At 38.0% G+C, this 144,179-nt stretch overlaps 1 protein-coding gene and 1 pseudogene across 4 annotated transcripts; both read left to right on the top strand.

Annotated features, from left to right (window-relative positions):
* The first annotated feature begins 25,135 nt into the window (after window positions 1–25,135).
* Window positions 25,136–25,946, top strand: LOC138438133 (large ribosomal subunit protein uL30 pseudogene; annotated as a pseudogene).
* Window positions 25,947–55,131: 29,185 nt separating this feature from the next.
* Window positions 55,132–138,949, top strand: PPM1B (protein phosphatase, Mg2+/Mn2+ dependent 1B). 4 transcript variants are annotated; one of them, XM_069583438.1, is made up of 6 exons: window positions 55,132–55,588; window positions 112,336–113,195; window positions 121,876–121,993; window positions 126,106–126,217; window positions 126,602–126,659; window positions 137,198–138,949. In XM_069583438.1, exons 2-6 carry the CDS (start codon window positions 112,350–112,352, stop codon window positions 137,225–137,227), a joined length of 1,164 nt encoding a protein of 387 aa, XP_069439539.1. In that variant the 5' UTR covers window positions 55,132–55,588; window positions 112,336–112,349; the 3' UTR covers window positions 137,228–138,949. The 4 variants fall into 4 exon arrangements, with proteins under 4 accessions (XP_069439539.1, XP_069439540.1, XP_069439538.1 ...); XM_069583439.1 differs by lacking the exon at window positions 137,198–138,949 and adding an exon at window positions 135,299–136,361 and having other exon boundaries at window positions 112,336–112,478; XM_069583437.1 differs by lacking the exon at window positions 137,198–138,949 and adding an exon at window positions 135,299–136,361.
* Window positions 138,950–144,179: the final 5,230 nt, after the last annotated feature.

Below are 144,179 nucleotides of genomic sequence, written 5' to 3'. Positions count from 1 at the left end.
AAACCTTGCAGTGTGGCCCCCCCAAAAATTCTGGGTCCTGTCTGAGATCTGTAGAATCAGAAACTGTGAGATATGGGGCCAGAAATATGGTTAATAATGGTTAAGCTCTGTGTTGATTCTCAGGCGACACGAAGTTTGGTATCTGCCAGGAGCATTTGCAATGCTTCAGATTCTCTCCCTTTTCATGTCTTTACCCTCATGCCACACACACATACATACACACATTACTTTGCCTGGCCGAGTTTGGACTCTGCATCCAAATTAGTTCTAAATCTTCCTTAAGCATCATCTATGGCAAGCCCTCCCTGACTCCCCTAGGCTGGCCTCTGTATTGCCTTAAAGGCATAGAATTGCAATTTTTTATTGTTGCTACTGTTTACTTATCTATTTCACTGACTGTTTCTTTCACCTTGGTCCCCAGAGCCAGAGTGCTGGGAATGTAGTGAGTGGTCTCTAATAAGTGTTTACGAATGTGTGAAAAAACAAATGCACAATTTCCAGATCTTATTAAGAAAACATAAAGACCATTAAAAAGATTTAAAAAAATTTTTTTAATTGGAAGTGTGATTAATTCAGACTCTGAGGTCTAGGAAAATTGATTTTAAAAAGATAAAGAAAACCTAATCTAATACAGAAGAAAAAATTGAAAGAGCTTTTCAAACTCAAGGAATTTTGCTTTTCTCTAGTAGTCATTGGTTGTGACTCATAGCATCAGTGGTTCCAATAGCTATCAATGATAGATTGCCTGTTATAGATAAAAATTTCTGCTTCTCTGAACTATTTATTTCTTCCTGATGATGTTCTGAGCTCAGATGCACTGTGCTGTCGAAAACATTGATAAATCTGGGCACCGTACAGTCCTGGGTTCAAATCTCAACTCTGCTAAGTACTAGCTGTATAACTTCCAGCAAGTTGTTTAATTTCTCTGAGTCTGCTCCCTTATTATATCAGAGAAGACTTTCTACAGAGGCCCAGAGGCAATAATATGTGTACTCACAGAGGGAAAATGGGATGTAATGAAATAAAGTGTGTAAGACATGGCAGATAGTGAAGAAAATATTCTTTTTGTAGTAAGAAAGAAAATCTTGATTATAACTGAGTTTCTATTGTATGTTAAATATTTTATTAGATATTGAGGAGGGAAGAGGAATGCAAAAAATATAGAGTGCATATACCTTCTAATTCAAGAGAGAGTGTTTTGAAAGGGCTTATAATTTATTGAGGGTTATAAATAAACTTTAAAAATCAACTTTATTGGAATCATATACATTACCATATGTGAAATAGACAGCCAGTGGGAATTTGCTGTATGACTCAGGGAACTCAAACAGGAGCTCTGGTGGCAACCTAGAGGAGTGGGATGGGCTGGGAGGTGGGAAGGAGGTTCAAGAGGGAGGGGACATATATATACCTATGACTGATTCATGTTGATGTATGGCAGAAACCAAAACAGTATCATAAAGCAATTATCCTTCAATTAAAAGTAAATTTTTAAAAATCAACTTTATTAGTTTTTACAGAAAGAAAAAAGAACTCAGGTACAAAGAGATTGCTAGTTGTTCTCCAGAATCCCTTCTCTCCTTATTCTACAGTGGTAGATCCCATAATTTTAAACCAAGTCTGTTGCTACCTGAAAAAAGGATTGCATTTCCCAGCCTCCCTCACTGTTGACGCGACCATGTACCTGAATTCTGGCTAATAGTATATGCATAAGTATAGTGTGAGAAAATTCCAAGAAGTATTCTTAAAAAAGAGGTCACCTTCTAGTTCCTTCTGTTTTCTCTTTTCTGCTGATGGACTGAGACTTAGACATGAGCTTGAGCAGGCTCCGGGAGATGGTAAAGGATAGGGAAGCCTGGCATGCTACAGTCCATGGGGTCGCAGAGCCGGACTGAGCAACTGACCAGCAAGACTTCTTGGATCATAGTGTAGAAGCTGCATATTGAGGATGGAGGAGAAAAAAATTTAAGGAGTTTGCTTCCTGGTGGTCCATGATACCATCATGCCAACTCTAAACTGCCTATGTTTATTTAAAGTACAAATAAACTTTATACACTGTTGTTTGTGGGCTTTCCTTCATTCATAGCTGAAGTTAATCCTAGCTAATACAAACTAATGCTTACTTGTAAAACTTTAAGCTGCTTTTAAGTTTTTTAATGGAGAAAAGTTTATGTTATAGTAAGTGAAAAGTGTAGAAGACAAAATTATATATGTGTACAAATAGAAGATATATAGGAAGGAAGTATGCCAAATTATGAATGTGTTGGTTTAGGATGGTAAAATAATGGGTAGGGTTTTCCCTGTTTCATTTTTTCTGTACTTCCCCAATTTTTTTATCTGAACAATTTTAATTTTTATTTGTTATTATATATTGGAGTATAATTGACATAACATTGTGTTAGTTTCAGATGTAGAGCAAAGTGATTCAGCTATACATATATCCATTATTTTTCAGATTCTTTTCCCACATAGGTTATTATAGAATATTGAGTAGAGTTCCCTGTGTTATACATTAGGTCTTGTACTTCCCCAATTTTTTTATTAAAAAATCATATTTTTCACTGGGTATACCTTTGAGCTGAATTGGCAGCAGCTACTATACTTATCTAGTGTTTCTTTATCATTTAGTTTCTAAAATGTTACCTTATTCTTTAGAAGAGAATAGCATTGTGATTGAGTCAGTTCTGGGTTCAGTATTCTTTCCTGGCTATTTGAATTTGGCAGATTACCTCCTTGAGACTCAGTGTCTCCATCTGTTGACTGGGCATGATAATTTTTACCTATTTCATAGGATTCCATCTGAATTAAACATGGTAGTGGATATAAAATCACAGAACACCATGCATGTAGTAAGGCAGTCGATAAACCCTATATAACATTGCAATTATATCTATTTACGTATGTCAGTGAGTCCACTTGCTGTCATTTTCATTAGCCACATAATCTTAGTGAGCTATAGCTTGCTTAGCTATCTATGACCTTATTACTAGAAATATATGTTGTCCTCAATTTTTCATTAGTAGATGAGATCCGAAAGGGGAGGCTCTCCCAGGCAGGATTATCATGGATAAAAGCTAAGATGACAATGTCTGATTTGATAATAGAAATTTATAGCATTTAAAATCATTACTATTACAGAGAACCTGGAACATTATTATTGCTAACAATTTATCAAGTAGTTGACAAAAAAAGGTACAGTGTGTCAATAAATGAATATTAATTTGTTTTGAACTGAAATTAGTTTTGTTGGAAGCAACAAAGACAGCAAGTTAAAGAAGCATGTGTTTGTGTATATGTGTGTATTTTGGAAGGAGTGGGGTGATTCTTGAGGGAAGGTCTTGAAGAGCTGGGATTTGATACCAAAGTGTTCTTGAATAAATATGAATTCAAGTAGTGAGTTTTTCAGTTTTCTTTAATATTCCCCTAAGGTTGGTCAAGAGATTATTTTCATTTGAAATTATATTTTAACAGAAGTATAAAGTAATACATGCTCAATGATGAAAGCAAAACTATAGAAGAAATCTCAAGAGGGCTAAAAATAACACAAGGAAACAAATCAGCATGTATTTTTTTAAACAATGGAAAGAATTCCCATTTGCTTGTAATTAAACACTAATAAAACCCTGTGTTCCACAGGGGATAAATAGATGTTGCTACTCTGAGTAAGAGACAATCTGGGGAATTCCCTGGTGGTCTAGGGGTTAGGACTCAGCACTTTCACTGCCATGGCCTGGGTTCAATCCCTGGTTGAGGATCCCGCAAACCGCTTGGTGCCTCCAAAAATAAAAAAGAGAGACAATCTGGATATTTGGGGAACTACATTCTTTGTTTTAACCAGATCCCAAAATGAACCCATTTTGTGGAAGAGAAAATACTGCTCACCCTATATGCCATATGCTTCTTGTATTTCCCAGCTTCCTGTCGTGTCAGGTTATGGCCATGTGATCAGTCCGTCCCAGGAGACTGTGAGTGCAGGAGATACGTATGGGCTCCTTCTGGCCTGCGACTGGGGGTAGTAGGGCTGGAACCAAATAAAATACTGAGATGGTAATCACAAAAGATGGAGCCTGGTTTCCCAAGTCGCCAAGTGCAGGAGAGCTTCGCCTACCTTCTTTGGACTTTCAGTGAGTAAGAAATACATTTTTATTAAGTCACTGTATCAGTTTACTAGAGTTCCCTGGTGACTCGGACAGAAAAGAATCCACCTGCCAATGCAGGAGACTTGGGTTCAATCCCTGGGTTGGGAAGATCCCCTGGAGAAGAAAATGGCTACCGACTTGCCTGGAAAAGTCCATGGGCAGAGGAGCCTGATGGGCTACAGTCCATGGGGGTCACAGAAGAGTCAGACATGACTTAGTGATAAACAACAACAGCATCAGTTTGCTAAGACTGCCATAACAAAATACCATAGATTGGGTGGCTCATACTACAGAAACTTATTGTCTCATAGTTCTGGAGGGTGGAAGTCTAAGCTAAGGTGCCTGGCAGGTTTGGTGTCTTCTGGGGCCTCTCTCCCTGGCTTGCAGATGGCCACCTTCTTGCTGAGTTTTCACATAACGTTTTCTCTGTCTGGGAACATCCCTGCTGTCTCTTCACTTTCTAAGGAAACCAGTCATACTACGTTAGGGCCCTATCCTTAATAGTCCAGTTTTAACTAAATCACCTCTTTAAAGACCTTATCTCCAAGGTTGGGGCTTGGGACTTCAAATAATGGATTTAGGAGGAAGGCACAATTCAGCCTTTAACAGTCACTGAGATATGGGGATTTATTTTGCCATGACAGCATGGCATAGCATATTCTGATCAAAACACTTTTCCTGGGAACACAAACAAAGATGAGTTTGTTTTGAACATACACATCTATGTTTATATATGAGGATCTAGGGGGTATAAATGGGTGCGTGTAAATGTGATGTGCAGATTGTTACAGCCTGTGAATGAGTTACATGATATGAAGATATTGTTCGCTCATCCTCAGGATAGCTAGGTAGGTCCCGGGAGGCAAGTGTCTCTAGACTATTCTACTTAGATCATGAGCAGCCCCTTCTGTTCACCCACTGTACCATATAAATATTATCTCCTATGTGTGTAATGGTTTTTAAAAGATTCCAAAGTACGTTTACTAATATTCACTGTAAATAATTATATACCGTGTCATAAATATTTCATGAATTTTTCCTATTTTATGGAATCTAGGGAAAACTTATTGATAACCTAAATGTCAAGCACTCTTTTAAATTCACTATTCTAATACATACAACTCAGAGTTATATATATAAATCATTATATTCTCAAAATAACCCTACCAAAAAATAGTTCTACAAAACTAATAATATCCCATGTTACAGATGAGAAGACTGTGGCACAGATGGGTTAAAGACTTGCCCATTTACAAAGGTGATTAATAGTAGAGCCAGAATTTTAACATAGGCACTGACTCCAGTCTTTCTGGAGCAACACTTAAAACGTTTGACAATTTTAAACCAAAAAAAAAACCACCTAGTGAATGAATTTCATAGTTGGATTTTGAAATTTGCTTACCTCTTATGTACAATAAGCAGTAGTTAAGTCAAATTTACCTCTTTGATGCCTTTTAAGAGTAGCTATTTTGCTCTGTAACAAGATTAAATCTTTGCTTTGAAAAACGATGTACTCCAAAACATGAAAGAACACAGTGTGAGCTGAGGATTAATGCCATAATTACAATCAATTCAATTCAGCAAAGTATTTGTTGAGTAACTACTATGTGCTAGGCTTTGTGTTGTATACCCAGAATACAGTAAAGACTAAAATGACACTTTTCCTTCCATAGTGGTAGCCACCATTACGGAGGGGTTTATGGTATTTTCTTCAAATGCGTTGCTGAGGAAAAAGTTAAGCACCATGGTGGTTTAGATATCTACTGAGCCACTTCAGAGAACTAAGAAATTAAAATGGAGATTTAAAAAACTTCATTCATTCATTCATTTAAAATAGTAACAAACCCATTATTATGTTGACAAACATATTTTATGAAAAATAATTACTTTTAAAACAAAAAAAAATCTGGTGAGAAACATGACATTTGATTTGTTAGGCCAATTTCCATTATATCATGTTTAATAATGGAGAAGGCAATGGCACCCCACTCCAGTACTCTTGTCTGGAAAATCCAATTGCCTGAGGAGCCTGATGGGCTGCAGTCCATGGGGTCGCTGAGTCGGACATGACTGAGCGACTTCACTTTCACTTTTCACTTTCCACTTTCATGCATGGAGAAGGAAATGACAACCCACTCCAGTGTTCTTGCCTGGAGAATCCCAGGGACGGGGGAGCCTGGTGGGTTGCCGTCTATGGGGTCGCAGAAAGTCGGACACGACTGAAGTGTCTTAGCAGCAGCAGCAGCAGCATGCTTAATAAAAAACAAATGATCATAGTATTTCTCATATTTGCATTCAGTTTGTTGAAATATGTTGTTTGGGTTGAAACACATGAAGAAAATCTAGCTTTAAATAGGTAACTGGAAACAGAAGAGGATTTTAAACAGCCTTTTCAGGTAATTATGGATATTCTTTGATATTACACCAAAGCTTGACAAGCTGTAGTGTCTTAAAGATTTATAGAGATTACACAGTGGAAGTTTCAAATAGATTCAGTGGATTAGATCTGATAGACAGAGTGCCTAAAGAACTATGGACTGAGGTTCATAATATTGTATAGAAGGTGGTGACCAAAACCATCCCCAAGGAAAAGAAATACAGGCAAATGGTTGTCTGAGGAGGCCTTACAAATAGCTGAGAAAAGAAGAGAAATGAAACGCAAAGGAGAAAAGGAAAGATATACCCATCTGAATGCAGAGTTCCAAAGAATAGCAAGGAGAGACAAAAAAGCCTTCTTAAGTGAACAATGCAAAGAAATAGAGGGAAACAGTAGAATGAGAAAGACTAGATACGTCTTCAAGAAAATTAGAGATACCAAGGGAATGTTTCATGCAAGTTCAGTTTAGTTCAGTTGCTCAGTCATGTCTGACTCTTTGTGACCCCATGGACTGCAACACGCCAGGCCTCCCTGTTCATCACCAACTCCCAGAGTTTACCCAAATTCATGTCCATTGAGTTGGTGATGCCATCCAACTTTCTCATCCTCTATCGTCCCCTTCTCCTCCCTCCTTCAATCTTTCCCAGCATCAGGGTATTTTCAAATGAGTCAGTTCTTTGGATCAGGTAGCCAAAGTATTGGAGTTTCAGCTTCAACATCAGTCCTTCCAATGAACACTCAGGACTGGTCTCCTTTAGGATGGACTGGTTGGATTTCCTTGCAGTCCAAGGGACTCTCAAGAGTCTTCTGCAACACCACAGTTCAAAAGCATCAATTCTTTGGCGCCCAGCTTTCTTTATAGTCCAACTCTCAAAACCATACATGACTACTGGAAAAACCATAGCCTTGACTAGACAGACCTTTGTTGAAAAGTAATGTCTCTGCTTTTTAATATGCTCTCTAGGTTGGTCATAGCTTTTCTTCCAAGGAATAAGTGTCTTTTAATTTCATGGTTGCAGTCACCATCTGCAGTGATTTTGGAAACCCAAAAATGTAAAGCCAGCCGCTGTTTCCCCATCTATTTCCCATGAAGTGATGGGACCTGATACCATGATCTTAGTTTTCTGAATGTTGAGCTTTAGGCCAACTTTTTCACTCTTCTCTTTCACTTTCATTAAGAGGCTTTTTAGTTCCTCTTCACTTTCTCCATAAGGGTGGTGTCATCTGCATATCCGAGGTTATTGATATTTCTCCCGGCAATCTTGATTCCAGCTTGTGCTTCTTCCAGTCCAGCGTTTCTCATGATGTACTCTGCATATAAGTTAAATAAGCAGGGTGACAATATACAGCCTTGACGTACTCCTTTTCCTATTTGGAACAAGTCTGTTGTTCCATGTCCAGTTCTAACCGTTTCTTCCTGACCTGCATACAGATTTCTCAAGAGGCAGGTAAGGTGTCTGATATTCCTATCTCTTTTTAAGAATTTTCCACAGTTTGTTGTGATCCACACAGTCAAAGGCTTTGGCGTAGTCAATAAAGCAGAAATAGACGTTTTCCTAGAACTCTCTTGCTTTTTCGATGATCCAACGGATGTTGGCAATTTGATCTCTGGTTCCTCTGCCTTTTCTAAAGCCAGCTTGAACATCTGGAAGTTCACGGTTCACGTGTTGTTGAAGCCTGGCTTGGAGAATTTTGAGCAATACTTTACTAGCATGTAAGATGAATGTGGTAGTTTGAGCATTCTTCGGCGTTACCTTGCTTAGGGATTTGAATGAAAACTGACCTTTTCCAGTCCTGTGGCAAGATGGGCACAATAAAGGATAGAAATGGTATGGACCTAACAGAAGCAAAAGAGATTAATTAGAGGTGGCAAGGATATACAAAAGAACTGTAGAAAAAAGGTATTAATGACTGGGATAATTACGGTGGTGTGGTCACTCACCCAGAGCCAGATTTTCTAATCAGTTCAGTTCAGTTCAGTCACTCAATCGGGTCCAGCTCTTTGCGACCCCATGAATTACAGCACGCCAGGCCTCCCTGTCCATCACCAACTCCTGGAGTTCACCCAAACTCATGTCCATCGAGTCGGTGATGCCATCCAGCCATCTCATCCTCTGTCATCCCCTTCTCCTCCTGCCCTCAATCCCTCCCAGCATCAGAGTCTTTTCCAGTGAGTCAACTCTTCGCATGATGTGGCCAAAGTACTGGAGTTTCTAATAAATGTGCTTAAAAACAAACTTAGGGTCAAAAGTTTAGAGACTTTAAAGTTAGCTTAGTTGATTATATTTTTGTTTTCAAACATTAAAAGATCTGTCAATGAAATAGCTTTCTCTCTCCTGTTATTTTTCTCTAAAAGTAAATATATTAATTGGAATTATCTGAAAAGACATTTCTCCAAAAGGCCAATAAGAATATGAAAAGATACTCAGCATCATTAGTTATCAGGGATATGTAAGTCAAAACCACAGTGAGATACCACTGCACACCCACTAAGATGGCTAGAAATCAAAAAGCCATTAATAACAAGTATTGGTGAAGATGATGAGAAAGTAGAATCCTCATAAACTTTCATGGGAATGTAAAATGGCTCATCTACTTTGGAAAACAGTCTAGCAGTTACTCAAACAATTAAACATAGAGTTAATGTATGATCCAGCAATTCCACCCAAAAGTAACAAAAACATTCCTATATAGAAACTTGTATATAAGTTATGACAGCTTTCACCAAAAGGTGAAAACAACCTAAATGTCCATCAACAGACAAATGAATAAATAAATGGTTTATCTGTACAATGAAATATTATTCATACATTCAATATATTCAAATATTATTCAAATATCTGTACAATGAAATATTATTGCATAAAAAAGGAATGAGGTACTGATATATTAGACAATATAGATGAACCTTGAAAACATTGTGCTACCTGAAAGAAAAAAGACCAGTCACAAAAGACCACATATTATGTGATTCCACTTACATGAAAGTTCAGAATAGGGAAATCTATGGAGACAGAATGTTGATTAGTGGTTATGTGAATCAGATCTCAATTAAGCTATTCCCCCCTGCCAAATCAGTTACATCCTAGACAAAAAATTAACCATATGAAAATTTTTTAGAGAGATGATTTTACAGAGGGGGAAACTAAAGCCCCAGAGAGAGGGGTGTTGACCTAAACTCACTCAAAACCTGGGACAAGAACCTGGGTTTCTGGTTCCTGCAGTAGAGTGCATTTCATCCCCCGGAATAGTATTACAATATCCCTCTCACTTCTGGGAAGACAACTGCAATGATCATACCAAATGCATTCAAACTGGAGTCGGCCTGAGAGGTAAAAGAAAGTATCTACAAGAAAAGTACTCTACCTGCAATTCTGCTGTGAACAATGTCACCCTTTGTGGAAAGAAATAGGAAACTGAGCAGAATAAGAGAGGAGAAATAGAATTCACTCTCTTGGTTTAAACACTAGACTATTTATGGGCAGTCCTATAAGTAGTCACTCTAGTTGCGTAGGCTTTTGCCAACTCCTTTAAAAATAGCTATTCATAAAAACAGTAAACACAAAATTTAGCACAAAGGTTTTTGTAGGTCCATAGACTAGTAAATATCATACCCCTTCATGGCTAAACATATTGTAATGGACAGCTTGGTGCTTGTCTCACAAATTATTTGGTTCCAGTGGTAAGCAGAGCTATAGAGATGTCTCTGATTTGTGTAATACTTTTTTGGGTTTTTGTTGTTGTTTTTGGCTATGCCACTCAAGCTTGTTAGTTCTCCCAACCAGGGATTGAACCTCAACCCCCAGCAGTGGAAGTGCAGATCTTAACTATTGGACAACCAGGGAATTTCCCTGATTTGTAGCATACTTTGAATTTCAGCCTGCTTTTACATAGTATCATGTCTGATGCTCAGCACAACCCTGTGGAATCAATAGGGTAGATATTATTAGCCCCATTTTGCAGATAGGAAACTATTTTTAGGTAAGTAGGACAAGGTTGTGTTATCATCCTATTTTATGAATGAGGAGTCTTATTTTACACACAAGCAGCATGATATAAATAGCTGCAAGAGGGAACTTAAACTTGTGGCTGGTACATGAAAATTTGGGAACTATTTAAAGCTAGAGAACCAGGGAACAGAGTGTACCAGCTGGAAATCTCATGGAAACAACAAATTTATTGCTGCTTTATATTTATTACTTCCATAAACTGCTTTTAGACAGATCAGACCCCGAATCTGCAAACCCTGCTATGTTATAGAATGACTGACAGTGCTGCCTCCTTGTCCGGCTCCCAGGGACACCATTCACACGGAGGCGACACCATCCCCATAGCATTAGACACAAGTGGTAGGTATCCCATGGAATTAAAACAGATTCCTGGCCCCGAATCAGAGATGCTATATAGATATCACAGACATGAATCAGGCAAATCTCAAGGTCCAGCAGAAACCCCCATTCTTCCATGAAATCTGCCCCAAAGTCTTCTGTCCTAACAGTCTATTATATGCACTGTATATTTTGGAATTTCTTTATACTTAATTTTATTAATTTTTTCATTTTTAATGACATTTATTGTTTTTCTAATTTTACAAGCAATACATGTTGATTGCAGACAATTAGGAATGCAGAAAGGGATAAGGTAAGTAATAATTATCTTCCATTATCTCCATCCCCTAGAAATAACCACCAGTTTCCCATTTCCCCTCATTTTAACTATAATTTATCTTTGTATGTTACTCTTCCAAGTTTCATCTTCAAGGATTTGACTCCTATAAGTTTTATCTCTTTCAAAATACGGTGTAACTGAAGATAGAGACCGTATTATTTTCTACTTCTCTAGGCTCTAAGCTTTCTTAAACATAGTATAAATACAGTAGTCAATAATTCAATTGAATAAGTCAGTTTATCTTTAATAGTTTGCATCATGCGGTATTATAAATACAATAAAGAATGTAAGTAAATCTACAAACATATCAGTTGTGCTGTGAATAATAGTTTCCTTTCAATTTACTAAGTTACTTATGTTTTATGTATGTGATTTTTTGATTGTTTGCTAGTTAGTTTTGGTTAAATTTGGGAAATCTGTGTTCACTTCCCCACCAGTCATAGGCTGGATAAGGCTTTTGTCTCCTCAGGAAAACACAGCACAGTTGAACCACTATCACATTCTTTGGAGAACTTCACTCTTTGGCCACAGCATTAAGCCCCTGGTGGTGATCCCACAAGTGACCCACATATGTTGTATTCTGATGGTGGGATTATTATCTTAAATCTTTTTGCTTCTATTTGATGAGTCATGTGGATAACACATTTGAATTCTGTTTATTAATACTAGTAGGTTTCAAGTGTCAACTGGTGGTAGAACAAATAGCCAACCATTTGAACTGCTAAAAGAGAAACTGAAGCATATTAAAAATTTTGAGTTTATCTGAGCAAAAATCAGTTTAAATCAAAGCACCAAACTGAAAAGGGCTCCAACAGGAGCTAGGAGAAAGCTTTTACGGAGAAGAAGGAAGAAAAGCAAGAAGATTATTTGATGGGCTATAGCTTAAGCGTTTGCCTTATTTGGGAAAAAATCTTATTGGCTGTTTGTGATCAGTATTCTTAGGTTTTAATTTCTTAACCATGAAGCATTTACAGGATTGGATTTGGTTTGCTTAGGTAATGCCAGTAAGGCATTAGAACCATCTCAGTTTAATGACTTCCTTTTAAATTAATTTAACAATTGCTATATTTGGATTGTATTTTCAAAGAAAGAAGATATTCTGTAGCTCATAATTCCAAATAGTTAATCTAAAAATCAGGGCTTTAAGGAAAATTCTGCGTGCATATGTGCTAAGTCATTTCAGTCATGTCTGACTCTTTGAGATGCTGTGGACTGTAGCCTGTCAGGCTCCTCTGTCCATGGGATTCTCTAGGCAAGAATACTGGAGTGGGTTACCAGGACCTCCTCTAGGGAATCTTCTCAACCCAGGGATCGAACCCTCATCTCTCATGTCTCTGGCATTGGCAGGTAGGTTCTTTACTATTAGCGCCACCTGGGAAGCCCAAGGAAAAGTTTAAATTAATTTAAAACAAATAAGTATTTTTAAAAAATATTAGTGTTAGTGTCTTATGGGTCAACTGTAACTGGGCAACATGCATTTTATTTGGCAATCACAGAAGCAGGCCGTCTAGGGCTGAGGCAGCCGCTCAAGGCTGATAGCAACTCCTTCTAACATTCTCCTCTACTATCCTTTCTTCATGGCTTTTGTCCTCATGGTTGCAGGATGGATGCTCTACCTCCAGGCATCTAACCCATGTTCTAGGCCAGACTGAGGGAAAGAAAAATGGAGAATACAATAGCTTTAAATCAATTGAGTCTGGTCTTTTGAATCAGGGAAACAAAACTTTTCTGGAAATGCCATCTCACAGACTTTCTTATGTTTTATCTGCCAGAACTGGGTTGCCTGCAGAGATGGGGAGTAAATATTTTTAACTGGGTACTCTGCCACTGTAAACAAATTGGATTCCATTAGGAAGGAAGAAGAGAAGGGTAGACATGAGATAAGGAACATGGGATATCTGCAGTGGAAGGTAAAAGTAAGTTTCAATGTCTACTTTGAATTTTATTTAGACCAGACAAATATGCATAGTGAATTTGGAAGGTGAAAGAAACTCTGAAGATAGAATTTCCCATTGATAGTGTTAACTAGTCTTAGAGTCCTCTACCTTCCTGAGAAAGTATTGCCCATAAATTTAAGAATAGCCTTAACTCTAGAAAATTACTGGGGAAAGCTAAAGAGACTGTTGGTAGGTTTGCCTCAAAAATGGAAATGGGGTCCCTGGAGCCACACCCCAAATACTATAGCAAAGAAAGTGGGTCTCTTGCTATAAGATCCATACAGATTACGCATACTGATTTACTAAAGTCCGTTAAAAGAAATTCATCTAAAACATTAGCAATAGTGAATTCTGTCTCCATAGGCCAAAAACTCTTAAATCACAATTTTACAGTAAGGTTTTCTCCCTAACGTATTGTGTGTGTGATTTTCTTACCAAGAGACAATTAACTAACACCAGACATTAACACTTCTCTCAACCTCTTCAAGCAATCAGCATCCAATTATTTCTTGAGAAAACTGAAAAGAAAATCATTAATAAATGGTACCAAATGCTATGAGACTTTTTTTCTACTTAGTATTTCTATTTTGCAGTGGTTTTACAAACACTACTGGTTCTTTTTTTCAGCAGGAGTTTCACAATTGTGATGAGACATTTTCTGCCAATATCAAAACCAGTGGCTCATCTAATTTGGGACTATCAAAAGCTGTATCATGTGATGTCTGTAGCCAGTTTCATTTTTCTGTACCAGTAGAGAAGTATATGTAAAATTAGAATATAATTTTCACCATGACTAATGCATTTCCAGTAATTATTACTACGAAGATAAATTCTCAAAGGAAAATAGACATTTAATTGTACTACACTTTTTTCATTTTGTTTGTTTTTACAGCATGGTGACTGTCTGTCTTTATTAAGGTAATACTCATTTGATTTCTAGTTAAAATAAAAGATTTTTATCCAGCTGAATAAGCCAGCATAATTATCTTGTCAGGGAATAATGAAAATGAATATTTCCTCCATTTTTTGGACTGGTATAGTTTTTACAAGCTCTACAGAAGATATCATTCAGATAAGGTCACACCAAATAGAAGTTTTGCTCACTGGATTAAAAATAGATCAGCTCAATGACTCAGCAGGTAGCTTATTGCAGTTGCCTGCTAAGAACACCCTAATTCTTCCTTGTACTACATTGCAGTCAAGTACTCATGTGGCTTTGTCAGGATTAGCGTATTCAGCTATTAGAAATAAGATCACAGTATATCTAGGACATTCTGTGAGATGCAATAGCACTGAGAGTATTATGGGTCAAATTCTGATTAGGTATAAGCAAGCGCATATTCAAAGATTTAAGTTCCTTTTAATCATTTACAGTAATGTGACTAAATTGAAAGTGAATGGTGGAATCAGATTACAGAGAGCACATGATTGTGCTTAGATTTTTAGAGCAGCACCTGTTTCATTATTCCGTGAATCTTCCTACCTGACTTCCCCTACCCCTGCCATATGGGAAACCTCAGGGGGCCCTTTAATGGTTCCCTTTTTTATTACTCACATTCAGGCAGCGGCCAAGTCACTACCTTCAGTCCCTGAACATTTGAGGATGGTCTAACAAATAGAGTTGATATTTCTCTTGAAAAGAGACACAGATAGGACTACCTTCCTCAAAAATATCTCCCTCCAAATTATTGGCTATTTATGGGGAGACACTTTCAGCCAGTATTATCCATTAACATATAATAATATATCCAGAAACTACTTGAAAATATCCTTGTACAGCCTCCAGATATTAGGTGCCTGAGTAACAGATGTATAAAATTAGACCTTGACCCCTACAGGCTCCATTTAGCTCTTGATTTATCAGACCCCTGAGTAAATAGATAGGTAAGTTACAATGTGAGGAAAGAAAAAGTAGGAAGATGGGAGAGTCAGATTTTGCAAGGCGCTGTACTAAGGCAGCAGGCCAATGAGAAGGAGCACAGTGAGGACTTGTAGGGGTGTTGAAGGGAGGAGAAAAAATCAATGTAGAGGCTCTGAGAAGTACGAAAACAAGTCACATTGTCATAAAAATTAGACCTTAGTCTCACCTTGGAAACACTGCCTGCTTCACCCCATTCCTTTCTTAGGTCTGGCCCTCAACAAAACAGGTAGCTGCAATTTGTCTTTGGCAGACAGTCCATTTTCCTTTCAGGTGGCTATCTTTCTTCCGGAATCACTAGATTAACTGCCATCTCCCTACACTCCTTTGTGGAGACCTATTCTAAAGCTACTGATTGATAAGAAAAAGTTAAGGAAGACAATGATAAAGGTTAAAATGAGATCCCTCCTGGTAATGTTTTCATTTTTACATAGGAGTTTGGGAAGCTCTTAATATTATTCAAATCAGACTGCTAATCTCCAATTTAATGCCAACTTATAAAGTTAACTTAAAAGCTGTTATATTAATTCAACAAGGAGGGCATTAGACTGAAGCGGCTCTGATGCCCTGGCAGCCTGTGTAAGCAAAACAAAATCTAAGCTTGCAAATGCTGAAAAGTTAGGAAATTGAAACTTAAGGACAACCAATCACAAACTGCCATCTAGGCTTTAGCTATAGATAATCTATAACCTATAATCAACTTATGCGTGCTTAGTCACTCAGCTGTGTCCAACTTTTTGCGACTCCATGGACTGTAGCCCGCCAGGCTCTTCTGTCCATGGGGATTCTCCAGGCAAGAACACTGGAGCGCGTTGCCATGCTCTCCTCTAGGGGATTTTCCCATCCCAGGGATCGAACCCAGGTCTCCTGCATTGCAGGCAGATTTTTTACTGTCTGAGCCACCAGGGAAACCCAGTGTTTCATATGCCTCAGCTTATCTTTGAACAGTATCCCAAGTCTCTGTCCTAGACCTTATAGTTTTACTTATTTTCATTGTGCGTTAGTTGTCCTTGTAAATGGCTTTCCCTTCATTTGTTCACAGTGAATGCTATTTTTGTTGTCAATTATTAATCCCAATGAGAACATTAAATAAAAAAATTATACTTCCTTTAAGAGTAAACTTGACTGTAAAAATAGATAGATAGATAGATAGATGAATAGATAGGTGGACTGATGATTTACTAAGCATTATTTCAAGGTTCATTGATCTGGCTTGCTCGGGAGTCAGTAAAAAGGCAAACGAATATATCCTTTACTCATGTATTTCTTAGAAACCTGATTATTTATAACCTCCAAGAGGGCAGAGTCTCATCTATTGTCCTTGGTTCCCCAGCACATGGTTCTTGCCTGACACTGGTCTGGAATCAATGGATTGAATTACAACAACTTCACAGTTGCTCCCAGGTTCTTGGAGCTGAAAACTGTCACATGACTTAGTGTATCTTTTTCTTGGTGAGTTTATATAAAGAGAGTTTATATCAGTCTAAGAAAATGACTTGAAAAAAATGTACAAAGCAATATAAAATTGAGTATAAATAAATGGAGTGAAAATACAGTGTTTAAAGTTAATCTCTGAGAATACTGTGTGTGTTAGTCATTCAGTTGTGTCCGACTCTTTGTGACCCCATTGACTGCATCCTGCCAGGCTCCTATGTCCATAGGATTTTCCAGGCAAGAATACTGGAGTGGATTGCCATCTCTTCTCCAGGGGATCTTCCCGACCCAGGGATTGAACCTGGGTATCCTGCATTGCAGGCAAACTCTTTACTATCTGAGCCACAGGGAAGCCCTTGTTCATTCTTAAGTATTGGAACAAATGTCAGGGCAAATACAAATTTTCTCCCCTCTGAAAACAAGCAGAAAGATTTTCCCCTCCTCCTTTTTTTTCTGAATTTCTTTCTCTGTCCTTTTCAAATGTATGTAAATCTTTATGGTAGCTAAATAAGCCTCTGGCCTGTCTCATAACTCAGGAATGTTTCCTCAAGGACCTGGGAGCCATCTCTTTGAAGTACAATCATCAAGGAAAGTAATTCCAATTTCCCAGTTTCCTGGGAAGAGATGGGTATAATTTGTCACCTGACTGCAAATTATAAAACCTATCTAAGTATTGAATGGTTTGTCCACTTAGCTGTGTAAAAGGAGATTGATTCCCTTCTGTCTTTGTAATTCCTCTAACAGATGATGTGTGTGGCATATCACGTTCTGGTTTAATCTTATGCAAAGTAAAACTTTTCATTTTTTTTCTACTTTTGTGGAGAGTTTTTTTCCGGGCTTCAGTAGTTGTGACTCATGAGCTCTAGGGCACTCAGGCTCAGTAGTTGCAGCAAATGGGCTTTGTTACCCTGAAGCATGTGAAATCTTCCCGAACCGGGAACGGAACCTCTGTTCCCGGCATTGGCAGGCAGATTCCTAACCACTGGACCACCAGGGAAATCCAAGGTTTTGTTTTGATTATATTTCTCCAACACAAACATGAGCTGAGCTTCCTGGCAGCTGAGATATTGATGTTTGGTAGATTTCAATCATGACACTAATTTTATTTTCTTAAGTAATAGAGAATCCATGCAGTGAGCATGGTGGTCAAAAATGTGAACTCTTGGAATTAAAATGCTTGCCTTTTAAATCCTGGCTCAGTGATTCACCAGAAGAGTGACCTTGTATAAATTAATCGGAAATCATACTGATTTCTCTCCAAGTCTAAATTTCCTCATCCTCATCTAAATTTCCTTAATAAAGCCTCAGTTTCCTCATCTTAAATGGTGAATGATGAATCAGTGCTGCCTGAAGCTCATGGGAAGCGTCCCCCACAACAAAGAGAGGCTCTATTGTTGATGTGAGCACAATTCATGTGCCCAATGCAGAGTGAAGTCAAACCCACCAAAACGTCGAAGTTTGGAGCAGACAGAGGTTTATTGCAGGGCCATGTGAGGAGACAGGTGGGTCAAGCCTTGAAAGCCCTGAGTTCCCCGAGGGTTTCAGTGAAGCCAGGTGAGGGAGGAGGGTGCAGGGTAAGCGATCAGTTTGTGCATAACTCTCTGATTGGCTGATGGTGAAGGAACAGGGTGGTGTCACAGGGGTGAACATTATCAGTCCTTAGACTCCAGAAGGCTTGGGGCTATGTGCACATGGTCATCAAGTAGTTAACATCTTCCATTTGGTGGTGGGTTTTTCACATCTGTAAAATAACTCAGGGGAAAAAAGTGAAAGTCGCTCAGTTGTGTCCGACTCTTTGTGACCCCATGAACTGTATAGTCCATGGAATTCTCCAGGCCAGAATACTGGACTGGGTAGTCTTTCCTTTCTCCAGGGGATCTTCCCAACCCAGGGATCAAACCCAGGTCTCCCGCATTGCAAGTGAATTCTTTACCAGCTGAGCCACCAAGGGAAGCCCAGGGTTTTCACATCTGTAAAACAACTCAGATTGGAATGTGCACCAAATACTGTTTTTTAGGTACTTCAGAGAAGAGCTAAAGCAGATGATATTGGGGGAAGGCCTGTCCCAGGAAGGCCCCATAGTGTCCTGCTCAGTTACACTGGGAGAAGTGGAAGGGAAAGCTAGGCTGGCCATGAGCACTGCTGTGCAGCCAACAGCTAATCTACTGATTGATGCTAAGGCTCTATGAGGGATGGGGCTATGTCTCACTTTAGAGCTACATACCCCTATATAGCTGTGGGCTGTGTCTAGTACCTTGAAAAGTACAGTAGTACCATCTACATCACCCCGGCTTTTATGCTTGTACCTTGAAAAGTATAGTAGTACCAGCTACATCACCCCTGCTTTTATGTTTGCTTCTGGACATCCTGGGCATATGGACATCCATATACTGTACCACTGTACTCTGTACAGTACTGTACAATAAAGTACGCAAAAGCACAACCACTTGTAGGGGATGCATGCATGTGACAGTGTATGCCAGACATGTGAACTGACTTGTGTGTTGGGGCATGCAAATACCCATTCACATATTTGAAAGTTCACGACTTGAAGGTTTCTGTGTAGGCGACTTACGGTAGTAGGGAGACTTAAATGCTAAGCTGAGGTTTTTGTGCATGCTTTCCTGGTGGCTCAGTCGGTGAAGAGTCTGCCTGCAATGCAGGAGACCTGGATTCATTCCCTGGGTCAGAAAGATCCCCTGGAGAAGGAAATGGCAACCCACTCCAATATTCTCGCCCGGAGAATTCCATGGACAGAGGAGACTGGTGGGCTACAGTCCATGGGATCACAAAGAGTAGGACACCATTGAAAGATGAACACTTTCACTTTCACTTCATACTGTAGGCAGTGGGGAAACCACTAAAAGTCTTTGGGCAGGAAAATTATATGATCATACCTTATGAAGTGTGAACCAGTAGCAACGTCTAGAATGAATGGGTGGTGGGACTGCTAGTAGACGGGAAGGTGTTACTAATTAAAAGCAATCATTCAAGCTAGAGCAGTGGTTCTCAATCAGAGTGATTTTGCCTCTCAGGGGACATTGGGCACTGTCTGGAGACATATTTGACTTTCATAAATAAGGAGGATACTATAGGCATCTAGTGGGTAGAGGCCAGGGATGTTGCTAAATATCCTATAGTACATCCTGTTCAAAATGTGAATTTTATCCCATTTAAGGAACTCTGGGCTAGACATTGTTAGAATGGATAACGAGAAGGGAACAAATGGGACAGACATGAGTGGCCCTGTGGAAGTGGATTGTACAGAATTTTGCAAATGACTGTATCTGTAGATCAGAGGAGAATTCAGGATTTAAAAAAGAAAAAAAAATTCCAAGATTTAAAACATAACTGAGAAGACAATATCAAGAACAGAAACAGAGAAGTCAGAAGGAGGGCCAGATTTTAAAGGGGAATGATGAATTTGTTTTGAGTTTGAGATTTAACTGGATCAGTTTAGCTCAGTTCAGTCACTCAGTCATGTCCGACTCTTTGCAATCCCATGAATCGCAGCATGCCAGGCCTCTCTGTCCATCACCAACTCCTGGAGTTCACTCGAACTCACGTCCATCGAGTCAGTGATGCCATCCAGCCATCTCATCCTCTGTCGTCCCCTTCTCCTCCTGCCCCCAATCCCTCCCAGCATCAGAGTTTTTTCCAATGAGTCAACTCTTCGCATGAGGTGGCCAAAGTACTGGAGTTTCAGCTTTAGCCTCATTCCTTCCAAAGAAATCCCAGGACTGATCTCCTTTAGAATGGACTGGTTGGATCTCCTTGCAGTCCAAGGGACTCTCAAGAGTCTTCTCCAACACCACAGTTCAAAGACTTCAATTCTTTGGCACTCAGCTTTCTTGACAGTCCAACTCTCACATCCATACATGACCACAGGAAAAACCATAGCCTTGACTAGACGGACTTTGTTGGCAAAGTAATGTTTCTGCTTTTCAATATGCTATCTAGGTTGGTCATAACTTTCCTGGATACCTTAGCACAATTCTGGAGGCAACTAAAAATGTACTTGTGGAAACTAGTAAGAGGCTAAGACCAGGGCTGTAGATTTTAGGAGATGTTTGCAGTGAGTTGTTGGTTAAAGGAAGGGGAGCAGATAAGGGTACTGAAAAAGGACAAAGAGGAGATGAAGTCTGAGAACAGAATTTTGAAAGACTATGAGAAAACACAAAGGTCATATTACTATAAGACCGTGATGTTTATTAAATCATGTTATTTTTCAGAATATTTCTCTATTTTTGCGATTTCCTCCCACAAATCCAACATATTAATTAGACTACTGGGAAGTGAGTTGTTCCTAACTGTTCCTAAACTTTTGTTAAACCTGTATCAAAGAACCTCTTGTTCTCTTGTTTTTAAATAATAGTTTTATTAAATTCCTCAAATCCTCTTATAAATCCCAAACATATTCTCAAGCTTGGCTCAATAGAATAGCATTTTTAAAACATTCTTTTCCTTTTATTCTGTGACTGTCTTTTGCATTTAAGATTTATTTAGAAATTATTTTCAAGACTGGCCTTCTGCAAAATTGAGATGTTATTTGATTTCAGATCATAGCAAGCCTCTGGCTTATCTGCTGTCCATAGAGGAATAAAGTGTGAGCATAAGTTTATATCTCAACTCTGCCACAAATAAGCTATGTGATCCTTGGTAATATTCTTTCTCTCATTCATTTAGAAAATTTAATTATATCTATAAAAAGTTACATGAGTTTTGTTAAAGACTAGTGTAATGTTTAATGTGGTAGTTACCCATAGACGCATCCCAGTATAATGTATAATATTACCCATACCTTCAGTGTAAATTCCTAGGCACAATTCAGAGGTATTACAGATTTTTTAAAACTTCCCAAAGTTTTTATTTTGAAAAAATATCAAACCTACAAAAAGTTGAAAAAATATTACAATAAGCAGCCATATACCCTTCACCTAGATTTACCTATCTTTAACTTCTGTGACATTGCTTGCTCTGTCTGTCTGTGTCTGTTATCTACCTACCTACCTATGTTTATTTTTTTGCTAAATGACTTGAAAGTAAGTTATAGATATCATGAAACTGTATCCATAAATATTTAGTAGACATCTGCTACAAACAAGGACATTTAGCTGTAAAACCACAACCAAAATATCACTCTAAAAATTTAACTTTGATACAGTGTACTATCTAATATGGGCTTCCCTGGTAGCTCAAACAGTGGAACTTCCATCTGCAGTGCAGGAGACCTGCGTTCAGTCCCTGGGTAGAGATCTTTGGAGAAGGGAATGGCAACCCACTCTAGTACTCTTGCCTGGAGAATCCCAAGGACAGAGGAGCCAGGTGGGCTACAGTCCAGGGGGTTGAAAAGAGTCGGTATGTCTGAGCGGCTAACACTTTGTACTTTGTACTATCTAATATATATTCAAATTTTAAGATAGTTCCCCAAATGCCTTTGAAACAGTTTTTTGTTTGTTTTTTCAAGATAGGATTTAATCAAGGTTCATGTTTTTCTAATCTGCTTTAATTTAGAAAGGTCTTTTTGCATTCTTTGGTCTTTTATGACACTAATGATTTTGAAGATTACAAGCAAGCAGTCCCGCAGTCTGGAAATGTCTGACTTTCTCCCCTGATTAGTTTCAGGTTGTGCATTTCTATAAGTACACTACAGAGATGATGCGGTACCCTCTCATTGTATCACTTCAGGAGACATGTCAATCAGTTCGTCCCAGTTTTAGCAATATTAAGTTAGACCACTAAATTAAGTCTGTCAGTTCCCTGCTTTGTAAAAGTGGCTGTTCCCTATTTTAGTTAATAAGTAATCCACGGGGTGATATTTTAAGACATGTCACTAGCCTATGTTGTGGTCTTGGGGTTCTCATTCTTAGTAGTTTTTGCCAGTTTGTTCAGTATGGTTCTTCAGAAAACACTTTTTTTAGTATGTAAACTATCCTATATAATTTGTTTTCACTTGAGTTAGCCAGAATTGGCTTCTGTTATTTTCCACCAAATACCCTGAACCCTACAAAAATTGTGTAAAATGCCTCCTGCAGTAGGGGAAAGATCAACTTTATCTTCAGGGTTTCAAATGTGGTTATGATACCACACACAGGCCAATTCATATGGGACCTCCAGATTTATTCAGGTTACATGTAGAAAAACTTTTTTTAAAATCTGATTTGTAACTGACGGGCCTGACCAGACTTGCTTAGACCAGTCCCTGCTAGGCCTCAGATAAATGACACACAAGCCCATGGACTGCTCATTGTTACCTAGCTGCAATGAGACTGTGCTGTTCCTGATGCTTAGTCATTGTCATAAGTCTGGACAATGTAGCATGATGAATCTAGTGACAGACATTATACCCAAATCCTAGTTGCTAAATACAGATGACCTGACTTGCTCAAGGCAGAGTTTATAACCATACTAGGTAATTTCACTGGAATTTCAGGGTGACATGGGTTGTATTCGTTAATATAATAGCCATAGTCATAGAAAAACTAAAAATCTCAATAATAATTTAATAGAAATTTAATTTCTTTCTTAATCAAAGTCCAATTGGTGTTTGGCAAATGATCTTCTACATAACAATTCGGACTCTCTGATTTCTTCCATCTCATTTCTTCCATCTACTGTCTCCTGGAGCCTTGGAGTCCTTTGCTTCCAGCAGCAGACAAGAAAGATCCTGTAGGTTTTTGTTTGGGTCTTGAAAGTGTGTGGCTTACAGAATCAATTTTAAACATAGAACAAGAGTAAAGAGAAGGAGATAAATAACCAAAATTAAAATAAGGTACCAGGAGGGTAGAAGGATCATGGAACTCTGTGTGATGCAGTGTTCACAAATGGTTGAGGGAAGAGCTTCAACGTATGGAAAGAGTCAACACAGGCTGCTTCCACTGGGGAAAAGCAAGGGCAAGGACACCTAGCCAAAAGCTATAGTTCACCAACCACTATGCAGGAGGGTTTAACAGGCCAGGCTGAAAGTGCTACATATCACTTCTGCCCACATTGACCTTCTATCAGCCAAAACTCAGACCATATTCATTATAAGGAAGGCTAGGAAATATGGTCTAGGAGCAAAATGATAACAGCTTTGGAAAGGGCCAATCATTTTGTGCCACAGAAGCTGGAGGCCTTGGGTGACCTGTGAAGCTGAGAGGGACTATGGATGCTAGAGAAGTTGCAGTCACTAAACATCCCAAGCCTGATCGTCTCTGTTGGTTTTGGCTGGTTTGACCTCACTACTGCAAACATTTACTTGTATTAAATATTTGTCAGTGAGTGCTACATTTCACTAAGGCCTCAAATGCACTGCTCTGCAGGATTTCTTCAGTTGCTGAGAAGCACTCCTACTACTTTCTTAATGTTTTCTTAGAAAAATTAAAAGCACCTCTAGCTAGTCACCTAATTGCAAAGAGTTGTGTGATCAGTTTTAGATAGAAGCTGAGTTCAGCAACGTGCAAGTATGAAAATTGCCCTATTCATCACCACTAGTTTTCGTTAAACATCCCTGCCTGGGGGGAAAACTCAGACATACATCCAGTTACTCTCCAGATAACAAGTCCTTTGGTCTTTTTCAAACATGAGGGGGTTTTGTCTAGATTTCCAGAAGTATGTGCGTCCAGGAGGAATGTGACACAGATTTAATAAGCAGCCAAAAGGCTATAAAAGATTTGGTAAACCTAACTTGTGCTTTACCTGGAATACGTTATTGAAAAAAATATTTAAAAGATGTGTTGATGACTGTTGTTGGAGAAGGCAATGGCACCCCACTCCAGTACTCTTGCCTGGAAACTCCCATGGACAGAGGAGCCTGGAAGGCTGCAGTCCATGGGGTCGCTGAGGGTCAGACATGACTGAGCGACTTCACTTTCACTTTTCACTTTCATGCATCGGAGAAGGAAATGGCAACCCATTCCAGTGTTCTTGCCTGGAGAATCAATCCCAGGGACGGGGGAGTCTGGTGGGGGGCCGTCTCTGGGGTCACACAGAGTCGGACATGACTGAAGCGACTTAGCAGATGACTGTTGTGATACAGTGAGACCTACCACGGCCTAAAATGAAGTTAAAGCAGGAATTCGAAGACATAAAGTGAGCACCAAAGTTTCTAAGGAACTCAGGTGACCTTGGGATTCCACTGCACAGAATTTGGGGGACCAGAGACCAAGGTTAGGACCTACTCAAGTAGAGAGATCTGCATAAAACCAGAATCCCAAAGCTCCCAAAGAAAATTTAACTTATTGCTCAGGGGTAGGCAAGAAACTTGCATCTTGAACTCAATCCTGGTTGAAGACAATAAGATGGAAAATTTTCCCTGTGCATTTATAACACAAGCTGACCTCCAAGTAGATTCTCATTCCCAAAACTTGCTCCCTATGAGGTTTGAAAACCTTGAATGATCATTGAACTTAAAGTGGTCTCAGGTTGGTAGTCCCCTCAGGCAATAGGCAGGACTGCAATTTCAACCTGGACCTCAAAGAAATTCCACAGATGAAATGCCAAGGCCAATCATTCAGCTCACAGTAAAAAAAGAAAAAAAAAAATCTCAGAACATAAATAAGGCACTCCAGGCTAGGACTAGCAGAAACAAAACAGAAGAATCAGATCTGCAAAGACTTCAGAAATTGCAATCATCAGGCCCAACATAAAAGTACTAGGTTTTCCCTCTTTCCCCGCTGGAACCATGGAGGTTGCAGAAGAGAAGAAAAAGAAGGTTCCTGCTGTGCCAGAAACCCTTAAGAAAAAGCGGAAGAATTTCGCAGAGCTTAAGATCAAGAGACTGAGAAAGAAGTTTGCCCAAAAGATGCTTCGAAAGGCAAGGAGGAAGCTTATCTATGAAAAAGCTAAGCATTACCACAAGGAATACAGGCAGATGTACAGAACTGAAATTCGAATGGCTAGGATAGCACGAAAAGCCAGCAACTTCTATGTACCCGCGGAACCCAAATTGGCGTTTGTCATCAGGATCAGAGGTATCAACGGTGTGAGCCCAAAGGTTCGAAAGGTGCTGCAGCTCCTTCGCTTCCGGCAGATCTTCAATGGCACCTTTGTGAAGTTCAACAAGGCATCAATTAATATGCTGAGAATTGTGGAGCCATACATTGCATGGGGGTACCCAAATCTGAAGTCTGTAAATGAATTGATCTACAAGCGTGGTTATGGCAAAATCAACAAAAAGCGAATTGCCCTGACAGACAATGCATTGATTGCTCGATCTCTTGGGAAATATGGAATCATCTGCATGGAGGATCTGATTCATGAGATCTATACCGTTGGAAAACGTTTCAAAGAAGCAAACAACTTCCTGTGGCCCTTTAAATTGTCTTCTCCAGGAGGTGGAATGAAGAAAAAGACCACCCATTTTGTAGAAGGTGGAGATGCTGGCAACAGGGAAGACCAGATCAACAGGCTTATTAGAAGGATGAACTAAGGTATCTACCAGGATTATTTTTGCGTTCTGGTTAATAAACAATTGAAACAAATTGAAAAAAAAAAAAGTACTAGGTTTAAAGAAATAAGAGTGGCTTGAAAATACAAGCAAAGAACAAAATACTATAAAAATGGTTGAGCATATATGACAAAGAGCTAAGCAGAATTTCTGGAGATGAAAGTTTTAATAAATAAAGATGAAAACTCAATAGTCAAATTAAGCATCAGAGTACTCTACCTAGCAAAGTTATCATTCAGAACTGAAGGAGAGAGAAAGAGTTCTCCAGACAAGCAAAAGCTAAATAGAGTTTACCACCACTAAACTGGTCTAACAAGAAATGTTAAAAGGTCTTTTTTAAGATGAAAGGAAGAGTGCCACTTAGTAATAAGAACACATATGAAAGAGTAAAGCTTACTGGAATAGTAAATATATAATCAGGGTAGTGTGTTAATTACTTATAAATCTAATAGAAAGGCTAAAAGACAGAAGTAGTTAAAACAAGTATGATAATAATAATTAGTTAAGGGATATACAAGATGTGCATGTGAGCACATCTTGTATGTGTGTTGTGTAGTATGTAGTGCAGTGTCCGACTCATTGCAACCCTGTGGACCATAGCCCACCACGCCCTGCTGTCCATGGAATTTTCCAGGCAGGAGTACTGGAACAGGTTGTCATTTCCTTCCCCAGGGGATCTTCCTGATCCAGGGTTGAATCTGCCTGTCTTACGCCTCCTGCATTGGTAGGTGGGTCCTTTACCAGCTGAGCCATCAGGGAAATCCATGTACCCAACATAGGAGTACCTAAATATTAAAATAAATATTAACAGGCCTAAAGGGAGAAACAGACAGCAGTGCAATAATAGTATGGGGACTTTAATATATCACTTATATCAGTAGATAGATCATTTAGACAGAAGATCAATAAGGAAGCATCAGCCCTAAGAAACATGTTGGAACAGATTGACTTAACAAATATTTACCAAACATTCCATCCAAAAGCAACAGAATACACATTGTTCTCAAGTGCATATGGAATATTTTCCAAGATAGATTATATATTAGATCATAAAACTAGTCAATAAATACAAGAGAACTGAAATCATATCAAGAATCTTTTCCAACCACAATGGTATGAAACTAGAAACTAATTACACAAACAAGACAGGAAAATTCACAGATATGTAGAGCTTAAACAACATGCTACTGAATAACCAATGGGTCAAAGAAGAGAAAAAAAATACCTTGAGACAACTGAAAATGGAAATGAAACATATCAAAATGTATGGAATGCCCCAAAAGCACCTTATAAGACAGAAGTTCTGAGTGATAAATGCATACCTCAAGAAACAAAAAAGTCTCAAGTAAATAACACAACTTTACACCTTAAAGACCTAGAAAAATAAGAACAAATGTAGCCCAAAGTTAGTAGAAGGAATGACGTAAAGATTACAGAATTAAATGAAGCAGAAGATAAAAAGAAAATTAAACGGATAATGAAACTAATAGCTGGTTCTTTTAAATGACAAACAATATTGCTAAACCTTCAGCTTGAATCACCAAGAAAAAAAGAAAGAGGATTGAAATAAATAAAATCAGAAATGAAAGAGGAGATATTACAACTAATAACAGAAATATAGAGGATCGTAATAGAAAAAGTATTTGCTGACAAATTGGACAACCTAGAAGAAACGTATAAATTTCTAGATACACACAGTCTACCAAGATAGAATCATTATGAAATATAAAATTTGAACAGATCAATTACTGGCAAGGAGTTCGAATCAGTAATCAAAAGCCTTCCAACAAACAAAAGTCCATGACCAGAGAACTTCGCTGGTGAATTCTACCAAACATTCAAAGGACTAATACCAATTCTCAAACTCTTTCAAAAAATAGAAGAGGGGGATATCCTCCAAATACATTTTATGAGGCCAGAATTTCCTTGATACCAAAGGCAGGCAAGGATACTATTTAAAAAGAAAATTATAGGCCAATATCCCTGATGAACATAGATATAAAAATCCTCAACAGTATTAGCAAACCACATTAAACAATATATTAAAATGATAATACATCATGATCATGTGGGATTTATTCCAGAGGTGCTAGGCAAAAAAACATACACACAGATCAGTGGAACAGAATGGAGAGCCCAGAATTAAACCCACACATTTGTGGTCAATTAATTTATGACAAATGAGCTAACAATATACAATGATGAAAGGATAATGCCTTCAATAAATGCTATTGGGAAGACTGGGCTGCCAAATGCAAAAATTAAACTGGGCCACTACATTACACTATATACAAAAATTAAGTCAAAATAGATTAAAATTTTGAAAGTAAGAACCTGAAGCCATAAAACTAGAGGGAAACATAGGCAGCAAACTCCTTGACATAGGTCTTGGCAGTGATTATTAAAGTCTTACACTAAGAGCGAAAGCAAAAAAGCAAAAATAGCAAGTTGGGACTACATTAAAATAAAAAGCTTTTGCATAGCAGAAGAAACCAACAGCAAAATGAGAAGGTAACCTACTGAATGGGAGAAAATAATTATAAATCATATATATGGTAAGGGGCTAATATCCAAAACACACAATGAATTCACACAAATCAATAGTGAAAAAAAATCTAATTAAAAATAAACAAAACATCTGAACAGATATTTTGCCAAAGAAGACCTACAAATGACCAACAGGTACATGAAAAGGTGTTCCACATCATTAATCATCAGGGAAATGCAAATAAAAACCACAATGAGATACCACATCTGTTAAAATGGCTGTTATCAAAAAGACAAGAAATAACAAGTGTTGGCACAGATATGGAGAGGAAAAAAAAAAACCTTCTGGACCATTGCTAGGAATGTAAATTGGTACAATCACTACAGAAAACAGTATGGAAGTTCCTCAGAAAAATTAAATATGATCCAACTATCCCACTTGTGGCTATTTATCTGAGAAAAACAAAAACACTAATTCGAAAAGATATATATTTTTCATGTTCATTGAGGTATTGTATACAATAGCCAAGACATGGAGACAACCTAAGTGTCCATTAATGGATGAATGAATCAAGAAATTGGGTATACAAATGCAATGGAATATTATTCAGCTATAAGAAAGAATGAAAACTTGCCATTTCCTATAACATGGATGGACCTCAAGGGCATTATGCTAAACGAAGTATGTTAGACAAAGACAAATGCTTCATACTTCTCTTGTATGTGGAATATAAAAACAAAATAAGCTCATCTCTACTGAGAACAGATTGGCAGTTACAAGAGGTAAAGGCTGGGGAGTGGAAGACATGGGAGAACATTTTTTTTTTTAGTTTAAATTAATTGAATAAAATTTATAAAAAATAATTTAAGTTGGAAACTCAGTAGATGAACTAAGCTTTAGAGTAGAAACAGCTGAGAAGAGAATTTGTAGAAGAGTCCAGTTCAAGCTTTTAATCTTGGAACTTCAGTTTGGTTGAGGGCAGTTTCAAAATTCCAAATTTGTTCAAAGCTGAATCTTCTCTGCTTCTTCAGCTCAGACCTGCTTCAGGCCTCTGGGCCTGAGGTAGGGAAAGTGGCCTTATTAGCTGCTTCTTTTCTCCCAAAATACCTCCCACTCTTCCAAGGGCCATTTCTGACCTCGCCATTCCAGTGTCAGAAGAAAAAGAGGATTAGGGAGAAAGGGAAGAAGTTTCATTTGCCTTGTACTGTGTCATCTGCTGTCTTTGCCCTGTGGGAATGAAGACTACCCAAAGATGACACTTTTCTCCAAAGATGACACTTTCTCTCCAGATTGTTTCTCAGAATTACACCTGCTTCCTGTACCATGGTTGCAGCTCCTTGTTGCAGACAACACTTCTCTGACTGTGAGCTTTTAATAACTCCCTCCAAACTGGGCTTTGGGCACTTCTTAGGGAGCAAGAAGGCAAGATTCCTTTTCAGATGATCAGAGGCCATTGCTTTTTGTAGATTCCTCTTTGTTCCCTGAAACATACTACCCTTTGCCTCCTACATGTGAAAGGCCATTTTATACCCACTATGGTCCTGCAGGGATTCCCTAGTGGCTCAGACAGTAAGGAATCTGCCTGTAATGCAGGAGACATAGGTTTGATCCCTGGGTCAGGAAGGTCCCCTGGAGAAGGGAATGGCTCCCCACTCCAGTATTCTTGCCTGGAAAATCCCATGGACAGAGGAGCCTGGTGGGCTACACTCCATGGGCTTGCAAAGAGTTCAACACAACCTAGCGACTAACACTTTCACTTTCACAACCCTGCAAACAGGTGAAGCTTCAGCTATGTCCCCAGCCTTCATGCTTGGCAAGGATCAGACCCAAGTCTTTCTTGCTGAAACTCCTGGGGACAGTTCTGGGAGGTCTCCTTGAGGTATTTCCCATTTGTCTTGAAGTGACAGTGGGGTAGGCACACTCCTCCCTGACTGCATGTGAAGGTAAAGGGAGAAGGGAGCCCTTCCAAAGAAATCATCACCTTTCCACCTTCCCTACCTCCATCTCTTAACTCTGTCAAGGTCAATGGTGGGTTCATGAAAGGCAGAGTATTTACACACTTAGCAGGTCCAGAATGACTTGGGAATACTCCTCACCCATTGTATTGATTTCAGCTTTGGAAGCCTGGCCAAAAGGAAGAGAGATGTGTCATTTGAATATTTTGTTCCATTCGATTTTAGTTAATAATTAAAATCCAAATAATTAAAATCATTACATTTTTAATGAAGCAAGAAAATGCAAATAAGATGCTATAATTTCTTTGATGTCAAAAATTCAAGACTGAATGCAAACCACATAGGGGCAGAAGATATTTACAATGCATATTACAAAGGTTAATACGTATTACTTAGACTACATAAAAAATTTGTACAAAGTAACAGAAAAATTGGCAAAAATTTGAACAGGCCCTTTACAAAAGAAGATATCCAAATAACCAGTGAACAAAAAAATGTACTCAAGCTCAGCAGTTATCAGAGAAAAGCAAATCTAAAATATAATAATATATACCATCATATACTCACTAGAACAGTACTCATAAGAAACAAAATACCAATGCTAATGAGAATAAGGAGCCACTAAATTAATCCTTTACCAGTGGAGTGGGAGTATAAATTAATACACCCACATTGCAAAACTGCCTATTGCTAGCTATTAAATCTGAACCTTTGACCCAGCAATTTCATTCCTTGGTTATTTACTCAACAGAGCATATATGTGCTATTAGAGCACATATTAGAGATAATAGCACATATATATGCCACCAAAAGACATTCTCATGAATGCTCATGACAGCATCACTCATGATAGCCCCAAACTGAAAACAATTCAAGTGTCTATAGATAATATAATGGATACATAAATTGTGATATATTCATAAAATGGAATATCATGCAGGAAAGAACTACTGTTACACACAATGAAGTATATGAATCTCATTTTTGTGAAAGAGGTTAAGCACAAAAGTATTCATACTGTACAACTTCATTTATATAAAGGTTTGAAAAAAAGGCAAATCTATAATATTGAGTCAGGAAAGTGATTTCCTTTTGGGAAGAAGGAGGGAATAGTGATTGGGAGAAAATAGAAATGACATATCCAATTTCACACCCTATTTGTTATTACATGGTGTATTCACTTTGTGATGATTCATTGAACTGTACACTTAATGATTTTTATACTTTTCTGTACCCATTTTATACTCAGAAGAAAAGCAAGTTTTTAAGTGGGGGTGGGAGGAAACGTGCTCTAAGAAAACAAAGATCAGGGACTTCCCTGGTGGTCCAATAGCTAAGACTCCACACTCCAATGCAGGGGACCTGGGTTTGATACATCTTGAGGGAAATAGATCCTACAAGCCACGATTAAAGATCTTGAATGCCCCAAGAAGATTAAAAAAAAAAAAAAGCCCCATGTGCTGCCACTGAGACCTGGTGCAACCAAAGAATTAAATATTTTTTTTTAAAAGATAAAAAACACTGATTTTGATTTTTTGTTATTTCCTTCCTAGATTAATGATACCAAAGAAATCCCTTGATCTCTTTGAGCCTCAGTTTCTTCATTTATGAAATAGGAATGATGTAGTTAATCCTTCCGTGGAGGATTGTTGTGAATGTCAAATGAGAGGATATGTAGAAACGTGCTTTGAAAACTGTAACAAGCATCAGATATAATAGCAGATATATCTATAAATGACAAAAAATTTCAAGGCCAATTTTTTTTCACAAAATCTCCTCTTTCCAAAAAATCATATAATACCCAGCTCAGGTAACGGAGCCCTCCCATACTGTTTAATTCTCATGACTCATGAATAGAGGTACTATATAGCCACACAGATATGTGAGTCTACAAAATAAATTTAGAAGTTTTCATGGTAGCAAAATATTGGCATCGTAACACAACTGACATTTCAATGGACAAGTGTAGGGAAAACTCTTAATCTGGATATCTCAACTATTTGGTTGCAAATAACAGAAACCATCTCAAGCTAACTTGAGGAAAAAAGAGTGTGGAGATGTCTCAAAGAACTTAAGGGCAGTAAAGCAGTTGGGCTTCCGGAATCAGAAACTATTCAGCCTTGGAGAAAGTGGCAGAACTTGCTTTCTATCTCAGCGGTGTGTCTTTAAGGATGCCTGCTTCATTCTTCTCTCACCACTGGATCTCTTTCCTTCCCTGCGCACAGAATGGGGAAGGATGGTCCAAAAACAGTTCTGAGCTAACAGCCTTTCCTCTTAAAAGACCAGTCGAGTTTGAGGGCAAATTTCTTGGCCTTGAAGAAAATTTCCTGGGAGAAAATCAGTTTAATCTGGTTTGGGATGAATGATCACTCTGGTTTGGTCAGCTGGCCAGAAGTCCAGGGTCATTTAGTACAAATAGGCAGAGTGAGTGAGTGAAGTCGTTCAGTCGTGTCCGACTCTTTGCGACCCCGTGAACTGTAGCCCACCAGGCTCCTCCATCCTTGGGATTCTCCAGGCAAGAATCCTGGAGTGGGTTGCCATTTCCTTCTCCAGGGGAACTTCCCGACCCAGAGATCGAACCCAGGTCTCCCGCATTACAGGCAGACGCTTTAACCTCTGAGCCACCAGGGATAGGCAAGGCATACATTTTCAGAAAAGGGTGATAATGAGCTGGAAAGACACCCATAAAAACTTCTGTTGTAATTTCCTACAGATTTTAACTGTAGTAGTTGCATCACGCAAATTGCCTGCTTTCTATCTTTTCTCTTCTTTGAGAGTTGTTCCCACAACCTTGCTGACAATGGATATCAAACCACTTGTCACTTGCTATCCAGGTAACAGCTAATTGGGCCAGGGATTAAGATCTGATACATTACAGGCCACTCATAGTTTTTCTGTATGAAATTTGGAAATGGGATGTGAAAGCTGTATCAGTTACTCATGGATCCTGTACTTGTAAAACCATGGAAGGTTAATGTTGGAGTAGCCATGCTAAAACACATTCAGGTAAAGGAAACTGACCTACAGATACACGGTACAGTGAGACAGAAGCAGCTGGCTGGAGAAATGGAAGAAAGATCATGCTGGCTTTTAGAAAAGACACTGACTTGTTTCTGACCTTCTGATTCCCAGGTTCAGTCTTGGTGCAGTTTTAACCACCAATGCGCCGTACGGTTTCATGAAATTATCTTATCTGTTTTTTATAGACACCTAACTCCCTCGATCAACTGGAGTAGATTTATGTTGACTGTAAGCAGATGAGTCTGAATAAATTTGAAAACATCAGGGCTCAGTCAGTGTCCTTTCTACCCTACACAGGTGTGAGATTTTTTTTTTTTTTTGCTTTGAACTCTGGCCACAGTTGTACAAAATCAATGACTATTTTTAGATTTTCTAACAAGATGTTACTTCATGCCTACTGTGTTTAGCATAAAAAGCATTAACAAAGAAATAAGACACATGGTCCTAGCCTCAGGGGTTGCAATCTAGTTGAGAAGAGAATACAAAACACACCTAAAACAATTAGAAACTAGCACACAACAGTTTATAATTAAGTATTAAATTGCAGGCCACAGAAACAGCACTACAATATCATACAGGAGACAGAGCAAGATCCTTGTGGTTGGAACCGGCTGAGCTGAGAGAGGAGGGGGCAGGGTTCCACAGTGAGCAAACCAGCAGGACTGGAGAAAAGTGTTCACGTGGCTAATTGGTAGGAAATTTGCTTAAAAATAGTTCTCGTATTTTTGATTACTAGCTTCTAGTTGTTGGAGAGGTCTCTTGTAACGTTGGGAAATTATAAAAGCACACTGCTTTAATTGAACTTGTTCTTCTCTATAATCTTATAGCATTTTCAACACACAATCTGCTTTCACTCACTTCAGCTTAATATAAGGAAATTAAATTTCCTGGGGCTAGTTAGTTCTTTTTCCTACTCAATGAAGTATTTTGCAACAAACATTAACAATTGTGTCTAAAACCTCACTTTTTTTATTGTATGTTGTCCTGTGTGATGGTGATTAATAGTAAATAAATCATAGTACAGTTACTACATATGAATAAACATGTGCATATTCATATAGTAATTGAAATTCGCAAAGCACTTTACCTTATAATATAATCACCCTACAGTGAGTATATAGAACTAATACAAAGAAGTTATAATAAAAGAAAATTGTTATAGTCATTATATATAATCCACTAGGACACATGAAAATATATCCTGGAGAATGAAACAAAAATATATGTACATTCTTTAATGACTTACTATTACAAAATTATTATTAGAATTCCAGAATTGACCTATATAATTAATGAACAATGACCTTTATTTGGTGTTAAACTTGCCATAGATTGCATGAACCCTGTGTTAATAAAACTACCAAAATAGTTGTCCTAGTGGTTAGATGACCACTATGATACAGTTTGAAAATTATATTTACTTTGTTGTTAAGGATGAATCATGTTCCAAAATAATACAATGAAAACTTTGTTTTAAAAGATGGTTCATTTTTTTTCTCTATATAGCTATTTCCAGTGTCAAATTTAACTTTATAGTGATGAACACAAAAGAATTCTGAATAGAGAATTTTCACAATCCTTTTGTCCTTTCTATATCTTTGTTTAAAATGATTTTCTGAAAAGGATAATTTCCATTTAATCTTTAATGATTTATTTGATCTTTGTACTTCATAATTAATTAGCATTTATTTTAATTATTTTATAGAAAATTACAATTTTGTGAATTATGTATCTCTTGAATTTTATTTGGAATCAATACCTATAAAAAACTTGATTCATTAGTAAGAGAATCAGCAAGATGGTAAAACTTGTCTGAAATATATCTCTTTAATTTTAAAAGTAGTTCTATTAGAACTGGGTACATACATTTATGTGAGTAATTGGAAATTATATTTTGTTACTTTTTGAATGTCCTGTTTTAAAGAAATAATATCTAAATAAAATGAAAAAATATTTACATTAAAATGTTAATTTATAATAGTAATGATTTTGTCTTAAATTGTTTTTAGAAGTATTTTTTAGAAACCATTTTACATAATAAACTCAAAATGAAGGTGCACAGATATTACCTCCAAAACATAACCCCAAAGCAAGCAAGGTAAAATGTAGTGTAAAACTCCAATCTGGACTTTTTTTTCCAATTGACTTGACAACAAAATGTTCAAAGAAACAATCATACTCAAGAAGTTTGCCAATCTGGAATTACCCTATTAGACAAAAAAACAGGGAACTTAGGTGAAAGAAACCAGCATTCAGTAAGCCACTATGCTATGCTAGGCATTCACATAATTATCTCATAGTAATTCTTACTTTACAGTGCAGATATGATCTCTCTTTTATGCAGCAGAAAATGAACCTCATAGCAGCTAAATAACTTCCTCAAGGAGTCCTGGCTAGTGATTGCTTAGAACTCAGTTATTATCTTGTAAAGTCATTGTTTTCTCTTCTGTATTCAGTGGCTATTTTATCTGAAACCATATCAGCCAATGATCAGGTTAAATTTCAAAATCCCAGAAACTCAGAACAGCAACTTTTTTTGAAAAGGTGAAACTAAAAAATGTCTTTCTTATAGAATTAGTTGACATTATTAAAACTGTTTCTGCCTATCTCTTTTCAAAGTAAAAAAGAAAGAGGGAGAACTCTTTTGGATTAAAGCAGGTAAAGAAATTGATGGGGTCCACGCAGACAGAGGAGCATGGCGGGCTACAGTCTGTGGAGTTGCAAAGAGTCAGACACAACTTAGTGACTAGACCACCACCAGGGCACACTACCCTCAAAATATGGAACATTTTTTTCTTCCTCTACAAAATGTAACAACCAAATGTGATGTATAAAACTTTACTAGATCCCATTTAGGAAAAAGAAAAAAAAAAACAAACAAAAACAGATATAAGACATATTCCTGGGACAATTGGAGGAAAACTGAATAAGAGCTGGATTTTGAAAGATATTATTAAATTGATTATTAGTTTTGCTGGGTGTGAGAATGTTATAGTCATGTAGGAGAAATTTCCTTTTCTCAGGGATATGTACTGAAATATTTGAGAGTTAAGTGTTATGTTACCTGCAACTTATTTTTAAATCATTCAGCAATAATATGAAATATTTATAGATAGATCATTGCAAAGTGATGAAATATGGTAAAATGATAAAAATTGTTGAATCTAGGTAGAGAGTATACAGATATTCATTATAATTTTCTCTAAATTTCTCTTCAGGTATGAATATGTACATAATGAAAAGGTTGGAGTGATAAAAATCTAGCCTGTAAATTTCTGCTTAACCTCAGTTTTTTTTTTCCTTTCTTTTTTCCAAGGACACCACAAATTACATAAATTAAACAGATGAACTTCAATCAACTGTCCTACAAATTCAAATCAGTTTCATTCAAAAAGTGTTTTGTTCATTTGTTGAATGTCTACCCAATTGAAAACATTCCATTTGTGAAATGCTGATTCAAAAGTGATGGAGAAGACAAGAACACAGCGTTTGAATTTAGTATTAGCACATGTTAGGAAATTAAAATAATCAAGAGTGCTGGAGAGTTTAAGAGTAATGGGGAGTCTCAGAGGACTGCACTAATGGGATCTTCAGCCTAATTCTTTAGAAATGTGGAAGGTTTGAATACAAATAATTAGAAGATTACAGTTAAATGAATCAAAATGAGCAAAAACATAGAAGTGAGGAAGAGTTTACATGTCTTATAAATCAAAGATATAAAATTGCTATTCTAAACTTCAGATCACTTGAAGGTGAAGGTGAAGTTGCTCAGTCGTGTCCGACCCTTTGTGACCCCGTGGACTGTAAACTACTAGGCTTCTCCGTCCATGGGATTCTCCAGGCAAGAATACTGGAGTGGATTGCCATTTCCTTCTCCATCAGATCACTTGAAGATAACTGGTATTTCTTCACTGAGTTGACATAGTTCCAGACTGAAAGTAAGAAACATGGCCAATTCAGCCATATTACAAGTATATCCGTGATTTCCTTTAGGTTTTTTGAAATATTGAAAATAGCCATGTTAACCAAAATTTTAGCAATGGAAACCTAATTGAAATTGAAAGCTTACTTGTTTGGGGTTTGTTAGGACTGCAGCCTAGGAGACACAGATTCAAAAAAAAGCACTTGAACTGTGTTCCACCAGCTACCTACAAAGTGGGGGAGGCTTATAAAGGTGAAAAGACCAACAGTACATTAGTTACATGAGTTGTTTATCAAGAATTATAATTGGAGCTGGCAAGAAGTAAACGTGCTTGTTAAGTAAGGATTGGTTGGGGTCCAAAATGGCTGCAGTGTTATAAGGGGAGACTTTGAGTCCCATGAGGTTGCAGTTGGCAAGTGCTGTTCAGAATATGGCTGGTGGTGTCCTTGGGACTGTTATAGTTCAAAGAAAGGTCAAGTCCTCAGTGGTGCAGAGATGTACCTCAGACCAAATCCTCAATGGCAGCCCAGTGCATTTTTGTGTGCCTGAACTGTGAGGTCTTAGGTTCCTCTGACTTTGTGCATCCATTCCCTGGTGGCTCAGACAGTAAAGTGTCTGTCTACAATGCGGGAGACCTGGGTTCGATCTCTGGGTCGGGAAGATCCCCTGGAGAAGGAAATGGCAATCTACTCCAGTACTATTGCCTGGAAAATCCCATGGACAGAGGAGCCTGGAAGGCTACAGTCCATGGGATCGCAAAGAGTCGGACATGACTGAGCGACTTCACGTCACTTATGAACAAAGCTAGTGGAGGTGAAGGAATTCCAGTTGAGTTATTTCAAATCCTAAAAGATGATGCTGTGAAAGGGCTGCACTCCATATGCCAGCAAGTTTGGAAAACTCAGCAGTGGCCACAGGACTGGAAAAGGTCAGTTTTCATTCCAATTCCAAAGAAAGGCAATGCAAATGAATGTTCAAACTACCACACAATTGCACTCATCTCACATACCAGTAAAGTAATGTAAAGTAAAGTAAATTCTCCAAGCCAGGCTTCAGCAATACGTGAACCGTGAACTCCCTGATGTTCAAGCTGGTTTTCGAAAAGGCAGAGGAGCCAGAGATCAAATTGCCAACATCCGCTGGATCATTGAAAAAGCAAGAGAGTTCTAGGAAAACATCTATTTCTGTTTCATTGACTATGCCAAAGCCTTTGACTGTGTGGATCACAATAAACTGTGGAAAATTCTGCAAGACATGGGAATACCAGACCACCTGACCTGCCTCTTGAGAAATCTGTATGCAGGTCAGGAAGCAACAGTTAGAACTGGACATGGAACAACAGACTGGTTCCAAATAGGAAAAGGAGTACATCAAGGCTGTATATTGTCACCCTGCTTATTTAACTTATATGCAGAGTACATCATGAGAAACGCTGGACTGGAAGAAGCACAAGCTGGAATCAAGATTGCCAGGAGAAATATCAATAACCTCAGATATGCAGATGACACCACCCTTATGGCAGAAAGTGAAGAGGAGCTAAAAAGCCTCTTGATGAAAGTGAAAGAGGAGAGTGAAAAAGTTGGCTTAAAGCTCAACATTCAGAAAACGAAGATCATGGCATCCGGTCCCATTACTTCATGGGAAATAGATGGGGAAACAATAGAAACAGTGTCAGACTATTTTTTGGGGCTCCAAAATCACTGCAGATGGTGACTGCAGCCATGAAATTAAAAGACGCTTACTCCTTGGAAGAAAAGTTATGACCGACCTAGATAGTATATTCAAAAGCAGAGACATTACTTTGCCGACTAAGGTCTGCCTAGTCAAGGCTATGGTTTTTCCTGTGGTCATGTATGGATGTGAGAGTTGGACTGTGAAGAAGGCTGAGCACCGAAGAATTGATGCGTTTGAACTGTGGTGTTGGAGAAGACTCTTGAGGGTCCCTTGGACTGCAAGGAGATCCAACCAGTCCATTCTGAAGGAGATCAGCCCTGGGATTTCTTTGGAAGGAATGATGCTAAAGCTGAAACTCCAGTACTTTGGCCACCTCAGGCGAAGAGTTGACTCACTGGAAAAGACTCTGATGCTGGGAGAGATTGGGGGCAGGAGGAGAAGGGGATGACAGAGGATGAGATGGCTGGATGGCATCACGGACTCGATGGACGTGAGTCTGAGTGAACTCCGGGAGATGGTGATGGACAGGGAGGCCTGGCGTGCTGCGATTCATGGGGTCGCAAAGAGTCGGACATGACTGAGCGAATGAACTGAACTGAACTGAACTGAACTGAACTTTCACTGCCAGTAGCTGTTAGGCTCTTTAGATGTAATGAAATGATTGTTTGGACTACAATGGTAGGTGATAACTAGTGGCAGCTAGTAAAATAGACCCCATGTAAAACCCCATCTGAGTTCCCCACTCCCCCGAAAAAGGGGCTCCAAGATATGAGGGAGATGAACATTTAATCTCTCTGCACATTGTATACTTTTAGGTAGGCCAAGAAGTCATATTCAAAAATATAGTCCCTGGTTCTTATAAGCATTATCTCAGCCAATTCTAAGAACATTCATTTTTGCATAAAACCAAGGCCTGCTTGAAACCTACTGAGTTATGGAGGGTTATGAGTTTCTGATATTCATAAACCCAAATTAGTGATTTGTTAGAATTTAGTGAGGACTAATGCAGTGTTCTAGGAAGATAGGATGCATGCAAAGCTATCAGTTCAGTTCAGTTCAGTCTCTCAGTCGTGTGTGACTCTCTGTGACCCCATGGACTGCTGCACGCCAGGCCTCCCTGGCCATCACCAACTCCTGGAGCCTACTCAAACTCACATCCAAGGCGATGGTGATGCCATCCAAACATTTCATCCTCTGTCGTCTCCTTCTCCTCCTGCCTTCAATCTTTCCTAGCATCAGGGTCTTTTCCAGTGAGTCAGTTCTTCGCATCACGTGGCCAAAGTATTGTAGTTTCAGCTTCAGCATCAGTCCTTCCAATGAATATTCAGGCCTGATTTCCTTTAGGATGAACTGGTTGGATCTCCTTGCAGTCCAAGGGACTCTCAAGATACTTCTCCAATACCACAGTACAAAAGCATCAATTCTTTGGCACTCAGCTTTCTTTATAGTCCAACTCTCACATCCATACATGACTACTGGAAAAACCATAGCTTTGACTAGATGGACCTTTGTTGGTAAAGTAATGTCTCTGCTTTTTAATAAGCTGTCGAGGTTGGTCATAGCTTTTCTTCCAAAGAACAAGTGTCTTTTAATTTCATGGCTGCAGTCACCATCTGCAGTGATTTTGGAGCCCCAAAATATAAAGTCTGTCACTGTTTCCTTTGTTTCCCCATCTATTTGCTATAGCATTTGTCTATATATGGTTGGCAGAAATTCCCATGATTTTCAGAAAGGATGCTCTTGTTATTAGTACTTTATCAGTATTGTTTTATGTTGCTTATGGTTTTTAAAAGTTGCTATTCTTCCATTCCATGTTTGGTTTAGCTTCATCAGGGGTTTTGATTAACTGACAGCATGCAGTAGTGTATGTTTACCTCAACAGTGTTTTAGCATGGAATTTTACAATATTAGACTTCAGGATATGTACACATTGTTCAAATAATAGATAAGTCAAAATAGAATTACAAAAGTAGGTGTATACCTAGTATTCCCCAGTTTCCCATAGAGTGGCACTTCACTGTTATCCCCACTGGGAAATGAGAATGAGTATGTAGGAAAGCAAATATAGGGTATAGATTGTTCTAGAGTTTTCTCTACAGCCTAAAGCTGTCATTGGCAAAAACTGTTTGAGATCAACAATTCTATTCCTATTACCTGCTATTAAGTGCTGGAGCTTTCTCTTTTTTTGAACAAAACAGTAGTCTAAACCATATAGGGTAAATTTGACAAATACTGTGATCTTTTAAGCAGCTTCCCTGATAACTAGTTGGTAAAGAATCTGCCTGCAATGCAGGAGACCTGGGTTCGATTCCTGGGTCGGTAAGATCCCCTGGAGAAAGGATAGGCTACCTTCTCCGGTATTCTTGGGCTTCCCTTGTGGCTCAGTTGGTAAAGAATCCTCCTGTAATGCGAGAGACCTGGGTTTGGTCCCTGGGTTGAGAAGACCCCCTGAAGAAGGGAAAGGCTACCCACTCCAGTATTCTGGCCTGGAGAATTCCATGGACTATCCAGTCCATGGGTTGCAAAGAGTCAGACACGACTGAGTGACTTTCACTTATGATCTTTTAAAATATCTGTCTGTTTACATTTCTTCACTAGAGCATAAAATTGCTAATCTGAGAAGCAAGCCACTGATGGCATTCAGACAAACAGAATTTTTCTAAAAAGATTGTTTTAATGTTCAACCATTTAAAAAAAATCAACCCAATGAAGTAATGTAAGAATTATTTGCTGTAATAGTAGTTAGAAGTGACAGTATAATCTACTTAGATACAAATGATAGTTTAATTTTTCTGAGTAACAACTGTTTCAAAGTATTAAATTGCAATTTTATTTCTGCACATATGTTACATGAATATATAAAATGTATACGAATATTAGCTTATAATGGATAAAATGGTCAAATGTGTTTTTTTTTCTTTTTCTTTTTTAGGTGTATTTTAAGACAACTAAACTACAAAAAATTCTTTGCCCTGGAAAAGGTTAGGCCACAGAAATTCAGCATGAGTGATTGCTCACTCTTCTGTGTAATCTGAGTTTATAGGTATTTATCTAGTTGTGAGCTTGGACCTTAAAAGATGTTGTTGATAGATTGATTGGTCTAAAGCTGGCAGAGGTGTGTTTGGCCCATGCAATTTTTAAAAATGTAATTTAATCAATTTTTAATATTGAAAAGCAGGGAAGTTTACATAAAAATCCAGATGTGAGGTTTCTCTTGGAAAAAGAAGAAAGAGAAATGCTTCAGCCACTGGGCTTTTATTCAGTACTCAGCCAGAGTGGTGAATTGGCTGGCTCTTTAGCTGAGTATCTGTTATTCCCTGACATTAATACTTGAGGACCAGCTGCCATTTAATATCATCCTAGTGTTGCTCAGTTGTGACCAACTCTTTGCAGCCCCATGGATAGTAGCCTGGCTGGCTCCTCTGTCCATGGAATTCTCCAGGCAACAATACTGGAGTGGGTTGCCATTCCCTTCTCCAGGGGATCTTCCCAACCCAGGGATCGAACCCAGGTGTCTCCTGCATTGCAGGCAGATTCTTTACCGTCTGAGCCACCAGGGAAACCCAACTTAAATAACTTAACTTAGCTGAGTACCTGTTATTCCTCACACTGATACTGAGAACCAACTGCCATTTAATAGCATGCTAGTGTTGTATGATTTTTTATACTCACCTGCTTCACTCATTTACTTCCTGGCCTCTGTAGAGATTTGAGTGTAAGATATCTGAGTTAACTTACAGAGGCCTTGGGATGTTTATGGAATTTCACCTACTGTATTATTCTATAGGCTCAGTCCCATTAAAGTGGGAGGGGGTTCCAATTTCAGCATGCTGCCCATATATTTTTAAGAAAAATACAAACTGGTTGATTTCTATTCAGGTATGATTTCATTTGTTAGTTAATGATATCGTGTTCTTTTAAAAATGCACTGCCTTAACATTTCCAATTATGTTCTGTGGGATTCCAGAAAATGGTGACTGGAAAACAAATGCCTGTCTAGTCAATTAAGTTAGAGAAGCACTGAACAGTCGTGTCCCTTCTTGATTCATAATGCATGGAAATTTACAGAAGGCTCTGAGAAGTCCTGGAGCAACTTAATGAATGGTTAATCAAATAAACGTATTTGGCAGAGGAAGATTTCTCTGAAAAAGTATTCCTTAAAAAATCTTCACTTGGAAAATGTCTCATCCATCCATCCAGTCCCTCGTTCACTTATTCAACAAATAGATATTGAGTACCCACTACACTAGAGTCTGTGAAGAAGACAGAGATGGCCATGACCGGTACTTTTACTTTATGTGAGCCCCTCGTTTCTCATGAAGGCTACTTCAGGCATTAACCACATGAAGTTTTGTTTTGCCACTAACGGTAACTTTGTCAACAGAGAGAAAGAAAAAGTTGTAAGGAAGTATTGACAAATCTGGCTGCTGCTACTGCTGCTGCTGCTAAGTCGCTTCAGTCGTGTCCGACTCTGCGACCCCATAGATGGCAGCCCACCAGGCTCCCCCATCCCTGGGATTCTCCAGGCAAGAACACGGGAGTGGGTTGCTATTTTCTTCAACAAATCTGGCGAGATATGGGGTATTATAAAGAAGACTGAATGGGGAAATTGCTATGCCTTGACAGATGCAAAAAATTTGAGCAAGCTTTGGGAGAAAGGAAACTTATCTGAGGCATATGTATCAATTAGGATGCTTGGGGCTATGAATAGTAAAAAATTCAACCAAAGAGACACATTTAGTAAGGAAAATTGTCTTCCTTATTGAGAAATTCAGGGGTAGAGTAATTCCAAGCTTGCTTAATTCAGTAGCTTGACATCAATGATTAAGCTTCTTTCCACATTTTCTCTCATGCACAGTGGGCTGGTCTTTCTCCTCAAGCTTGCCTCTCCATGGGCATAAGATAGCTGCCACAGCTCCAAGCATCACATCCTTACAAAATAATAATCATAGCTAAAATTTAATTTGCACTTTTGATAGACCAGATACTGTTCTAAGAACTTTACATATATTAATTCCTTTGTTCCTTACAACAACCCCATGAGTTGGTTCTATCATCCTATTTCACAGATAAGAACATTGAGGTACAGTAAAGTTACGTAACTTGTTCAGAGTCACCTAGCTAGTGAGTGCCATCACTGAGATGCAACTGTAGGAAGACTGGCTCCAACAGATGAAGAGGGTACTTTTTCCTGTTCCCTTATAACAGCAAGGAAAATTCTTTAGAACCTCCTAGTGAAGTCGCTCAGTCATGTCCAACTCTTTGTGATCCCATGGACTGTAGCCTACCAGGCTCCTCTGTCCATGGGATTTTCCAGGCAATAGTACTGGAGTGGATTGCCACTTCCTTCTCCAAGAAAGTGAAAGTCGCTCAGCTGTGTTTGACCCTTTACTACCCCATTCCATACAGTCCATGGAATTCTCCTGGTCAGAATACTGGAGTGGGTAGCCTTTCCCTTCTCCAGGGGATCTTCCTAACCCAGGGATAGAACCCAGATATCCCACATTGCAGGCGGAGTCTTTACCAGCTAAGCCACTAGGGAAGCCCTTAGAACCTCCCCCTTCTTGCCTATTTCCCCTCAAGTGTTGCTAGCCAAATCTGCATCACATGTACATTCCTAACCCAATCACCCTAAAGGGAAATGAAATTATCAAGGATAGTTTAGAATAACCAAGATGAATTTCTGGGACTGGAAAGAAACATACACCAACTAAATGTGGTTTATTAAAGGATGGGGCTGGTGTTCCACACTTGGAGCTCAGATTCACTGAGGCAGTAGTGGGAGTCATGAGAGAAGGAAGCATATTTCCAAGGAAGATGGTATAAAAACCAGAGGGCTAAAAACCAAAACTTAAAAAAGCTGAGGGCAAGGATAGTTGAAGCAATGTAGTCCAAATGTTGAGAACTGTACAAGCTATGTGACTGGTACATGGGGTTCATTATTTAATATCACTGTCTATTTTCACGTGTGACTGAAAATTGCCCTAATGAAAATTTTTTGAAAAACAAAACAAAAACCAACCATGGAGACTTTGGAAACTCTCTCTCACTAGGAAGGAACGTCCTATAGTTGCTTTCCCAACCCTTCTGCAGCTTTGTACTCTCTTATCCCTTGTCTAAGGTTTGAACCCACTCTTGTGCTTTGAGACAATTTCAGGTCCCAGGCTGGGAGAATATAAGAAGCCCTAGGACTTCCCAGGTGGCCCACGGTTAAGAATCTGCCCGCCAATGCAGGGGAAACGGGTTTGATCCCTGGTCCAGGAGGATTCCACATGCCATGGGGCAACTCAACCCCTGAGCCACCACTACTGAGCCCATGCACTGCAACAGCTGAGTGCCTGGAGCCCATGCTCCAGAGGACAGCCCCCACTCGCCGCAACTGGAGGGGCCTCCCAGGCGGTGCTAGTGGTAAAGAAGCCGCCTGCTAATGCAGGAGGTGGAAGGGATTCACGGTTCAATCCCTGGATCAGGAAGATCCCCTACAGGAGGAAATGGCAAATCCACTCCAGTATTCTTGTCTGGAGAATCCCCATGGACAGAGGAGCCTGGTAGGCTACAGTCCACAGGGTCGTAAAGAGTCGGACCCAACTGAAGCGACTTAGCATGCACATATGCAGCAATGAAGACCCAGTGTGGCCAAAAATAAATAAAACTAAAAACTACAAAATAAAAAAAGAAGCTCTAGTTTGGTCCTTAACTGGTTCAGTTTCTAGTCATTTCTGCCACTGATCTCTAGCTAGTCTCTGACTTCCTCTCCTATCACCATTTCTCAGAACCTAAATTTCTCAACCCTGATCTTCAATTTTTCTATGGCCTGGTCCTGGTAAGATACCTGCCTCTAGACAAGTCATCTAACTGCTGGGGCCTGTTATTTTCCAGAAACATAAGGCTTTTATTAAAGAACAGTAATTGTAGGCCTTATTATGAAAACTTTTAAACTAATAGCATTCAAGTCTGGCGTGTCCCTTTCACCATGAATATTTCATCTGAGAGTTTTCTTACAACTACATTCCTGCATGCTTATTGATAATATAACCAACCTGTGACTTGACTCCCGTGCTCATCTCCTTGATATTTGCTTGATTCTGAAATTCTGCGTAGATTCTCAAGATCACTATTCATATCCAGCTTTTTTTTTTTTTTAATGCAGTTCCTGATATGTTTTTAGGTCTTCCTTTGTGGCTCAGCTGGTAAAGAATCTGCCTGCAATGCAGGAGACCTGGGTTTGATCCCTGGGCTGGGTAGATCCCATGGAGAAAGGAACTGCTACTCACTCCAGTATTCTGGCCTGGAGAATTCCTTGGGGTCGAAAAGAGTCAGACATGACTGAGCAACTTTCACTTTCACATGTTTTTATTTACTTATCACTGCATTGGGTCTCAGTTGCAGCTCCTGGGCTTCTCTCTACCTGTGGCATTCAGGCTTTGTTGCCCTGAGGCATGCGAGATTTTAGTTCTCCAACAAGGGATCCAACCAGATCAAACCCACATCCCCTGCCTTGGAAGGTGAATTTTTAACCACTGGACTGCTAGGGAAGTCCCCATGTACAGCTTTAGTAGCAGGAAATAAAGAGCTTTCAGAGAAGGTAAACTGGAAAGGAGTCCTTGCAGATGTGGAAGAAAAATAAGGGAAAAGTAGCACAATGTTTCCATTTAGGTTTTTGAAACATGAGGACCCTACCATATTGCACAAGCAAATGACAGTGCTAGCAAGAAGCAAAAGATGAAGTTGGCAGAAATGTATAGTTTATTGTAAAAAGAAAGCAAAACATAACAAAGCAAATGAATAATGTAAATGAATTTGGGCATAAATGCTCAACTGCTTACATAAATGGCTGATATTAGCGTTTTCCACAGCCAAGCATGTTTAAACATTTTGTAGTTTTGCAGAATTTATATCACTGGGCTCCAAGTAAAAAGTGTTTCTGATACCACCCACTGTGTTGTAACCATAATCTCAATCATCTCTTGTGCATGACACTCACTTTAAAACACAAAAGTGCATCTGGCTCTGAGGCAGCCAGCTTTGGCCTCCAAGGCTGTGGGGATTGCATGCAGGATGGTGATAGCTTGATCAACTTCCTCTCTTAAGAGGAAGTGGGGCAGGGGGTTGGGGAGAGGGGACCTGGGCCAACCTCTGCTGAGTGGTGCCAAGGAAAGGGAAAATATCCAGTGAACTACTTGAGATGCCCCAAATTTAATTCATTAAGTAATTATTGAGTATCTATGGTGTACAATGTACAACCAAAGAAATAACATCCTTGCTGAACTCAAGATTATAGCAGGGATTATTATTCCCTATACCTTTTTTTTTTTTTTTTTTGACAAAGCATTCCTTTGGTGAATCCTGTGGGATCCCTTCCCAGAACAATGTTCTAAAATACGTAAAACAAAGTTCATAAGATTTCAAAGGAAACAATTATATTGAAATAGTCATCAAAGTATTAAAGAAACTAAATTTGTAATACAGTAATGTGTATGCTTTTACTTTAACAAGATCTAATGGTGAGTCTAATAATTCCAATAATTTTAAAATAACATTGACTGTATATGATGAGAGCTTTGTAACAACTCTAATGTGATATTACAATATCAGCAATCTCTGATGACTACAAAGTCACAGGTATTATTGCTGCTCCTGTGGTTTGTTGTCTACATTCATAAGAAAGAAATGCTAAATTTCAGTTAGAGGTTAATAAAAATAACTAATTTTTCTCCCTCCAGGTTCATAAACTTGTGAATTCAATCTCCTTGGACTTTGAGGACCTCAGGTTGAGAATTTCTCATTGGGTGTGTGTGTGTGTGTGTGTGTGTGTGTGTACATGTGCACATGTGCTCAAACACGTCCTTCAGACAGAGTAGCATGTTGGAACAATAAATTACCTAAATAATTAAAATATGAGATAGAATAGGATAAGTAGTCTAGGATTGCAGTAGCAAAGTACTACAGGGAATCAATAGGGAGAGGAAATCTGAAAAGGCCTTAAAATAGGTGAAGGGGAAGAAAAGAGAGGGGAGATAAGGAAGGAAGGCATTTTACTTTCTCGGTCATCTTTTTCTTCTTCCCATCCTCCTCCTTAGCTTATTATACTGACTAAAGGTGACTGGCTTTTGGAGCTAGCCCTAGGTGGAATATGATTTAAAGTAGCTCTCAGTTTGGTCTCACTATCTCTTGGCCCTCATAAATTATGGAGTACCCAAAGAGCTTTGTCTCTGTGGGTTATATCTGCGAACATTTATTGTACAGAAATTAAAATTGAGAAATTTAAAAATATTTATCAATTTATATGTTCACATAAATAGCACTTTCGGTGACACATCACTTTTATTTTCACTGTTATTATTCTTATAATAACAAAAATGTTAGTGAGGAAGGAGACATTGTCTTATATTTTTGCAGATCTTTTTCAAATCTGGCTTAATAAAAGCGGGCTGGAGTCTGCTTTTGCTTTTGCACTCACTGTGTTGCAATAGCACCTGTTATATAGCCCCTGGAAAGCGCCACTGTATTCTCGTGAAAGAATTGGAATAAAACAGGCAGATAATATCTTAATATCATTGTGAAAATGGTTTTGACCTTGTTGATCCTCAGGGGCCTGAGACCTTACTTTGAGATCTTTGAGTTAAGGATGTCTTCTGACATTTTTCTTCTTTGTTTTACGATTTGAATTTTCTTCAACTATGGAAAAAGACGAGTTATATAACTAGAAATAAATGATATGCATGTGCTTGTTGTCTTTAAATATATGTGTTGGATATCTCTTGTTGCCCCTCCAGATGTCCAGCTGTCCCTCCATTTCTCCATCTTGTTCTGTGACCTACATGGATAATGTCAACAGGCTCCAGTTGGGCTTGGCCCATGGGTAGAATCTGTGGGAGATCAAAGGGTGGGAGGAGAATGAGGTTGGGATCCTTGAAGAGGGCTCACTTGGTCCTTCACCACAGGTCAGACCCTCTGCATATAACGCTTTCCGGGGTCAGGTTTCTGCAAGCCCTGCCTACTCTTATCCCTTCAGGCACAGAGGTTCTGTTTCTGTTTCTGTTTCCCTATCACTAGCCTGAGGGGATTAGATTTTATGATTTATCTCTACCCTGCCTGCACCTTTGAAAACATTTCCTTTATTACACTCTCCTCAAAATTCCTAATTTGGGTGCACCATCTGTTTCTTGCCAGACTCTGACTAATGCAAGCTATGAGAGTTACATGACCTTAAGGATAAACTTCAGTTAAAGTATTACCCATGGCATCCAACCCACCTGATTTTTAAGGGAAATTAGAAAGCTCTGAAGCCCTGGTGTCTCAGAGCCTAAGGTCTTTAATGGCTTGAAAAAGAGAGGGCTGGGTGCCTTGACAACCTACTGACGTCTGCAGAGATTTCTTGGTTTTGTCTCTGCTTGATTTTACTTTCATCTGTGCATAGATAAAACAGAAACATAGCTGCGAAACTATAAATGCTCTGGGCAGCAGTGTGACCATGCCAGGCAATAGATCATGATTAGCCTGAATCAGTGGTTCTCAAAAATGTGGTCCCTGGACTGGCAGCAGTGGCATCTCGGGGGCTCTTGTTAGGCAAATTCTGAGGCCCTACCTGAGAGCTACTGTGTCAGAAACTCTAGGAGTCAGGCCTAACAATCTATATTTTAACAAGTCCTCCAGGGGATTTAGATACTTGTAAAGTGTAAGAACCTCTACTCTAATCAACTCTGACATCACAGTTCTCTAATTTCCTGGCCTCCCTTGCACTTGGGGGTGGTCATGTAACTCCCTCACACCCTACTGCCTTCAACTTGGGCATCTTACTCTGAAGACACGCAAACCATCTTGTGATCTTGGGGCAATAAGATCATTGTAGAAAAGCTGACCCTGACATCACTGTTCACCTCCAAAGTTCTTGTGCGAAAAAAATGCCACCCCACACTCTCCAGCTTTTTAAGCCTCTGTTTCAGTTTTCTGCTAGTTGTAGTCAAACATTTCTAACCAACAAAATATGGTTTTTGGAAAAGACTTTTCCCCCTCATGATGATAAGAATTGTAAACAATATTTTAATATGAAAATAAGTGTTAAGTATGGGGTAGAGGGCAAAATTCTCTGGATTTTGAAGATAATTTTTAGCACATGTAGCCCAATTCTTGCTAAATTCCCAGATACCTTAGGATAAAAGAGCCTCAGTACTAAGAAGTCCTTTCTCTAGAAACACTTTCAACAGAAACAACATTGCGGATTCATGAAAGTCAGGGTTGAACATTTCTAAGAAAGTGGCAGTGGTCAAGAAAAGGGAAAACTTGTTTTCCTACTCTTACTCACCACACTTCTGACACCAAATGTGTGGGTTGTTTTCCTCATGTTATACAATTCTGGCACTAACTACCTGGAGTTAGCACAAATCCCACAGGTTTCAAAGTTTAGTCCCACAAGACCAACCCTGACTTCAGGGGCTAGTCATCAGTTCCAGGTTGTGACCTGTACTTCTAACCGATTAGGTATAAATCAGGAGTTCCTACAACCCCCTCCATGGGTTTGATACTTTAGACGAGCTCACAGAACTCAGCTCACAGGGAAACACTATCACCTGCTTTTGATAAAGGATAAAACTCTGCGATTCATGGGGTCGCAAAGAATCGGACATGAATGAGCGACTGAACTGAACTGAACTGAACTGAAAACTCAGAAACAGCCAGAGGCTTCCCTGGTGGTCCAGTGGTTCAGATTCTGTGCTTCCAATGCAGGGTGCATGGATTCTGTTCCTGGTGAGGGAACTAAGATACCACATGCTTCTTGGCTAGGCTAGAAAAAAAAAAAAGAAACAAAACTCAGGAAGCTGAATGAAAGAGATTCATACGGCAAGCTACGTGAGAAGGGTGTGAACTTCCATGCCCTCTTGGGGCTCACCACCCTCCTAGCACCTTGATGTGTTCACCAACCCAGAAGTTCGCCAAAACTTGTCATTGAGGGTTTTTATGGGGGCTTCATTATGTAGGCAGGATTGATTAATTCATTAGCCACTGGTGATTAAGCCCATTTCCAGCTCCTCTTCCCTCACCAGAGGTCAAGTTGAAAGTTCTAACCTTCTCATTACATGGTTGATTCCTCCAGCAACCAGCCTCCATTCTCCAGGAACCACCTCATTAGCTTAAATTCAGGTAGGGTTCAAAGGGGCTTATTATGAATCACAAAAAATTCTCCTGACACCCCTGTCAAGAAACTACAAAAGTTTTAGAAGCGCTGTGCCAGAAACCAGGGATAAAGACTGAATATATAATTATTATAACTACCATATCAGTTAATACATTCCATAAGCAGCAATACGCATCATCTACCATAGCACGTGATTCACAGTGAATGCTTAGTAAATATTTGTAGAGTGGAGCTGGTGAATTTTTTCTTAAGTGAAGAAAACAGGTTTATTAGCGGAACATTAATTTTCAGTGGCTAAGAAGGGAGTGGATCAGATGAGACTACTTGAAGTATGACACTGAAGCTCGTTGTCAGAAACTACAGTATCTGCATATAAGAGGCACATAAATATGCTGAGTGAATAAATGAAATTTCTTCTAAATTTCTAAAAAATTCTTTATAGAGAATTTCTTTCTCTATAAAGATTCTGATTCAACTGTGACAAGCATTACATTAGGTGTTATTATGTACCATATTCCATTTAATCTTTAAAAGTCATGTGAAGTAGGCAGCATTGGATTACCAAGGGTGGGCTTAGTGTACCAGCAAAACTGGGGCATCCAATTTGTTTGGAGAAAATTGATACCTGATGTCTTACTTAAAAAAGAACTTAAGAGTACTACAGTCAACATTGGAAAAATCGGGACCTTTTCTACATTACGTTTAGCATTATTTCTATTTAAAATTATGTATTAGGGAGTGCTTTGTATTACTAAGAGTGCCCAAAGCTCTTCATCTGACTCTGGAAGAAGATGTTATGATTCCTATTTTACAGAATAATAAACTGAGGCTTGTTTACCAGCTGAAGAGCTCAGTTACTAGCTGAAGCCACACAGCTAGTTTTTAACAGAGCCCACTGTGATGATACTCAATGACACATTATATGTTAATGATAAAGTGAAGTCGCTCAGTTGTGTCTGACTCTGCGACCCCATGGACTGTAGCCTACCAGGCTCCTCTGTCCATGGGACTTTCCAGGCAAGAATACTGGAGTGGGGTGCCATTTCCTTCTCCAATGATACACACCAATTTTGTGAATCTTCTTGGACCTTCCCTATTGGTTTAGTTTTTTAATTAAATAAAGTATATAACAAAATTAACTTAAAATCTTTTTGATCCTTGTATTCTCAGCACCTAGAAGAGTATTCAGTACATCTTTACAGTACATCCTTATTCCTGATTGAAAGAAGGAATGATGGACAATCTTCAGCCCACCTAAATGATTTTGCTTTGTATTAATTTTGAGGCCAACCAAGGGAAAGTGAGAAGGAAATCAAGCAGACCCAGAAAATTCTCTGATGACCTTGCTTGGATTCTCAAGACAAGGGTCCTGAGATGTCGCCACTTGTAGGATCTTTAGCATGATTCCTATTTTGGAACCTGGGATCCTAGATTCCCTTACCCCTATATAAGGCATGTCAGGCAAAGGAGTATGATCTAAAGAAATAGATTCTGTGAATCATTTAAGAAATATTTCCTGAGAACTGTATGATCCCATACTGATAATGAGGGGGACAAGAGAAAGGCAAAATCTAAATGGGCTACTTCGTTTCTTATTATTTTTCTTCCCAACATGCAAAAGTAGGGAAACTGAATTTTAACTCACAGTGTTTCCATTATGCTACCTCAATCACTGGAGTGCATAAAAACTACGTGTGAGAATTGTTTAAAAATTCACTTGTCTTATCCCCTGGGTCCTTGCTATTAGAGATGTGAGTGGACCCAGGAATCTGCTTCCCAGGTGATTCTGATGCTGGTGGTCTAGCCATCATGCTGTAAGAAACACTATCCTTACACAAACTTGAGTAGATTAAGAAATCTGAATGGCAGTCAAGCCTTTATTTCTGCTATCCTCACAAAGGCCAGGACAATCACCCTATTTTTAAATCTGCCCTTCTCCCCAAAACACTGACAGCACCTAAGTTGAGTAACATTGTTTTGGGTCTTAGCTTAACTGTCCGCCCAAACCAATTTACACCAAAGTATGAACAAAGGTTAAATTCTCTTTCAGGGCATTTTCATTGGAAAAAATGAAAAATTTCATTACATTTTAATTTTCTTTTTGTTGGGGGTGCGGAAGGAGCAGAGAATCCCATGGACAGAATCCCATAGACAGGCGGGGAAGGGACCTGGAGAATCCCATGGACAGAGGAGCCTGGGTGGGCTACGGTTCATAGTGTCATAAAGAGTCAGACACTAGTGAAGTGACTTAGCATGCATGAATGCACCTTTTAGTCTAATTCAGTTGCTGGAAGAATTATGTCCACTTCTTTCATCCTCTTATTGAATCATTTATTCTAGATTAATCCTGCATTAAGCCTTCCTCTGTAAATTTACAGGAAAGATCCTTTGGGTCATCACCGTCTCTATCATGTTTCAGTTACAGCAAGCATCATCTTATAATTTATTTTTGTACTTCAGCTCTACGTACAGGGCCTGACAAATAGCAGGCGTTCAATAACCGTGGAGCGAACGAATGTCAAAGCCTAGGCCAAGAGTTTCTAAAATCAATGTTGACTAAGAAACAAAACACGGAAATGCTAAGGGCTGAATGCCAGGTAGTGCGGGCCTAGAAGAAATAAAAATAACCCCTAACAGCACAGAGGGAGAAGGCGACGGCACCCCACTCCAGTACTCTTGCCTGAAAAATCCCATGGACGGAAGAGCCAAGTAGGCTGCAGTCCATGGGGTCGCTAAGAGTCGGACACGACTGAGCGATTTCACTTTTACGCATTGTAGAAGGAAATGGCAACCCCACTCCAGTGTTCTTGCCTGGAGAATCCCAGGGACGCGGGAGCCTGGTGGGCTGCCGTCAATGGGGTCGCACAGAGTCGTACACGACTGAAGCGACTTAGCACCAGCAGCAGCAACAGCACAGAATCCTTCCGAAGGAATCACCTGTCTTATTTTCTTACATCGCTTTTTGGCCTCTCCACACACCCCAATTTCCCGCTCTCTAACTCCTTTTCTTCCCTTACGGGGACAGGTCAGGCAGGTAGTCCAGTGCAGCTGCTCTGATTGGTCAGCGATGATTTCATTGTTAGGGAACATCCGGGCCTTTCTCCTCCCCGCACCACCTCCCCCAGAGCCCTGCCTTCTGAGTTTCCCTCTCCCGCGTGCGCCCCACCCGCTGGCTAAAGCAAAACAACCGCCTCTCCTTGGATCGCTTCTTGCCCTCGCCTGCGCCATCCTTCTCGTCTCTACGTCTAAGAGAGGCGTTTATATCTTCCAATGAGGGCCTAGTAGGACTTTGTTTGCCAATCAGCAGCGAACCCCCTGCAATTCCGGGTGGGACTAAGCCTCCACACCTATAATTGGACAGCCCATTGGCTCCTTTATGGCGTTTGGTTTTACGCAAGGCTTAGAGGTCAAAAATAAAGGGGCACGGTCTTCACAGAACGAAAAGGCTTCTCACAGACTCTCTAGGTTTGACCGTTTTGGAGGACTAGCCAATCGCTTTTCGAATACTTCCCCGCCTTTTGCGCGTTTATTTAAAAAAAGCCGGTGTGACGGACTTGGAAATTGGTTCCGTGACAGACATGTAAAGAAAGCCAATGATTGAAAGTTCGGGCCACCATTTGGACCAATAACAAAAGAGAATCGCTAGGGTCTGGGCTCTGAGAGGCAGAGCGCAGGTGGGCGTTACTTGATTGACGACGGTCTCTACTTATGTCTGTTAGGGTGGGTTGGTCCCTGATATCTGCGCGGCATAGCAGAGGCGGGGCTGAATGAAGTAAAGGGTAATGATGGGTTGGGTCTCACTCAGTGGGCGGTGTTTGATGGATAGCTGACCTTGCCAATTGAAAATGGTCACTTGTGTCCAATGGGAAACTAAGAGCCCAAGGGCGGGGCCTTGTGGGCGGGGAAAACTAAGGAAGGAGCTACTGGGGCTGCCGGACTGGGAGGGCGGTGATTGACGGGCCGGCCAACCAACCGGCTTCAGTGAGAGGCCGCGTGGCGTCCCAATGGGTGGGAATGGGGGCGGGGCTCTCCGAGGGGCGGGGAAGGACAGGGTGCGGGGAGGGCGTTGCAGAAGGAGCGGAGCGGCTGCTGCTCAATGGCGGAAAAGCCGCCGGTGCTCTGACCGCCTCGTCCCCCTAGCAGTTGCGGGGGAGTTTCCTGCCGGCGCGGCTGGAGTCTCTGTTTCTCAGGGTTAGGTGGCTGGAAGATGCTCCAGAGAGACGAGGCTGCGGCGGAGGAGGTGGCGGCGGCCGAATCGGCAGCGGCGCTAGGGTGGAAAGAAGGCGGCAGCGGCGGCGGCGGCGGCGTGCGGGGCCCGAGGGTGTAAACAGCCCCGGAGGCGGCGGAGGCGGTGGCCAAGACCCCGAGCGGGAAGCGGCGGCTGAGGCAGGGTCGCGCCTCCGTTGGAAGCCTGGGCTGAGTGCAGCAGGGGGGCTCTGCGGCGGTCGCGAGCGGACGCCCTAGACCTCGCCTCCCTCCCTCGCCCCAGGTAAGGCCGCTGGGCGACCCGGCGAAGGGGAAGCGGCTCGCGGGCACCGCGGAGGCCCCGGACCGTTTTCGGGGTGCCGCCGAGCCTCGGCTGGGATCTCTGCCCTCCTAATCCTCGCCTCTTTTCTTGGGCCGCGGAGCCCGGAGGAGCGGTACGCCGGGCCTGGCTCCTGGCTAGGCCCCTTCCCCGCCGCCTCCGCGCTCGGCCGAGGTTGGGAGAGGCTCGGGGCCGGGAATTTTAGTTTGCTTCAACGTCTGAAAGTAAACTGCTTGTTCTTGTTCTCTGCGAGCATCTCTATCATCTGAAAGCACTGGGGCTACTCCAGGCCTTAACTCGTTCCGTCCTGGTGCATGCCTATATGAAAACACTACCTTTTCCCATTTGTTTCCTTATTAGCTTCTGCCCTCTGCGCTCCACTTCACTTCCTTGTTAAATCTTCTTTCTCGCTCTTCTATTTCTGCGTCTCATCACCTTCTTTTTCCTTAGTGACTTTAAATCGTTTCTCTTTCTCTTCTCAGCCGACTCCGGGCTTCCTTCCTTGCCCTTCCGAGCAGTCCTTTTCGGATGTCTGTCTTTTTACAGTGAAGCTACTATCGTCAGTATTCCAAATCCACCAGAGGCCCATTAAGAATAGACTCACCAGTTTGAAGCGGCAGATCAGTTTTTTGATTAACTGAGCCTGTCCGTTTTAAAAAATTGTGTTATTAAATGCAGAGTGTGGAAATAGCCCTGAAGTTATTTTAAAAATGAAGAGCTCAGTGAGTGTTGTAAGAGTTATTTCATTTTTCAAGTTGCATGACCTCCAGTGTCAGATTGACTAGCTCTAGAACATTTGCCCATTTTAAGCGTTTAATAGCGACCCACATTCATCAGTATTCAAGTTGGCTTAAAAACAACTTGGAAACTTTAGAAAGAAGACATAACAACAACTAGGAAGCTGTTTTGATGAAGGCACTGCTAACTACCTTTTAAAACAGGCTCCACATGTTTAATGTATCAAAATAAAGTTGGCGGGAGTCTTGTAAAAAGGATTATTTAGGAATTTGAGTAGTCTCAGTGTTATGTAGCTATTTTAGGAGAAACATTCTTTTTCGGTTAACAATCGTTTACAACTCCTGTGATGTGAGAATTACCGAGGTTTATTGCGGGATTAACACAGGAACTCATTTTATTTGCGCTACTGCGTGGATGCAGAAGTGGTAAATTGTTCAGGGTAGATAGTGCAAGCCAGTATGTTCCAGTGGATGGAAAAGTATGCCACCAACACTGAATGCTAATAGACATTATTTCATTTACTTTTTCTGTTGTGCAATAGCAAAGTTATTATTGTTGGCCTACTTTTAAATAGTGCATTTCTAAATAAATAGTGAGGCAGGTTATTCTAATTATTATAGTATTTTCCAAGTGTACAGCCTTTTAAAAATATAGCTAAAATTACACTATTGAATAATGGTAATTTATTAAAGGAATAATTTTGTAGGCTTCTTGAACAGACAGTGGTTTCAATAACACTTTTATTTAGTATTTGAACAGATTTTGTTAGTCAACAGATTTTCAGGGATAATCCTGATTTTTACTGTGCTGCTTTCTCTCAGTTGCTTCTTTGTCTATTTTTTTTTAATGGTCGTTTGTGTTTTCTCATCATTTATTTTTGCTCTCATAAAGTCTTACCACAGTTTCTGCAGTGTTTCTTTATGTTGCATTGTCAATATGGAATAGTATTTTTATTATATCTTTCATAACCATTAAGTTTTCCCCAGTTTCTTGGACATTATCCTTTAGATTTATGTTGTGATTCTTCTCTTAGATGTGACCAACAGAGCTTTAAACACCTGTTTTCTTATAGTGGGTGTCTGATTTTCTGTAAAGACTTGAGGAATAAGTGAAAGCCTTTTCAGTTTGTCTGCTAGGTCAGTAAATACTATTTTATGTTAGTAATTCACATGTAATTATCAAACCCCTTAAGAATACATCATTTGAAGAAGTGGGATAGTATCTAAAATAAGAACACCTCGTTCACAATTTGACAAGGTCAGAAAAAGTGGCTCTCATTGACAGTTTATTTTCTTACATAATTTTCTTATGGAGTCCTTTGAATTAAAATGTGTGGATAGACTTTCGCTTGGCATTTGTGGAAGAGTAGCATTTGCCATTGGATTGTTTAGCAATCATAGTGTTTCATTAAAAATTGGCTGAGCCTGTAATGGAAGAATTTGCACACATGTCCTTGTAGGTGGATTGGTAAACATTTACTACACATGATACTGGGAGTGAATGTTCCCCCTTCACACAGACACAGACACACACTCATTGGTGTTAGTTACACATTTTGTCTACATTATATGAATGTTTGTATACTATGTGTAATTATTTAGAAATATTTTTTGACATCTAACGTAGAAAGTAATAAAATAGTATGATCCTAACTCTACAGTAGTCCTTCATAAGATATTAATAGCATGAATAAAATTAATTTATTAAAATAAAACTCATAGTATTTTACTTTTTTGTGAAATATGACTTTCACAGTTCACTGATTTAAGAAGAAGTTAGTTGACAAAAAGTGACAGTTTCAGTGTTCTAAGAGTTGTAAGTTTTTCAAATTACAAAATTTTCAGGTAATCCTTGGTTAAAATTATAGGGAGCAGTAAGGATTTGGGGGAATATGGATTTCAATGATTTTTTTCACACTGTAACTGATTCTTTTAATTTTTCCTTAGCTAATTTCAGAATTTGGATTGAAACTGAATACTGAATTTATTTTAGCAACTTTAAAGTTTTATTTTAGAATGTATCATATATTATATCAGAATTGTGAATTAGGAGGATTGATTAATTGGGGATTTGAGATAAGATTCCTGGAAATTGAGAAAACCCCAGAAGTGTAATCTAGATTGCCGTCCACCTTGCTGTCCTGTACTCAAACTTAACAGTCAAGGTAAAATATTGTAGATTGGGACGTATTGATTTTTATACTTTTTGCTTTATCATAAAATTTATAGAATGATAGAGCTTGTCATCAGCTTTTAGCAGCTGACCTCACAAATATAGGTGAAGAAAAAGATACATGGAGTTCAATATCCCTTTCATTTTATTCCTGTTTTAGGTGGTGGTACTTCTTTACATGAAAACATTGATTTAAAATAAAGTAACTTTCAGTGTTTTAAACTAAGTATGCTAATATCTGTGATTAGCCATTTTGAAATCTTTTTTTCAAGTGAAATATTTCTAAGGTGATTTAATCTCCTTGTGTATATTTGACTTGAGTTATACTTTTCAGCGTTTTCTCTGATTTGTCCCCAAACCACCACCATTTAGAATGATTTGATCAAGTAGTGGAATCAGTGTTATAAAAATAAGTCTTCACTGAATTCTTGCTAAAGTTACAAAACTTTCAAAAGTGTAGTCTGTCTACAGTAGTTTCATTTATCAAATTTTATGATGATTTTGAGATTGAGTTTTTAATATCAACTAGCAACCTAGGAAACAAGTACATATGGTTGCTTATACTTTTTTTTTTTTCAAGTTTTCAGAGTCTTTTACTTGTACCCTTAATAATAGATATAAACATTTTGCTCTGAATTATGGTTAAGTCATGATACAGAGTTTCTCAAGTTTTTTTCTTTTTCTCTAGCTAGCTTCTGACCACACCTTCTATACCGTAACAGATGTACACTTCATAATAACTTATTTAACTTTGGAACCCAGTAGTTTAACAGTCAAGTGTAGCGTTTAACTTCTAATAATTAAACATTTAATTGGTTTGTAACATTTAAAGCATAGTTTGCTAATTTAAAGCTTTTATGACTTAATAAGTGTAATGGTAAACTTATGTGAAAATGGATTCAGAGTTTTCTTTTGGAGTATGTTGAATTATCAAGATTATGTTTATTGGCTTTAAATTGATTTCTTGAAAATTAAAGATCTTAAAGTTTAGAGACATAACACTAGTTGGAATATGTGCTTTGCATCCTTTTGAACAAAAGATCTATTAAAACATGGTCTGAGGTATAGAAGAGAGAGAAACATTGGAAGACTTCTATTTAATATTAAGGAACTTGTCTCACTTTGAGAGATGGGACCGATCACCGGTAGTCATTTAGGAAGGGTCAGACCTGTGTCTATCTGGCTCTGTTTTTAATCTCTGTAGAAGGACCTTCACTTCAAAATAGGTGGTAAATGAAAGTGCATTTGTATGAAAAACCTTTTCATGGAAAACTTGTCAAATGTGGTTATGTCATTAGGTATAACTGAATTTGTTATATAAGAAAAAAGCCAGGTGTATAGATTTTGTTTGATAAGTAGTACATACCTGAGAAGTAGATTTGATAAATTTGTGAAGTTCTGAAGGATTTCAAAGCACTTTTGAAAGCTTGAGAGTAATGTGACTGATGATTAAGTATAATGGCATTTTCTTGATGTAGGTATGTATAAGTGTACTCCTAACCTTGAAAAGGGATGGTTATAATAGATATTCTTATAAGTAGGAAAATCTGATAGTGTTCATATAACTGGTGGGTGCTTAAACTTGTCTTGGCAGAGTTTTTCCTTCTTCAGATTAAAACAATACTTGAGTTAACGAACTGGTGTTATCTGTTGAACACAGGTGGCCCTTCTTAGTCTCTTACAAAGAGGAAATAAACTCAAAGCGACTCTAAAAAGATAGAATGTAAGGGAGATAAAATTTAGATATGAGGAGCTTCCTGTTACTTTTGCTTACTTTAGGTTACCAACCCAGTGAGAAGTAAAAAAATTGGCAGAACTTAATAGTATTTAGTCTGTAGGCTGCCCTGCTCTTACGTGTGTGCTCAGTGCTGTCTGACTCTATGCGGCCCCGCGGTCTGCAGCCTGCCAGACTGCTCAGTCCATGGAGTTTTCCAGGCAAGAATACTGGAGTGGGTTGCCATTTTCTACTTTCCAGGCAAGAGGCCCAACAAAATAACAAAATCCTTGCCCGCAGAGATCTTATGTTCTGATAACAAACTCTTCCTTAGTTTACAACTGTGCTCCCTTCATGGGTGACTTGAATTGAGTGGGATTTGGCATGTGTGATGTTTTCTACACTTTGCTTAGAAGCTGTGATTAGAGCTTTACTATTTTTAACAAGAGAGAAGGAAGAGGAGGTTTTCTATAACTGGACGAAAACTGGAATATGAAAAGAGGAAGTAGGAAGGGGGAAATAGTGTTGTACCTAAGATTAAAATGTGAGCCAAAGATTTAAAAAAAAAGATTCCTACATTAGGCATGTGGGAAGCTGGGGAAAACACCATTTACTGTCCAATCTTGGATAGAGGAGTTCTTGGACAGGAGAATGGGAGAAAAGATGACATTGTGGGAGAAGGATAAAGAGGGCTTTTAACAAGTCTGGTTTAAGTAACTTGGGATGTTCCTATAAAATATATGTTATTTGTGTTGGAAAAGACCCTTTTCCTTTTCTTTTGTGAACATAGTTGAAAGATTAGTGGTTGGCTAGTAGTGTCTGAAATACTGTCTCTGATTTGTGACCGCTAATCTGTCTCCGGTTAGTTGACAGTTCTGTTGAGGTTAGCTGATGGAGTCAGTCCATCTCTTCGTTTATTGTCCTCCAGTTGCCCTGTATACCGAACTGCATCCCTTAATTCCATAGCTGTTTATGTATTACTTGAAGCTGTGCCTTTGTTTTCCTGCCTTGTAGGTTTCTGCATGACGATGTCCTGTTGTACTTAGGAGACAAAGCAAGTGCTTAGTTTTCTACTTTCTGTTTATAGCTTTTTTTAGTGATGATCCAGTTTGGTAAAGAAGTCTCTTCTTGAGTTTACACAAAACATTGCACACTTTTAAAGATAAGCATGAGAGATCTTTGGTGTTTGTTTTTGTTCTAATGCATAATTGTTTTTTGCTTTCATTTATGAGTCATTCCGTCAGAGTCTCATGTGATCTTGCTTGCTGCAGTGAATTGAGATTGATTTTTTTATTTTAAAGCAAACCAACCTCTGTTTATTTCAGTGCTCCAATATGAAAATGAACACTAGTTCCCATTCATGACCTAAGAGACTCCCTTTATAACACGAGAATAAGCCTTCAGAGTACTGGTTTCACTTAATGTAATTTTGTAACTGTATTTATCACTTTTATCAGATAAAACTCCAATGTGCAGAACTTGAACTTTTGAATATATTAAATATAAGACTGTAATTCAGACAAGGTTCATTAAGCTGTTCAAAATCTGGACATCTTTGAGTGCGTATATTTTAGACCGAAAAATGAAGCAAAAATAACCTTACTTGATTTCTAAAGTTATCTTTTATAAAGTGTTGGTGATTATAGGTCCTAAATATAAGGAAGTTGAGTTTAGCTTCTTTCTATTCAACTGTTTTGGAGTGTTTTGAATCAGAATGTGAAAGTGAAATAGTAACTTTTAGCTTAAGACATAATAGATTCAGTTATACTTTCATTTTGTTTTTGTTTTATAAAATCTGACTCTAGTTTGTAAGGGAAGTAGAGGCTTCTAAGGATTAGTGATGATTTAGGATGTTATTGCTCTTAACATCTTGAGTCTTTTTCTCAGTGATAGGTTTGTATTTTAGTTCAGTTTATTTGCTGTTGGGCTTTTGGTTTATGTTGCTCTTTCTGCCTCTGTCTTTGCTTACTTGCTTTTTTTAAGTATAGGGTGGCCACCAAATCTGGAAACAACAACAACAAAAAACCATACACGATGAATGGTTTATTGATGTTATAGAATATGTTAACATAATACCTATGTTTTCAGACTTTATGACCATCCTGTAGAGTGGAATTCATGTAAGTAGGTCTTCTGGTTTTGTTTGGATATATATTAATTACATGGTGATTATGGAGTTCAGGTATAAGGTATTGAATATAAAGGAGTAGAGATGCATAGTTAACGATAGAGAGCTGGCTAGAATAACGTTGATCCTGCGATTTAAGGGGACTGAAAACTATCTAACAAGGTAAAAATAAGTGTGATGGGTAGTTGGTTTGTAATATTTGACTAGCAAAGTTTGGGAGATGCTGGATAAGCAGTAGCTTCAGGACTATATTTGAGAGATGGTCTCAGGAAGAGTCGGACACGACTGAGTGACTTCACTTTCTCTTTTCACTTTCATGCATTGGAGAAGGCAATGGCACCCCACTCCAGTACTCTCGCCTAGAAAATCCCATGGACAGAGGAGCCTGGTAGGCCATAGTCCATGGGGTCGCGAAGAGTCGGACACGACTGAATGACTTCACTTTCACTTTTCCCTTGCATGCATTGGAGAAGGAAATGGCAACCCACTCCAGTGTTCTTGCCTGGAGGATCCCAGGGACGGGGGAGCCTGGTGGGCTGCCGTCTGTGGGGTCGCACAGAGTCGGACACGACTGAAGTGACTTAGCAGCAGCAGAGGTGCTGACCAAACAGTGATGCAGTTAAGAGTGTTTTTAGGCCTTAGCTCTGTTATTTGAGAGTAATGCCTTTGATAATAGTAAAATTCTTAACGTCACTTAAGAATGAAAACTGGTCTACATCCACAGAGCTAGATGAGAATGACTTTCACAAATGTGTGTGAAGCATCTTTGCAAAAGATTTAGTGTTTTTGCTACTCTGTGCTTTTAGGTGATGCTGTCAGATGCTTGACACTGTTAACTTGTGTATGTTTGTAGGTGTATATTAAGTGTAAGAAACCTTTGTATTACTAGGGGTTATGTTTCTTGGAAACTTTTCCAAAGGAAGGAAGGTGATAGGAAGCATAGAGTCTATAGTCAGAATGCTTCTGAGTCCCTCTTTCCCCATTCTGTAGATTGGATAACTTAAAGCAATTACTTAATGTTTCTAAGCCTCAGTTTTCTCTTTTGTACAGTGAGGCTATTTCATAAAATTGTTTAGTTGGACTATTCCATGTGAAGTCGTTACCATGGAGCCTTGGAATGTTATAATTTGAGTGCTTTCTCTTATTGCTATAACTGCTGTTACTACAGCTTCTAAATGATACTGGTACATTAGAAGGCGGAAGGCCCTGTTTGAGATTCGCACTGAACCTTTTAATGGTTATGTGACTTTGTGAGTTATATATTCTTTCTTGGATTTAGTGGCCTTAATCTGTAATGTAATGTTTTTGAGTTAAGGCAGAGAGGTGGACCATATGATGTCTTGAGGTCCTTTTGATCTTAAATTTAGAGCTCAGTTTTAAGATTGTCATTTCCTTCCAAAGTGTAAGCTACATAAGGATGACAACTATGTTCTGTGTGGAGATTTATCCATTTATCTCTGTTATATAAACATTTGTTGAATACATTTTCCCATAAAAAACAATATCTTTTAGGGGGAGGAGAATAGAGAGTAATAAGAGGGAAGGAAGGTTTGCATTCCTTCTCAAGAACTTGATGCTTATTGTGTTAAAGGTATGAACACGGATTCCTGCTGCTTAGTTTTATTTAGTACATAAATAGTGTCTGCTAGCATTAGATACTTTGGGGGACAAAGATTATCAGTCTGCCATGTGTGGGATGAGGAAGGGAGTATGTGAATTGTCATACATGGTGAAAAGTAAAGATGCTATAAAGGAACTGTAAGTGTATTTTATTGGAAGGATTGATTCTGAAGCTGAAACTCCAATACTTTGGCCACTTGATGCGAAGAAGTGACTCACTGGAAAAGACCCTGATGCTGGGAAAGATTGAAGGCAGGGGGAGAAGGGGATGACAGAGGATGAGATGGTTGGATGGCATCACTGACTCAGTGGACGTGAGTTTAAGTAAACTCCAGGAGTTGGTGATGGCCAGGGAGGCCTGGCGTGCTGCAGTCCATGGGGTCGCAAAGAGTCGGACACGACTGAGCGACTGAACTGAACTGAGGTGTATTTTATATATTAAGAATCCTTATAAAATGTATAAAAAATCAAATGGCAGTATAATTAGATTGTCTTACCTTGTAATTTGCTTTGTTCTCACTTTTAGAAATCAGATGCTTAAAAGGAAAAGCATCAGGGCTGTGAACTTTAGGAAAGTTTACGACCTTAAGAACTTTTACTGAAACTTAAGACTAATATTTATGGAGGAGATCGATGAAAAAATTTAATAAATATATAATCCCATTGCATTTTTGCCTTTGTATTATGAAAATTTTTAATCCTATGGAATATTGTAACAGTACACTGAGTTCCCATGTGAAAGTGAAAGTTGTCAGTCGTGTCTGACGCTTCGACCCCATGGGACGGTAACCTGGCCAGGCTCCTCTGTCCATGGAATTCTCCAGGCAGAAATACTGGAATGGGTAGCCATTCCCTTTTCCAGGGGATCTTCCCAACCCAGGGATCAAACCCAGGTCTCCCTCACTGCAGGTGGTTTCTTTACTGTCTGAGTCACCAGGGAATCCCCCTTATGTATACCACCACCTAAATTCAGTGGTATTTTATATTTTTGCCATATTTGCTTCATCCATAATCTTGCTGAACCATTTGAAAATATATTAGAAACATCATGTCATTTCACCCCTAAATACTTAAGTATGAATCTCCCAAAAATGACATTTCCTTTATACTTAAAATACTTATATCATGCATAGTATAGTTATCTAATTCCTAGAAGTCATGTAATTCTCAATCAAAATGTCTTCTATAGGTTTTTTCCTCTCCGTACCAAGGTTTAGTGAAGGATCTTGCATTATATTGCATTTGCTGTTGTATCTCAGTTCTCTTGTAAATTTAAGCACTAGTTTTAAAAAATGAGTTTCTGAAGGGACCAGTTATTTTGTAAAATGTCCTGTATTCAGAATTTCTCTGATTGGTTCTTTGAAAATTGTTTAAAACTTCACTGAAGACTGTGTTAAATTCAGTTTAAACATTTGGCCATGATGCCTCATAGGTGATGCTGCTTCGTGTTACGCCACATCAGGAGGTGTTACAGAATGATTGGTTGCACTACTAGCGGTGCTGAGTCTGATGAGGTGCTGAGTCTGATGAGTGGGTTAAGGCGGTGATTGTTCAGTGTCTCCCTGGACAAGAAACATTTTCTCTTTTGAGATTACCAGGTAATTCATGGCATATTTTGTTACTGTAAAAATCTTTCTCCTTCAGACTTTGACTTAATGGGTTTATTGATATCTTTTTAAAAGATAGATCTGGACAGGCGTTACCAAACCATAGCTTACTGGCCAAATTTGGTCTGCTGCCTGAGTCCATAAATAAAGTTTTATTGGAATACAGCCATGCTCATTTGTTTACATACTGTTTCACTACTTTTTCCACTACAGTGGCAGAGTTTAGTAGTGTGACACAAACCATATGGCCCTGCAGAGCTCCAGATATTTACTGTTTGGTGCTTTATAGAATAAGTTTGCTGACCCCTCCGGTTTGTATTCTCCTTTTTCTCATCATGTTGTTAGTGGTATAAAATCGGTGTTTATATGTTGCCTCTCCTGCGTCCTGATGTATTATTCAAGGTATAATTGTTTTTCACATGGTTGAAATTGTGAAGTTTTTGCTTATGTCCCCCCAAAGCATAAATACATAGTATATAAAATCATATGTTAAAAAACGAAAATTTCAGACATAAAAAGAATAAAGAACCCCAAAGTACCCACTGTGTAGCTTTAGTTTAGGATGTAGAACATTACTGATACAGTTGAAGCCGTTCTGTAGTCTTCCTGGATACCATCCTTCCTTTCCCACTGTCTTGAATGCTGTGCCTTCTGTTGCATATACAGTCTCCATGTATATATGTGTATCTGTGTGTAACATATAGAACTGTCCTAAGAGATTTTGTAGTTTCTGTACATAACTATATATGGAATGTCTTTTTATACAATTAGCATTTCTGCAGAGTTCTTCCTTGTTGATCTATTCCTCTTTTTAATAGTGTTGCATTGTATCCTGTTGTGTGATTTATAACACATTTGTCTAATGTCTTTGGATGAACATTTGGGATTACTTTGCATATATATACAATTGTGCCGAAACATAAATTACATCTTTTTATATATGTGTTAAAGTTTCTCTAGAACACAAGGTTAGAAGTATAATTGCTAAATTGTAGGTTATTCTTATAATCTACCTAGATATTTCCAAAATTCTCTCCAAAGTGGCTGTACCAATTTATCCTCTGGCCAGTGGTGTAGACAACTTTTGTTTCTGTTACTCTAGGGCTTCCCTGGAGGCTCAGCTGGTAAAGAATCCACCTGCAATGCAGGAGACCTGGGTTCGATCCCTGGGTTGGGAAGATCCCCTGGAGAAGGGAAATGCTACCCACTCCAGTATTCTGGCCTGGAGCATTCCATGGACTGTATAGTCCATGGGGTCACAAAGAGTCGGACATGACTGAGTGACTTTCACTTCACTTCATGTCAATATCAGTGCTGTCTTATATAAATATGTTGGTCATACAGGTGACTTAAAATTTTCTAGTCATTAACAAAAAAGGTGAAGTCGATTTTAGTGATGTATTTTATTTAATCATTATATAAAAAATACCATTTCAGTATATAAACAATAAAATTAGTGAGATTTTTGTATTCTCTTTTCTATTAAATCATCAAAATGTGGTATGTATTTTATATTTAACAGCAAGTCTCAATTTGGGTTAGCCACACTTCAGATTCTTACTAGTCATCAGTGGTTAGTAGCTGTTAGCAGAGCTCTATATCGTTGTCTCCATTCAGTACTAAGAATTCCTTCCCCCGCCCCATATTTCATTATAACGTTAATTTTGTATTTCGTGTGGTTTGTGAGGGTGAACATTCTCATATGTTTATTGGCCATTTAAATTTCCCCTTTTGTGTATTTACTGTTTTCATTTGCCCTACTTTCTTGTTTTCCTGGTTTCTTTCTTAATGACAAAATATTATAGATGTAAATATGGGTATACTTTGCCACTAGCATGCTGGTGATTTTGTCAATTGTGTTTTAAGAGTTTTTACAGAAGTGTCTCTATAAAATGACACATTAAACATTTTAACCTAAAGCTAGTTTTAAAATGACTCCAAAAATATTTGGATTGAAGTGAAGTATTTGAACGTTTATCAGGTGGTGCTAGTGTTAAAGAACCCACCTGCCAATGTGCGAAAAGATGCAAGTTTGATCCTTGGATTGGGAAGATCTTCTGGAGGAGGGCATGGCTACCCACTCCAGTATTCTTGCCTGGAGAATCCCATGGACGGAGGAGCCTGGTGCAGTCGACAGTCAATAGTAGGGTCGCAAAGAGTTGGATGCGACTGGAGTGACTTAGCATGTATGCATACACTTGAGGGAGAAAAGGGGGATGGGATGATTGCTTTACACTTAAATAATCCTTTGTGTGTATTTCTTTTCCTTCCCTTTGTTCAGCTTAATCTTTTACTCTTGCTTCTTTACTTAACTGTAACCTCAAGGACTCTAGGAAGAACTACCCTGAATGGATTCTGGCCTAGAGTTAAAAATGTTCTCAAAAAAGGCTATAGGGCTCCACTGAGGTAGGGATTTGGGGCTTCTTTATATGCTGCATCTGAAAAAAACCCAGGTGACAAATTCATTAGCATGCCCTCTGTCTGCAGTTAAGTGGGTGTAATTGATTGGGTGCTTTAAATGCAAAGATCCTCTGGAGAAGGAAATGGCAAACCACACCAGTATTCTTGCCTGGAGAATCCCAGAGACAGTGGCGTCTAACCGACTACATACAGTCCCTGGGGTCGCAAAGAGTCGGACATGACTGAGCGACTAACACCTTATATGTGAAACACCAAAAATAAATTTGCTGAAAATCCAGAACTGCTTTTACTTAATAAATGCTCCAGTAGATGACAGGGGTTAGTCTTTTGATATAATATTTTTATGAATGTTAGAATTAGAATGGCTGCCTTGGAATCTTTTCTTACAGGAGTATCTTTTAACTTAATGCATTTTTTACTCAAACCCTGTTAGTTGCCAGGGTCACAAGTTAGGATATGAGAGGAGGTAAGAAATGCAAAATGTTAAAAGGAATATGGATGATTTTATAAGAATGGTGAGACGGTGGGATAAGGGTTGGAGAAGGCATCAAGGAAGTATTATTTCATAGTTACCTGAATATCTGGTTATCTTAGTTAAAGAAGGTAGGCAAATTGCCCATGAGGAAGGAGTAAGCATGATGTACTTGGTCTGTGTAAGTCCTCAGCAGGCAGATTAGAGAAGAAGGTTCCAGACTGGATATTTCATACTTAATTTTAGTTGGGGAGTGGGAAGAAGCTGTATTTTTTTGGGACAGTTAAGGTATGTTTTAAGGAAATCAAATTGGTAGTAATATGGAAAGTGGATGGAAGGAAGGGGAAATTGAAGTCAGGGAGACCAATCAGGAAGCTGTGAGATAATCCAGAGGATAGGTTATATTAAAGGCTTAAGATTGGAGGGTAAGTGATACACTTAAATGGAAAATGTGGTGGAATGTGGTGTTGAAGTAGTTGGATTTATATAAATGGTTTATAGTTTCTAGCCCCAGTTAAAAGGATTACAAATACGTAGATTCAGTTCATTTCAGTCGCTCAGTCGTGTCCGACTCTTCGCAGCCCCGTGAATTGCAGCATGTCAGGCCTGCCTGTCCATCACCAACTCCTGGAGTTCACTCAAACTCACTTCCATCGAGTCTGTGATGCCATCCAGCCATCTCATCCTCTGTTGTCCCCTTCTCCTCCTGCCCTCAATCCCTTCCAGCGTCAGAGTCCTTTCCAATGAGTCAACTCGCATGAGGTGGCCAAAGTACTGGAGTTTCAGTCTTAGCATCAGTCCTTCACACCACAGTTCAAAAGCATCAATTCTTCAGCGCTCAGCTTTCTTCACAGTCCAACTCTCACATCCATACATGACTACTGGAAAAACCATAGCCTTGACTAGACGGACCTTTGTAGGCAAAGTAATGTCTCTGTTTTTTACTATGCTATCTAGGTTGGTTATAACTTTCCTTCCAAGGAGTAAGTGTCTTTTATTTTCATGGCTGCAATCACCATCTGCAGCACAGGTAGTTAATACAGATAGTAGTTAGTTTGGGATATGAGGGTGTTTTGGTGGCAGAGATGAAGATTTTGGTTATGTTTGAAGAAATATGTACAACATTTTAATGATTAAAATCTGCACTAAAATTCACCTGAAAATCTACCAGTGATAGCTGAAGCAATGAGATTGGATCAGAGGACAGACACTGTGTTTTGGGTTGAAGGCTGCTTAATGTTTTGGAGGGCCCAATTCTCTTTTGAATTTAGGAAGCTGAAGGAAAAAGAATGAACATGAATGGTTGTGTTTAGAATTTGAGTGTTTTCAGAGTCAGCAGAAGTGTCAAGAGTTTCAGGAAGGGTGGCATTTTCAGTAGCGTGATGTGTCACAAAGTAGCTTATCTTGTGAAGCCTCCTTTTTAGGACCAGTTGTTGTTCAGTCACCCAGTTGTGTCCAACTCTTTGCCATCCCATTAACTTCTGTATGCCAAGCCTCCCTGTCCCTCCTTATCTAAAGTTTGCCCAAGTTCACATCCATTGCATCAGTGATGCCATCCAACCATCTCAACTTCTGATGCCTTCTTCTCCCTCTGCCTTCAGTTTTTCCCAGCATCAGGGACATTTTCAGTTTGTCCGCTGTTCACATCAGATGACCAAAATACTGGAGTTTCAGCTTTAGCATAAGTCCTTCCTATGAGTATTCAGCCTTGATTTCCCTTAAGATTGACTGGTTTGATTTCCTTGCTGTCCAAGGGACTCTCAGGAGTCCTCTCCAGTACCACAGTTTGAAGGCATCAATTCTTTGGCACTCTCCCTTCTTTACAGTCCAGCTCTCACGACCTTACATGACCACTGGGAAGACCATAGCCTTGACTTACACAGACCTTTGTCGGCAGAGTAGTGTCTGCTTTTCAACACACTGTCTAGGTTTGTCATAGTTTTCCTGCCAAGAGGCAAACGTCCTCTGATTTCATGGTTGTAGTCACCATCCACAGTGACTTTAGAGCCCAAGAAAAGGAAATCTGTCACTACTTCTCTTTCCCCCCTTTATTTGCCATGAAGTAATGGGGCCGGATGCCATGATCTTACTTTTCTCCTTTTTTTTTAGTATTTAGTATTAAGCCAGCTCTTTCAGTCTCTTCCTTCACCTTCATCAAGAGGCTCTTTAGTTCCTCTTGGTTTTCTGCCTTTAGAGTGGTATCCACATATCTGAGGTAGTTGATGTTTCTCCTTCCTGTCTTGATTCCAGCTTGTAACTCATCCAGCCTTGCATTTCTCATTATGCGCTCAATGTATAGATTAAACAGACCGGGTGACAGCGGACAGCTCTGTCGTACTCCTTTCTCAATCTGGAACCTCTATACAGGGTTCTTAGGAGACAAGCAAGATGGTTTGGTATTCCCATCTCTTTAAGAGCTTTCCAGTTTATTAGGACCAGACTGTTGTATGTATGAACTAATAAGTCTTTTAAGCGGGAGTTGATTCTACCAAGCAAAACATCAGTGTTTGAGTTGTTTTTGCCAGGAATATTATGTGAAACATTCTAGATAAGTTATTCATAATCTAACCATGCTCCAGGGTAAAGTAAATTCACTTTGGTGGATATTAGGACTATGACTGTACTTTAGAGTCTTTATCTATTCCACCTCAATAACTTATCATAAATAGATCACTAAAAGGATTATATAATCAAACCTACAAATGAAAATTTCTCCAAAAACTTATTGAAACCTTTGCTGTCTGAATTTTTTTCTTCTACTTTTATAGCCTGAAGTCATTTATTTAGGATAGAGGAGAGAACAGAGAACAGCTGGAAGTTAAATCACGTAGCCCTGAACTTACTTTATTGTAATTGCTAATTGAAAAACCTTTGGAATTAAGAGCAGTTATGTTATTCCTGAGTTGCTTTGCTGAAGTTAAGAAAGGTCATTTCTGTCAGTATGTTTGAAGTCAGTCATGGAGTAAAATGAACAAGTATAAAATCATGACAAAATCCAAGCTACCTTTAGCCCTTGTTTCATTATTCAGGTTGTCAAATACAGGTAGGACATGAGCTACTTCTGATTTTAGCAACATGAGCTGAAAATTATAGTCTTAGGGTCCAAAGGGAAAATGCTTTTACCTTATAATATCAAGCTTTTAATGGACATAGGCAGGTATCTGGTAGTGTGTTCTTTATACTGGCCTAAACTGTCTTTGGGCTTTGCCTCAGCCTGTTTCAAGTCTGTTAGGGCTGAAAATTTTCAAAAGCCGAGGAAGCAATAAAAAGAAACAAACTAATGATAACCACAACATGGATGGATCTCTGAAACATGCTAAGTGAAAGAGGGCAGATGCAAAGGAGTATGTACTATGATTCTGTGTACATGAAATTTTAGAAAAGGCAAAAGTACGCTGAGAGCAGATGAGTGCCTAAGTCTAGAGGTGATGGGGAGATTATCCTCAAAGGGGCACAGAGGAACTTTTTGGCGAGATAAAAGTGTTCTGTATCTTTTTTGTGTGTAGTGGTGGTCACTCAAGTGTATGGGTTTGTTCACAGCTCATCAAACTGTGTACATAACGTGGGTACATTTCATTACACATGAGACAGCAGCAGCCAGAGGGCTCCAGCAACAAGAGTAAGTTGGGCAACAGAATGGAACCTTATGAACTGGACTCTGAGCCCAGGTTTTCATAGTGGAGTGGCCTTGACCTGCTTTTTGACAGTAAAGCTGACACTGATGTTACCTCTTCATGTGTGCTGACAGGGAGTTATCCATATGAGAAGGTAATTCAGGTAAATGCGGTGGTTGTTACTACATCAGAAATATAAGTAAACGTGTGTGTATATATATCAACTGAAATGTTCTGATAATATCTAGTTTATTAAATTTTTTTTTCCTGTTTGCTGGTTTTAGAAGTCATTGAAAGGATTTCAGGAATGAAAAAAGCATTAAAAAATATTTAAATAGTATAGTTCAGCCTAGTTGGGAAAACTTGAGACTTCAGTATATTAGGGCAATCAGTCTCTTATATCAAATAGTTTGTCATGTCAATTTATATATTATTGATCTTGAATATAAACTATAGTTTTTTTATTTGAATATATCTGATTTTATTTATGTGTTAGACTGCTTATGATAGAGTAAAGTATGATTTGTGGATTATAATGGTAATACTAGCTAATACTTCTGAAGCACTTACTTCTTGCCAGGACCTTCATGCAGTTAACCTGCACTGTCTCATTCAGTTACTACAGCTGCTCTGTGACACAGGTGCTTTTATTACTCTTCATCTGTTAGATGAATACATCACGGCTCTGAGGAAATTAAATAATTAGGTCAGAGTGGCACAGAAAGCGGTTGAGCTGGCACAGAAAGTGTTTACTTTGTGTTAACGTCCATACTGATTTTTTTTTTTTAATGTAAACTCTTGAGAGGGAGAGTGGTGATTTAACAGAGAGGGCGTAGCTGCAGATGCTCTGGCCCATAATTGTACCTTTGACACCAAAGAGTCTGGCATTTCTGGCTTTTGGCAGCCTGTCATGGCAGGTAGTACTTCATGGATCTGGTCATGACGGCCATTGGGAAGGAGGTTTCTGTCATTCCTGAGGACTTTGATGCAACACTCTGGCTCTTTGCCTTCAGGAAACCTTTTCACCTCTTACTCTTCCTCATCCTCACATGCTTATGTCATTGTCTTGAATCAGGTCTCCCTGGAAGGCCTCATGGGAACAATATTTCGTGCGTTCCTGTGTGTTCATGCAGGTTTGTCCATACTCTTCTGTACTTGAAAGTTAGTTTTGCTGTATATAAAATTCATGAGAAACATTTTCTTCCTTTGCGTATCTTAAAATATCACTGTTTTCTGGCATAGAGCGCTGCTATCAAAGTTTGATGCCAGTCTGACATAGCAGACTGTATATTCTTCACAGTTCAGATACATGTGGGGTCTGATTTTTAGAGGACACTGTACGTATCCAGAGGATTGGGAAAGTCCCCTGGAGGAGAGCATGGCAGCCCACTCCAGTATTCTTGCCTGAGTATTCTTGTTCCTGATTGACAGAGCAGCCTGGCAGGCTATAGTCTGTAGGGTTGCTTAGAGTTGGACATGACTGAAGCGACTTAGCACAGCAGCACATATGTATCCAAACAGAGATGGATTTTTGTTTTCTCATTAAATTGGCAGCTAAAGTGAAATGCCACTGTCAACAAAGCTGTTTCCATTTTTTAAACTATTTTTTCTTTATTGAAGGGAGATGGAAAGGATTAAGAACTGGTACTGTTGCCCTAAATTTGACATCTCTAACTATGCTTTTGAGTTTGAACAAGAAAATACGTTATTCTCATATATGATGAACTTCACTTATAAATTAATTTCACAAAATCTGACTTACTGAATTATTTTCATAATCTAATCTAAAGCTGTAGTTTCCAAATTTGGGGGAATTCTTAAAACTGCCCAGCATGGTCTCATCATGACATCTCTTTATTACTGGAGCTGGGTGTGGTCAAGGCTAGGTGGTCCTTAGTCATGTCCGACTCTTTGTTATCCCATGATGGACTGTAGCCCGCCAGGCTCCTCTGTCCATGGGATTTCCCAACAAGAATAGTGGAGTGGGTTGCCGTTACCTATTGTGAGGGATCTTCCCGACCCACGGATTGAACCCGTGTCTCCTTCATTGGTAGGTGGATTCTTGACCACTGAGCCACCTGGGAAGCCCCAATGCCTAGTTACCCAGCTGTTACTATAAAACTGTTAAAAGTATCAATTTAACAGCTACTCAGACCCTTTTGAACTTTCCATTTCATTTTTTATAAAAATCTTAAACAAATGCCATCCATGTAACAATTCACCAAAGTTGATTTGGAGGCAGGGACAACTTTGAATTTAGTTATAAAAGTATTAAAAATTGGAAGGACGGTTAAGGGATAAGAACCAAATGTTGTCTTTAGTGAATGAGAAAAGTGTTCTTTCTTTGCTTCTTATTCAGACACTAGTATTTAGGATTTGATGCTGATACTTCTGAAAAATAATGCTTCTTAAGACTCTGGATTGGTATTAGTACTGTGTGACTCTTCATGCCTCATTTCAAGCATGAGGGATTTTATTACTCTTGTCATTAACTTTAGTGACATATTCTAGTAAAAAGTTGTCGTAGTGTCTAGCAATAGGCTGGTAGTGAAGAATATTTGGCTATATCTTAGAAACATTTCTTGATAACCCATAGGAGAATACTAAATATAGAAAGAGACACTGTTCAATGTATTTCATGTGCTTGATAACTTCTGTTACACTCTGAGGGTAGGTGTTATTCCCTGCGTTTTACAGAAACTGAGGCAGAGTTGAGGTTAAGTAACTTGACCAAGATTACTTGTTTTGTGGGAAATCAATGGATATCCAGACAGCTTGGCTCTAGGTCCTTGCTTTTAACTGCAGGTAAATAGAACCATGAATTATATTGGGAAAGAATGCATATATTAAGAGGTAGTAGCTGAGAATTTTCCACACTTGATGAAACTAGATTATCTCATTCAGAAAGGTTATCAATTCTCAATCTTAAAAGTACTACTTAAAAGTTTAGAGTGCTTAGTCAGTGATCTAGGTCTATAGTCTACAGCATAAAGTTAATCAACTTGTATGCTCTTTCTGCTTCGTTTTGTCCTGCTATTGAATTACAGATTTTTAGTCTTGTGGCTGCTGTGGCTAAGTCAAATCAGTTGTGTCCAACTCTGTGTGACCCCACAGACGGCAGCCCAACAGGCTCCTCTGTCCATGGGATTCTCCAGGCAAGAATACTGGAGTGGCTAGTTTAAACATAACCTCAGTTAGTCAGTTCAGTTGCTCAGTTGTGACTCTTTGAGACTCCATGGACTATAGCATGCCAGGCTTCCCTGTCCATCCCCAACTCCTGGAGCTTGCTCAGACTTGTGACTATCGAGTCGGTGATGCCATCCAACCATGTCCTCCTCTGTTGGCCCCTTCTCCTCCCACCTTCAATCTTGCCCAGCATCAGGGTCTTTTCCAGTGAATCAGTTCTTCGCATCAGGTGGCCAGAGTATTGGAGCTTTAGCATCAGTCCTCTCAATGAATAGTCAAGACTGATTTCCTTTAGAATTGACTGGATTGATCTCCTTGCAGTCCAAGAGTCTTCTCCAACACCACCATTCAAAAACATCAACTTTCTTTATAGTCCAACTCTCACATCCATACATGCCTACTGGAAAAACCATAGCTTTGACTGCTGCTGCTGCTAAGTTGCTTCAGTTGTGTCCGACTCTGTGCGACCCCATAGATGGCAGACCATCAGGCTCCCCCGTCCCTGGGATTCTCTAGGCAAGAACACTGGAGTGGGTTGCCATTTCCTTCTCCAGTGCATGAAAGTGAAAGTGAAGTTGCTCAGTTGTGTCCAGCTCTTAGCAACCCCATGGACTGCAGCCTACCAGGCTCCTCCGTCCATGGGATTTTCCAGGCAAGAGTACTGGAGTGGGGTGCCATTGCCTTCTCCAGTTTTGACTAGATGGACCTTTGTTGGCAAAGTAATGTTTCTGCTTTTTAATATGCTGTCTAGGGTGGTCATAACTTTTCTTCCAAGGAGCAAGTGTCTTAATTTCATGGCTTCAGTCACCACCTGCAGTGATATTGGAGCCCATAAAAATAAAGTCTCTCACGGTTTCCATTGTTACCCCACCTATTTGCCATGAAGACCAGATGGGACCAGATGCCATGGGACCAGATACCATGACTTAGTTTTCTGAATGTTGACCCTTAAGCCAACTTTTTCCCTCTCCTCTTTCACTTTCATCAAGAGGCTCTTTAGTTCTTCTTCACTTTCTGCCATAGAGGTGGTGTCATTTGCATATCTGAGGTTATTGATATTTCTCCCAGCAGTCTTGATTCCAGGTTGTGCTTCGTCCAGCCCAGCATTTCGCATGATGTTTTCTGCATATAAGTTAAATAAGCAGGGTGACAGTATACAGCCTTGACGTACTCCTTTCCCAATTTGGAAGCAGTCAGTTGTTACATGTCTGGTTCTATCTTGCTTCTTGACTTGCATACAGGTTTCTCAGAAGGCAAATAAGGTGGTCTGCTATTCCCATCTCTTTTTAAGAATTTTCCACAGTTTGTTGTGATCCACACAGGCAAAGGCTTTAGTATAGTCAATAAAGCAGAAGTAGATGTTTTTCTGGAACTCTCTTGCTTTTTCGATGATTCAGCGCATGTTGGCAATTTGATCTTTGGTTCCTCTGCCTTTCCTGAATCCAGCTTGAACATCTGGAAATTCACAGTTATGTACTGTTGAAACCTGGCTTGGAGAATTTTGAGCATTACTTTGCTAGCGTGTGAAATGAGTACAATTGTGCCGTAGTTTGAGCATTCTTTGGCATTGCCTTTCTTTGGGATTGGAATGAAAACTGACCTTTTCCAGTTCTGTGGCCACTGCTGAGTTTTCCAAATTTGCTGGCATATGGAGAGCAGCACTTTCACAGCATCATCTTTTAAGATTTGAAGTAGCTCAACTGGAATGCCATCACCTCCACTAGCTTTGTTCCTAGAGATGCTTCCTAAGGCCCACTTGATTTCCGCACTCCAGGATGTCTGGCTCCAGCAGAGTGATCACACTGTTGTGGTTATCTGGGTCATGAAGATCTTTTTTGTACAGTTCTTCTGTGTATTCTTGGCACCTCTTCTTAATTATCTTCTGCTTCTGTTAGGTTCATACCATTTCTGTCCTTTATTGTGCCCATCTTTGCATGAAATGTTCCTTGGTATCTCTAATTTTCTTAACTTAAACATAACTTGCCTGTATGCTATTATGAATGCTGTAATTAGAATTACTACTTGTTATAAGCAAGTATGTTTCCATTAAGTTTTTTTTGCCTTAGATTTCTTCATTTTTAAATGTCATTGTTACCTTATAACTAACTATTTAAATTCAGAGAAATATGTTTCACATTTTATAGTGGAAAGCAAAAAGAAAAGGTAAATTTCAGTTTATTTTGGTGATCTATTAAGTGAGCAGTCTATTGGCTCAGTAAGGGTACTTTTATATTTAACAGTTTAAAAAAATCAAAGTAGTATGTGCACAGTTAAAAAAAAATTATATAGAAGGCTTGTAACAAAGAAAATCCTTTCCTACAGAAACAGCATTTTTGATACTGTCTGTGGCTTCTTCTGGTAATTACTTCCATTATCTTTAACTAAAATGTTTATACATCTATTTAGTGATTTATGTTTTAGTTAGATAGTATTATTTGATTTTTGCTGTAGAACTTGAAAGGAATTTTCTGTCATGTAGTTATGATGAAATGTCCCATGCCATCTGGATTCTTATTTTTATGTAAATGACTTATTTGCCCAATTTTTAACCCCAAAAGCTTAAAAAAACAAAAAAAAAAGTTTTTTAATCGTGGTTAAAAAACAAACAAAAGTTACCATTTAAACCATTTAAAAATGCACAGTAATGACAAGTATATTTATATTATTTTGAAATAGATCTCTAGAACTTTTTCATCTTGCAAAGCTGAAATTATTCCCATTGAACAACTTCCCTCTATCCCTTCCCCCGATTCCTTGGTAACCACCATTCTACTTTCTGTTTCTGTTGTGACTGCTTATTTCACTTAGCATAGTGTTGTCAAGGTACATCCATATTGTAACATATGACAGAATTTCCTTTGTAAAGCTGAATAATTATTCATTGTATGTATATACCACATTTAAAAAAATCCATCTGTCTTTGAATACTTGGGTTGCTCCTTCCTCTGGACTATTATTATGAGTTGCCATGAACACTGAAGGGTGTGCAAATATCTTTTTGAGATTCAGCTTCCAGATCTTTCGGATTATATATACTGAAGTGGGATTGCTGGATCCCTTAGTAGTTCCATTCTTAATTTTCTGAGAACCACCATATTGTTCCCAAAAGGTTTAAAGACATCTTAATTTTTGGCCACGTGAAAGTTCACAAGAATCTGTTTAAACATGAGTCTTTCCCCATACTCCACTTCTCCCTCAAGCAATACACTGAGTATTTGTATCTTCCCTCAGCCTTGAGAGATTGTTTTTCTTTTATTCTTTCTTTGATAATTAATTCTCTTGTTCTGTTTCTGGAATACTTATTTTGTCCTTTGTTGCACTTCCAAAATTGAACCACTGTGATGTTCAGTTTTTGTGTGTGTATTTGTTTTACAATCTGGGAATTTGCTGTGACTGACTTAAACTCCCAAAAACTCTCCAGTGAGAGTTTTTTGGGGGGTGGGAATGAGAGTGGTAGAGTAGTTAGTCATATATTTAAATCTAAAGATCTGTTTCTCATCCTGTGTTCGATTTTCATAGCATCCTGTTCTTGTTTTATGGAAGCAAGAGCCAGTATTTTTTTCAGTTTCTAAGGATTCGGATTTCTGATTTTTTTAAAGATCCCCTTTTCTTGTTGAAATTCCCTTTACAGTGATAGCTTTGTCCCGTTTCCCTCTATTTTTCATGGTCTTTGCATTTGATGCTGCTGGGTGTCCTTATATATGTGAATATCCTAGGCTGTCTTTCCACTCTTAACTCTTAAATATGAGTAGAAAATCCATCTTAAGTTTCTTGAGAAAAAAGTACTTCTGATTTTTGTTTGAAAGTAATTCTGATAGAAGCTGTTTTGGATATGGACTTAAGTATGAGGAGAGGGTGAGGTTAGTGGTTCTCTGTTACTTCTCCCAGCTCCCTGTATTTTCATTTGTGTGTAGTCTCCCATTTTACTGTGTCCGCACACAAGCGGTGTCTGAATTCTGTCTAGGAGTCTCTCATCACTTCTGATTTGTTACTTGCATATTCTAAACTGCCAGTCCTTTCATTCTGTTTTGTTAATTACCATACTTCCATCTGCTAACACCTTCCAAGGATTTTTAATATCTCTACCTGTGGTTGGAGGGGGCTTCACAGGTGGTACGGTGGTAAATACTCCACCTGCCCATTCAAGAGACACAAGAGACGCAGGTTCGATCCCTGCATCGGGAAGATCCCCTGGAGTGGGAAATGGCAACTCACTCCAGTGTTCTTGGCTGGAAAATTCCATAGACAGAGGAGCCTGATAGGCTACAGTCCACGAGGTGGCAGAGAGTCAGACACAGCTGAGCACACATACCACCACCACCCTCCTCCATGGATGGCGCACACCTTACTTCTTTCTCCCTTCTAAGTTGTCATCGTTTATTATGTACTTTAAAAAATTCCTTTACTAACATTGTGATGGTGTATTGGGAGGGATTAGAGATAATGATTTTGTTTTATGTCCTGAACTAGAAAATCGTTTATCACGTAGGTTAGTATATCAATATGAGTCATTATGTTTGTTAAAACAATATTTTGCTGAAGATTAAGCTACCATGGGGCATTTGTTTGTGCACAGATCATTATTTGATAATAGTATAGAGAAATTTAAAAACAACAGGATTTTGAAAAAATATTGGAACTTTAAGTTGCATGTCTTCTTTCCTATAGCATGCTGAAGCTTTAATTCCATTTCCTTGTTCCCATTAAAAAAAATTTTTTTTTTCTCTTCTTTTGACAATGCTTTTAAAGAACACTCAAAATTTAGTAGGCTGATTAAGTGAGTTGATGTTTTCTTTGTAAGTGTTAGGCTAGATGTCTGATAAAACAGAAGTGACATTTAGTTTGGCTAAATAGCTTCTGTTTCGCAGATGTGTGTATGTACCTTTTTCACACTCCATAAATTGAACAAAGCAGTATTGATGACCATTTAATAATAACAGAAATTGTTGCAGAATTATTGTGTTTCAGTGAAACTATACTGAGACGTGAATTTATTACATCAAAATATGCAGCTTTTTGAACTGTACTACAATTTTCTTGCAGGGTGAAAATTTGATTCTTGACATAATTCACGTGCCCATCATCAAGATTTCATGGACATTAAATTTTGCTATTTGCTTCAAACTGCTCTCATAAGGAAAATGTGACCAGCTTTGAATATTATCTCATTCCATCTCCTCTTTCTTAGAAGTTGAGTATTATCAAGTTAGTCTTGATAGTAATTTTAGTTTTTATACTACTTTAGTGTGTTTTTAATACCTTTGCTGTATATTCATGCATCTAAACTAATCTATTTATTGGTTTGTAAATTTTATAATTTTACATAAATAGCATCATGCTGTATGTATGTTATGCCAGCTACCTTTCTTTTTGAGATTGGTTCATGGTGGTACATGTGGTATGATCCATACATTTAACTAATGCAGAATGTTATTAATACATTGCATCAGTACATGTTTCCCTCTAGGGTGAGTATTCTGTAACCCATCAATTCCATGGGAAGTTACGTTCTTCTTTACTTTATCAGATACTACTCTGAGATTTCTGGTGCTGCCTGGTTCCTCATTCTCTGTGTGACCTGTTTTTTTCCCACTGGGAATTTTCAGGGTTTTTATCTTACCAGTGTTTTGAATTTCAGTTACCTTTTTTGTTGTGGTGGTGGTTGTGCTTTCATCAGTTATTAGGCACTTTCAGTCCTGACATTTATACTTTTTAGTGTTGGGAAACTTTCCTGAATCATTTCTTTGGTAAGTTTCTTCTCTTTGTTTTTCTTGTTCTTTCTAGAATATTTGTTAGTTGGACAGATCCCAACAGTTTCTTAGTTTTATTCTGTCCTATTTTAAGTCTTTGTTGTTGGTTTTGACTGGGGATGGCGGTGAGGTGCAGAGACATCCTTTTTAGGTTGTTTTTCCTACTTGATTTTGTGATCATTTTATTATTATCATTATATACTTTCTGGCTGTACACCTTGGCAAGTTGGATCTTAGTTCCCCAACCAATGATGGGACATGCACCCCTCTGCATTCCAAGGCGGAATCTTAACCACTGGACTGCTGGGAAAGTCCCTGTGACCTTTTATTGAAAAACATCTGTCCTCATTTTAGTTTCTAGGAGTACTTTCTTTTTCTCTGGAAAAAAATTTTTTTTTACTCTTGGTAGCATCTCATTCTTGTTTCATGAATACAACACACTATTTCTCTTGATTTTTTTTCTCTTTTCTGATTTGTTTATGTTCTTGCTCTGATTCTGTTTTGCATATTGTATGTTTTTCTTCAGTGTCTGGTTATCTTTGAATGCCTATTGATATTTAAGTTTGTAAATCTTGTGTGAATGGACAGGGACTGCCTTAGATAGTTAGTAGGATGACTTGATGATTTTGTTGAGTATTCCTTAAGTAGTCTGTAAGGGACTACTAAATTTTCAGTTTTACTGTTGTCTTCCTGAGGTTTGTAACATTTCTGGAAGTTGAGTTGGGAAAGAATGAGGATTTCAGTAATGCTTTTTACTTGACTCAACTTGAGTTCAGTCGTTCAGTCGTGTCCCATTCTTTGCTAATCCATGGACTGCAGCATGCTAGGCTTCCGTGTCCATCACCAACTCCGGGAGCCTGCTCAAACTCATGCCCATCGAGTCTGTGATGCCATCCAACCATCTTGTCCTCTGTTGGCCTCTTCTCCTCCTGCCTTCAGTCTTCCCCAGCATCAGGGTCTTTTCCAGTGAGTCAGTTCTTCGCATTAGGTGGCCAAAGTATTAGAGCTTCAGCTTCATCATCAGTCCTTCCAATGAATATTCAGGACTGATTTCTTTTAGGTTGGACTGGTTTGATCTCCTTGCAGTCCATGAGACTCAAAAGTGTTCTCCAACACCACAGTTCAAAAGCATCAACTCTCAATTGAATTTGTTTCTAAATCCAGAATCTTTGTAGTTCAACCTTTTTAAAGTAAGTGTCCAGTCTTTTCCCAGGTGTAGTAGTTTTAGTACATCTGCAATTTTTTTTTTTCCAATCTGCAAGTTTTTAAATCATGCTAGGTGGGAGGTAATATATGTGTCCTTCTGAACTGGCCTTCATTACTTGCTTTTAACCTGCAGCATGTAGCAGTGGTGACACTCAGAAAAGGCCATGGAGCTTCTGCTTGGTTCTCTTGGGACATTCTCTCTGGGGAAAGCCAGGTGCCTGTAAGAAGTCTGACTACCCTGAGATAGTCAAAACTGGGGAGACTACTCACAGGCTCTCCAGGGGACAGTTCAGTTCAGCCGCTCAGTCATGTTTGACTGACTCTTTGTGACCCCATGAACTGCAGCACGCCAGGCCTCCCTGTCCATCACCAGCTCCCGGAGTCCACCCAAACCCATGTCCATCGAGTCAGTGATGCCATCCAACCATCTCACCGTTTGTCGTCCCCTTCTCCTCCTGCCCTCAATCTTTCCCAGCATCAGGGTCTTTTCCAATGAGTCAGCTGTTCGCATCAGGTGGCCGAAGTATGGAGTTTCAGCTTCAACATCAGTCCTTCCAGTGAACATCCAGGACTGACCTCTTTTAGGATGGACTGGTTGGATCTGCTTGGAGTCCAAGGGACCCTCAAGAGTCTTCTCCAACATCACAATTCAAAAGCATCATTTCTTCAGTGCAGTTGCAGCTGAATTCTAGCTAACTGCTTCTAGCAATTGCTAATTAATAAATGAGTTTTCAAGTGACTACTGTCATCCCTTGGTAATAGTTCCAGGACTCCCCACAGAAAATCAAATTCCATAATTGCTCAAATCCCTTCAATAAAATGGCAAACTATTTACATATGCACATCCTACTGTATACTTTAAATCATCTCTAGATTACTTGTAATACCTACTACAATGTAAATGCTATGTAAATAGCTGCCAGAGCAGGGCAAATTCAAGTTTTGCTTTTGGGACTTCTGGAATTTTTTTTTCCCCAAATAATTTCAATCTGTAGTTGGTTGATTGCACAGGTCCAGAATCTGTGGGCATGGAGGGCTGACTGTACCTCCCCAGGCTTTATATGTGCAGTAATATGAGAAGCCCCAAGTGGGAACTGCCCAGTTGAGCCCTTATGATTAATGAGCGAGCCAGTATTGGTTATTGTTAGCTAAAGCTCCCATCTCTTTAAAAATTTTCCACCTTGCCTGCCTCCTGAGAAATCTGTATGCAGGTCAAGAAGCAACAGTTAGAACTGGACGTGGAACAACAGACTGATTTCAAATAGGGAAAGGAGTAGGTGAGGGCTGTATATTGTCACCCTGCTTATATAAGTTATATACAGAGTATATCATGCAAAATGCTGGGCTAGATGAAGGACAAGCTGGAATCTAGATTGGTGGGAGAAATGTCAATAACCACAGGTACACAGATGACACCACCCTTATGGCTGAAGGCAAGGAAGAACTAAAACACCTCTTGATGAAAGTGAAAGGAGAGTGAAAAAGTTGGCTTAAAACTCAACATTCAGAAAACTTAAGATGATGGCATCTGGTCCCATCACTTCATGGGAAATAGATGGGGAAACAGTGGAAACAGTGTCAGACTTTTTTTCTTTTTGGGCTCCAGAATCACTGCAGATGGTGATTGCAGCCATGAAATTAAAAGACGCTTATTCCTTGGAAGGAAAGTTATGACCAACCTAGATAGCATATTCAAAAGCAGAGACATTACTTTGTCAACAAAGGACCGTCTAGTCAAGGCTATGGTTTTTCCAGTGGTCATGTATGGATGTGAGTGTTGGACTGTGAAGAAAGCTGAGCACTGAAGAATTGATGCTTTTAAACTGTGGTGTTGGAGAAGACTCTTGAGGGTCCCTTGGACTGCAAGGAGATCCAACCAGTCCATTCTGAAGATCAGCCCTGGGATTTCTTTGGAGGGAATGATGCTGAAGCTGAAACTCCAGTACTTTGGGCACCTCATGTGAAGAGTTGAGTTATTGGAAAAGACTCTGATGCTGGGAGGGATTGGGGGTAGGAGGAGAAGGGGACGACAGAGGATGAGATGGCTGGATGGCATCACGGACTCAATGGATGTGAGTCTGAGTGAACTCCGGGAGTTGGTGATGGACAGGGAGGCCTGGCATGCTGTGATTCATGGGGTCGCAAAGAGTCGGACATGACTGAGCAACTGAACTGAACTGAGTCAGGTATTTTGTAGAATGTCTCTGCTGAAATTTGTCTAGTTCTTTCTCATGATTAGATTGGAGTAATGGAGTTTGTGGCAGAAGACCACAGAGATCAAGTGCTATTTTTATCATATTGTTTCAGGAGAACATGCAGTGAATGTGATTATGACTATGGGTGTTGACCTTGCTCACCTGAGTAGTATATGTCAGGTTTCTTCACTGTAAAGTTACTCTTTTTACCTGCCTTTCCATGTTGTGCTCTTTGAAAAGGAAGTCCCCATGCTCAGTCTACACTTATAAGGGTGCAAAGTTTCTACTTACTTGTGTAGTTTATCTACATAAAATAGTTGAAATTTGTCTGCTCTGGAGGTTTGTCTTTCATTTTTTTCAATCACTGATTTTTATCAGTATGGACTTGAGTATTTATACTTTGTTTTATAATCTAATACCACTTTATTTTATTGCTCAGATTATTCCAGCTTTGTCCAGAAAAATAAGAAATTTGATCTACCATAGACAAAGAGTGGTGAATTAATTTTGCTCTGTTTCTGGTTCTTTTGTGTTACTAGTAGGTTTTACTTATGTGGTGTGGTGTTGTGTTATTCCACTTACAAAACAAAAGACTTTTAGGAAAGACAAATAGGTCTTTAGGAAAGTAGATGGCAGTTATGATAGTTTTGTGACTGTTGATTTCTCATTTCAGGTGATAGGAGTTAGTCTACTGTGTTATTGGATATCTCCCTTGAAAGAAGCTTTTTTTGTCCAAATAATTCTTTTAGACTCTGCTCTTTACATAGATATGGGGAATGGGGTTTAGACAAATCCTCTTTCTGCATCTGTTGATTTTCAGATGTCTCAAAATAATTTTTATGCCGCTGGGGTGAAATTTGCATCCCTTCACATGTCTGAAAGAACAACAGTTTAGTTAGAGATAAAACACTTCTGCCATGCCTGCTTCCTTGAAATCTGGCACTGTGCCACTTCCCTGTGCATTGCACTTCGGAAGACTGAAACTAGCCTGATACATCTATTCCTCTCCTGCTTCAGGTGGCTTTATTTCGAAGGGTGTGGGAGAGAGTGAAGGATTGAATTCTTATGGGATTCTTTAATTGCCTTTAAAATCAAATAGCTTAAATATAGTGTGCTGTTTTTTCCTTAAATTGTAAATATGTTGCCCCCAAGTTCTTCGCTGACGCGATTGTATGATACTTCATCTGACTGTATGATACTTCACCCTGTAGATGAGGACTTGTTAGCCTCAGCACCGTTGACATCTGAGCTGTTCTTTGCTGAAAGGCTTTCTGCAGCACAGGACGTTTTGCAGCCTTCCTGGCCTCTTCTAACTAGATGCCAGGGTGGTTGTTCTCCCCACATCAGTTGTGATGACCAACAATATCTCTAGATATTGCCAGATGACTTTCTCTCCTGGTTGAGAACCACTGCTATAGATTTGTTCCATTTCTCTGTTGTTAGATATACAGATTGTTTTTATATTCAGTATAAATAACAATAATGAGGCTTATTATACACAAAGATTTTTCTCTTTTGATTTGTTATTTTGGAGAATTATATTATTTCCAAATACATAAATTTTTCTGGTCCTATTACAGAGGATTATTTTTTAACATACTGATAGATCCTATTTGTTAGTATTTTTAATCTTTTAAAATAATATTTTTTGTACAGTTGGGCTTATTTCTTTAAGATAACTTCTCAGAAACAGAACCACTGGGTCAGAGTTTCCAGGTTTATATACTCTTGGTATTTTTAGGATACATTTATAAGCCACCCTGGCATGATTGGCCAAATCACAGGTAGAAAGATTTTCCATAGCCAATTTATAATCCTTGCTTTATCCAACACTTTGGTTGGTAGGGGGTATTCTACTTAATTTTGGTAGAACCTGAGACTGACTTGTTACTCTTAAATTTTTTAGAAGAAATTTTAAAATTTGAAGTAGTTTTAGTTTTATAGGAAAGTTCCAAAGATAGTACAGAGAGTTCCTGCATACTCTTTAACCCGTTTCCTTTCTGTCAGCTCTTATGTTACTGTGGTCTAAACTAAGAAACCAACATTGGTGCTATTGTATTAGCTAAGCTCCAGGCTTTATTTGGATTTTACCAGCTTTTCTAGTAATTCCGTTTTTCTTTGCCAGGATTCTATCTGGGTATCACATTACATTTAGTACCCTTGCCTTTTGGGTCCCCATACAGTTATAGGACTATTGTTGATTTTTAAAACAGAAGGAAAAGTTTTTTTTAATGCGTTAAGCACTTAAGCCTTAAGTTTAAGAAGCTGATCTCTAGACTAGTCTGCTTTGGTTTGAATCCTGACTTGCCACCTAAGTTGTATTGTGTGAGTATGCTAGGTATCTCACTTTCCTCAATTGTAAAATAAGAATATTGATAGTGCTAACTTTACTACCTAGTTATTTGATTTAAATAATATAATACTGTCAGGCTCTAGAGCCTGACAGAAAGAGCTCACAAAAAAATTAAGCATTTTTGTTATTGCTGTTTAGTTTTTTAGTCAGAACACCTGGAGAAGGAAATGGCAACCCACTGGAGTATTCTTGCCTAGAGAATCCCGTGGACAGAGGAGCCTGGAGGGCTGCTGTCCACAGGGTCGCACAGAGTCGGACACGACTGAGGCGACTTAGCAGCAGCAGTCAAAACACCATACTTGTCTTTAGAAACCCTGGAGGAAAATCTTGTCCGTGGGCCTGAGGCCTCCCTGACACCACATCTTCTGTTTGATAGGAAGCAGATGGGATTGACAGATAATGCTATTGTTGAATAGACTCACCAAGATCCACATGCCCCCTCTAAGAAGACTGAGCCAAATGTAGAAAGGAGAGGGGGAATTTTGCAGTATACAAATATCCTTTGTTGAAATTTTATGGCTTGCTTTCTTTAAAGATTTTTGGCTAGAGGTCTCTTTGAAAATTGTTTGCCTTTTTGATATTTGTTATTTTTGAGAGTAGAATTTCAATGAGTTAATGTTTGTATAGCATTTGAAACACAGAATGAGTGTTATGGAAGTATTTACTTATTCTTTGGTGCCTCAAATAAGATAAAAACATTATGATTGCTTGTTATAAGAAGCCTCTGGATCTAAAGTTAACTTTATATATAATAAGCGGTGAGAGCACCATTAACCCTCTTAGTTGTCCCTGAGAGGGTTTTGTTGCTGACCAAAGAAAGCACTCTGCAGTCTGCCCCCTCAAACTGTTGAGACAGCAAAAGATTCTTACCTTTGGCCACGAGGCTGGTAAAAGTGTGAGTGATATTTAGCATTTGTAATCATGAAGGAATAAAGGCAAAATGAAATGGCTCAGGAATATTTTTTTTTTTACATGTCTTGCAATTTAAAGATCATTATGATAAAACCATATAAATTTATTTGCTCTTAATTTTGATAGAACATAGAGAGACACCATTGTTAGTTTTAAAACATTTTGGTGATGGAAATTTTCAGACATACAGAAAAGTAGAAATAAAGTGTAAATTGAGCATCCATGTATCAGGTTGGCCAGAAAGTTTGTTCGGTTATGGGATATGTTGTTCAATAAAGTTCTTGGTGAAAATGAAAAATAGGTTTTTTATTTTTACTTAAAACTGAACAAACTTTTTGGCCAACCCAATACCTGTTATGCCCCTTTAACAAATATTGACATCAGTTCCATCTTTGCATGAAATGTTCCCTTGGTATCTCTAATTTTCTTGAAGAGATCTCTAGTCTTTCCCATTCTGTTGTTTTCTTCTATTTCTTTGCATTGATCGCTGAAGAAGGCTTTCTTATTTCTTCTTGCTATTCTTTGGAATTCTGCATTCAGATGCTTATATCTTTCCTTTTCTCCTTTGCTTTTTGCTTCTCTTCTTTTCACAGCTATTTGTAAGGCCTCCTCAGACAGCCATTTTGCTTTTTTGCATTTCTTTTTCTTGGGGATGTTCTTGATCCCTGTCTCCTGTACAGTGTCACGAACCTCATTCCATAGTTCATCAGGCACTCTATCAGATCTAGGCCCTTAAGTCTATTTCTCGCTTCCACTGTATAATCATAAGGGATTTGATTTAGGTCATACCTGAATGGTCTAGTGGTTTTCCCTACTTTCTTCAATTTAAGTCTGACATAGAGCCAATTAAATGTAGTATTTTTAGATTGCTGTGGACTGGCATAACATCATCAGTCTGACAACAACTATATTCACTTTTGGACATTTTCCTTTATATGTACAAATTTTATGCTATTCTATGAGTACAATTTTTTGTATTATTTATGTCTCTAAATAATAATCATCATTTTGGTGGGGAATTACATTTTGTCTTTTATCCCTCTCAAATTCCCCTTCTTTATTTGCTCCTCTTACCATATTCCATTTTGACTTTAGCTTAGGAAGCGCACCCAGTTTTTCTGTTGCAATAGACACCAAGATAATGGTGCTTCTTGGGTTTTGTGTATAAACAGTAGACATCCTCTAATACAGAGTTGTCTTTTCCTCTTTAATTTTGGTGGTGAGTAGTACATGTAAACTGTTAAATGACTGAAGGACAGCTGCACTCCAGTTTTTAATTTAATTTCATCCTTTCTTTCAGCTTCTGTAATGAATAACAATTTTTAAAGAGATATTTTAATGTTAACTAGACACCTGGTAAGTCTATCCTCAGGATTAGATAAACATGCCATTTCTTCTTTTACAAGGACTCAGGATCCACTATCAGCCCTGCTGGGAGAGTGTGTGTGCGTGCGTGCGTGCGTGTTGTGTGTCGTCCCCTTCTCCTCCTGCCCTCAATCTTTCCCAGCATCACGGTCTTTTCAAATGAGTCAGCTCTTCACATCAGGTGGCCAAAGTATTGGAGTTTCAGCCTCAATATCAGTCCTTCCAATGAACACCCAGGACTGATCTCCTTTAGGATGGACTAGTTGGATCTCCTTGCAGTCCAAGGGACTCTCAAGAGTCTTCTCCAGCACCACAGTTCAGAAGCATCAATTCTTCGGTGCTCAGCTTTCTTTATAGTCCAACTCTCACATCCATGCATGACTACTGAAAAAACTATAGCCTTGACTAGATGGACCTTTGTTGACAAAGTAATGTCTTTGCTTTTTAATATGCTGTCTAGGTTGGTCATAACTTTTCTTCCAAGGAGTAAGCGTCTTTTAAGTTCAAGGCTGCAGTCACCATCTGCAGTGATTTTGGAGCCCCTCCAAATAAAGTCAGCCACTGTTTCCACTGTTTCCCCATCTATTTGCCACGAAGTGATGGGACTGGATGCCATGTTCTTAGTTTTCTGAATGTTGAGTTTTAAGCCAACTTTTTCACTCTCCTCTTTCACTTTCATCAAGAGGCTCTTTAGTTCTTCTTCCCTTTCTGCCATAAGGGTGGTGTCAACTGCATATCTGAGGTTACTGACATTTCTCCGGGCAATCTTGATTCCAGCTTGTGCTTCCTCCAGCCCAGCATTTCTCATGATGTTCTCTGCATATAAGTTAAATAAGCAGGGTGACAATATACAGCCTTGACGTCCTCCTTTTCCTATTTGGAGCCAGTCTGTTGTTCCATGTCCAGTTCTAACTGTTGCTTCCTGACTTGCATATAGTCGCTGCTGCTGCTGCTAAGTCGCTTCAGTCGTGTCCGACTCTGAGACCCCATAGATGGCAGCCCACCAGGCTCCCCCGTCCCTGGGATTCTCCAGGCAAGAACACTGGAGTGGATTGCCATTTCCTTCTCCAGTGCATGAAAGTGAAAAGTGAAAGGGAAGTCGCTCAGTTGCTAGTCGTGTCCAATTCTTTGTGACCCCGTGGACTCTATGTAGCCGGCCTGGCTCCTCCGTCCAAGGAATTCTCCAGGCAGGAATACTAGAGTAGGTTGTCTTTCATTCTCCAGGGTTTCTTTCCAACCCAGGGATTGAACCCAAGTCTCCCACGTTGCAGGCAGATTCTTTACCGTCTGAGTCACCAGGGAAGCCCTGGGACTTAGTTCCTCCTCTCTAGTCTAAGCGGTCCCAGTTTCTTCAGATGTTTGTTACCTGATGTATTTTTCTAGTTGTCTGCTGTTTTCATTCTTTTACTTGGGATATGTTTTAATTTTGTCAGTGTTCCTCTTGAAGTGTGGTCCTTAGAATGAAATTTGTTGCTTTATATGTTTGATAAATCGCAGTGCTGAACCGTATATCAATCCAGACTATTGTATTTTTTAGCTTTACTGAGCTTGAGTTGGGAACTGTGATTCAGCCATTTTCAGTTGCAGTAGGCCTCCCATAATGTGAGCATCGTCCAGTGCAGATTATTTCTGGTAAGCCAGCTACTTCATTTGGTGCTCACTTGCTCATTCATTCATTCCATACATATTTATGGGCTTCCCTAGTGGCTCAGTTGGTAAAGAATTGGCCTGCAGTGCAGGAGGTCCAGGTTTGATCCCTGGGTTGGGAAGATCCCCTGGAAAAGGAAATGGCAACCCATTCCAGTACTCTTGCCTGGAGAATCCCATGGACAGAGTGGTGGTAGAGGCTGCAGTTCATGGAATTGCAAAGAGTTGGACACAACTTTGCAACTAACTTTCACTTTTTTTCATACATATTTATGGAGTGTTTACTGTGTACCACATTAGTCATTTTGGCATTGTGCAAGACAGATGTGTTTCTCTTCTCTTGGATCTTACATTCTGGTTGATATCAGTAAAGAATTGGATGAAAAACCATTTTAGCAAGCGGTGAGTAAAAGAAAACTGGAAAATGAACTGTGATAGTATTTGGGGTATACTTTAGATTGGGTAGTCAGGAAAGGTCTCTTTGAGTTGACTGCTGGGCTGAAATCTAAATGTCAAGGAGCCAGCCTTGCAAGTATGCGGGTGGAGAAATAAGGGTGATTACAGGAAGAAGAAGCAATAAAAAACAAAAGTCCAGAGATAGGGAACAAGCTTGACATGTTGAGTGAAAAGAGAAGTCCACAGTGGCTGGAGAACTTAAGTGATGGTGGAAGAGTTATAGGAACTAAGATTGAAGAACTAAACACGAGTCAGATCATAGAGGACTGTAGTAAGTTTTTCTTTAAATTTTCTTTAAATTCAGTGGGAAGAGTGAAATGATTTCATCACATTGAAGAAAGATCACTCTGGAGAATGAATTAGAGGCAACAGTGGAAGGAAGAAGGACCATTGGTTATTGCAGTAGTCTACGCAGTGGACAGTGATCACTTTGCTATGGTGCAGCTACAGATGAGAGATGTGGGATGGATTCACGATACATTTGGAGATAATATTGATAGGATTTGCTAGTGAATTAAATAGTGCGTTTGAGAGAAAGCAGAGTCAAGGTTCTGACAGACAGGTTTTTTTTCTTCGTGTGAGGAAGTGGAGATTTGTTTAAACTCTGGGGAAAAAAACCCTCACATACTTTAAGTATTTACTATGGTGTGTGCTGTTGATGGTTAAGAGAATGGACTCTGGAGTTAGATTACTTGGTAACAATAGCTCTGCTACCTCTTGGACAAGTTACTCAGCCATTCTTTGACTCAGTGCTCTCATCTATAAAATAAGGACAGTAATAATCTTATATTATTATTGCAACACAACTATCTTATAAGTGTGTTGCAAAGATTAAATGAGTTGATTGTTACAGGTGTAGATAATACAGGCTCCAGCACTTACTCATATAAAGAATCTATATAAATGTTAGCTTTTATTATCTTAAAGGTCTTTGCAGGGGTAATATTGAGTCTACATAACTATAGCCATATGCTGACTTTATATTCTAATAGCTATATAAGATACAATTTTTCTTTTTAATTGCAGCTTTATGTATTTTGCCTTTCCCCAGGGACATCTGTAATTTTTTGTTTACTGCCATTGTGAAAATATGATAAAGATTATTTTGTGTTTTCCTGTAGCTCTGTGTTGCTAGCTAAAATCTGCTTAGGACTGCATTTATATCAAATCTCTTTCAGAGTATGCTATACTAGAGTATCTTACACTGAAGAAATAAATATCTTGCAAGAGGTACCAGAAATGCTGGGATTTTGCTAACATGCCTCATAATACAGCTTTTATATTCCTTTTTGGGAAGTATCTATTAATCCTATTTCTGTAAAATTATAAAATGCACCATGAGAATTTTTTCACCTTGTTTTTTACAGAAGTACAGTTCATTTAACTAGAATTTGATATTTTGATTTATAGCATAGTAAGTAATAACTAAATATTTAGTCTTATTCTAAATTCTTTCCAGAAAGGAACTTTTCTGTTAGTGGTATATACATCTCTTTATGAATTTATGATATGCTTTGCCCTAGATTGGTGCTAAGTTTTAGAGATGATTAATTACATCCCAGTTTTTTTTAAATCTTACATCGAGTGTAGAAGTCATGCTTTTTATTTATTCTTTTTAATAGGATTTACCAGTGGGTTTACTACTTCAAAGAAGTTCCAGTATATTGAAACAAGCAGACTGTGTCTGCTGGGTGTTAATGGCTCTCACCATGTCACTATGAGTGTTTGTTTCTTTGTTTTCAGAGAGGAAAACCTTTGGGTATCACTATATTGATATTTCTAATCAAAATTTATTTACATTTTTATAGATTATAGCTTTGATTACTAAAGGATTCGTTATAAAGGGATTTTCCTAGTTGAAATAACATTCATGAAATAGTATTAAATTTAAGTATTTAATATTCATTACATTTACATGGTTTAAAACAGAAAAGTTACAGCATGGTATATAATGGAGATTCTCTCTTTAATCCCTGTCTTCCAGCCTCTTGATTTCTCTTCCCCAAAGGTATCAGTTCTATGTATGCTTCCAGGAAATGAATATAAACACTCATGCAGAAATATATACATCTGTGCACTTGCCCACATGTGTATATATTCTTTTTTAAAAGTTGTAGGGTATTATGGTTTATATTTTATCTTTAAGTGTATATCATAATTCATCCCTATTAAAAAATTTGCTGTTGTTCAGTTGCTCAGAAAATATATGTATACTCAGATGTGTAGTTTTCTAGAGTTTCTGCCACATGAGGATTTCATAGATCTTTTCAATAAAATATGGCACATGGTTCTGATGTTGTTGTTCAGTCACTCAGTCGTGTCCAACTCTTTGTGATCTCATAGACTGCAGCATGCCAAGCTTCCCTGCCCTTCACCGTCTTCTGCAGCTTGCTCAAACTCATGTCCATTGAGTCGGTGATGCCATCCAACCATCTCATCCTCTGTTGTCCCCTTCTCCTGCCTTCAGTCTTTCCCAGCATCAGGGTCTTTTCTAATGAGTCAGCTCTTTGCATCACGTGGCCAAAGTATTGGAGCTTCAAAGTATTAGAACTGATAATAAAATTATCAGTTGCCAAATGAGTGATACTAAAATTATTTTGTCTGTTTTACAGTTGCAACTCATATGTCTGTCCGTCTGCCTACCATCCAGTTAACTATTCATCTGTCCATCCACCATCTACCATTTGTACATTTAGGAGTAAACCTGTAGGTAAATTTTTAGAATGTGGTTGAAGAGTATGTGCAACTGCAATTTTTGGTACACTTTATTAAATTGCCTTCCAGTGAGATTGTATCTCTCTTGGTACCAGCATCATGTCATCAAGAGAATGACTATCAAACCTTTGACCTTTGCCAGTCTGACATGTGAAAAATTATCTTAGTGTAGTCTTAATTTTCATTTCTTTTATGAATGTGAAGTTAGACATAGTTTAAGATCCATTTCTGGGGTTTTTTTTGGTCTATTTATCTATCATGGTGTTCATCCTCTTACTGATTTATGGGACCCTTTTAATATTAGGGAAATTAGTTCATGATATGTAATACAATTATTTATTTCTTATCCATGTAGTGTGCTATTGTTTTACTTTTTTAATATAATTTTCTTTTTTAATTAAAATAACTATGTAGTTTATAGAATCAAATAGTTCTAAAAGCTCTTCTTGGAGATTCCCCAGAACCAACCATTTTGAACTCTTGTAGCTGATTCCTTTGGAATTTATCTTCAAATTTCTAAACAGCTGTGCTTCTTGATTTATTTTTTTTTTATTTTTAGAAATTATCTGTTCCATTACAGAAGAAGAGATTTAACCGCTGCACTACCCCAAACACATATTCCCTACACACCCCTCTCCCTTCACCTCCTTTTCTTCCTCATCTCTTGCAGATAGGATTTTTATTTCCAGAATAATTTCTTGTTTTCCTTGGAGTTATTAAATTTCGTTTGGTGTGCTAATCGCTAACCCCCAACTTTCCACCAGTTGGGACTGATGCCATTCTACTTCTTGGGGTTTTGCATGAAAACTTCTTTCTCACGGAAAGCACATAGGCTCTGCCTACCAGTTTTGCATAGCGTGCCTTGTAAGTCTTCTATTTTCAGCCATTGTGCTTGGCACAGAGTAGACCCCTTCAGTCTTGGAAATCAAGCCACTCAGTTTGGAAATTTTCTTAGATTATTCTTTAAAACTATTTCCTCTCTCCACTTTTCTGTGTTCTCTTACTCCTGCTTTTGTCTCCTGAACCTCCTGGACTGATGCTGTACTGTTTTACCTTGTCTGCCTTGTGCTGTAATTTCTGGGAGTTTCCTTCAACATTTATCTTTCCAACTTTCTCGTTTATGATTATGTTTTTACTTTACAGGAGCTCTTTGTTCCTCTGAATGTTCTGTTTTTCCTTTTAATAACATCTTGTTATTTCATGGATTCAAAAATCTTATCTTTCTGAAAGGAGTTTGCTCACTTGTTTCCTTCCTCTCATCTTTCCTTAAATTTTCTTTTCCTAACCGCATCCCTTTTTCTTCCAGGCTGCCCTTTTCTGCTTGTTTTGCTTGCCAACCGCCTACCCTCAGCCCCAGCCCTCGCCACCCTTCTATTAGGGGACTTCTGTGTTTGGCCATGGGCTTTCTGCTTATATTTTAAAGTGGGCATTGAATCGCTGATTGGAAGCTCTGTGCTTGTCCATGGAACTTATTGGCTGTGGGCTTCACTCCAGGGTAATCTGACTGACCTGTTTGTGTGAGTAACCTCCAATATTAGCACCTTTTGGTCTTCCTTTAGGGCTGGTGATATTCTAAAGAGTAGAAAAACTCTTCTCATCTTTTTAAGAGGGTATAAATTTGACTGCCATCATTTTGAAAATCAGGTGTCTGGAAAAGATTTTCAGTCAGTCACTCAGTTGTGTCCAACTCTTTGTGAAAAGATTATTACGTCAAATAAAACTTTCACTTAATTTTATGTTTTTAAAATCTCACTTCCAACCTTCATCTCTCTGCCTGGTTTTCTTCAGTACCAAAAGTCCTGTTTACTTTCTTCAGAAATATTACTATTTAATATAAGTGAGGTGAAGTGAAAGTCTCCCAGTCGTGTCTGACTCTTTGCGACCCTATGAACTGTATAGTCCATGGAATTCTCCAGGCCAGAATACTGGAGTGGGTAGCCTTTCTCTTCTCCAGGGGATCTTCCCAACCCGGGGATCTTCCCAACCCAGGGATCGAACCCAGGTCCCCCGCTTTGCAGGTGAATTCTTTACCAGCTGAGCCACAAGGGAAGCCTTTAATATAAGGCTTTTCATAAAAAATATATAGTTAATTGTCTCATGTGAGAAACGCTGCTTCCAGGAGTTCAGAAGGATGATAAGTGATTTGGAGAGTTTTATAAAATTTCATCTAAGGAGATATGCTTGACTTGAAGGTTGTTTCTTTTTTAAGTTGGAGTAGACAGTGTGGTGGCTGTTACTTTGGGAGACTTGGGGAACAGGCCCGCAAAACTTGTAACTTTCATGCAGAAATCAAGTGAATCCTTTTCCTTTTCATGAATCATTTGCTGTTTATGAGATGTGAGCTTGGCTGGTGGTACTGTTCTTTTATGAACTATACTTTGATCGTACAGTGTCATATTGAATCTTTTAGCTGTTGGTAGCTGGTAATTCACTTACTAATCAGACTTCAATACCGTGGAGTTTCAGAGCAGGAGGAGATGCTCAATATTATTGTATGTAACTCTTTTCCTAAGAAAACAGGTAAGTGGTAGAGGCAGAAATCACACCCAATGTTACACATTCTTTTTCTTGTTTCTTATGGTTCATTGTCTTGGTATGTTTATTGCATGTCTATGTATCTTGAGTACAAATTCAGTTCAGTTGTGTCTGACTTTTTGCGACCCCATGGACTGCAGCATGCCAGGCCTCCCTGTCTATCACCAACTCCTGGAGTTCACTCAAACTCATGCCCATGGAGTCGGTGATGCCATCCAACTATCTCATCCTCTATCATCCCCTTCTCCTCCCGCCTTCAACCTTTCCCAGCATCAGGGTCTTCCATTGAGTTAGTTCTTGGCAGCAGGTGGCCAAAGTATTGGAGTTTCAGCTTCAACATCAGTCCTTCCAGTGAATATTCAGGACTGATTTCCTTTAGTACAAATTAGTATGCTTTTATTTATTATCAGAAATATTTCATTTTGTAGGCACTCTAAGTTTCTTGGTTCTTTTAAAGTCTAGATTGATGTGTATACTCAGATGTGTAGTTTTCTAGAGTTTCTGTTGCATGAGGATTTCATAGATCATTTCAATAAAATGTGTCACTTGGTTCTGATGTTGTCATTCAGTCACTCAGTCATGCCCAACTTTCTGAGACCCTGTGGACTGCAGCACACCAGGCTTCCCTGTCTTTCACCATCTCCCGAAGCTTGCTCAAACCCATGTCCTTTGAGTCGGAGTCAGTGATGCCATCCAACCATCTCATCCTCTGTTGTCCCCTTCTCCTCCTGCCTACAATCTTTCTGAGCATCAGAGTCTTTTCAAATAAGTTGGTTCTTTGCATCAGGTGCCAAAATATTGGAACTTCAGCTTTGGCATCAGTCCTTCCAGTGAATATTCAGGACTGATTTCCTGTAGGATTGATTGGCTTTACCTCCTTGCAGTCCACGGGACTCTCAATAGCCTTCTCTAACACCACAGTTTGAAAGCATCAGTTCCTCGGCACTCAGCCTTCTTTCTGGTCCAACTCTCATATCCATACACGACTACTGGAAAAACCATAGTTTTGACTAGATGGACCTTTGCTGGCAAAGTAATGGCTTTTTAATACTTCATCAAGGTCCTAATAATCTCTAATAGATATTTTTGTAATTCATATGAGAAACTTTTCATGACCAAGCCCTTTAGATGATCCTGTTAAATGAAACTTAATAATTAAAATGACTGTGAGTATGTGTGAGTGAGTAAACTGTTACTTCTTAAAAAAAAAATCAAGGTCTATGCAGGTAGTGGCCAGTGCTCTCATTTGCAGTTCTTTTTTTTAAACCAAAATTCCTTTCCCCTTTGGGAGACTCTGTCCATTTTTATTATTGCCCCTCAATATTAACTTACGGGAGACAGAGATCATTCAGCTTATCTTTAATGCCCTCTATAGAACATGAGCTTGAGACTTTCCACTCTTAATTTGACATGAGATACTTGAGGTAAAACAGTCAGCAAAAACAAGACCAGAAGCTGACTGTGGCTCAGATCATGAACTCTTTATTGCCAAATGCAGACTTAAGTTGAAGTAAGTGGGGAATACCACCAGACCATTTGACCTAAATCAAATTCCTTATGATTATACAGTGGAAGTGAGAAATAGATTTAAGGGGCTAGATCTGATAGAGTGACTGATGAACTATGGACAGAGGTTCGTGACATTGTATGGGAGACAGGGATCAAGACCATCCCCAAGAAAAAGAAATGCAAAAAAGCAAAATGGCTGTCTGAGGAGGCCTTACAAATAGCTATGAAAAGAAGAGAAGCAAAAAGCAAAGGAGAAAAGGAAAGATATACCCATTTGAATACAAAGTTCCAAAGAATAGCAAGGAGGTATAAGAAAGCCTTCCTCAGGGATCAGTGCAAAGAAATAGAGGAAAACAATAGAATGGGAAAGACTAGAGATCGCTTCAAGAAAATTAGAGATACCAAGGGAACATTTCATTCAAAGATGGACTCGATAAGGATAGAAATGGTATGGACGTAACAGAAGCAGCGGATATTAAGAAGAGGTGGCGAGAATACACAGAAGAACTGTACAAAAAAGATCTTCACGACCCAGATAATCACGATGGTGTGATCACTCACCTAGAGCCAGACATCCTGGAATGTGAAGTCAAGTGGGCCTTACTTAGGAAGCATCACTGCGAAGAAGCTAGTGAGGTGATAGAATTCCAGTTGAGCTGTTTCAAATCCTAAAAGATAATGCTGTGAAAGTGCTGCACTCAGTATGCCAGCAAATTTGGAAAACTCAGCAGTGGCCACAGGACTGGAAAAGGTCAGTTTTCATTCCAGTTCCAAAGAAAGGCAGTGCCAAAGAATGCTCAAACTACCGCACAATTGCGCTCATCTCACACGCTAGCAAAGTAATGCTCAAAATTCTCCAAGCCAGGCTTCAGCAATACATGAACAGTGAACTTCCAGATGTTCAAGCTGGATTTAGAAAAGGCAGAGGAACCAGAGGTCAAATTGCAAACGTCCACTGGATGATCGAAAAAGCAAGAGAGTTCCAGAAAAACATGTTTCTGCTTTATTGACTATGCCAAAGCCTTTGTGTGGATCACAATAAACTGTGGAAAATTCTGAAAGAGATGGGAATACCAGACCACCTGACCTGCCTCTTGAGAAACCTGTATGCAGGTCAAGAAGCGACAGTTAGAACTGGGCATGGAACAACAGACTGGTTCCAAATAGGAAAAGGAGGACGTCAAGGCTGTATATTGTCACCCTGCTTATATAACTTATATGCAGAGTACATCATGAGAAACGCTGGGCTGGAAGAAGCACAAGCTGGAATCAAGATTGCTGGGGGAAATGTCAATAACCTCAGATATGCAGATGACACCACCCTTATGGCAGAAAGTGAAGAAGAACTAAAGAGCCTCTTGATGAAAGTGAAAGAGGAGAGTGAAAAAGTTGGCTTAAAGCTCAACATTCAGAAAACTAAGATCAAGGCATCTGATCCCATCACTTAGTGGCAAATAGATGGGGAACAGTGGAAACAGTGGCTGACTTTATTTTTCTGGGCTCCAAAATCACTGCAGATGGTGACTGCAGCCATGAAATTAAAAGACGCTTGGGCTTCCCTTGTGGCACAGCTGGTAAAGAATCTGCCTGCAATGTGGGAGACCTGGGTTTGATCCCTGGGTTGGGAAGATCCCATGGAGAAAGGAAAGGCTACCCACGCCAGTATTATGGCCTAGAGAAATCCATGGACTATACAGTCCATGAGGTCACAAAGAATCGGACACGATTGAGTGACTTTCTCTTTACTCCTTGGAAGGAAAGTTATGACCAATCTAGACAGCATATTAAAAAGCAGAGACATTACTTTGTTAATAAAAGTCCGTCTAGTCAAGGCTATGGTTTTTCCAGTAGTCACGTATGGATGTGAGAATTGGACTCTGAAGAAAGCTGAGCACCGAAGAATTGATGCTTTTGAACTGTGGTGTTGGAGAAGACTCTTGAGAGTCCATTGGACTGCAAGGAGATCCAACCAGTCCATTCTAAAGGAGATCAGTCCTGGGTGTTCATTGGAAGGACTGATGTTGAAGCTGAAACTCCAATACTTTGGCCACCTGATGTGAAGAGCTGACTCATTTGAAAAGACCGTGATGCTGGGAAAGATTGAGGGCAGGAGGAGAAAGGGACGACAGAGAATGAGATGGTTGGATGGCATCACCATCGCGATAGATGTGTTTGAGTAGGCTCCAGGAGTTGGTGATGGACAGGGAGGCCTGGTGTGCTGTAGTCCATGGAGTTGGACTGAGCAACTGAGCTGAATGAGGTAAGAACTTTCAAACTTTATTAAAGGTTGAGGATATCTGAATGGAAATAAACAGAGCACCGTGTGTGTGTGCACGCGCACACGCTTGTGTGTCTGTGTGTGTGTGTGTTAGTCGCTCATTTGTGTCCGACTCTTGTGACCTCATGGACTGTAGCGTTCCAGGCTCCTCTGTTTATGGAATTCTCCAGGCAAGAATACTGGAGTGAGTTTCCATGCCCTCCTCAAGGGGATCTTCCCAACCCAGCAGTCTAACCCAGGTTTCCTGCATTGCAGGTGGATTCTTTATCATCTGAGCCAAGGAAGCTGAAGGGCTATTGATTATGCAAAGTAGCTTATGCTAAGTGCTCAGTGTATGGTAAGGAACTTAGTATTAATGAGGTTTAGTAGAGCACCATGGGGAAAGGATTTCTGGAAAAGATAGGGCTGAAATCTGAGTTTTCAGTAAGGATGGGAGGTAATTAAGGAAGGAGGGCACAATTTAAAAAATAATTCATTGTCTCTATTAAGGTGAACTAAATAGTTCTGCTTTAGAATTTAGAGTATATTAGAATCAGTTTAATAGTTTTTTTTTCCTTTTGTATTATTAAGGTACTTTTTATTTGGAAAAAATGAAGCTATATTCTTTGATGACCTATTATTGTTTCTTATTGTGCTGTCACTTGTTTATCAATATGTAATCTGGTCGGACTTGATTGTATACTGAGGGCAGCTCCAGTGTAAGTAGGTCCCTCTCACTTTATTGATGAGAACAAGTCAGCCTCAGTCTACCAGGAAAGGCAAGGAAGCTGGAGCACTAAATTCAAAAGAATTTTTAAGACATGCTTCAGATAATTTTTCTTGTTCTTTGTCAGAGTTTATCATCAAAATAAGTTAGTAGCCAAGTGCATTATATTTACTGTTTTTAGGAGTAGTAGAGAATTTTATACAGGGAACCTTACATGGTTTATAAGTGGAAATCAACCTTTTTTCTTCAGTAGCAACTATGAATTCAGTTCTTTAGATGAAGTTATATTCCCTCGATATGTTTAGGGTGAAAGGGAGAAAAGGACCTCTGTTATATGGGTCAGTTGACTTAAGGAATAGAGATGACTTTGAGTTAGCTAAAGGGGTGTTTCGAAAACAGGAATCTAATACTCAGTTTTGAAAGTGTTTTATCTGGTGATGAGTAGTATTGGTATCTTCTTAGTATGTACTTTTGCCTGCATTTGACCTTATTTTGAACTTAATAGTAGTAATATTTTAGTGTGAGTATTTAAACAGCCCTTTAGGTTTTTTTCTGGAAAAGGAAATGGCAACCCACTCCAGTATTCTTGCCTGGAGAATCCCATGGATGGAGGAGCTTGGTGGGCTACAGTCCACAGGTCGCAAAGAGTCGGACACGACTGAGTGACTTCACTTTGACTTTTACACTTTAGGTTTCTTTCAACTGAATTTTGGCTTGTTATATATAAAGACTGCCCACCCTCTACCCTTACCCCTTTCAGTGTTGATTTGTGAGCAAATTCAAAGGTATCAGAGTTTTTTAATGTGGAGGCTTGTTCTAGAAAAGAATGTCAGCTCTCGATCTGCTTGTCTAAATTTTAGGCCTCTAGGATTTTTGTCCAGATATTTTGTTCTCAGTGGAAAGCATTTTCAGTCTGGTTTGCTGCTTGCCTAGGCAAGAAGGAGAAGGACATCCTTGAATTCCCAAATCTGTGATTCTAAGTAGACAATGGATAATCTCAGTAGGAAATAATGTTATTAGGATTTTTGTGCTTCTGCTTTACTCTGTGAAATACTCGTGTACACACACATCAATTCTGCCACATTAACTGTGCTCTTACTCTTTGTTTGGTCTTTATATATGCTTCTCGCACTTCTACCTTCTCCCACTTCTACCTTTTACGTCTCATCTTAAGCTTCTTCCTTTGGAAAATTTTTAACTACATGTGACTTTTGATGCCTGTTCTTGACATACCTATACTTATCCCCTTAGACCCCCTGTATCACCATGTGCCTTCATAACATGTGCATTGGCCTTTATCTTCCACCAGACTATACTTTCCTGTAGGGAAGAGGTCATCATATTCCTACTACCCAGAACAGTGCCTGGTGTGTAGTAGGCACTTAGGAAATACTTGAATGAGTGACTGTTGGGTTGGCCAAAAAGTTCACTTGACTTTTTCTGTATCCAATACTACTGTTAAAGTACTTTTAAAGTATTCCTGTGGCAAATACATACATCATGAATATGTATTATTTATTGCTGCATTTTATGCATTGACTGAATGAAACATTTTAGAATCAGTTCAGAATTGAATGCTATATAATATATATAAACACATGTGAAACCTTTTAAGTGATTTTTAAAATGTGGTTACTTACAGTGATTTAAGCAAATTACTAAAATAAAAAAGATAGCCAGTAGTTCCGTCTTTCGTGTATGAGAACTCTTTAAAATACTATTTCTCAGGTGCTTACTTTATAGTACAGTTACTCTGTACCATTGGTTAAGCAAGTAAATAATAACATTATGTTGCTTTGGGTTCAGTAGTGTATTTTTCCTCAAAGAAGGCAATGGAAAAAGACAGATGTGCAGAGAACATTGTTTATTCAGTCTTTAGACGATGCTTGCTGTACATATATTCTCAGTCTTGTAAAAACTTAGGCCCACAGAGTGGTATAGACCAAGTGATCTCTATAAGGATTATACAGGACCATCCATCAGTATTAATTTTTAAAGATTGAACCTCTATTGCCTTTCACCCTGAGAAAGGCAAATTACATTTAATATAGGGATAATATAGTGATTGACATTGGCTTCCCCACACTGTTATTATGTCAGATGGGCTGGTGAGGGAACCTAAGGAATGGTAAAATTTTCACTTCCTCGGTTGTATTCGTTGCTGTACCACATTGAGGTTTACATGTGATTACATTGATATCATGGATCTAGTTTTAGCTAAACTGTCTTCCAAAAATTAGCACGTGATTGTAAAAGATTCCTCTCAAGAAATCAGATGGATTGTAATTATAATAAAGCACATGCAAGCACACAGCATAAAAAAATGTTAGAACTCTTAATCCCAATATGGGCTCTTAACATGGGGTAAAAAATACAATATCATCAGATCTCAAATATCAACCTCTCAAAATTTGAGATTGTCCAGGATTATTTTAAATAGGTGACTCTATTGTTGAAACCATAGCTTGCATAAGTGTACATACAGTGTGCTTGATAGGTGGCTAAGTGATAGCATAAAATCATAGCAAATTAGCAAGACATTTTAAAAAATATGCATTCTGAGGATAAAAACTAAGCTTTATGAAGTTTCCCCCAGAAGTGTTTGATAGAGCCATACAACTTTCAATATAGTACTATAGAATTTCTCTAAATTAAATTGTAGATGTTTACAAGGCCCTTTGAGGTTTCTTGTTCAGTAGGAAAAGAGAAAGCATGCCGTTGGGGAAACACTAGTTTTTCAGGCCTTGGTCAAAATGACTGGAATAATGCATAGAATATATGGCCATAAATTAAAATACATTCCTTTGTCATCAAATGTCTTTGAAGCATGTAGTAAACAGTGCCAAGTTGATGAAACCAGTATGAGACCAATTATATGTGGGAGATTTACTCTTTGCTAAGTTTTGTCTTTTGGTGGGGAGTGAAGAGTTACAGCAAAGAGATGCTGGACAGAAGTATATCCTCAACAGTAAATATTTCTTTAATAAAAATTAGCCTTTTATGGAAGAAAAATCATAGGCACTTAAGGTGAAAATGGTTCACTGCATCCTTCCTAGGAAAATTACTGCAGCAAAGAAATTGAACCAGGAGTTCAGAGCTGTTAGTGTCATCAGTGTAGTTAATTTTATGAAAACAAGACCTTTAACTTTAAAATCCAGGGAGCTATTTACAGCGGTGATACCAAAATATGCAGATGCTCAAGTCCCTTATATAAAATGGTGTGGTATTTGCATATAACCTATGCACAACCTCCCCTTCCTGTATACTTTAAATCAGCTCTAGGTTACCTAATACAGTATAAATGCCATGTAAAAGTTGCTGGTGCTTGGCATATTCGAGTTTGCTTTTAGGAACTTCCTGGAATCCCCCCACCCCCCACTAGTATTTTCAACTTGTGGTTGGTTGAACCTGAAGACATGGAAGCAGCTGATACTGAGGGCTTACTGTGAATGAATGAAATGAGAAATGACCAAGAAGTTAAGAGTCTGCCACATACAGTTTTGATGATTATCTCATAGCAAAGATTTTTGCTTTTGAAGAGTTAGAGAACTTAAAATAGTAATTACTAATTGCTATGCAGATATTTTTGGATAAAAGAAAATACACACTGTTGATCATGCTATTCAGGATGAATAAGAATAAGAAAGTAAACTTATTTTTAAGAGAGAGAGTACTGTTAGCAAAAGAATAGTTAGGAAACAAATGTTTGGAGATGGTTTGTTTTGTGATTTTTGTTGAGGGGGAAGAAAGATAATATATATTAAGTGAACTTTAAGAACTTTGAAATTTAGGTATATCTTATAGGAAAACCCACATATTTGCACCATGATTTTCTTTTTTAAACAGCACTGTTTCATAACTTGTAAATGAGAAATAACTCAAATAGTCGTTGATAGTGGAAGGGGTGGTACAAGCATACAGTGGCATATCAGTTCAGTTCAGTCGCTCAGTCGTGTCCAACTCTTTGCGACCCCATGAATTACAGCACGCCAGGCCTCCCTGTCTATCACCAACTCCTGGAGTTCACTCAGACTCAGGTCCATCGAGTCAGTGACGCCATCCAGTCATCTCATCCTCTGTCGTCCCCTTCTCCTCCTGCCCCCAATCCCTCCCAGCATCAGAGTCTTTTCCAGTGAGTCAACTCTTCGCATGAGGTGGCCAAAGGATTGGAGTTTCAGCTTCAGCATCATTCCCTCCAAAGAAATCCCAGGGCTGATCTCCTTTAGAATGGACTGGTTGGATCTCCTTGCAGTCCAAGGCACTCTCAAGAGTCTTCTCCAACACCACAGTTCAAAAGCATCAATTCTTTGGCACTCAGCTTTCTTCACATGACTACTGGAAAAACCATAGCCTTGACTAGACGCACCCTTGTTGGCAAAGTAATGTCTCTGCTTTTTAATATGCTATCAAAGTTGGTCATAACTTTCCTTCCAAGGAGTAGGTGTCTTTTAATTTCATGGCTGCAGTCACCATCTGCAGTGATTTTGGAGCCCCCCCAAAATAAAGTCTGCCACTGTTTCCACTGTTTTGCCATCTATTTCCCATAAAGTGATAAGACCAGATGCCATGATCTTCATTTTCTGAATGTTGAGCTTTAAGTCAACTTTTTCACTCTCCTCTTTCGCTTTCATTAAGAGGCTTTTCAGTTCCTCTTCACTTTCTGCCATAAGGATGGTATCATCTGCATATCTGTATTATTTCTCCCGGCAATCTTGATTCCAGCTTGTGCTTCTTCCAGCCCAGCGTTTCTCACGATGTACTCTGCATATAAGTTAAATAAGCAGGGTAACAATATACAGCCTTGACATACTCCTTTTCCTATTTGGAACCAGTCTGTTGGTCCATGTCCAGTTCTAAATGTTGCTTCCTGACCTGCATATAGATTTCTCAAGAGGCAGGTCAGGTGGTCTGGTATTCCTATCTCTTTCAGAATTTTTCACAGTTTATTGTGATCCACACAGTCAAAGGCTTTGGCATTGTCAATAAAGCAGAAACAGATGTTTTTCTGGAATTCTCTTGCTTTTTCCATGATCCAGAGTGAATGAGTCAATTTGGACACTGATAAAATCTATTTTAGAACCTCTTCAGACCCCAGAAAGCTCAGAAGGGAGTGAGGATGAAGGTGAAACCCCATTAAAGGGAAAACCTGAATATGCAAAGCCTGGGGGGGGGGCGCAAAAAACGCAGGAGGTTCTTAAAGCTACAGTCCCTTCTGCACCTTTGGGCAGGACGAATTTCCTTTACTTCCGCTTCTTCCTCCTGTCTTAATGGCTGGAGTGACTCAAGCTTTTCCTTCCTTGTAGGGACAAGGGTTCTGTCACCTCTCTAGAAAGGTATTTGGTGGGCTCAACAGGAGGGTGACTTGGAGGCTATGACTATGACATTTCCAAAGACAATACATGAACAAGTAGCTCCTGGGGAAGATCCTAATAATCCCAATGGGGTGTATGAGGCTGTACACAGATTCCCTTCAAAATACTAAAGGAACTTAGGCAAGCTGTTCAGAATTTTGGAGTAAATTCTCCTTTTACCTTCGGAATAGTGCAGGGACTAGCTGAGGGTCCCTGTTTGATTATGGTTGCTCATGACCAAGTCAGATAGATCCCCGTCTCTTTAGATCAATTGATAGACAGTGGAAATTGGGGGACAACTCAAGAGCAAGTGCTTATGGAAGATCAGGCTATAGAACAGGTGAGGCGCTACTGCGTAAGAGCCTGGGGGAAAACAGAGGTTAAAGGACAGGCTTTCTTTACTTCAAGAGATCTCACCTCCCCAAAGGGGCAGTCCCTACTGGGACAACATTACCCCTGTCAGCAGAGCCAATTTGAACACTGGTTTAAATTTTAGATAAGAAACTATGACTGCAAAAAGGGATCACGTTTTTGATACTGAATGGCCGTGATATTCTTTAGACTCCAGAGAAAACTGGTTTAAGCGAAATCTTTTTTGAAATTGCAAAACCTGTTCTTCTTGCATGTGGAATTAAAAAAAATGTTGGCTTGTTAAAATACTTTTTTGCAGCTCCAGTTCTGCCTGAGAAACAAAAACAGGCCTGGGAAAAAACCTAAAGTTACCTCTTATCGTGTCCTTGGGATACGCAGCCCACTCTATCTGGGACTCCAGCCATGAACAAATCGGTAGAACTCAAACCAAGAAGAAAAAGAAGGGGCAAAGATACATTTTAAATATTAAGCAGAAAACTGTGAGATCTCTGCCTATATGTCTGTCTTAAATTTATGTGTGTCTCAGTGTGTGCCTTCATCCTTGGACAAAATTGCTTAAGGCTGATTGGACAATGAGCTCTATTTAATTGGCCTAAAGAGAAGTAAGTGCTTACAAATCAAACAATTACAAATTCAAAAAATTAAAATGAATTTCAGGCTTGTACGAACTGGGAAATATTCACTATTAAATTGATACCTGGTATTAATGTTTATTTATTGACTTTGTGAAGATACTTTTGCAGATGACTTAGCTTTGGGTGATTTATACTTACAGATCTACAGAATGATGATATAAAGTACAATTCGTGATTGCTAAAGGAAAGTAAGATGTGTTTTTAATAGAAAGGTATAAGTAATGGCATTACATCTATTAAGGAAAAAGGAAGTACATTTGAACTTACAGGCGCTATTCTCTGAATGGGCAAATAGAGTGATAAATACAGAAGTATAAAAAAAGGTTTGTGATAAGTGGGAGAGAGTTTTGTACAAGATACAAGTTTCTTAAAGACATTAAACTGCCTTTGAAATCTTGTATTGTTACTTTGACTAAGTGAATAACTATTGTTTCATAATGAATATAATCTGAAATTTGATTTTCTCTTCCTGTTAAAAAAAACAAAGTCTTCTTGGAATATGACTTTTGATAACAGACTAAATTTCTTTGTCTTTAAGTGATTCATACTTGCCTTTAAAATATTTTGTTACTTTGATAAAATAAATGAGTGTTATATCACAATGATCTATGGAAACTATGGCACATATAGACAAAGCTTCTACAAAATTAACCCCTCATCAGAAGATTTAAAATGGATAAAAAATGGCTATAAACCAGACAGTCGGGGCTATTGGAAATCCAAGGTGGACTCCTGGATTTTCCGGGCTCCCTAACAAACCTCACTTTATTTGATAGGATAAAACCTTTCCTGGCAAGAGGGTTAATACCTCACAATAAAAAAAAAAAAGATTAAAATACATTTTCTGCAATCTCCAGTGATCAGGGCACCCACTTTGCTGGACAGGTTGTACAGACACTGGCAAAAATTTCATGAGCTTCTTAGAGACTATCACATTCACTGACGTCCTTTGTCGTCAGGCAAGGACCACAAAACAAAAGGATTGGTTACATGAGATTGAACAGACTGTTAAATATGACTGCAATTTTCATGACTTTTTGTCTGACATATTACTGGATTCTAATCTTTGTTTTCAGGTATTAAAAAACTCTTCTCCTCAAGTCACTGATGGTTTAAAACAATTCAGTGATTTACACCTGTGGGTAAAATTAAAACATTTTTCTTTTCTCTCTGTCTCGCCAGAAATTGGAGACATTTATGGGTTCTGAACAGCCTCATCAAGGTACAAAAAAGACTGTCTCCAGACATACACAAAAACCGCGGCGTATACTGGGGAGCTCAAACTCATATAGATGGGGATTTTAACAGTTTGGTGGATTTAGCAAATGAAGTGCTACTCTTAGGAAAAGAAGTATAAAATCTTAAATTACAAATATATTTAATGTGTGACTGGAACATTACTACTTTTTGTGTGACCTCCCCAGGAATATAACCAATCGAAACACTCCTGGGAAAAGGTTAGACAGCACTTGAAGGGCCATGCGCTGACAACCTTACACTAGGTATTAAAAAGCTACAAGCAAAAATCATTGGCATGCAACATACTTCTTTCAGACTATTACCAGATACAGGTACACTTCATGGACTAAGCAGAGGGCCTTAACTCATAGAGTCCTCAAAGGCATCGGAGGTGGTCTCATTGAAACACTAGCTATGTTTTGCTGTTTCACTATATAATCTTCTGTTTAGTCCTCAGATGCATGCGAAAAACCCTCCGAGAACTAATAAGAAAGAAGTTGCGAGATCAACATATCTTCTGCTACAAAAACAAAAAGGGGGATATGCAAGGGTGAATAGTCAGCTGCCTGTTGCTCTGGCTAAGCCATGAGAAAATCACCATGGGAAAAGAATAAAAGCAAAATATAGCAATACAGCATGACCCAAATAAAAGCACATTGGGCTGATCAGTTGGGGTCGTCATACCCTGCTAAGCTAAGGAGAAACATAGTGTGGGCCTTGGAACGCTGGGTCAGCGCAAGTTCAGAACACTGCTTGTGCACACAGTGAGATGTTTTCCCAAGGCACATGCAGGTCTATGACCTCCAGCTAGGTGATAGCCCTTGTACAAGAAAGTAACAGATAGTTTAAAGTAATCAATAAAATGGGAGACGTAACCAGGGACACAGGAGGCTGACTTCATCGTAGCGCAACAGATACTTTCTGCTTGCCAAGACACTAAATAAGAGTGATGTGGCTCCGAGGAACAGGGCTCTTGACCCAAGAGGTCTTGAGTCCCTGGTCCCATCTTTAAAACTTTACTTCTGTCTCTAGTTTCTTTTTCCCAAACTGTGCGTCGACCATTTTCAATCCCTACCTGCCGTGCTGGCTGCAGCAGTAATGCATATTGTATTTTACATCAGTGTAAAGTGGCAAACATAAAACTAAACAACCAATATAAATATGGTTAGATTAGAAGGAACACTAATTATAAAGTTCAGAAATAATAAGAGGCTTCAGTGGTCTTGATAATGTTGTATTTTTTAAACTATATGGAAGGTATGTGGGTATTTAGTACTCTTTAGCTGTGTGTATACTTTGTATACAATAAATATGGTATTTCATGATTAAATAAATCATCATGGGACAACACTTTAAACAATAAGTTTAAAATGAGATCAGTTTTGAGCTTTAAAACAAATTACTAATTTGTAAAAGAATACGATCCCGGTTACAGCCAGTGAGTGTGCCGGTGACCAGAGCTCAGTCGATTAGTTAACAGTTTCCTGAACTTTGAATCTTGAGCAAGTGACTTTCAGAAAGGAATCAAACAGAAGGTAGAAATCACTGCAGCCCCAGGCAAGGCTGTTTTCGGTATAATTTTCAAAGTGTTTGGCTGCCCAGCCTTAGGGACTCCTTTGCTTCCTGAGGGTTTTCCAAACTGTCCTTCCAGGCTCCCTTTGATTTTTAGAGTCTGCTATAGTTTCTGTTAAAGACTCCTCCTTCCTTTGCTCCTTTCTGTATTCCTAAATTAAAAACACATTTAACGATAGAAACTTTCTAACTATTTTTAAAACTCTTCTAAATGAGGAGTTCTGGTGACTTTTGAGCCCATTTGTTGAAATTTGAAACAGCAGCACCTTAATTGAAAGAATATCAAGATAATGGCAATGATAACAAAGTTCTTTTTTTGCAATTGGTAGTTGGGACCGAAGAGTGGGTGATAAATACAGTTATCCATTCAGTTTTACTTGCATTTAGATATCTTTGTAAGGTGGTGATGATGTTTTCTCAGGTGAAATAGGCATTAAAAACAATCTAAAATATACTTAGAACTAGGCTTTCAAATCATTGTATCAGAGTATTAAACCAGTGTGTTAAAAAATAAGCATATTCTGTTATGTTGTTCTCAATACTTTTGTATTACACTTGAATGAAAGTTATTTTTAGGTAAGAGTAAAACTTTGTCTTTTGAAAATTCTTTTAATAAATATTTGTATTTGTATTAATTAGTACAGTATTATATATAATGAAAGGTTACAAAATCGCTACAATTTACAAATATTATATATAGTGGTTCATTGGGTTTTTAGGAATAGGAATATGTAGTTTTATTGTAGTTAGATAACAGTTATAGCTGAAAAAGAGCTCTCTAAAAGATACCTAAAGCCAAATGAAAGTAAGTTGATCTAGACTAATATGTCTCAAAATGTGATTCTTAAGTCACCAGCATGCTTTTTTGAAGACCCCATACAAGGTCTGCTGGGGGCAGGGAAATGGGGGTGTGGGAATCTGCATTTTGAGCAAATAGTAACAGCAAACATTTTGTGGTGTTTACTATGTCTCGGGAACTATTCTAAGCACTATATATTAATGCTTTCTTCCCTGTCAGGTGTAGTGAGTGAGTGAAGTTGCTCAGTCATGTCTGACTCTTTGCGACCCCATGGACGTAGCCTACCAGGCTCCTCCATCCATGGGATTTTCCAGACAAGAGTACTGGAGTGGGGTGCCATTGCCTTCTCCAGGGTATCTTCCCAACTCAGGGATCGAACCTGGGTCTCCCGCATTGTAGGCAGATGCTTTACTGTCTGGGCCACCAGGGAAGTCAGGTGTAGATACTATTGTTACTATTCCCATTTGACAGAGGAGGAATTTAAGGTATAACAGACTAAGAAACTTGCTAAGGTCATACAGCTCAGGAGTCTTAGGGCCAGGCTTGTATATGGAAAACATCAAGGCATTTGCATTCCCACTGCTCTAGTCCAGGCCCTTTAAAATTGAAAAGATTTTACTCTAAAAGTGAAGTTGGGAGGATGGTGATGTGTAGTGGATTTCACAGTTCTCTCATGGGTAAAAGTAAAAGCACTTCTACTTTTTTATTAAGTAAAAGCACTGAGTAAAAGCTGTCCTAAGGCCGCTTCATGGATTGTGAAACTCTGCAATATTAAGTAGTATGCTTTTCAGCACATCATTAAAGTTATATTTGTTTTTATGGGTTAATGGATTTCCGTCAGTCCAAGTAAAGTTCTTTGTTTGATGTGCATGCAGTACAACCTAGATGGAATCACATGTTTGTTCAAACTGAGATTTTGTTTTAATTAATTTGGGGGATTGTCTGCAACATCTCTGGTGGGTGAATATACTTGATTATAGCACTTACTTTTGGAAATCTTTCTAAAATGTATTAGCATACTTTGAGCAAAATGTTGCCAAGTTTTGAATATTGTCATTGTTCCATCTTACACATTGAACCCTCAAATTATAAATTGAATTTTAAAATAAAAACCAGGTTTTATTTCTTGGTTTTCATTTCTCCAACAACAGTGGTTTTCAGCTTGCTGCACATGCAGATCACCAGAGAGGCATTTTAAAAAAGATAATCATATCTGGGTCCCACCCCTGGAGACTCTAGTGTGTAAGGATTGAGAAACCAGTGTTCTAGAAGAAGGCTGTATGGAGCAGTTCTCTTGGTTTCTTTTTGTTGTGGTTCCTGTAAGTTTTGATAATAATGAAAAATACACTTGAGATTAGGAGTTAACTAGAAAATAGATGAACTATTGTTGATAAATACTCTTAATTTAAATATGTAACATCTACATTTTTTTCCCCCCTTTCAGATCTATTACTAAACATGGGTGCATTTTTGGACAAACCCAAAACTGAGAAACATAATGCTCATGGTGCTGGGAATGGTTTACGTTATGGCCTGAGCAGCATGCAAGGATGGAGAGTGGAAATGGAAGATGCACACACAGCTGTTGTAGGTATTCCGCATGGCTTGGAAGACTGGTCGTTTTTTGCAGTTTATGATGGTCACGCCGGATCCCGAGTAGCAAATTACTGCTCAACACACTTATTAGAACACATCACTAACAACGAAGACTTCAGGGCAGCTGGAAAGTCAGGATCTGCTCTTGAGCCTTCAGTGGAAAATGTCAAGAATGGTATCAGAACTGGCTTTTTGAAAATTGATGAATACATGCGTAACTTTTCAGACCTCAGAAATGGCATGGACAGGAGCGGTTCAACTGCAGTGGGAGTTATGATTTCACCTAAGCACATCTACTTCATCAACTGTGGCGATTCACGGGCTGTTCTGTATAGGAGTGGACAAGTCTGCTTTTCTACCCAAGATCACAAACCTTGCAACCCAAGGGAGAAAGAGCGAATCCAAAATGCAGGAGGCAGCGTAATGATACAGCGTGTTAATGGTTCATTAGCAGTGTCTCGTGCTCTGGGGGACTATGATTACAAGTGTGTGGATGGCAAGGGCCCAACAGAACAACTTGTTTCTCCAGAGCCTGAGGTTTATGAAATTTTAAGAGCAGAAGAGGATGAATTTATCATCTTGGCTTGTGATGGGATCTGGGATGTTATGAGTAATGAGGAGCTCTGTGAATTTGTTAAATCTAGGCTTGAGGTATCTGATGACCTGGAAAATGTGTGCAATTGGGTAGTGGACACTTGTTTACATAAGGTATGTAAGTCTTTTTTTGTTACAATTAAATGCCCTCTTAATTTTTAAAAGGCATGGTAAGTAAGATTAAGCAAACTTTTAAGTTTTAAAGCTTTTAATATTTTCATTAGGAAAGTCCTAAGTCCTAGATATTTTAAAGTTATTCTCTTCCCAGAAATGAAAATTTTTTTTTTGCCATCCTCATTTGTCTAAACCTTCTAATTTGAAAATTAAGTCTAATAAACTTCTGACATTTGTTGTCATTTAAGTGCTTTATGACTTGTTGTTGTGGCAAAGGCATCTATACACAATTGTGACTTGATTAAAATTTTCAGCATTGGCAGTACCTGTATTTTTTGGTTTGCTTTGGCCACTTGGCTTGTGGGATCTCAGTTTCCTGAGCAGGGATTGAACCCTGAGCCCAGGCATTGAAAGCCTGGAATCCTGATACTCGGCCATCTGGGAACTCCCGGCAATAGCTGTCTTATGCCTGGTTATGTAGCAGTTTCATTTAAAAAAAAAAAAAAAGAGTGAGAGCGTGATTGTATATTAGACACACAAGAGATCAAGAGCTGCATAAAATACTGGAAGGTATAACAGAAGCCTTAAAACTAAGTAAAGTTTTGTAATTTAGCTATGAGCTTACTAGCAGCTAAGACAGAAACTGAAGTAAGAGTTGTATATTTCTTATTCTGTAGTAGTAAAAGAAGCGTTTTCTAGCCATAAAACCTAGAAGGAATTTACGTGTGACTCTGTGTAAATATGACATGGTGGATAATATCTTACTTTTATAGGAGATAATTCCGTAGAGATGCCTTTATCATCCCCAATTAGAAAACCAAAGACTAGTATAAAATACAATCTTGTTAAGAATTCCTGTGGAACACTAAAGTTTAATTTACATTTGCAATATTATGTGAATCTTATTTCGATAGAGTAATAGAGAGGAGAATCCCAACTAACAGGTAGTTAGCAACTTCCTTTAATGTCTTTAAAATATTCAGTAATTTCAAGTGGGCTTTTGACAGCATCTATATAGCAGTCAATTAAAATTTGAGTTATCTGACCAGAACCTAAAATATGTAAGTATTCTGTGACTCTGATTGAAGAAGGTTTCAGGACAAAACTAACCTTTGGTTATGTGATGTAAAGATTTTGACTGACTGACTCTGTCTAGATCAGAGCCACTCTATTTCCTCACCATGTAAGTTGCTGTGAAAGATACAAGCATAGCCAGGAAGTTTCTCTAAAGGTCCCTGGGTCTATGGAAACACTCAGGTTTTGTTGAAGTATCTATTACTTTTCCATAGGATGGGAAGAGACACCTTCAAAAAGAGAAAATAAAAGGGCTGGTGTTTCCAGCTTTTTTCTTGATGGTATCTCTAAGTACTCTGCTGTTCATTCGTTTGTTTGTTTTTAAAGCATGTTCTATCGTTTTTGCTTCTCTGGATGAGTTAAGTACAGAAATACTGATGGTTGTCAGTGATCAAGTAGTAAGTTGTTCTAAAATTGTCTATCTCCTTGGACTCTATGTGGAGAAATTGTGACGTGCGGCTTTTTGAGACAAAAGCAAGCATGTTTTTTTTTCGCCTAACTGGGAACTGAAAACAGTGTTTTCCCCGATTATTTAAAACAAAAAGTTTGTTTATTGAAAACAAGGCCAGACAATATAGGATGTACATGTATATTTTAAGGTGATACAGAAGATGTAAAGGAACACTTGAAAATTTTGCCACTGACCTAAGTGGGCTATTGTCTTAGTTGTGGTATTTATTTTTTTCATCTTTTTTGCCTGCCTTGAATGTGTATATTTTTATAAAAAGGAATTCATTATACTTGTTATTCTGCAGTCTGCTTTTTAATTCAAAGGTATATTGTAGAGAGATCTCCATGTCTGTATCTATCGATCAAAATCATTTTTCATGGTTGTGTAGCAGAATGACACGTAGTTTTGAGGGGATAGCCAGAAATCTATTATGTCTATAATTTAGAGTAAGGAGAGAAGTTTGTATTCTGGATAAACAGCACAGTCTCTTTCCTATAAAGGATATTAGTTTTCAGGAATTCGGACCCAACCATTTTGAATGGAGTTTAAATCATTCTGGTGGTGTATCTTCCTCTGATGGTTTTTATTGGTTTAAAGTGATTAAATATTTCTGTTGATGGTGTTAAACGATTCTAGGCAGAATCTCAGAATCTTAGAAATGACAAATAATAGTGAAGAGGGACAAGGGGTTGGAACGCCACATCTCTATTGAATTTAGTTGAATGAAGTTGACCATCTAGTGCCTTTGAATGAAGTTACATTTATATTGAAATCAATTTTGAGATGCCTAGCTAGCTCTTTTGTGTTGAAATGGAATAGAGGTGAATTTTTTGAATCACCACATGCGACTTATGGAATTAAAGCTCTTACCCATTCCTGTTTTTCTGACTCCATAATACTGTCCTTCCACTACTTTATATTGTAAAGCCACCAGTTAGCAATATTTAAAACACTAGGATTAAAATAGAACCTATGATTGCTTTCAATTTAGTCTGAAAGATTGAATCTAAATTTTAAAATCCATGGAAGGTGTGTTGGCCAGTGCTTGCCCTGAGCAAATTGCTCAGTAGGTATTAGCTGATTTTTTGTGTGTGGGTGGTGGAATAAATTTTAAAACATTTTTTAAAATTAATTTTTTATTGGAGTATAGTTGATTTACAGTGTTGTGTTAGTTTCTGTTGTACAACAAAGTGAATCTAGTTAACCTGTTTTATATATAGTAGTGTGTATATAGAGAAGGCGATAGCACACTACTCCAGTACTCTTGCCTGGAGAATCCCATGGACGGAGGAGCCTGCTGCGCTGCAGTCCATGGGGTCGAGAAGAGTCAGACATGACTGAGCGACTTCACTTTCACTTTTCACTTTCATGCATTGGAGAAGGAAATGGCAATCCACTCCAGTGTTCTTGCCTGGAGAATCCCAGGGATGGGGGAGCCTGGTGGGCTGCCGTCTATGGGGTTGCATAGAGTTGGACACGACTGAAGTGACTTAGTAGCAGCAGCAGCAGCAGCAGTGTGTACATGTCAATCCCAGTCTCCCAGTTTATCCCTCCCCCCTTCCTTTAACAAGCTCTAAGTTTGTTTTCTACATCTGTGGCTCAATTTCTGTTTTGTGAATAGATTCATTTGTACTTTTTTTTTTTTTTTTTAGATTCCACATGTAAGCAATCATTGATATGTCTTTCTGTCTGACTGACTGCACTTAGTATGAAATAAGTATACTCTAGGTCCAGGTGTTAGCTGCTTTAGGAGAAAGTGTGAATGGAGTAGGTTGAATTTTTAACTAGATGCTTTTAAGATTTTTTTTTTCTGATACTAGATTTAAGTTAAGTGTTGGGAATTTCTTGATGATCCACTGGTTATGACTTGGTATTTTCATTGCCGGGGCCTGGGTTTGATTCCTGGTCAGGGAACTTAAGATCCTGCAAGCCTTGGGGCTCAGCTAACACGTTAAACATTTGTCATTCCCTAATAGTTTACAAGGATTTTTATATGTTAACTCACGAAATGTTGGGATATTATGATAACCATCATAATCACAATAGTATCAATAAATTTCTTTTTATGAGCCAGATGCTATTTTAAGCACTTTTTACACATTTTAATTTATTTAATTTTCACAACAACCGTAACAGGTAGCTAGAATTATTGTTGTTATTGATGGTCATTTATCAGAATTGCTATTCAGCAGTATGAAGCTACAAGAGTTGGATGATTCTGGTCAGGTATTACCCTATTCAGATAATTAACTCTAGGGGGAAATGGTCCCTAAGGAAGCAGCTTTTCCGTTTTATTGCCGGTGCTAGTAGCATTTCTGGTATTTATGCTAATTTCCAGGATATTAGAATAGAATGAAAGGGAAAGTGTCAGTCTTTCAGTTGTGTCCGACTCTTTGTGACACGTGGACTGTGGCCCACCAGGCTCCTCTGTCTCTGGGATTCTCCAGGTAAAGAATACTGGAGTGGGTTGCCATTCTCTTTTCCAGGGAATCTTCCCAACCCAGGGATCAAACCCAGGTCTCCTACATTGAAGGCAGATTGTTTACTGTCTGAGCCACCAGGGAAGCCCGTGGAATAGAATATGTAATAGCTGTTTGCATGGCCTTTAAGAACTTTATAGATCACATTCATTTTATTTATCCTCATAGTAACCTTCTGAGGGGAACAAAGTAAAAATTTGTATTTCCAATTTGTAAGTAAGGAAATGGAGGTTTGTCATAAAAGACTTTTTTAAAAAAGAGAAGCTGTAAGTCAGATATTTGAGTTTTGAAGCAGAGTCTAGAATTTAAGCTTTCTGAGTTAAGTTTTGCATGTATGTTACCAAAGTTTCCCACTAGATTTGATGAAAAAAATTTTTCCAAGGGAAACTTTTAAGACCTTCCTTTCCTTTTTTCAGTAATTACAAAATTAAAAAAAATTTAAACAAAATGATATTTGAAGTGAAGTTATTAATCTTTATGTCTCTTTGTCAGTCTCATTAACTTTAGGTAGCCACTGTTTACAGTTAGCTGTATATTCTTCCAAATAATTCTCTGTGTTTATTCATAAAAATAGAAGTGTGAAAAGTAGGATCATGTATACATGTTACTCTGCTAGCTCTTTGTTTTTCTTAATCATAAAAGTCAATATTTGTTCAAGTTTTTAAAAAATATAATTTTATTTCCTGTAATCAATCTATATACCACCTGTTAGAAGCTTATTTATTTTAAAGCATGAGATATAATGCCTGATAATTGGATTATGTTGAGGGGAAATTAATAACATTTTCCAAAGGCAATATCAATCTAAATCACTGATAAAACGTGGAAAAATGTACTGCTGTACCCCTTAGAATAGTTGTTTAACCCTAAACTCAGGAGCTTTTTGATTACAGTTTTCAGAAAATGTAATCATAAATAATGCAAAAGTAGACATAGATAGTATTAGAGTGGAGTGTGGCTGGGTTTTTTGAAGTATGGAAGATAAGGATGTAAAAATACAGTATATGTAATGTAGAAATTGCGAAACTTTGTTGATGTCTGAATATCTCAGTAAGTTTTTTTGTAGTGCTACTTAACCATATTAATATCTAACAGTATAAGTATTAAGTGGTTAGATCCAAACTTAAATGAGTATACAAGTAATATTTAACAAAATATTACACATACATGGAAAAACATTTATTCCATTCTTTTAAAAACGATAGTTGCATAGTATGATACGTGTGCACCTGGTGGACATGGCACAACTTCTCAAGCCTTGGAATCATTGGATAGTGCCACCCTTGGAGGACTTGACTTTAATCACAGTAACTCCTAGAACCTCTGCTTTGGGAAAAGAGAATGTCACTGAGAGGACTATAGCGCTATCTAATGTTAAAAGTGTGAACTACCTCGAACTAGTTTGGAGTGTTCACAGATACTGAATATTGCTATGTCCTTCCCTGCCTCATTTAGAATATCTCTGAGGACATTTGGCATCCTGGGGCTTTTTGGTACCCTGTTTAGAACCGCAGTTTCAGTATTAGAACATAGGCTCTTTGGAAACAGACAGCTTGGTTTTGAGTTGTGCTCTGCTGCTTGGTGCAAAGCATGGGTTTCTTCATTTTATAAAATAGAGATAGTAATATCTTCTTCATGGAGTTGCTGAGACTATAGCTTTTGGCAAGTACATGAACAGTATCTGGTTTACAGTCCTCAATAAATTTTAGTTCTGTTGATGACAGTTATGAAACGAAGAGGTAAATTTGTGCAAAGGGAAATATAGTTTCAAGAGAAGGGAATGGTGGGAGAATTGAGTGTTTCAGAAAGGAAGTAATGATAGCCTTCATCTTTCATGGGTAAGTGGAAATTTGGGCTATTCCTTAAAATTGGCTGTTTTGAGCGCTGTGTAAATGTAATAACTACAGTGAGTGGCAGATTTTAAAAAATTGGTTTAAAGAATTACAACTTTGTAGTGTAAGATTCTGTTCACAGCCCATTTCATATGCTGTGTTCAGGACTTGATCCAGAAGGCTTCAGAAGCATGCAACATTCAGCTTTAAAACTAACAGCATCAGATTATTTTCTGATTAATTGTAGATACTTACGGCAGTGCCACTGGTTAGTTTGATCTGTTGTTCAGTCACTTAGTCATGTCTGTTCTTTGCAGCTCTGTGAACTGCAGCACGCCAAGCTTTTGACCCATAACTATCTATTATCTAGTTCTGATTTCTTTAAGTGCTGCTGCTGTGCTGTTGTCAAAATTAAAAAATGAGAAGATGCTGAAGTCATCAGTTTTTAAACATCTGGCTGATTGCTTTACTTGTTCAAGTTGATTTTTGCATATTTCATTTGTGGACTTTACAAAAAAATATATACTGAATATGCAAGGATGATTTATCTCTAGAAAACTAAAGAGTCATAAAGGGAACGCTCTTTTTCAATTGCTATATAAATTGTTATAAATTAATATGTAAAAATTAATGAAATACACCCATACTTTGTATTTAGGGGAAGATCATCTTTATGTACGGAGAAGGCAATGGCACCCCACTCCAGTACTCTTGCCTGAAAAATTCCATGGACGGAGGAGCCTGGCAGGCTGCAGTCCATGGGGTCGCGAAGAGTCGAACACGACTGAGTGACTTCACTTTCATTTTTCACTTTCATACATTGGAGGAAGAAATGGCAACCCACTCCAGTGTTCGTGCCTGGAGAATCCCAGGGACTGGGGAGCCTGGTGGGCTGCTGTCTGTGGGGTCACACAGAGTCGGACACGGCTGAAGCGACTTAGCATCAGCAGTAGTGTCTTTATGTAGAAATAGAATTACCATCGTTGAAATCACACATGCTGAGATGTTTATGTAAATTATTTTCTTTAAATATCTTCAGGTTCTTAAACTTCTTGAAATTATCTTTTAGTTAATTTTCCAAATAATAGGATGTATGTTTTATAACTTATAAAAATCTAATGGAAATTATATATATATGATAGATTAAGAATGGGTAAACAATGCTCATACTGTTATTAACAAAATAGAGAATAGAAGAAACTGGATTTCTAAAAATGTAAGGTGTTAATTCTGTTTATTCATAAAATTGCTTTAAAAAGTCATTGGTATTCATGTGATGCTTGATTCTTGAATATCTATGGTATAAAGAGTTTTCCTGACCTGAATTTACATGGTAAAACCCGATTCCTATTCCTATGGGATGTATTGCTGTTTGGAATTGTAGGGTGTATATGTGGGATATGTGTATGTATATCTTCATATATATGTGTGTGTGTGTGTGTGCATGATATATATATTCATATAGCCAATGTAGTTGTTGTTGTTGTTGTTGTTGTTTTGCCACACCACATGGCATGTGGATCTTAGTTTTCCAACCAGGGATCGAATCCGTATCCCCTGCATTGGAAGCACAGAATCTTAACCACTGGACCATCTGGAAGTGTCCGCCAGTGTATACTAGGTCATTATGAAAGTTTTGGTGGGTTTCATTAAGTAATAAAATTCATCTGGGCCAGTTGGAAATCCTGATTCTTTTTTCCCCCCAGATATTAAGAATTGAATGATATATTCATGATGATTCTTTCTATTAAAGCATAAGAATTTTTACAGAGAATTACTGTTTTCGAAGTCTTCTTAAGACTCAACCTATACTGCCTTCAAACTTTGCTGCATTGAGGTTTAGCAGTTTTTCAAGGCCTGCCTGTGTTTGACTGTGTCATGTGGGTCCCCAGAAGGTGGCAAGTCTTAACCAAAGAGCGCTCACCCAGATTCTGGCCACGATGACTGCAAAGAGCAGCATGGGTGTGTTGTTGGCTCTCTTCACTTGGGTTGGCAAATCCCACCTCCATTGACTTAATGTTTTAGAGAGGTAAATAGAAAAAAAAAAAAGTTAAAAGAAGATCACTATTCTAAGAACAGTTTCATTCGGTTTTAAGAAACTCAGTAAAAGTAATATACCTTTAAGAAACTGTTTTAACTTTATTGCTTATAGTCTTGTGGTAATAGAGTAGTGTATATCCCATGTTTCCTTTTTGATACAGATCTTTTGTGATGGTGTGATTAAAAAGGCAGCAGTAAAATTTGTCCTTCAGTTAGTAGTTTTAGCTGCTCTCTCCAAATCCTGACACTGTCTGATGTCATTTCTTCAGAAGTTATTTCATCTGACTATACTATGATACTATACCCTCAGAACAGTTTCCAGTTTAACTTTTTTCTCTGCTTGTTTAGTTTAGTGTCTTGGGTATCCTAGTGATCCACAGTTTTCATCCATGTCAATTTAGTAGAGTTTCAGTAGCATTGCTCCAGTGCAGATTAATTAGCTAGGGGGAAAAATGCATATTTTCTTTGGGAGGATGCATTTTGGGCTTAAGTCGCTTTCGGAATATGCAGTGTTGAGTGGGAAACAAAGTTTTTAGAAGATTTAATATGTATGAAGATATCTTCATTTCTCAAGTAGTACAGTAGACAGATAAGAGGAGGTGCATAGATTCAGAAATCATAAAATAATTACGATCTACCACACCTAAGAGTCCTTGTTTCTTCAGGGTGTGCTTCAAATAGTTGTTTGAAAATGAGTGCGTTGAAGGTGTACATTCTGGATGATTAAATAATTGCTTAAAGTAAATAATAGTTGGTAGACTTTAGAAGTATAATTTTTATTTTCTTTTTTTTTTAATATACAGGGAAGTCGAGATAACATGAGTATTGTACTAGTTTGCTTTTCAAATGCCCCCAAGGTCTCAGATGAAGCAATGAGAAAAGACTCAGAGTTGGATAAGTACTTGGAATCACGGGTGGAAGGTAAGAAAGATGCTTTTTTTTTTTTAATTTAGAAGAAAAGCAAAAGTATTATTCCTTGTTTGTCAAATAATTCTTTTAAAATTTCCTATAGATTTTGGACTAAAAATCCATTATTCAGGAATGAGAGAGGGGAAAGCTAGTCTCCTTAACTTCAACCTAATTTGCTAATTGTTTGGGTTTGAATCTTTTGTTTACATATGTTCCATCTATTATTTTCCCTTTTTTCTTCCCTTTTGGGTTAATCAGTATTTTCTATTTAAGTTAATCCCTGCATTTGCTCATTAGTTATACATTCTTGGAAATATTCATTTAGTGGTTACCCTGATAGAGAATACATTTTAGAGTCTATGGCAGGATTGCTGGTTTAATACTTTAGTTTTATATGTGCTACTTTTCAGATATAAAATTATTTTGTATGACGTTATACATGTCAGTCTTACTTATTTTGCCTCAATGTCATTCTTACAAAGTTCTTTCCTCAATTCAGGGTTACATTTAAAAAAAAAAAATACAAGATTTTACTTTATATTTTTTAAACTGTTTTTATATTGGAGTAAAGTTGATTAACAATGTTGTGATAGTTTCAGATATACAGCAGAGTGATTCACTTATACATGTTATACATGTCTATTCTTTTTCAATTCTTTTCCCATTTTAAGTTGTTGCATAATATTGAGTAGCAAGTTCAGGGTTACATATTGACCTATATTTTTTCCTAACACCTTTATGGCTTGATCATTATTACTTTTCAGTAGTAAATTTAAATGATATAATGATTATGGTGTGGTCAGCTTGTTGAATTTGGCCTATTTATGAGTCATGTTTTAGATCTATAGTAGCCGTAGTAATTGGTAAAAGTTTTGAAATGCAAAGATTGGTGATTTCAAATGTGTAATCACCAGAAGAAAACTACATTCTTTTGCAGATTTGGTGGCGAGGGGCTGATTTATCTTTGCTAGCTTTACGGTTGTCTGCACATCTAAACAAAGGTGCCATGAGGGTTTTGTTGTTGTTGGTCTGCAATTTCTTCAACCCTGAACTGTCAGTGAAGTTGTGTTTTCAGCGTAATGGAGAGATAAGGAACATGTGAAAACACTTGGAAGACCGTGTCAGAAGCCTTTATTCCTGTTGATAATGTCTTAATTATTAAGAGGAGCTGTTTATAGGAGTTTTTAGTAACATACATTTTCTGAAAGGTCGAGTGTATTGGGGTGGAAGGTTGCTGGTTCAAATTTGTCAGAAGATGAGGAAGAGTTTCTTATTGTCCTATTTCCTTGTTGACAAAAAAGAAGCTAGATAGTTTTCATTTGGGGAAGAACTCTAAAATTTGGTCAATTACATGTTATATGATCTTGCTGCTGCTGCTGCTGCTGCTGCTGCTAAGTTGCTTCAGTCGTGTCTGACTCTGTGCGACCCCATAGACGGCAGCCCACCAGGCTCCCCCATCCCTGGGATTCTCCAGGCAAGAACACTGGAGTGGGTTGCCATTGCCTTCTCCAATATGATCTTGACCAACTTGCCTAATCTCTCTTAAGGCTCCAGTTTCTTTATTGTGAACTAAAGGTAAAAATACCAACCATACAGTTTGTTTTAAATAAATGAGATAACTTTGTTAAGTACTTGGTAATGTGCCTAGCACACAAGTCCTCAGCAGACTGTAGCTTTTATTAACTCTTCCGTAACAGCTAAATTTTAATTTCTTAAATGTGTGGTCAGTTCAGCTCAATGTGGGTTGTTAACATTTAATATTAATTTTATTTTGTATGGTTTTAAACTATCCAAAATATGTTATATGGCAGAGATAACAAATATGTATTAATATAATGTGATCATGGGCCCTGTGGCAGACACTTGATTATAATCACTCAATCAAAAAACTCTTTAAAATCCTTGAAAAAGCAGCCACTACAGATCAGTATGCCTCGGTACCTAACTTCTTTTTTATAAGCAGTTGTTCTTCAAGAGCTCTATATTTCTGTTAGGGTTTAAAGTCATGTAATCTGGTATTAGAATTTTGAGGTGAAAGCGTTCTGGTATATTGGCAGGTCTGTGTATGTGTTTTTATTGGGTGTGCAGAGGGGAGGTATAATGTTAAATAGTCTTTAACCTAAATTGATTAGATATCTGGTGAATGCCTTCTGTATGTATTCATTACTTCAGCAGTCCCTGAGCATGAGAGTCACTGGGAAGGTAGCAGAAAACAAAGCAAATATGTTCCTGATCTCACGGAGTTTATAATCTAGTAGAAATCAGTATGTGTGTGTGTGTATTTTTTTTTTTTTAATAGAAGAAAACAGAACAGTAGGCAGACAGTAGTAGCAAGGAATATTGGTTAGGAAGTTCTTTTTGAGGAAAAACATTTAAGCAGATGACTGTATATGGGAAAGAGTGGCTATTTGGGGGAAAGAACATTCCAGCAAAGGAAGCAATAAGAACTGAGAAGTGAATGTGCTTAGAGTGTATGGCTGGATTAGAAAGAGCTGGTAGAAAAGTGAAAGACTAGGAGAAATTGCTAACGAGCAGATCATGCACTACTCTGCAGACGAAAGTGAGGACTTTGGACTTTATTTAAATAGTGTTGGGAAGTCATAGGGGATGTTGAGCACAAGGGTAACTTGATCTCACTTTTTAAAGACCTCTCTCTGTTGCTCTGTGAAGAAGAGATTGTAAAGAGGGACAGGAGAGAGGAAGCCAAGAGACCAGTTAGAAATGCATTGAAGCAGGTGACAGATGGTGGGGGAGGATTGGATTGCAGAGTCACCAGTGGTATGTGAAAGTTGGTTGGTGAAGTGCTAGACGCAGTGGTTTTGGGTTAGGGTTGGGTTTTGGGTTGTCCCTCATGCCACACACAGCAATGTCTGGAGACAGATGTGGTCTCATAAATGAGGGTGCCACTGACATCCAGTGAGTGAGGCCAGAATGTTCCTTAACATTTTGCAGTGCACAGGACAACCTTCACAGCAAAAAATTGTCTAAAACATCTGTAGTGCTGAAGTTGAGAATTCTTGGACTATAGAGATAGAGTGTAAGGTAGAAAAACACAGTCCTGCCTTCATGAAGTTTACAGTCTGTAATCTAGTAAATATCATGTACAGTAGGAGTATCTAGCAACACTCCTATCCAGGCATGGGTCAGAGAAGGATCTGAGAAAGTTATACATGAGGTTGAAACGTGAAGGATGAATACACTTTAACCATACAAAAGGGTTAGTTGAACAGGTTTAAAAAGTGTTGCAGACCAAGGGAGGAAGGAAGTACATGTGAAAATCTAGAAGACTTCTTTGAATAGCTCCTTTGGCAATATAGCTAGGGGTGGGGCAGAGTTGAATAGGAGCAGTGAAAGTTAAGGTCATGGTCCTTGTGAGGGATGCATGGTAAACCGTTTGGGTTTTGCCTCTTGAGGGCTGCTTAGGACACTGCTTTGTTGTTTTAAAAGTAAGTTTGCCGTTGTCTGATTTTTCAAGAAGTTTATTGTCTTGATACTGGCCAGATAAATCATGCCTTAAGAATCTGTTTTCTGGAAATTATAAATATAAATGGAACATATACATGTTTTATTTTGTTAGAGTATTAGCAAGTTCTGAAATTTATTTTCCTTTTTTGTTTTAAATAAATTGTGCCTGGTGAAAATAATAAAGCAATGGATTCATAAAGGCAAAAATAAATAGATTATAGAACATACTGTTTAGACAAAAACCTATAAAGCAAATTTTAATCTTCCCTTCTTATACTCCTTATCCTTTCATTGCTTTTCTTTTCCTGTAATTATAGCATTAATAACTTTTATATATTCATATAAAATAATGTGTTTTCATGTAAAAAAAATGTTTTCCATGTGGCTGTGCCTTGTTCATAGGGATCATTGTAGTGATTATAAGCCATTTCACTCAGTGGCTATTCTGAAGTTTTCTTAACTGTTCCTTTATTGGACATTTAATGTTCCAGTTTTTGCTTTTATGAATAATGCTAGAATGAGTATATATATGCAAATAACTTTTTATCTTACCTTTTTTTGTTCCTTGTTTGATAGTATTGCCAAGTAGTACCTCTTGATTCACTTTGTGAATTCTGAGTTATCACATTAATTCAGGAACTCTTCTTAAAAACCTGCAGAAATTATGGAGAAGTCTGGTGAGGAAGGGATGCCTGATCTTGCCCACGTCATGCGCATCTTGTCTGCAGAAAATATCCCAAATTTGCCTCCTGGGGGAGGTCTTGCTGGCAAGTAAGTAGAACAAAAAGAACTAATTTTAACTTCATTTATAATTAGTAATTAAATAATTTGGGTTTAGAAGTACATCAATTATCTAAAGATGAACTAGGTTGACAGTTCTTATACTAAAGAACATTTAAATTTCATCCAAAAGGTTTTCTTTTTAAGACATTATTTATTATATTCTTTGGAGGCTGAGTATCCTTCCCTTAGTAAATGAGAACAGATGGATTGTGCAGGATCAAATTCTGAGAGAAATGCAGAAACTGTTCTTGGCAGGTATTTATTGAGGCAGTTAATTTTTGACTGTAGTCAAGATATATGAAGTATTATTTTAAATATGCAGAAGCTTAATAACTATGCAATTTAATAAAACTAAAGCATAATTTTTTTTAGGCGCCATGTTATTGAAGCTGTTTATAGTAGGCTGAATCCACATAGAGAAAGTGATGGGGTAAGTTTTGTTTTATTTCTTAAGTATTTTAAATAATCTTATTATATAAACAGTGGCTATAAATATACATATACACAATGACTGCTTTTCACTTTAAGGAGGCAGTTAAAGTTTAAGGAGATGTATTGAAGTGGAAGATAGAGCTAAAGTTCTGTTTTGTAGATAGGTCTGTTGTCATTTAATGGGCATCAAATACCTTTTTGTGTGGGCTGTACTTATTTCTTCCCTGTATGTCTTGCCTTTCCTTCTGCTTCTCCCTTAAATCTTAATTTTGAGGCAAACAAAGAATGTGCTTTTAAATGTGTCCATTTCTCCTCCAGCAGGCTGCTGCCATCACTGGAAGTTAGTGATCCTGATCAGACTAGACCTTTCAGACTCTTATTTTATAGACTAGACCTTTCAGTGCCTCTTTTGTGCCCAGTTGAACACCTGAGAATAATTTCATTCTAGCCTTCTTGTTGTGCTCTGGGTATATATGTTGAACTGAGATAACCATTTTTTGTTGTACTCTGCTGTGCTTCATCAGAGCAAAACTCTTTGTCCCTTTGCCTTCCTTAGAAATACTGATCAACTGCTCCTCTGGAGGTTTTTAATTTTATTTTAATACTAGTACTAGGAGGCCAGACAGTATCCTTTAAAAAAAAAAAAACAAAAAAAAACTGCCCTAAATTTCAAAGTTAGTAATTCAAATAACTGTTTTCTCATAGAGTTTTCAAGTTTTTGGACGTCTAAAACTGAACAATTTAATTTTAACATGTATGCTTCAAAGATTTAACAGCGCCAAACTTCGTAATAAAACTTACTGAGAGGAAATAGCCTCTGTGCTCCAGCTCCTCTTGGCAGGTCTTGAGAGACCACTATCGGCCACTGGTTGTAATTATGTGTCATTTTAATTGCATTGTTTTCCAGGCTTCATTATTGCACAGCAGTATCATATAATTTCTTTTTTCTTAGCAATAAAAGTTACATTGGCTAAAAGGGAAATTTTTACAACTAATGCATTTTAGTTACCTGAATAAAATGATACTATATATTGCTAATAACAGAATTTATACCTGGGTTTAGAGCAGTGATTCTGAGACTTTCTTTTGTGTCAGGTACCTCTAAAGTATTCAGAATTGTGTCCAAAGCTGTGGAAATTAATTTAAGAATAAAGATAACATCATCTGATGCATTTAGACAACTCCAAACCAAACAAGTGAGGATAGGGATGTCAAGAAAGATGGTGGTAGTTGGGAGGTAAAGAGAGCCTTACCTCTTCAGGTAGATTATAGGTTCCACGTAGCAGCCACTACCAAGGTTGGAGGAACTAAGCCCTCAAGTAGTTATTGATTCATTATTAGCCACATAATTACTTTGTTCTCTCACATGTTTGAAAATGTAGTCACAGTGTGTAATCTGAAAAATTATTTCATAATATACTTGCTAGGTTTCTTAGTCTCTCAAGAAAGTTCGCAGCTTTTATTCCAAACAAAAAAGTTTATAACCCAGAATTTCTGTTAAACATATACCAAGGATGAACAACACCAACGAAAGGATGAATTTTAAACTTTCTTTAAAAATAGAAAATATGTATTATACATAGTAGCTGTGTAAACAGTGCATAAATAAGCAACAGAACCATGAAACTGAGGAGAGCTGCTCAGGATATAAAACTGGCCTTAAAGATGATTATTTGAATTGAAATTGAAAGTGTTAATTGCCCAATCATGTCCAACTCTTTCCAACCGCACGGACTGCAGCCCACCAGTCTCTGTCCATGGCATTCTCCAGGCAAGAATACTAGGGTGGGTGGCCATTCCCTTCTCCAGGGGATCTTTCCAACCCAGGGATTGAACCCAGATCTTCCACGTTGCAGGCAGATTCTTTACTGTCTGAGCCACCAGGGAAGCCCTGGTGATTATTATATGATTGTAAATCAAGAAAATGTATAGTTACTCACCTTTGTATATAAACACTGATAATCCACCATGTAATGAGTGGATGTGGGAGGAGATTATGAAACATAAGGCAAGGTCCCCCATCCCTGCTCTGAATGCAGCCAGCAGTGTTCATACAAGCAGAGAAGTTAAGTTATAAAAAGGTTTCACATCATTTCCCAAAGAACAAAAAGAAATGCAAAATATAGACCGATTGCCATGCGAATGTCAGATTTTCAGAGATAAGATGAGATTTGAAGAATGGTTTGCATGACAGAAATTAAAAGAGGGAGATTATAGTTCGTGTGGATTGGGAGAGGCAGGAACAAAGTTTAAGCTGTCTCTGAAAGAGCGGATGTCATTTTGGCTCGAGCAGGAAACTGCTATGGTGAAAAATAAGAATTCAGGATGCCAGAAGTATTTTTGAAGAGACTGGAGACACCTTTTGAACTTTATATTTTTTAGAATGAGGAGCCGCTGTGTGTTTACAGCATAAGAATGGCAGACTCAGGAGTATCTGTGGTATTCTAATCTGTTAGAAACATATGCAGTATTAAATTAAAGAGATGCTAGAAGTCAAGTAGTTGTGAATGATCACAGAGATACTAAGTGTAAACTCATTAGATAAATGTGTGAATTAGAGAAACTTTCTTGTTTACTATAAAAACGTGCTTTGAAGCCCAGAATCCTATGTTGGGAAACATTGCTTTACCCTTTCAGAATAATCACAACCTTAGAAAAAATGTTGAACCATAATCAAAAGTAGAAGTATACTAAAAAATACAAAAGAAACAGAAAACTGAAGAAATGATAATGTTTGATTAAATTCTTAGGCCTTAACTTGAAGCACGGAAGTGCTCCATGAATGCTTCTCAGCTTGGTCAGATCTGTGCTAAGTGGAAGTTGCTGCCAGGAAGTACAGAGTGGCAGGGACTGATACAGTTAACTCGCAGAATGGGCAAGACAGGAGTGTGCTAGAAAGACATAAGAGGAGACAGTTGTATGGGGCGGGGGAGGGGAGGAGCTCACTTTTAAAATATTTTTTAAATAAAAATAATTATTTATTCAGGTATTTAAAAATACAAATGCTAGTCACAGTAAATCAAAGATTATTTAGAATCCTAAAACATCTGCTTTATATTAAAGATAGAATTGTTCTGCTACAAATGCTTATCAGCAGTATCAGAAATGGGTATCCATTCATTTTTCTTATATTAAAAAAAGCCTTTTGGTTAATAAAAGTATTTTTTAAAAAAGCTGAGTTGAATATAAGTCAGAATATATTTAAATATATTCAGGAAAGTCATTATTTAGGGGAATTTTAAATTGTTTTACTTTTTTTTTTTCTGTTCAACTTTCTGGAATATGTTCAGTCTTCTTAATGTGATACTTTCCCAGCTTTAAAATCAGTATCTGGAAAAGAGTCAAGCTTGAAATTTTAATAAAGGGTTTTGTGAATCCCTCAAAAGTTTTTGCAGATATATTTATGTGTGTGCATAAATACTATTTAATGTTTAGAGTATGTCTGATTTTCATTAGTTCCTCAAAGGAGTCTGTCACCCCCAAAAGAATAATAACCTAGGGGACCAGAAAAAGTAAAAAATTACATTTTGCTCTAAGTTATTGTTATATTACGTAGGGCTCTGGGATAACCCCCACTCTTTCTTCTTTTAAAATGCTAGTTTGTTTTTAATTGAAGTATAGTTGATTTACAGAGTTGTGTTAGTTTAAAGTGTACAGCACAGTGATACACAGTTTTCAGTTTTTTCAGATTCTTTTTCATTACAGGTTATTACAAGATATTGAATATAGTTCTCTGTGCTATATAGTCCAGAAAATGCTAGTCTAGTTTTATAACTCGAATTTAAATTCTTTTGAGATCTGGGACTTCATCCAATTTGTCTATAGCTATTCCCCAGCACCTTTAATAGTGTCTGGTATATGTTGAGAGCTCAGTAAATACTAGTTAAATAAGGAACATTTCTGTTTCTTTCTCTATAGTTGTATGGTAAGACTATCTTTAAGTCATATATTTTAAAAACTAATTTGAGGTTGCTCATGAGTAGGAAAGTTTATTATTTGAGCTTTGTACTTTTCACGCCAAAAGGTTAACTTCTTCCCTCAAAGGAGACTTAAAATACTTTTGAATTATTATACCAGTGATCAAATAGCTGTATAAGTTGATGATTCTTCAGTGATAAAGAGGAACTTGTATTTTCCCAACTCCTACTTGTGCTAAGCCGTATCTGCATAACTGTATCTACATACTGTGTAGGTAACTCAGCATTCTTACCTTACAGAGAAGACTAAGAATTGGTGCAAAGGAGTAGCTTGCCCAGGCTGCAAAGCTAGATGAATCCAGTAGCTAGAATTGGAGTGTGGGTCAGAATGCCTCCAAAACCTGTTCCCTTTATACCTTTCCATGCAGCCTCTCTAAGATATTTAGAGATTACATATGTGTCTATACCCCACCTCTGTCTCTCGTGTAAGAAAAATCATTTCCAGTTCTCTAGTAGCCTTAAAATATTCCATTTTTGATGAGGAATAGTTTATAAACTTGTTGAGATTAAGCAGTCAAGCCCAGTGTCTTATTAGTTATTTTTCATTTAAATATACACTTTTATTCTAATTAAAAATAAGGTATTTGGATTTTGAGAATGGGAGGAAAGAAAACAAAAGCCCTCCAAAATCTTCCTTTTCTGTTTTGACATTACTAAATTTTATAGACAAATCTTTTTAATTTTATTTCAAATAGATCAATTATATTTTTATATCACAGTTTTAGGACTTTGTGAATACTGGGTTTTTTTTGTAAATTGTTTCTCATTTACTTTTTCACTTGTCAAAGCATTTTTTATGGAGAAGATCTACTTCCACTGTTTGACAACACACTAACTTTAGTCACTGTTTTTTAAGGTGTCATTTGACATACTCCTCCTCATAGCTTTCGTCTTGACCATTTTTAAAATTATTTCAGATTGACTGAAGTTTACATGCTTCTTGCAGATGATATATAATTTATTAGATTCTTTATTAGTCACCCTTAATTATATCTCATGAAGTCATATTTGAGAATCTTCTAAAGATTATTTTTACCTGACAAGCAGGGATGAGGACTCCAAAAAAAGAAAAAAACCACACAGTAAATATCTATACTAGCATTCCTTAAGTTTTCTCCACTGTTTGAAGAGTTTCGCTTATGGCTACTATGTTTTTAAAAAATTGCTGCAGATGAATTTTAGCTGATTAAATTCTATTTTTAAAATGTGCTTAGATTTCCCTACCCCCCTTTTGCTGTCTCTTTTGATTTATCTATGTTCCTGGGTCTTATTTTGTGTAAGGCAATGTTTTCATAATGAGAAATTTAATTCTCAAGCTGAGTTAGTCTAGGTGACAGTAAAACCTTAAAAACAGAATCTGAGGGAAGAGTCCTAAATTCCCATGTCTGTAATTGTCTTAAATTTATTTTGCAGAATAATTTAAACTGTCCCATCTAATACGATTTTTTTGTCCTATAATTTCATTAATTTTCCTATTATAAGAAAATACACTATAGACTTCAATATGAAATAATTTGTGGTCCAACTCAACAGTAGTTTTAGTTATTTATTTAGTAAGCATCTATTTATATGAGGCACTTTACTGTGCAAAACTGTTACCATAATGTAGTCAGAAGAACATTCAGAGGGACATTGATGTTGATTACACTTGTACACACATCTGAGCTCTGTCACTTACTAGCATTGTCATCCTGACAAATAATTTAAATCTCTCTGTGCGTTAGTTTCTTTGCTTATAAAAACTAGAGTTACAGTATCTATTACAATAAAGTACCTACAAGGATTAAATGAAATTATGTATATAAAGTTCTTAGCATAAGCATTAATTTTTCATCCCTAGGTGGTTGGGAGGATACAGAAAGGAATAGAAGTTATCTTTGTCTAAAAGATTTTACAGTGCAACTGGAGAGACTTGTCAACAGTTGCAAGGTGAAATAAATTGCTCTGACAGAGGTGTAAACTTGAGGTACCTTTTGTGTGAGTTCAGGTAAAGAAGGTGCAGCTAAACAATAGATTCATTTTCTGATATTAATGGAAATCCATGACTGTTGTATAACAGTATTTTGAAACATCAGATGAAATGGAGAAGTTTCGCCTATCTACTGTCTAGCTCAATAGGAAAATGTAATTTGCTATCATATAGAATGACTTAAATGTGGTCATTAACTCAAGTTCTTTTCAATTGGCTATTGTAAATCCATTCCTATTGAATTTAGAATTTGGGTTTTGTGTGCTTTTTATAAAGCAACTACTCTCTCCCCAGCTACCACTACTGTAGCATTTCACAGAAATATAGATGATTACTGTGATGATAAAGATGTCAAATGGAGTGTGAGATACATCCATGTATAACAACTTTCATCCAACCTTATCAATAAGCTCAGGGAAGTAAGACAGTTTATCAGTCGTTCTCAACCTTTGCCTTGTATCAGAATCACCTGTCAGTCTTTAAGAAAATCACCCCAGCTCACTGAATCTGAATATCATGGGTTGGAGTTTGGCATCTGTATAATTTTAGAAATTCTACAGGTGATTCTAATGTGAAACCAGGGTTGAGTTCTCTGTTGTCCACTTGATTTTGTTTCAGTGTCCAAGGGAGTTGTCAAAGGTAGTTGTTGGTTTGAGGGCTTTTTATTTGGAGGGCAGAGAGGAGTCTTATACCCTCCATTAAAAGTTCTTTGTGATACACTCTCAAATAGAAAATTTCCTTTTGGAAGACCTGATTAAAAATTGATAAGATTTATGATCAGCAAGCATTTAACTCATTGTTCCATCTTAACCTTTCCTGAATGGATTCAAATTAGAAACTGTATTTAGGGAAATAATGTTTATTTAGTACAGAAAGAAAGGTAAATGGGGGGAGAAAAATCTTAAGAGACCAAAATTTATTATGTTCTCTCCACAAACTAAATTTTGCTAATTAAAAAGTTATTTTGATAGTTAATATGCTTGATGTAGAAAATTGAAGTAGTCAAAGCATCTGAAACGTCATCACCCATTATTATCATTTCTATATTGCTGTGTTTCCTTTCTTCCTAGGCATTTTACATATAGTATCCTAAAGAATATGGGCACCCATATGCCCACACATAAAACATATGCTGTACGCAGTATTATCTCTTGCTTTTTGCACTTTAAAAAAATATTCAAGGGCTCTCATTTTTCTAATAATAAGCATTGCCATTTAGTGTATGGCTATAGTCATTACCTTTGTTGTAGAATTACAGAGTAACAGCCTCCAAAGATGGTTAAGAGTTTGTATCAGATCTGTATCAGTAGCCTTTTTGTATTTTATTTTCCCAACGTTTTATGGTGAAAACTTCCAAACATATAGGAAAATTGAAATGGTCATAGTGGACATCTGTACCTTATCTAGACTCAGTAGTAAGTTTTTACAGTTTACCATATTTGCTCTCTTTGCTCAATGTGTACATTCCAGGCCTTTTTTTTTTAACTGACTGAACCTTTGACAGCAAACTGCTGATAAAATATTTTACCTCTAAATATTTTGGCACACAGCTCTTGAGAATGAGGACATTTGTCTATATACCTAAGAAAATTGGTAATAAATTTAATATCATCTCATATAAAGTCCACATATTTTCAGTTGTCCATAGAATGACTGTTAAAATTGTTACGTGGGCTAGTCCAGTTGTTACCAGTTAAGCATGGTAAGCAAACCTTTAATTAAGCTCCCAGTTTGTTTTTCCCCTTAACACTGAAAATAAGTCTAAGCCAGCTTTTAATAGGATGTCTTACATTCTGGATCATACGCTAGTTTCCTTGTGGTGTTTTTTCACATAATTCTGTGCTCCCTGTTTGCTTATTATATTGGGGATTAGCTTAATTAAACATTTTTTGGCAAGATCACAAGACAGCTTTGTCCTCCCTAGCACATCATGTCAGGAGGCACATATAAGGTAGAGTTGTATCTGTCAGCGTATCAGTATGATCAGCTTGGCTGTTAGAGATTGTTCTGCAAACAAAGTTAAGTAGCTACTGTAGGAGAAATCTGTCAGTTTTACAAAATTCAGTACAATATAAAAGTATTGAGTAGTTTACTATTAATATTTTATTATAATGTTTAAAATGATTTCTTTTTAATCTAGAGATTTTTAGTAAAATATTTAAAGACAAAAAATAAGTAGAATTTTTATCCACAGAAATTTTACAATTCCCCCAAATTTAGTTTATATAATACTACATTTTGTTTCTCTTCTCCTTCCTGTCATTCAGCAGAAATGAAGAAACTAATGTTCTAATGGCCTGCTTTCTGTCCTTTCCTATTGCTTTAAACACTAATTTCCTTTAGTACTAAATAATTATAGCCAATTATTTCCTCTTGAAGTCAGTTGCTTTTAGGAGATGCTGTGTTGCTGTTGAATTATACTAGCAAGTAAATTTCAGATTAAGCTTCAAATATCAGTGTAAAATAAGACGTTAATAGTTCATGATGCTCATTTGCTAAAAATAACTTGAGGTATTTCTATTGGAAAGTTTTGTTAATTGAGACAGTAAAACTTGATTCTTAATGAAATGTTCTCATGCTTAGATATATTACTCATGGTAGAGAAATGAGTGTTTTGCTGTGATATGTTATGAAATACGTGTGATATCCTAGTTTGTCTACTGACACTGGGGTCTTGAATCTTAAAAAAAGGCCTCCGATGAAGCAGAGGAAAGTGGATCACAGGGGAAATTGGTGGAAGCTCTCAGGCAAATGAGAATTAATCATAGGGGAAACTACCGACAACTTCTGGAGGAGATGCTGACTAGTTACAGGCTAGCTAAAGTAGAGGGCGAAGAAAATCCTGCTGAACAAGCTGCTACAGCTGCTTCTTCGAACAGTGATGCTGGAAACACAGTGACAATGCAGGAAAGCCATACTGAATCAAAAAGTGATCTTGCTGAATTAGACAGCTGTCCTGAAGATGCAGGGACAAAGATGAGTGGGGAAAAGCTATGACTTGACTTTGTGGTAATATTGTTGTGATCTTTGATTTGATGGTTTTTTTCTTAGGAAGTATAATGTATGCATTTATATAACCATTTTGTTATTTGAAATCTTGGTAAACTAGTTTTATTATATTCATATATTATAGCCTTGTTTTTTAAGAAGGCTTTTGCATACATCTTTATCAGATAGTTTAAAATTGGCTATATTCTAGTACTTTGAATTTAATAAAATTACATGTCATTTCATATTGTATGCCAGAAATGAGGCTAACAGTTTATTAAAGTCAGTAGTTAAATTCATACTAGGAAAGGATTAGAAATTACCGATTAGCAAGATTACTTTATATTGTGGAAAAAATTGTTAATGTAGAATTATACTGCTTCACATATTAGTACATTCATAGTTAGCTCTGTAATGAATTTGTGTTTTCTTTAGTAATTTTAGTTCTTCAAAGAATGGCAGATGCTGTCCTGTAATTTCTTTTTTCAAGGATGATAATTTGTGTGTTCTTGGAATTGTTTATATTTTGCCTCTCTGTAGTTTTATTTTTTAGTAGTTTTGAGATTCCAGATGTGTGGTTATTTTTCCTTTTTCTGTATCCTTTATGAAACATCATTTTTGAAAAACCTGTGTATTATTCATCCAGCTTTGGTTTGTATATTCTGTGTAGCCTGACTACATACATCCAAATGTATGTCAACCAAGTGTTTAGAATGAAATTATACATGTTTAAGTCCAAATAAAGCATGTGATGTGGAATAACCTATGCATGTTGTACTTATTTTTAATTTTTTTAAAAAACAACCAGGTTTGGTATATTGGAAAAATAATTCGAATTTCATTTGTATCTATATAAAACTTAGAAAACTTTTGGTTTGGTGCGTTTTTCATTAATTAAAAAAATTTTGAGAAGTCTTGGTTACTCAAAGTAAATCTATTCTGTTTCTTAACCCCCTTTGTGACACAAAATATTAATCTTTGGACAGTATGAACACATGTAAACATGTCAGAAGGTTGTCATGATGAGCTTTTTAAAGATTGCAAGACTTTGAGTTTTGCTAGAAGTATTCATCAGAAATTAGTAATGCAAGAAGTAGAAGATGTTTTAAATAGTGGTGGCAGATATGAGTTTGACTTTGCTAAAATGAATTTTTAAAATACAAACAACTAAATCACATTAGAGTATTTTTTAAAACAATTGTGTATGTAGAACATTTTAACTTTGCTTTTTCATGTTTTATATTTATCATGTGTCTAAAGTTGCTTAAGGTGCCATAAGTTGAAGCTTTGCAATCTTTGGATATAGCTGATGTTTTGATCTGTTTTTCCAATGCCAGAATATTTTTAAGTGGTTTGAGAAAGAGGAAGTCATTTGGTGGAAAGGGGAGGAAAAAACCCAACCAGTTATCTATCTATATTAGATAGATCCATGTGTGTATACACACAGTATACAGTACACACAACTCTCTCTGTAAAAGTACCTTTCAGACAAAGAAAGGAAGGTAACTTGTTCATCTGATTTTGTTTTCTTTTGAAATTCAGTCCAGCCTGGAAGTGGTGTAGGTAAATAGTAATAATATTCTTCCTTTTCTCTTCCTGTAGGGTGCTGGAGATCTAGAAGACCCATGGTAGCCTTATAAACCTTCTAAAATGCTTTTGATTCTGAAAATTGGGGGAAAAAACTTTTAATCACAATTTTCTTCAATACAAGGGAAAAATATTCTTGTGGATTCCCAGCGTTTTGTGATATGAGCAGAAAATCATTAGCATTTCCCATCATTTGTTCATATTTGTGTTTTCTGGTAATTGCCACTTGTAGCATTGCCTGTACTACAGTATTTTTGCCAGCCTCAGACATACTGGTTACATCTGTATTGAACTTTTGACCCTAGAAACCAATGGAGTTATTTCACCACAAATAACGAATATGCCTGAGGTGCATGGGAATATAGTTAGCTGTACTCTGAAGATACATTATTATTATTTTTTTTAACTAAGGCACACAACATATAAGCATGTAAGAGTAAAGAACTGTATGAGATGTTCCTTTTTTCAATTCACCAAGTTGGAAGCCTTTTGCAGCTCTGTGGCTTAAAATTTCATTTGAGCAATTTACTATAGGATTTATATTTATTATTAATTGTTATTTAATTTTTTTTTCCAATTTTACCTGTATTACCAAACTGGGTTCTCCAATAATGTCCAAATTGTAATGTTGCCTGCTTCAACATAAAGTATATTTGGCAATAATATTATAAACCCTTACAAATTTTATGCATGTATCTACTACATCCTTCAATTCTCACTAGAAAAATCTCTTGAAACCAAATGGATTAATTTATGGCTATTTATAATTTGCTTTGACATCTCACTGCTGCAAATTTTTTTAAATGATGAAATTTGCCTTTATAATGTAAATTGTGATTTTTGTTTTACATGTGGGTTTCTATAGTTTTAATTTTTCAGCTTTTAAGATACAACAGGTTTTGTGTAATTTGGTATAATTTTTAATTGTTTACATTATTTTAAAAGCTCAGAATATCACATTGAAATGACTATAAATACATTTAAAATTATCTATTTTAGATCTAAGGAAATATTACAGAGATATTTTCATGGGTTCAGTAACCTTTCATTTTATAACATTGGGCACGGTACGGAGTGGCTGTCACATAAGGTACTTGAAGATTATTAGTTTAATTCTATTTTTACAATAACCTTGAATTCTTGAATTCTTCTGAGTTTTGCATGTATCCAGTTAATGCTGAACGTGAAGAGTGAAATATTTATCTAAAAGGAGCGTGGGGGTAGGAGAGCAATGAATGTATCCATTTGTACATGGTGTACATGTTGTGGATGCTTTGTAAACATTTTCCTATCTGTTCAAATTGTGTTTCAGCAGGATGTAATTGCCCTTGTGTGTAGTTGAAATGAGTCATCATCTGGTCCTGTGTGAAATGGAATTCATGGTATTTTCTGTAACATTTTCCTGAAGCTGTTTCTGGAGAGCCACACATTTAAATACAGCTTTCTTGATCATTTCGATTTATTGTGCACCTGATTTTTTGGTCTGAAAGGAATTATTGCCACAACATATTTTATTTATTCTTTAGATTTTAGCCTTGTAAGTTAAAGTGCTTTACATGATGATGTTAAGAGCTGTTTGTCCCTTGACTGGGTTTGGGGGGGTTGTTAAAAGATAGGGAATGAAGAATGCAAAATGGTTGTTGTTCAAACTGTCCACTCTGATCCAACCCTGTACTGATAGTACCTTTCCAGTATGATATTGTGATGTTTCATACAATGCAGTGAACATAACCAACTTGTTACCTAAATAAAGACTTGATAAAAACAGTGTGACATATTACTATTTTATATGGTATTTAAAAATAAAAGTTCAGCTTTGTATGTTATCGTAAACATCTGATATAGTTAGAATATCTGTTATAAAAAATTTCATACAAAACCATGTAGGGGAGTTACAATTAAATCCAAGGAGGTATTAACCAAACTCTGTAGGACAATACTAGTTAACCCCTTATCCACTCCCAAAACATTTTTATACTGTTTTAAGAAATCTTTTTCAGGGGACTTTGTGGCCATGGAAATAAAAATTTTGTGTGAGGTAGCAAAAGAAACACCCATATTCAGTATTTACTAATCTAAATTCCGTAGTCTAGCTGTTCTCGGCTGTTTTTGTTATCAGGACCCATATATATCTAAAAATTCAAGATCCCAAAGGACTTTTTGCTTTTGTGGGTTTTGTGTATTGTATAGAAGTTAAAACCAAGAAATTTTGCATACCATTTTAATTCATTAAAGATAAAACCATTACCTGTTAAAATAAATAGCATTTTCTATTAAGATAATTATTTTCCAGATCTAAAGAGTTTAGTGTGAAAAAATAGCACTAGCTTTCATTTTTGTAAATCCATGAATGTTGACTGGATTCTCTTATTTACTTTTGCGTTCAATCTGTTGCAGTGTGGCACTGTGTTCGCTGTATATAATGAACTCTGGCTTCACACAAATAAGTATTGGAAAAGAGTATTTTATTTTAATATCTTCAGATAATTATGGATATTCCTCTTTGATACATTATTAAAACTTCAGAGCAGGTAGCTTCTTAAAGATGCGTTGTAATGTGAAATCTGAACTTTATTGTCAGCTTTGTTCTCTGTTACATTAAAATCCATTTGATCTGTCTTACATTGTAAATAGTGGATCTTTGACATTTGCATGATTTTATAACATGCCTTGGTCATTTGGAAAATACTGGTTCATTAAGTTAATGCAGTTCTTTCTAGAATATTGACATCTGATTATTGTGTGTTTATAATTTTTTTTAATATAACTGATCTTATCAGAAAAGTCTTTTTAAGAAAGCTGTCAAGCTCATGATGATGGATACAGATTTTTCAAAATTTTAATTTTCATTTGAAAGGTGAAATGTTATCATTGGCAACAAATATTGTCAGTTGTTTTCAGTATATAACAGGCTTTCTTCATTTCAGAGAAAATGCTGAATTACCACTGTCTGTCGGTCATTCTTTCAAGTAAAACGATGTTCATGTAAAGTGGCCACTAGTTCAGCACACGTGCCCCACACTTCAGCATGCTGTAGAGCCAGCACTTCTCATTTCACCATAATAGGATATTAAAAAGATGTATACTCAAGGGTAGAGGTATAATGAAATTTTTACTGCTTAAGGACCTTCTTTGTTAACTGAAATTTGTACCCCCCCCCCCCACTTTATCTTCTGTGAGTACAAGGAAAATAGTGACTAGCTTGATGCTAGAATCGTGATTCATGCTGAGGTGCCTGCAGCTTTGCCCACCATTTCTCTTGCCCAGTCAGTGCAAGTTTTGATACTTTGAGAAAGAATAAATACTAGTATTATTAAGAAAATAGTTTTGATTTCTTGGACTTCTTTTAAAGATTCTCTGGGACCCCCAGACTTTAAGATTTGCCGCCCTCATCCTGTTGGACAGCTTGACAATGTGTTCGTTTATCCCCAACATTACAGTGTAATAGATGAATCCGAAGACATACAGATTTGATATGAAATTTACTTGGGGGAAAAGATGTTTATGTAGTTACCATTACACTGATCCTTAGCAAGATAAACAAAGTGGAGTCTTTATATTGTGGCATTTTTTTCTCCCAGAAGTTTCCTGTAATGGGTTTCAACTTGGAAAACTTGTGATGTTCGTATGGCATAGATTTGGATCATTTTAATCTTTTAAGATGACTTCTGTTATAGATTTGTGTTACTTCTTTTGAGAAGGTCTCAGTTCTATGTTGAATTTTAAAATTCATATTTTGAATAAAATTATTTACCATGACTGAGATGTCATTTCAGGTTGGCCCAATAAAGACAGGACTTCTCTTGTTTAATGTTGATTAAGTGGATTGTGGTTTTATGCTGAATTTTTGTTGTTAGATTTTTCAACTTTCTCAACATTCAGCAAGGTTGGGGAAAGTTACCTTAGAGACTGTTTATTTAAAAGCACGCTTGGGAATTTCCCTTGTGGTCCAGTAGTTAGGACTGTGCACAGGTTTGATCCCTGATCAGGGAACTAAGATCCTGTGAGCTGCACGGCACTGCCCCTCCTACCTGCTCCCACAAAAAAAAACCCTCTTGATTTCTGTTATACATTTCTTGTCCAGTTATGAGGCATGGTACTCATAATATTTACTTAAGATACTTACTACTTAAGATAGTTTCAATGTGTTTGGGTAGCCAAAAATGACTGCAACTCTGATTTCCTCCTGAGTCAGGTTTATTGTCAGATGTGTAGGTCTCAGCCAGGTGTTACTTTTCATAGTGCTATCAGGCAGTTTATGTTGCTTGAATTAAACTGAGTTTTAATTGAGATTAACCTGAAGACACCCATTGAATTTCTTTTGCTAGCCAAATACCCTTGTCTTGAGTTTAGATTCATTTTAAAATGATATCTCATATTCACATTTCCTCTTCCAAATTGCCTTTATTTGTGCTTTGAAATTAAATTGGTTTGATAAGACAAAGCATTTGATGAAAGATTTTAGAGCACAGTCTGTTTTGGGTAGCTAAATAGTATTACTGAAAACTAGCATACTGTGATTTTCACATATTAAAACAGTGCACAATGTGCATAAAATCTGTTAAGATAGTCAAATGCTAATATAGTAATCATTGAGACCAAATTTTTTAAGTTATTTCAAAGCAGTCCTGAGAGTTACTTGGTTTTGCAGGTCAATTCTTAGGTGCACATTCTAGCAATTTCCGGTTTTTTTTTTTTTTTTTTTGCCTGCTGGCTCTTAGTTTTCCTGACCAAGGATTGAATCTGGGCTCAGAGTGCTGAAAGTGCTAAGTCCTAACCACTGGACTGCCTAGGAATTCCCATGCATTGTCATTTTTTATGCTCAATTGCTGTGTGAGGTGGTTTTTTTTTTTTTTTTCCTCTAGTCAACATTGGGCATTATTCCGTAAGGCTTAATGAAAATGCTAAGCAAGTGTTTATTTTTGCCCATTGTTCTGGTGACTCCTATACTGTTATGCTATATTGTGATCAGAAGTAAACAGTATAGCTAGTAATATAAAAGTTGCTTTTCAGACATCACCACTGATTCTCCTTCTGCTAGCTTTCCTGGCAGTGGTATTCTCTCTCCCTTATTTCCTGTTTGTTTTATTCTACCTGGCAAACACTTCTATTAAGTAGTATAATACATGGTTCTCTACTCAGGCATAACTGGTAGCTGTGCTATTCTAATTCAAGAGGGAGAGGGTGCATGATTTTGGTATTAACGGATTAGTAATTATTTCTTTTACCTGTTATCCACCACCCTAGTGAAGCACACAAGAACCATAACTTATTAAACATAAATAGAAGAATCAAAGATAGGGGTTTTCTCCCCCTTGACTATAAAATCCCTGCATGATAATGTTGGCAATGTTCATCTTTTTAGTGATTAAATCTATACAGCAAAGGTATTCTTTTTTTACCAGATATTATCCACCTGCATTTAAAATACTTGGACATGTATTAGAGGTGAAGAACACCAGTACAATCCAAGAATTACTCCAATATATGGATCTGACTGCTGCTTTCCTTTTCCCGAGTCGTTTATGCTTATTTTCAGTTGTGCACTCATTATGAAGAGATGGTTTTGCTTTATTTCTAAATCTTGAAGACATGAAGTACACTTCATTTTGACAAAATTCCACAGTAACATGATTTAAAAGACCATGTCGCTTATGTTCATGATGTTTTGCCTATGAATAAGCATCTTATAAGTAAACTGATACAGAGCTTATTAAAAAGATTGTTATTTAATATTTACTATTAAGATTAGTCTTGGATAAGACTGGTTAGTTATTGTAGCACTTGGATGCTATTGAAGTATATACTCTTAAATTGAACATTAGTGGATTTAATTGTTATAGTTTCTTTAGGAACTACAAAGCTTTTCATGAAGAGTTGACATTTTAAAATTATGTGTAGTCAAAAAATAGAGTCTTCAGTTCCGTTCAGTTGCTCAGTCGTGTCCGACTCTTTGCGACCCCATGAATCCCAGCACGCCAGGCCTCCCTGTCCATCACCAACTCCTGGGGTTCACTCAGACTCACGTCCATCGAGTCAGTGATGCCATCCAGCCATCTCATCCTCTGTCGTCCCCTTCTCCTCCTGCCCCCAATCCCTCCCAGCATCAGTCTTAAGAATTTTCATATATGGTTTACACTGTCTCTAAAATGTTATAATTACCAAAGGAAGTTCTAGGGTTCTAATTCTCAACCTCCAGAGCAGTTCTGCTTTTTTCTGTTGTTGAGATTCCATCTAAGATTTCATTTGAATAAAAGCTCTTGGAAAAATTTGAAAATCGTTAGGCTCAGAGAAGGTATTTGTGGACTTAGGCAGAGGAAACTAGTAATATTTGTTTTGCAAGAAAGGAAACTCAAGTGTTTGGCTGAGCTATGAACAGTATTTACAGGTTTTGATTGAGTTATCTACCTGAGTATTTTACCATTGTTCCATTTAGAAGAGGGGAGGGGGGTGTTGAACACTGTGTCTGCTACCACCTACCATAAGAGGTCAGTCACCTCATTAACTCTTGCCCCACACTGTCTACCCACCATGTTTGGTAGTTTGGATTTTGCAGGGTGGATTATGGGAGAGGAAAAGGTGTTACTTCCAACATCAGATTTGAATTTATTCACATTATTACCTCTACATTCCCCACCTCTTCCATAAAACAAGCTAACAGTTAACTGGTTTATTTTTGTTGAGAGATTTAGATTGTTTACAACTTTTTACTATTACAAAACACTGATGCAGTAGGCATTCTGGTGTATGTCCCTTGAGTATGTGTACTAGTGTTTCTCTAGTATTTGCCTAGAAATAAAATTACTGGGATATAGAGTGTGCTTATCTTCAAGTTAATATTGTAAGTGCATTATACTCACGGTGTGCTAACTTCACTTTGACTAGAAATCTGTGAAAATTCCTGTTCCTCTGTCCCTCCCCATCCTCAGTAACACTCAGTAAAATTGTCAGTCTCTAAATTTGCCATTCATTTGAACGTGAAATAATTAATTTGCAT

The sequence above is a fragment of the Ovis canadensis genome, chromosome 3 (genome assembly GCF_042477335.2).
Source record: "Ovis canadensis isolate MfBH-ARS-UI-01 breed Bighorn chromosome 3, ARS-UI_OviCan_v2, whole genome shotgun sequence".
Taxonomy (NCBI): domain Eukaryota; kingdom Metazoa; phylum Chordata; class Mammalia; order Artiodactyla; family Bovidae; genus Ovis; species Ovis canadensis.
This window is presented reverse-complemented; position numbering and strand designations above follow the sequence as displayed.

Coding starts and splice junctions, on each gene's coding strand:
- PPM1B (XM_069583437.1), top strand. CDS start 112,350: ATGGGTGCATTTTTGGACAAACCCAAAACTGAGAAACATAATGCTCAT. Junction 121,994..126,105: donor CTTGGAATCACGGGTGGAAG/GTAAGAAAGATG, acceptor AAAAACCTGCAG/AAATTATGGAGAAGTCTGGT. Junction 126,218..126,601: donor GGGGGAGGTCTTGCTGGCAA/GTAAGTAGAACA, acceptor AATTTTTTTTAG/GCGCCATGTTATTGAAGCTG.